The sequence below is a fragment of the Phaseolus vulgaris genome, chromosome 9 (assembly GCF_051622355.1).
Source record: "Phaseolus vulgaris cultivar YP4 chromosome 9, ASM5162235v1, whole genome shotgun sequence".
NCBI classification, from domain to species: Eukaryota; Viridiplantae; Streptophyta; class Magnoliopsida; order Fabales; family Fabaceae; genus Phaseolus; species Phaseolus vulgaris.
Genome location: NC_143506.1, coordinates 8,262,415 through 8,406,273, shown reverse-complemented (window position 1 = coordinate 8,406,273; position 143,859 = coordinate 8,262,415). Strand labels below are relative to the sequence as shown.

Below are 143,859 nucleotides of genomic sequence, written 5' to 3'. Positions count from 1 at the left end.
AAGAATAATAATAGTGAATTTTTATGGAAAATGTAATATTTAATGTGAATAATACACTTCTGTTGTTACTTTATACTTTATTCATTTTCAAATTATATCTCATTTTAAAAAGTATTTTTGTTTTAAATTATGTTATTTTAGAAATTAAAATATTATTTATTCAAAAAATCTGATTGATTATTATTTTATCAAAATATTACAAGAAAATTATCAAATAAAAATTAATTTTAAAAGTAAAATATAATTAAATTACATATTATTTTAAATATTAAAAAATTATTAATGTATTGAGTAATTTCTATTATTAATAAATAATTTTTAAATTGATATTTAATTAACTGTTTGGTAACTAAAATCTTTATAGATAATTAATTAGATATTTAGATAATTAGATATCAATTTGATAACTAAAATCTTAATAAATAATCCATATCAATTTAATAATTAATAATTAAAATATTGGTAGCTAATTAGATAAACTAAAATCTTGATATTTAATTAGATATCAATTTAGAAAAATTATTTATCAATAATAGAAATTACTCTACATATTAATAATTTTATTTACTGAAATATTTAACTGATTAACAATTATACTTTCTTTAATAAGGATATTTTAGCCAAAGGGGATTATTTTATATATGAAGGTTTTATAATTGGGGTGAAGATTGAACTATTTGAGGACAATTCAATACTGAACATATAACACAAATAATGTGAAAATAAAAAAATATTCACAATTTTATAATAAATTTAAGCATTAACATAACTAATAACATCTGATATTTGAAATTAAACATGAAGCTAAATTAATATATAGTTACATTTAAGTTTAACGATCTATAATTAAGGCAATGATCAATCATCTTAATATATAGCTAGAATTGTATGATTATCATAATAACAGATCATCTAATTAAAAAAATAGTGATATGTTTCAATGGATTATATTCAATTGCAAAAATTGAAATAAGAAAAGAGTTTTATTTATTGTGGTATGTACTAAAGAGTGTAAACAGTGCCTGAGAGATTTGTTTTGGAAGCACTTATATGGTATCACATTGACATCCATGTGATGGAAGGGACAGAAGAGAGAGAGACATTATGACGTCTTTTAAGGGTTCTTCAATTTTTTTTATGGAACATGTTCCATCCACACCCAACTTCTTTAGTTATTATTACCAGACGTTTGGTAAATTATGAATATTTGGTATTATTTGTATCTATTCATTTATGTTAAAAAAGAAGGGGGAATTGTGACTGAAATAGGAAAGTTGATAAATTAAAGTATTTATTATTTATCAATTTATTTTCAATAAATATGTCCATTTATATTGATGGGTGAACGAAAAATAATTGAAATTAGTGCTTGCATTTTGGGAAATTTAAATTTAAATTGAAACCATACTATTATTTTAGAATATATATATATATATAATAATAATAATAATAAATTACATCATAATCGATTAGTTATTGAGAGATAATATTATGCTTTATTAGATTATGACCCAATTTATTATTATATATTTTTGTTTTAATGTAAGGGAAATAAAATATAGTAAATATGTTTCTTAAACAAGTTGAGTAGTGGTGTCGAAATTTTATTTGGACAGGTGATATTATGAAAAAAGGTATAGCTTATGTTAATTGGGATACGATTTGTTCTCCTCTTGAGAATGGAGGTTTGAAAATTATTAACCTTCACCATGAAAATAATGCATATCTTCTTAAACTTGCTTGAAACTTTGCTTATAACAACAAACCTTGGTATTTGCTCTTGAAAGTCATGGTCCTTAAATCAAAATACGAGTTTCGAATGGTTTATAGATCTTCATCTCTTTGGCCTGAAATTAATCAGTTTTATTTTACTATACTTTATTATACTTCTTGGACTGTTAGTACAAGTTCTTTTATTAATTTATGGAATAATAAATGGTGTGCTACTACTTCTTTAACAAATATTGCAGGATTATCTCATGGTGTTAGTATTCCGAATACAGTCTCTCAGTTTTGGACAAGTGGTGATTGGAATATTCCATTGTCTTTAGAGCAGATGCCTCATCTTTTTAGTCATATCATGGTTAGGGAAAAACATGATATTCCTAATTAGATTCTAGATGAGTCTGGTCGTCTCACTCTTAAATCAGCTAGGAATTTTTTATTGGATCTAGGGGTTTCCTGTGGTTGGGGTAAATTTATTTGGTCTTCATATATTCCGCCTTCCAAAACTCTTATCCTTTGGAAAGTTTTTCATGGGCGGCTTCCTACAGATCAATATATTCAAAATAAATGTTTGCATATTTGTTCTATGTGTACGCTTTGTGAAAAGCACGAGGAATCTATTCAACATTTTTTTTTGAATGTGCTAATGCTTTGCGTATTTGGAGTTGGGTTCAACACATTTTTCCTACTTATGATTTCTCTAATAAGGATGATCTTCTTTCTTTTATTAAGAGTGATGGTAGTCTGTTGGTTAAATTGGTTAAGCTAGCTGTGATAATTTTTTCTATTTGGATGATATGGCGTATGAGGAATTATGCTGGATAAGATTGATGTTTCTAGGACTATTTTGGTTATTAAAGATTTAACTTGTCTAGTGGGTAATTCGTCTAAAGCTTCAATGAAGAATGATATGTTCGATTTCAATGTGCTCAAGTTTTTTGGTATTAACACTCGTACTAGTAAAGTTCTACGCCCTCTTCCTGTTAGATGGGAGTTTCCTTCACCAAGCTAGGTTAAAATTATCACTGATGAGGCTGCAAGGGGTTATCCAGGTCTTGCCGCTTGTGGAAGTATTTTCTGTGGGAGTATGGAGGAGTTTATTGGAGTTTTCTCTGCGTTTCTTGACGTTCAGACAGACTACTTTGGTTGCTGAATTTTATGGAGTTATATATGCTTTGGAGGAAGCTCAAAAGTTGGGTCTTACTAATGTCTAGCTGGAATGTGACTCTATCTTGGTTTGTGTTGCATTTACTGTTAGGACAAATGTTCCTTGGATGCTTCGTAATCGATGGAATACTTGTCTTAATTACTGTGGAAAAATCAGGTTTATGGTTATTCATATTTTTCGTGAAGGAAATGCGTGTGCCGATAAGTTGGCTAATTTATGATTTATTCATAGAGAATCCTTTCATAGGTATAATAGACTTCTATCTAGTATATTCTTAGAATTCTTTATTAATAGTCATAGTCTGCCTATGTATCGTTTTTGTTAACATATGAGTTTTGGTCTAGTCCCCCATATTTTTGTATTTTCTTTCTTTTTCTTTTTTTTAATAATATTTTTTTCATGTGATGGCAAATGATTGTTGTTACTTGAGGTTTCAGTCTAGTTAAGATGTCAAGTAGCATAGTGATACCTAACATAAAAACTTTTTATATAAAAAATATATGCAAATTATAATCTCGCGGTTGTAGTTTGTTGTTTGTTATCATTTAATCTATTTGTAGTTTGTTATCAATGAATCATTCATATATTTTTATGCATAATTAATTTTTATTTTTTTTTACTGTATTAATTACATTCGAATTTTATAATTTTATTTCTAAATCAAATTTAGAAATCACAACTTTTTAAAATTATTTAAATATGAAAGACTAATTGAATTTTATCCTTATTTCCAATTCAATACATGAATATATATAATTTCAATATTATAATACATGGTTCAAAAAAAAATTCCAATTACTCTAACATAATTATTCGCTATTCAAAATGGAATTTTTGAACATATTCTCTAAAAAAATTTATCTAATAGCATATTAATAATATTTAATATAACATAATTTTTATAATTTTTTTTAGTCATATCAATTCAATCTACTGCAAATTTTTATATTACTTTTTTTTAAATTCAAACAATTTCACTTTCTACTTTCTTTTTCATCCTCTCTTTTTCTTTTTATCTCCATCTCAATTTAAAACACAACATTAATTCTGAAAAGTAAGTTTTCCATATTTAATTTAATTTGTAAGAAATAACATTAATAGAAAATAAGGTTTAATTATTTAATGTTGTAACAAGTTAAAAATTGAAATGAAAATACAATCATTGCCTTTTGATTTCTAGAAAGAAATTATATAGATATTTTTAAGCATACTCTTTTATTAATCAAACAAAATTTAATTATTCTTATGAATTATATTTCTCGAAATAATTTAATATTTGTTTTAAATAAATGTTTAATAATTCTCCTTAATATCGTGTTCTCTTTTTGCAAGAAATTTCCCTTGTTGTAAGGTATTTATCTCATCCTCCTTCAATTCGCTCAATCGAAAGCTTTTGTAGGCTTAACACCAAGGGATGAAATAGACCCACTAAATTGCTATTCATTTGGAAAAAAATTATACTTTAGAATATTGGGAAGAAGTCAAATAAGAAGGATGAAAAAAGGTGAAATACACCGTAACAAGGATGACAAAGAAACTGTTAGTTCTTCATTTGACTCCTCCTACAGATTAGGTTACTCATAGATCAAAGGGAGGTATGGAAATTTCTCATGTTTATAATTTCTCTAAAAGGTAATGAAGTTTTTATTTAAAATTTACTTAATGGACTTTATACTTCACTTATAATGTCTAACTTAGTTGATTTTATAATATCTAATTCAATCTCAGAAAATTAATTTAATATAAAATTATTATTTATTTATATATTTATTGACAACAAGAATTAATAAATATGAGGTACTTAAGGGGTGACTCAACCCTTATACAAGAAAATATTTCATCTCCTCCTTCCTTGCAAGAGTAACCTACCAAATAGAACAACCTCAAAACTAATAAAAAACCAACTCTATGAACAAAACATCAAATAGTCAGCCTCATACAAACCACAGGATCCAAACACCAATTAGAAAAGGAGAACATCCTAAAGCGAGACTTAGAGTAAAGCCAAGACCAAACCTTGACTTAAAACCATAGCAAATACTTTTGACACATCGGCCTTTCCCCTATTAAAAATGACATTGTTCTTATGATTCCAAATTTCGCTCACGACTCCAATCCAAATTGCTCCCCAAAACTCAATTACCTGACTTGAAGCATTACACATTCTGAACTGAATAAAGTTTGAAACAGGATTAGAGTGAATCACAAACAACACACCAACAGAAACACCAGACTAGCCAAACAAATCTACATACGAAAAACAAATATAATTAACCAGCATTCTTAATTAATATGTTCATATAATATATTGTGAAATTTTTTTGGACATAGTGCAATTCACATTTGTTATTATAGAATTTCGCAAAATTGATCAAATCATACCAATATCACTCAACTTTACATAAACACAATTTTTATTATAAGGGTGGTCAAAATAAAATTGTGTCAAACAACTTCAATTATATTAATATTAGTTTACATTGAAATCGTGTTAGCATACACAACATTAATTAAACCAAAAAAATCAACTTAATCAAAGTCGTCAAGTCAAGTGCACACAACATTTACACTAAAGTCGTGGAAGGAAGGCACAACTTCTCTTTTAACCATCTTCAAAATAAAAGTCGTGTGCCTCTCACACAACTTACTTTTCCAAATGCGTAATAAGGGATATGAATTGCACCAAAAACCGTATATTGTGTACATGAGAGTCATATACTCCACCATATTTTGTGTACAGTATATATTTTTATTGTTCTAGATGTGATGTTGGAGAACTATTGCTTAAACTAGTTAAATAGCTTTTTAATTAACCAAACAATCAATATTTGGTTTAATCAATTTTTAATTACAAACACATCTAGTTCAGCTGGAAAAAAAATAAGTTTTCACAAAATTGTTTTAAATAGAAATAATCTTGTTCCTGTACAGAAAAACAATTGCAGCATTCAGGCTTTGGTAAAAGATGTTACAGGGATATATACTTCGATTCTTAAAGCAAATTATTTTATTTACACAAAGTATTATCTGCTGCTTAACTTCAGAAATGATGTAACACCAGACCAACCCTTCAAAAATATAACCTCTTGCTATGGCTGATGGGGCCACTTATATAGCATAATCTATCTATATATAATTAACAGAAGGGAAGATATGGTGAGGCCACGAATATCTTGAGCATGAATTATTATTAGCCGGTGCAAGGGGTAAAAAATGCTTCCTCACTGTGGCTACAAGCAATGGTCCCCGAACTGGGTTGATGAATTAACTTGAAGCCTTCTTAGATGCTCGAGTATTCTTTATACTCATCATGAGTTTTTGTCTCTCACCTTCAACCTCTGCAAATTGAAGACTTAATTGAGAGTAACGGTCATGCATCTCTTTCAGTTCTGTCTCCACAGCAGAATGTCTTGTCTTTAGTTCTAACATATCTTTAATTAGCTCATTGATATCCCTGAAGCTTCGGAATACTGCTTCCTCATCACCATGTTGTTTCAAGAAAGAACTGAAACATAGGAGAGAAATGTCTCAATGCTGATACCAAATAGAAAATCGTTTGATAAGTTTTAAGTTTAAGGACCAATTACAAACTTTTCCAGTGCTTCTACACAATAAATAGCTACCTCACAGACAAAAAAGAAAACAGCCCAAATGAAATAGCTTTAGGTAAAATGGTCAGATTATTTGTTTAAAAGTTGGATTTATGTCTGGCAACACCAGCTTCTGAAGAAAAATAAATAAATCATACAATAGATATATAATAATTGAACATGTGTAAACTCAAGCAGAAGTAAACAACCAAGACAATTTACTGTTACTGAGTTCAATAGTGTGGCAAAAGTTTTTACTAGTCATCACATTTTAATCAAGTGAAGCAAGAGATGGAATCTTAACGGGAAGTTCCTCCAACACTGCAAGTTTAATTACCAAATCTCATTACTGTTGCAAATGAGAGAGTACCTCTGAAATTGGATGTTTGATTTCTTGGTCCGCAATGCTTCAGCAAGCTCAATCTCTAAAGCAAGCACCCTTTCTAATGCATTACCGCTGACTGATAATTTATCGAATACAGGGAATATGTTTCCTAATTCTTGATTGGCCTGAGCAAGGTACAAAGTTAACATCTAGACAGAGGAATTCTTCAAAGCAGTTAATGCAACAAGAATCTTTTACCTCATGTAGCTGAATCAGTTCTCTTTGCAGACCTGGGAAACTTGGGTCATCATGACTATGACCATCTACTGAAGGGAGCATATTCTCATTTTTCATCTTTTCCAGCTGCAATCAGAAGACAGATCTTAGAGTTCCCACAGGACTAAAAATGTGACAAGTGGCAACCCAAAGACCAGGAATATACAAAAGCTATCTATATTCGTGCAAGATATTAGGCAAGGAAAGTACTACTTTTAGTCTAAAGAGTAATGGGAGCTGGAATAGATGAAAAAAGGACATGTAATGACCCTAACTTGTTTGTGCACTTTAAAAATTACCTCTTTACTCAAGTGGTCAATGCTAGATTTCAAACTTTCGGTTGATGCCGCATGCTTCATTACTTCTTGTTGCAAGTCCTTTTCACTTTCAAGAGTTTGTCCTCCATTCATAACACTAAATGCAACAGGATCCTAAAATTATACAAATATATTGTTAAGGCGTACCACTCATGGAAAGAAAGCAAATATTGGATTATTGCATTAAGTGAGAGTAAATAATCTTTTCTTCAAAATTAAAGACTTCGATTAAGCTCAAAAGTAAATATAGGAAACAAAGATGAGGGAAAGAAAAGAAAACAAAAAAAATAAAGGATATCAGTTCCAAAGTTTCCTTTCTATACTGTGCATAATCTTTTTATTCCATACATGTAAATTCATCCTATTAACAAGGTGATTTCTTCTTTTACGAATTGGTAACTAAAGAAGTTTAATAAAAATAAATAAATAAATCAGTTACCTCGGGTTGCATGTTGATGAGCAAACTTGCACTCTGTGTCTCATGATTATAAATTTGTTGAGGATTCAATGAAGAAGATAATGTACCATTGCCCTTGTCTAGAGAATTTGCATGAGATCTCGAAGTCTCCACCAATTCCTTTGCCAAGGTAAGTTCTACTTCAATTTTGGATTTCTCCAAATTGCATTTTACAAGAGAAGCTTCAAGCTCTTGCTTTTCTTGCTTACAACATTCAAGGCTTATTGCGGAACACTCTTTTTCAGCCTTTAGCAGGTCATAAGCATTTAACAGATTACGTTTATCAGAAAGTACAGCCTGTAACTCAGCCTCCAAATCCAAGATCTTCAATCCCAGCTCTTCGTTAATTTTTATTTGAGAAGCTTCAGACTTTTTTCTATTCTCCGTTTCATCAATTGCATCCTGTAGTTTCCACAGCATTTCCTCGCTGTGCTTTTTTGACAAAGACAACTGTTGTCTTAGTTCTTGCAACTTCGATTCATATTGTTCCTTGATAAATGCAATTCTCAAGGACTCCTGCATAGCAACTGGCGGTCCTTCATGTCCTCTTCTATCATGAGCATTAAGACACTCGGCCTCAGCTTTGTCTTTCAGTTCCTTCAGATGAATAGACAAATTCTTAAACTCCTCTGTCTTCAAAACCTGTTCAGCAAGCCTCTTGGTAAGCTCATTACATTGGTTCTGCAGCCTTATCAGTTCATCATCTGATTGTTTTAATGAAGTGAATGCAGTTTCCAGTTCATGCAATTTGTCCTGGAGAACTATGCACTTGAGTTCAGCTTCTTCCTTAGACAAAAAGAGTTCTTCAGCATCTCTACGACAACTTTCCAGCAATTGCTCCAGCCTTGCAACCTCAACGACATTCTCTCTTTCATGCACATACGTATAACTGACCTCTTCTGTCCTATTCTTGTGATCCTTAACCTCTGACATAATTGCACTGTTTTGATCAATTAGTTCTCTATTCTGAGCAGTCAAGACCTCTAACTCGGACTTCAGGAAGTCAAGACTAGTCAACAATCTTGTATTTTCTTCAATGCATGTCAATTCTCTGCAAAGACAGCGATTTAATTCAGATTCTACATCAAAATTCTTCTTGTGAAGCAGATCAAGTTGCCTGCAAGTGAAATGAAGCTTCTCAGCCAGCTCTTCCAAATGATCATTAAACTGAGCTCCAGTAAAAGTCATGACAATATCTGTAGCTACGCAAAATTCATTCATTTCAGATAACAGAGTTTCCAGAAAACTAATAGAAGAACATTCTTTTAAAGCATCTTTAAGATATTTCTCAGATTTCTGTAGAAGATCTGAGATTCTTGAATTTTCAAATTCTAAGTCGGACACCATTTGCTTGAGATGGACAAGTTCTTTTCTGTTCAGATCAGAATCCTGTAGCTGGCATTGCTTCTCATTCAATTCTGTGGTAAGATCTGAAACTGCTTTCTCCAAAATTTCTCTGACAGTTTTCTCAGCATGCAAATCATTATGCAGAGAATGCATGTTCTTCTCCAAAAAATTTAGCTCAGATGAGATTTTGGCAGATTCTTCTGTTTTATCCTGTAAAGATGACTCCAAATCTTTCTTTCCCTGCAGCTGAGTCTGCTTCTCATTTAATTCTGTGGTAAGATCTGAAAGTGTTTTCTCCAACTTTTGTCGGACAGTTTTCTCAGCATGCAACTCATTATGCAGAGAATGTAAGTCCACCTTCAAAATATCAAGCTCAGATGATATCATGGCTGATTCTTCTGTTTTCTCCTGTAAAGACAACTCCAAATCTCTCTTTCCCTGAAGCTGGCTTTGCTTCTCATTCAATTCAGTGGAAAAATTGGAAATTGTTTTCTCCAACTTTTCTCTGACAGTTTTCTGTGCATGCAACTCACTATGCAAAGAATTCAAGTTCTTTCTCAAAAAATCAAGCTCAGATGAAATCTTGGCAGATTCTTCAGTTTTTTCCTGTAAAGATGACTCCAAATCTTTCTTTTCCTCTTCAATTTTTGCTATGGTCAGTTTACACATTTCAAGTTCACTAGATGTAGTATCTAGCTTTATTATTTCCTGTGCAAGGTCCTGATTTCTGGAATTAAGTTGTTGCAGTTCAGCTTCCAAATGATCAAGACCAGACAAAAATTCTTTGTGATGCTGAGAGTATAATTCTTCAGCTTCAAAACCAGCACTAGTCCTGTCAATGATCACCTCAAAATCTAACTGAAGTTTCTGCAACAGAGCACCCGACACAGTTATCTTATGTAACATCTCTTGCAAATCATGCTCAAACTTCTGTTTCATGACTAGAGCATTTGATTCAGCGGAATTTAAAGATACTAAAGTTTTTTGTTTATCATGCACTAAAATCTCCTTCTCTTCAGTGAGTAGTAGGATTCTTTGAAATGCACTCTGTTGCAGCTCTTCTATTCGCAATAACAGACCCTCAAAGTCTTCACATTTTGAATCCAAATAAGCAGATCTACTACAAAGAGAAAGTTCACTGTGACTTTCTTCATACGAAGCCAGCAATTTCTGCAACTTATCAGACAAAAAGGTGACATTACTCTGTAGATTATTCTTCATCGAAACTTGCTCATCAATTTTAGTTCTCACAGACTTTAACTCTTCCTGCAAAATGGACATTTCATCATGAAGATGATTATTTTCTAGGCTCTCTTTTTTCAATAAACCCTTCAACTCTGAGTTTTCTGTACTGCATGCCACATACTTTCCCTCGTAACTTCTATACTCTGTCAGAAGAACTTCCATCTCATTAACTTTATCAATAAGAAGACTTTTTTCATGAGCAAGATTTTTTAAATTTGACTCTAAAATTTGGTTTTGGAGAGCAATATCATTGCTCTTTGCTGTGCAAATCTCCTTGTACTCATTTAGTGAAAGGATATCATTCATAGCATTCTGCAACCTCAAGACCAATAACTCATTGGATTCATGTGTAAGCGCCAGCTGTTGAGAGAGTTGAGAAATTTTCTCTTTCATGAGTTGAATGTCAATACTTGCTTCAAACAATGTTTCTTGCAGAGCCTTAGAAAACACATCAGAGTACATATTTGCAAAATGCATTTGGCTCATTTCTTCTTCAACTTGTACGTATAACCCCTCTTGCACCTGAAGTGATCTTTTCAAATCGTTAAGTAAAATGTCTTCACCCAAATGTTGTCTTTGTAAGGAAGAACTGTGATTTTGACACAGCAATCGATTGGAAGTATGACCTTCTGAAATTTTAGGATACACCACTTGTTCTGGGTTATCATCGGTGTTTGGAAGTGAAGAATCAGAAAGGGTCTGCTTTATGAGATTCTCATTTGTCTCATGCATAGAAAGAACTTGGCAAGAAAGCAGTTCAAGATCTTTTTGCAATTGACCAACAGCAATAGAATAATTCAATCTGGCCCTTTTAAGGGCTGCTTCAGCAGAAATAGCCCTTCTTTCAAACTCACTGTTCAGAGTTTCCAAAATGCGCTTGTCTTCAGAAAATTTCATCATCTGCTCATTCATATTCTGGTGCATTCTCTCCATCTCGGTCTTACCAGCAGAAATTGTGTACAGACAAGTAGAATGTTCATTCCTAAGGTTCTGCAACTCAGCCATCATCTGCCTTTGATTCTGCTCAAGTTCCTGAATAAGAGCTTCATAGTAGCATTCCATCTGATCCATTTTGCGTACAAGGCTTTCCCTTTCGGTTTTGGACTCGTCTATCTCTCTCAGAAGTTCAAAAATTTTCTCTTTCATGGCAAGGGTAGGATCAACAGAATCAAACTCGTGAGACACAAGGCCAGGTATGGAAAGATAATGAGCCATGCTTTCAGGTTGAAATAAACCTGCATCAGACCCAATATCTGTTAAAAATTGTTCACTTTTATGCAAATCCATTTTCTTGTTCTCCCTTTCATTGACAACTTTGGCCCCAGAAATTGGCTCTCCAGATTCTTGTTTGAGGTTCTGTAAAATTTCAACCAGTGCTTCTAACTCCAAGTTAAGGAACCGGAAATCTCTTTCAGGAAATCCCAGAGACACCTTCTGAATATCTCTTAACTTATCTTCCATAAGCAAAAGCCCCTTAACCCATTTGTGCTGCAAATTTTGAAATAATTTATCCTGATCTGTAGCAGTAGGATCTTTGTGAGGGAATGGTAAGCTCAATTTAGAATTTTTAAGCTGCTCAAACTCATCTCTAAACTTCGAACATTCAGATTTTAGTACTGCAACCTCCTTTGCTAACTCTTCTCCAGATGAAATTTCAGTTGCAAGTTGATCAGAAAACTTATGTGTTTCAACACCTATTTCATCAGCATGAGTTTGCAAAGAACTTACATTCAATTTTAGATCAAGAATAGATGACTCAACTGCTTCCAAATTTCCCAAAAGTCTACTACTGCTCCTATCTTCAGAAGCAGCAGCCAAACTATTGGCAGCTGAATAGTCTATGCTCCAACCATGAACCCGATCACTACCCTGTGCTGGAAACTGATTATCAGGTGCCTCCCCTTTGTCTGGCTGAGGACTTTGACTGAGGGATAGTCCACCTAAATCACCAGAGACTGTGCTTTTAAGACTGTCCACTTCATGTGTACTAGAGATATCATGCTTCTCAGTATATATGCTTTCAGAAGTACTAGAAGAACCATCAAAGCCAACAGCTGAATCAGCATACTCTTCATTTACCCCAGACTCTCCTTCAAGTGAAGAAATATGGGGGACATCTTTAGATTCTCTTTTCAATTTCACTCTTGAATTAACCTAATTTCATGAAATAAAGAAGGGGGATGTGTCAAGCAAATGAAAAAAAATGCTTAATTTTAGGAAGGGAATCAAGCCTACAAACATGTTTCTCCCCATATTGATACTAGATGATACATCTTTAAAAAATGGTCAGGTTTCCTCACTATTAACACATAATTGCTTAAATATTTTTCATTAAGATTAAAAAAGAACTATGTACATGTAAGTGTTTATTTTGTCAGGAATTTTTATTTTTATTTTTAAAGAATGTCCCAGGCCTTGACCCTTCCAACCAAGTAGAAGAGAGAAGGTATATACGAGTAATGCCAGTATAGGAGAGAAGGTAGGGAACCTTATTTATATGATTATTCATATTCTGGTCGGGAGATGACTCTTTGCTATCAGCAGATTCCTCATGAGTACCTTGGTCAGAGGTTGTCTGTAGGCCCCTCTCTCTGAGTTCCCTCTGCTGCTCAAATTCTCTGAAAGTAATAATAACACCAAATAAATTTATTGTTTTTAGAAGAAGCACGTCCTTAAATGTCATAACTCACTCATGTTACCTGAAGCCAGTTTTGGAAGTGAGAAGCTGCACTGTGACCTGGCTTCAAACAAGAAGAGAAATAAAACATTAAATGTGAAAGCAATGATGTCTCTAGCAACTGAAGAACTTGAAAACAAAAAATATGAAGAGTAGTATTATGTCATTGATAGGTATATAGAATGCACACAGCCATACACCAAGATTGTACTGCCAAAAAACCATGTAAGTGCATAACCAATGAATTAATCAACAAGAGACAGTTACATAAGTGAAATTTGAAGACAGGGATCCTTACATGTAGCGTGACTCCAGGTTCAGTTCCATTAAGAGGCAAAGCAACAGCTGTTGGCTTCAAGGCATCAACAAAATCAGCTAGATTAATGTTGGCCTCGCCAAGAATGCTAGATCGCGATGAACCCTAAAGTGGTTAGACCCAAAAAAAAGTTAGTAAGTTCAAACTTTTCTAACAAGATGAATGAGCACAAGCATCTATCTCATTAGAAAACACTAGAAAATATTTTGGTATTTCTAATGGTGCGAAAAAACAATGGAGAAAATAGCTTACCATAAAAATAGTGAAACTCAAATTTTACAAATGCCATGATGTTGTTTTGTTTTTAAAATGAGTCATAGTGATAATTAGATTTTATTGACAACATTATCATGCACTCGAAATCAGAATCAAATTATTTTGAATAAGAAAGTTAATACATTAAAAAGAATGATTCAAAAGTATCTATTCTATCACACTATTAGAGATCGCAATCGAAATCTCATCAAATCATCAATCAGAAAAACAAACAAAAATATGCTCATAAAATATGCACCAATAATGTGAGTGATATAATGGAGGTTAATATGATTAATTTTGCTTCATTGGGTGCCTACCATTCACACATGACACTTCTGTAAGTGCTATGATGGCATAATAAATTGCATTCAATTAAAAGTCATGAAAGAAAATTACCATCCCCACAACAAATTTATAAAACTTCTCTTCATATTGTCTACTTTTAATGTCTTGGAGGAGTCTTGTAGTTTCGTAGATTGGATCTGCCCACTTGCAGGTTCCATTTCTCACATTTGCTTTGGTGGTCTTTGATGTAGCCTTCCCAGAGTCGGCAGGGATGAAAGAGATAAATAGCTTATCCCATCCAGATTGTGGGATCTAGACCAAACAGAAACATAACTTGTCCTTAGTAATTGCAAAAAAAACAGATCTAAAGCAATGGAATCAACATCAATAACAATAATTCTGTCTCAAGAAAAGCTGTTTCAATACAGACTCTTCCAAATATAAATTTCAACTAACCATGTAAACTTCCTAGATATATATTCTCTTCAAAATGTTATCACCCAACATTGCTGAATATATTAAGAGCCATGTAACTTTACTAGTTAAAGAATTTGAAGTAGCTTCTTTCGTATTACATTGCCAAAATGGAATTTGAAAATGCCAAATAGTCCGGATAGATAGAAATAATTTGAAACAACCAATATAAATAAGTTCAAGAAAGCTGATTTGATATAGAAATTGACACTTGCAATAAGGGACCTCAAATCCTTTCTAGAGTTCAATTAACTTTTCAGTAAGATTAAGAAGTTAAACCTAATCAGCACAGAGGTCAGATAAACATGATCAAGAATGCTGAGCAAAAAAAAACATGATCAAGAATTATAATTCTTCTTCAACAAAGGCATAAACCTACAAGTATCTGTTTCTTCACAAAAAGATAGAAGATCATTTTAGTTTTAATTATGTCTGTGAACAATCCTTAACCCAATATAAGTTTAGAACCAGTATCAAACATTGACAGTTGAGCCATCACATAACATATATATGATAATGAGGACCATTTATTTTGGTTAATACTTGATATATGACACTTGAAAACTTCCATTTAGGTTTAGGGCTGGGGCCAGTGAAAATAAATCACTGTATACATTAAAAGGCTACGTATTCATCTATCTCTCTTTTTTTTCCTTGAAAATATTTAAGTGTGTGAAACTCTATATTATTACTTCTTAACCAATAAGACATCAGCAGCCATTTTTTTGTTATTGGAATAAGAGTTTGGGCCTAACTAACCCCAAAGATTAGTTTGAGAGGTAAGGATTACTTCCACTAGTATACTCTATTTTAACAATATCACTAATTGATATGATGAATTGGTGTGTTTGAATGACACCACGAAGTTTTATTCATAGCTTATTATAATAAAAACAGATTGTGTTCCTCTAAATCAGATATGACTTGCCAATAAACTGCTACTCAATAAATACAAAATATTTGAATTTGATTTTCAAAATGCATCAACCAATCACTAATCTCATAAAACAAATTCAAATTACAGATGGATTCTCAGTTACTAAAGCTGCACAATTATTTCTAAGACAAAAATGTTTCTCTAAATAATAGATGAGAAGTAGATCGTGGTGGATTGTGTATATAGCTGCATCAGATAATAAACAAACGTTAATAATAGTTATAGCTATGTGAAAAATAGCATATTCTTTCATTCTTTGACCTTGATATAGCATTATTTTACTTGTGGGAATCTTGAGAAGCTGGTAAATAAATTTTAGCAACCAAGGTAGAGCTACATGATTCAAATAATTAGTATCTGCTCTGCAACACGCTTTTTATAAAACAACCAATTGCCAATGAATTTGGTGCTCTGATCATGTTCCAAATTGCCACACATGGAGATTCTATCAGAAGATAAAAAAAATTCATTTTTGGTTTTACAATACAACCAAAGGCAAAAACATCATGTGACTGAAGGATAAGAAATAGTTTGGTTACACAGTTCCCAGTCCTCCATTGAAGTATGGACCAAAGACGAAGGGTTAGACTGGGATAGAAATAGGATGACACTGACTGTTTCAAGGTTGCCAATACTAGCTACTAGATATATATGATTGTCATAAACTAATTACCATTATGGAGAGAATAAAAATTAAAATAAGATAATGTACCAAAGAAAAAGAAGCTTATCAATTGGTTGGAACGTTGGACTGATAAAGCAATATCATATTGGTATGTTTAACTTAAAACTGATTGAGATGATAGAATCACAAGACATATGAACAATTATAAACACTCACTCAAACACTTGAATGCAAGACAGAAATTAGTATGACTAATGAGATTGTCAACCATCATATTGACAGACATCAGAGCATAAGATAATGCAAACTAATTCAACTGAACTTTGAACAAATTCTGAGAACTGTAGGTTTCATTGGCAACTCAGACCAAATGTTCTGTGGACTCAGATCATCTTTCAGAGACAAATTGGAGTTCTCCATTCTTTTATGAGTGGGAAGGAAAAATTGAAGTTCTCTAAGTTTCAGTGATTATTCTCCCTTAACGACCTAAAACAAGCTTTCTGGTGAAATTTGAAATTACCAAACCAAAGAATGAAAAAATAAGTTATATAGATGGGATACTTACATGTGTAGCATGAAATTGGAGCCGGAAAACCACCTTTACTTTCGTTTTCTCAATCTTCCACCTAGTGACCCTCGACATTGTTCGGAAAATTAATCACACCTTATATGCATTACTGCATAAGTCGAAGGTCCCGTTTTCATTCCCAGCTCCCACACAGTGTTAATTGTTTGTTAAGATGGCCACCAACGCAATACCTGAATGCAAAAATAACGGAAGGAATCCACATTCAAAAGTATCCTTTTCTTTGGCACAAACTTAAGCAATCATACTGCTATGATTCATGCTCCATTGACCAAAACTTTAAAAGCAGCTCAGTCATTAAGAATAAAATAAAAAAATCAAAACCTCAAGCAATTTAGGACCCACTGATCCAGAATTAAGGCACTACTACATAGATATTAATTATAATATCATAGATGAGATAAACAATTTGTTCGAGAGAGCAAACATGCAGAGCTAAAAGGGCGAAGCCAGCATACATTTTGGAACCAGAGAGATGGGAGAGAAATCCAAATTGATAATGCATCAATCTATTCTAAAGCACTTCACAGTAGCAGCGAACCACTAAAATTTTGGGTTGAAAGAGATCCAGCAACATAATTATGAAGGCTATCTTCGTATTCGCGTAATTAGTAATTATTAAACCAAAATCAAAAAGCTCTGAAGTAAGAGGCACAAAGGACCTAGAACTGAGAAATGACTCATAATTTCCAACTTCAAGTTAGTCAAAAATGACCCAAAACCATGGAACAAAAACGCCAGATCTCCAAATTAAAACATCAGACAACGCTTTGTTTCCTAAAAAAATTTTCAGAAAAAAAGTTGTGAGTCAAGCACATTTTTCAATCAGACAAGACTCCCTCCATCTGAACTGAAACACTACTTTCACCAAATGGAACCACGAAATCCAACATTCTCCCCCATTCTGAGAACATTAGAAAGAAAAAAAAAAAAAAAAAAAAGAGGGTGGGAGCGGAACCCGATTGGAAAGTAAATTAAAAAGAGAAACTTTTTACCATGCATACCTTGGTGAGAGACGAAAGGTGGAAAATTTAACCGGGAAAAACCACGGATCGAGCAGAAAGAATTCGAATTTAAGCGGAGGTTGAAGTTGAAGATGGGAAAAGGAGAAGGACCCAGAGAGATGCTGATTTTAGACAATGGCACTACTAAATACTGAACCCCAAAAAGACTCAGAACCCAAGGACTGACAAAAGCATAGAGTAAAAGAGCATCCTAAAAAACCCAATGCTAACACAAAGCTGGTAAAATAATGTAGCTAAAAATAGCACTATTTTTTGTACTTTCCTTCTTATAGATATTTTTCGAACTTGCATAATTCTAACCAAAACATTACCAACGAGAATTACCACAGGGACAAAACAATCACCTCAATGTGTCACTTAAAGGCTGACACCTAAGATTTGTCAAAGTTACTAGGAGCAACTTACTAATTACTATTATTTTAATAAATTAAATAGTGTTGTTGTTTGTGGGGGGCTACAAAGCATCTTGGGCATATTGGGTAGGTACCCTTGCCTTGCCTTGCCCCAGATCTATGGCTGCTTAAGAAACAAAAATGATTGAGACTTTCGAGACAAGCATCAAGATTGAACCAAGACCCACATGAGAGATCTGAGGTGTAGTGTTGTGTGGTTTTTGGTTTGTTAAGATTTCAAAGGAACGACATAAGGGGCTAGCGTGGCGTGGATTAGCAGAAAATGTAAGAAGCAAGAGACATTATTAAGTAAGGTAAAATGGCGCTGTGAAGGATTTAGATGTCCTATCAACTTCACAAACCCTCTAAAACTATGCCTCTAATCGCTGATTATCGCTATCTAATTATCTAATTAAACATATAACTACGAGTTAGGTAAGGTTGTAATTTGAATATTAGATGACATTCTTAAAGTTATCTTGCTAGTGATTTTTTCTGAGTTGCCCCCTGCCTCAGTGGTTCTGACTAAATTGGAACATGATGAAGACAAAGTCCCTCCTTGATTTGTGCCTGGTTTTGGGGCTAGGAGCTTGTTGCTATCTTGGTGCTGTTCTTGGACTCTACAAAATGCTTACTAATCAAGAAAAATCAGCAATTTTAAGATTTTCTTTCTTTCTTTCTTTCCTTTTGTCAAAATAAATATTCATCTTCCAAAAGCTACTCTACACTTTCTTTGTTTCCATACTTTAAAGTAAATTTATTAGCAACCTCAAACCTTAAGCCGCCATCAACTGTTCAACCATATCTAGACTTTAAGTGTTACGGAAGCTATTTGGTTTTTTAAATAATTACATTTTCACTGCAATTATTATTAAAATGAGTTAATAATGTGCGTTATTATTCAATTTACAAACTAACTTTACGATAAATTATATTGATAATTTTTTTAATCAGTTCAGAATGTAATTTTTTTACATTAAGTGGAAATTAAAATGTCTGGTTTTCTTTACGTGTATTAGGATATAACAATTGATATAATTACTAGTGTTTAATTTTTTCGATTGGATTCAACGTAAAATGCCTTTTGCATTATTAATTTTTTAAAACGTTCTTAATTAAAAGTTAATTTTCTTAGTAACGTTATATAAAATAATTTTTTTGTTTACATAAATTTAACTTTGTAATAGCACTTTTGAAAACTTTATATTACTAACGAGGGAGATTAAAAGGAACTAAAAATCAGTACAACTATTTTTAAAAATAAAGACGTATGTCTCATTCATGTTAACAAAAATCTAGATCAAATTTAATGTACTTGTTAAAATAATTAATTTCTTTAATCATTATAAATTAAAATTAATTATTTTCATATGAACATTAAATTTGACTTCTTCCCAATCTTATAAAAAGACTGAAAAATAATTGAATATGTTTATGACCTTTTTGGCATTCATCGCCGAATTAAGTGCAGTTAGATTTCTTTTTCCTTATCACATTAGTCAAGATTTGTAATGATTAGATGAATCAGATGTAAAATGTATGTTTTAAATTTGACTTATTTAGTAGATAAAACATGAGTCATGATGTTATTTTCATCTGATAGTTTCAAGTTGCTAAATGCTTGAATATCAAGATTTAGATTCCATAGTTCTCCACAGATTTAGATTGCTTTGTTGTGAACAGTTCATATTTATAAATCTCAGTAAATCAAAATCCAGAACAGGTATTTAAGATCTTATTCATCCAATCTTCATTCAACTGTCACAAAATACTATAGTTTCTGATGTCAACTTCCCTACAAGGTACTTGGAAAGTCTGAAACTACAATTCCAAAGTGCAGGTATGAAGTCAATTCAGAATCAGAAATTACGAGACACAAAATAAAGTAGTGACTAATAGAATTGATTCATAAGATACGTGAACAAAAGAACAGATAAAACAAAAAATTCTCTGGAAGAGTACATTGTTGGAGACATGCAGACAAAAGGGTAGAGCCAAGGATATATATAAGGAGGTAGCTCCAACAGCTTATGCTACATGATGGATCATGTGTACTCTATGTAGTGATCACTTTACCATATAATAATAATTGAAAGACAGAATGGGAATTGTGGGGGTCCTTTTTTGTGGTCTCCATGCACATGCCTGTGTTTTGAATTTGGATGGATTTCAATTTCATGTCTCATGTCTGTCACATGCATCATGCACATGATCATCACTTCAGGAATGGTAAAGTTGTGGTACCCTCTTTCCTTGCTGTTTATTAAATATGCAGATTCTGAGTTTTGGAGGTTTGATTTGATCTTAATGGTGAAATATAGTGTAAAGGTATGAAGATCACCGAAAATAAGCATCAAAATAAGTGCTTTGCTTAATGATGTTATTAAATGTTTGATAATGATATTATCTTATATGGGTCCTGCCATTCACAGGCCACACATTAGCTTCTTCACAAGTCAATTTCGTTTCACGAGACCTCACACTTTACAATTCAACATAGTAAATAGAGTATGGCTCTTTTATATACACTCATTAAAACGTTTCAGATCATTTTTGCTATTACAATAGCCAAAAATGTATTTCTTCTAATTTTTTTATATTAATTTTCATTATTTTTAGTGTGTATACAAAACTCGAAGTATTATACTTTCTAATAAGTACTGATACAATACCAATAAGTATTGATACAAACCAACGGGCACAGAAGTTTATATGATATGTATTAAATTATCTTTTGTCACATGTCTTATTATAAGAACAGTTTCAACTGAATGTTTTCAGTTTTTAAAACATTGATATAATATTAGCTAATAGGAAAAAGGGGAAAATATACATTTTTAAACACCTTTTTTTTTTACAACACAATAAGCGACATTCAAAAAAAAAAATAATGACAATCAACATAAACATACACTACTACAAGAAAATCATGAAATAGAAACTAATTTTTAGAGACCAAAATAATTAGTTACAATAAGAACTAAAATAGAGACCATTTTAGAAACTAAAAAAAAATGGTTTCTAAATTAGTTTCTATTATTTTTTATTATTGTTAAATAGTTTCTAAAATGGTATCTAATTAGTAACTAAAGTTTTAACTACCAATTATTTAGTTTCTAAATTTGGTAGCAAAAACTTTGGTTGCTAATTAGATACCAATTTAGAAACTATTTAACCATAATAGAAAATAATAGAAACCAAATTTCTTTTTAGTTTCTAAAATGGTCTCTAATTTAGTTACTATTGCAACTAATTATTTTGGTTTCTATAAATTGATTTCTATTTCATGATTTTCTTGTAATTATATAGTACAATTGGAGTTAAAATTATAATACAAATAGCAAGGCATATATACAATTTGAAAATTTAAGAAGGAGATCTTCATTCTAAGGTTCCTTATAACTGTTTTACTTGTTTAACATGTAAACAACATAAAACTAAATAAAAAAGTTTCCTTTGTAAAAAAAACTATATTACTCTTATTATATGATATCATATATGAATTTTCAAGTAACTCACCCTTTATATTTTCTTAAATACTGTATTTATAAACTTCCTTCAATTTCAACAATAATTTGTTATTACAATTTTTTACCCACTTTTAGTAGTTTATTGAACTAAAATTACAAAGTTGTTTAGATTTGGGGCAATTCTTGGTGTACTTTCAAGTCTTCTTCATGCACTTATAGAAAAAGTAAAATGACAAATTTACCATTTTTTTCATTGAACATTTCTCTTTCCCTTCTTAGTCGCAACAATCTCACCTCTAAATTCACTAGTCGTAGTAGCTTTTCACCTTCATCGTCACAATAGTCCCTACCTCGAGCGTCACCACCACAGTACCTCCCACGTCTAGCACCACTGTTATAGGAGTCCCTTACCCTCACTGTATAAGTAGAAAAATTGTATTTCAGATTGCACAATTCATTATTTGTATTTTGGATTGCACAATTAAAAAAATAAATAGTATTTCAAATGACACAATTCAATAATACAAATCCATAACACAAAGGAATGAATTTAATGTATTATGGATTGTAGAATCCCAAATACAAATTTTATATTCCAAATCTTAGAATTCATAATATAATATATTTTGGAATCTACAGTTCAAAGTATAAATTCAGAATACAATATTCTGAAGTCTACAACTCGTACTACAAATTAAAAATTATATTTTAAATTGTAAAATTTAGAATAAAAATTTGTATTCCATTTTATACAAGAAAATAACATTTTATATTCTAAATTGTAATATTCGTAATATAAAATTTAAATTCCAAATGATAAAATTCTAAATGGACAATTTTAATATTTTTAAAAATATGAGATTGTAGAAGAAAGAAACTATGGAGGTGTTGAACGAATTTGCCTTAGATTTAATGGGTTAGTATCCCATAAAATGAATACGGTCCATCACATTGATCCATGCCCAATGACCTTATTTTCATTAAACCCCTTGTAATGGAAAACACATTATAGACTCTTAAGAGTAACAAACTAAAGAATATCCTATTTTTTTCCTTAAACATGAACATTGCTGTAGAGTTTAGTTATAATGAAATTTAGAACTATACTAGATAATACACACTCATGTTTATCTACATGTAACATTTTTTTCATATATTGTGTAAAATTTAAAATAAGTGAATAAGACATATTTTTGTTGACTCCAAAGACAAATGACATAGTGAACAAATCACTTATTTATGATTATGATTACAACACTTTTTTTAAACAAATTGTCCTATATGTATTCTGTTTATATTAGTCTCAATACTAATATCTTAACATTTGGTAGAGTACTAGTTTTTACGACCATATAAAAGAAAAACCAGAGAGAAAGCCATTAGTTGATTTGTGAAACTTACTAATTCAATATAGGTTTTGTGGTTATTTTTATGAACTGTTTTTTTTAGATAAGGGTATGTGACTATGCAAAAACTTACTAGAATGAAAACAATAAGTAAATATTTTAAATTTAAATTAAACAAATATTTTGGATTAATTCACACACCATTTAGGTTATCTTATTTTAATGTAATTTTTGAAAATTCATATACGTACTTTTTTCTGTGTGGAAATAAAAGAAAAATAATTATCCAAAGAAATTTGATAAAATCTTGTTGTGCTTTTATTTTGTGCCTTTTGTATTACTAGAGACTCTTATTGTTATTAACTTGTGTTTGACTTAAAATTATAAAATTTAATTATTACTAAAATATTATTAAATAAAAATTAATTTTAAAAATAAAAAATTATTATTGTTATATTAACTAAATTAATATTATTTTATAGATTAAAAATTATTTTTATTATTAATAAAAATTTATAAACTAATTTATAGAGATTTTTTCTATCAAGATTTTTATTACGATTCTAAAAATTGGTTTTATGTTATTATTTTGCCATATAAAAGTTGTGCAATAGTTTGGGTTCTTCATTCAAATTTTAATCTCAAATTAAATCATAGTTGTAACTTTTTTAATTTCATTAACCACTTATTTATTGAATATTAACTTTAGTTATTTTTAAATTATGCCTTACAATTTGAGACTAATTCATTGTCTTCTTTTGTATTTGGATTGTATTGCAGGCTATCACAAATACAATTAAACAGCAGTTTAAGAAGGATTGTTCCAGCTTTTTAAGATAAGTTAATGATATTTGTAAGATTGACATTTTAAAATGGGAGTTAGTTAAAAACTTGGTTGTATACTAACATTATAATAGTTGGAACTTGGATTTATTTTCATCACGCCATAGTTCTGGTGAGGTTTTTACAAGTTCATTAAGCCCTTCTCACATTACTTTTATTTCCAATCCAAGTTGAAATTTTCCATAAAATAATTTTCACCGTAAATAAAGTATCATAGGATATATTTATGGAGTTATATATGTTTTGGAGGAAACTCAAAAGTGGGATCTTACTAATGTCTGGCTGAAATGTGACTCTGTCTTGGTTTGTGATGCGTTTACTGCTAGGACAAATGTTCTTTGAATGTTTCGTAATCGATAAAATACTTGTCTTAATTACTTTAAAAAAATCAAGTTTAAGGTTACTCATATTTTTCGTGAAGAAAATACGTGTGTTGATAAGTTGGCTAATTTAGGATTTATTCATAGAGAATCCTTTCATTGGTATAATAGACTTCCATCTAGTCTCTTCTTAAAATTATTTATTAATAAGTATAGTCTACCTATGTATCGTTTTTGTTAACATATGTGTTTTGGTTTAGTCTCCATGTTTTTGTATTTTTTTTCTTTTTTTTAATAATATTTTTTTCATGTGATGACAAATAATTGTTGTTACTTGAAGTGTGAGCTTAACTCAGATGTCAAGTAGCGTAATGATGCCTAACATGTAAGCTTTATATAATAAAAAAAAAGTATCATAGGTCATAAATTAATTATATGTTGGTTAATTTAGATATTCTAATTACTAGTTTGTTATTATTATACTGGAAACTTAATACCTATACTACCAAAATTAAATAATATAAATTTAGATTAAATATATTTGTTCGTTTTCCTATTATAATAAGAAATTCATTTTTTTAATCCAAACTTTAGATTTTTAGTATTCATGGTAAAGAAACTATTTGAATAATTTTTTTATATTTCTTTTATGAAACAAACAATGTGAACAGTTTCATAGTAATATTTAGTTCACATTAAAAATTGTTTATCACGTAAAAAAATTTAATAAAGATCAATTTTAATAATTTTATTTTTATAAATATCAAATTTAGACTATGATGTCATGAAAGTATAGGAAAAAACCATATTTAATCTTATAAATTTTATATTTATTCCTAAATTGACGAAAAATATGTTAATCCTATAAATTATTGATTAGTTCCTAAATTGGTAAGCTGAAACTTTATATTTTTTACATCTCAATTTCTATAATAAATATATATGCCACGTTATTTCTTCATCTTTGTTATATTATTTATCATATTATAACTTTTTATAATTTTCTCTTAACATTATTCACCCTTCAATGTGTTTTCTATAAAAGTAGGTGTTAAAAATAGAAAAAGTAATTGAAAATTGATTTTTTAAAATTAATTATTTTTTTAACCGATTGCTTTGATTTAATAATTGAACTAAATCGTTTACATTATTTAAATGTTATAAGTTTAGAGTTAGTTAATAATTAATATACATATGAGTGTATCTTTATAATATATTATATTTAAAAAAATATAATAATAAATTTGTATTGTAATTTTTAACATGTAATTTATTTAAAAATATATAATATCATGTAATTTATTTACGAATATAAGAGAAAGTTGACATTATAAATATGATAATAATTATACAAAATTATTCATTTTTTTTATTTGATAGTTTTTGTTATAAAATAGTTAATAGTTTTTAAAGAAAATATTTAGTAATTCTATTCTAAAAATGAAAAAAACTAATTTAATTTGAATTGCAACATGTTAGTGTAATGTGGTTTTAATTTTATATTAAATAAAAATCAAACTAAACTAAATATTTTTATGTTTACTCAAGTAAAATTTTGAGGAAAAATAATCAAATTAAGCTGCTAGTACCATTTTTAATAAAAAAAATTAGATAAAAATATATTTCAAAAAGCAAATACAGTAAAACATTTTAATCTGCCGTCAACTTTTATACTGTTAATTCCCAACAATGATAAGCTCATAAGTTAAACAAAACTAAAAAAAAAGGTTATATATTAAAAAATTCATATTACAAATTAATGGATTTGTATATATTCCCACTAAAAATTAAGATAGAAAAATATTATAATTATTAGTTTCCTAATAAACATACCTAAGGCAAATCAAGTGAACCAGCCATCAATAAAATGTAGTCATGAACGAGGGTTCTCTTGTTTTAAAGTTAAATAAATTTGACTTTTAATTAAATTAATTTTGAAGTGTTGAATGTATTTGAGACTTGTGCTAAATTAATCATAAATCATAATTTTATATTAATAATATGTGTATTTTATTGAAAGTATGAAAAATGATTTTTCAACACCAACAAAGAAAGGCTAAATATTCAAAATTTTGTTTATCCTCTTTCTCCTAGACTTTGCATCTAACCTATGCTAATTGTAAAAAACAAATTCCAGAATACCAAACGACGCCGTATAAAAATGGTAAGAACATTTGAAAAATTATAACAATTAAAATTCACTTAATTAAGTATATTATATATAAAGTTTACTTAAAAACAACAACATTAAAAATATATATCCAAAAGCATTTTCTTAATGCCTCCATTGATTAAAAAAGGCTTCAATAACTACTTTTGAGAAAACAGCTTAACCTTAAAAAGTTATCACATCAAAAGCATATTTGTTTTAACTAATTTTAAAAAGATATGTTATAAAATTTCAAAATAATTATTAAATAAAAGTAATTTTTCTTAAGATTTAAGCAAAGAACAATGGACTTATATTCCTTAGACCCGACCAAGTTTGTCAAACCGGGTTTTGGAGTGTGTTGTCGGGTCTCAGCCACCATTCACTCAAAACAAGCATCAACCACCGACGATGTTCGTCACTTCAGGATTCTCTTCATCTCTCGTTTTTTCCGCATTTATGAAAAGCTTTAATCACTTTTCTTCTCTATTCAGAAGCCCTTCTGTTAATTGGTAAGCAATTTTTTGCCTCCAAGTTTGGAGTTTTAAGCCCCGCTTTCCTTCTAGTTTTTTTGATGATCTGACCTAACTTTTCTCACATTTTTTCATTTGGTTATATTATTACAAGTTTGCATATTTTGGTTTTGTTTTGTTTTTATTTGTATATGAATATGAATGAATCACTATTGGGTTATAGATTTTATACAAAAAATTAAAGACATCATTTGCAAAAAAATCGCTTTTTGCGCAGGTGCTCTCTGCCACACTGACTGGTTAATGATTCATAGTGTTCTAAAAACAAGTAGATTCCTCAATCCACATAGAGAAGCCCTTGGTTTGACCAGTGTAGTTGGTGATTTTGTTTGTCATTTAGCACTTAGTTCAATGAAACAAATCAATTCTAAAGTGGATTCTAGTTTGTGCACTCTTGCCCCCAGTAAGGAACCCTCAATTGCAGATTCCGTGTCAGCCAGTGGGAACGGTACTATTTCATCTATGAGTGTACAATCCACCCCTGAAATAGAAAAGAAGTTTGTTCATCATGTATATGATGCTATTGCTCCGCATTTCAGTGCCACTCGGTTCGCCAAGTGGCCGAAGGTTTCATCATTTTTGTCATCTTTGCCTTTGGGATCTCTTCTCCTTGATGCGGGATGCGGGAATGGGAAATACCTGGGTTTGAATCAGGATTGCTCTTTCATAGGATGTGATATAAGTCCATCCCTGATTAAAATCTGCTCGGATAGAGGGCATGAAGTTTTGGTAGCAGATGCTGTGAATCTTCCTTACAGAACTGGATTTGGTGATGCGGCTATATCAATAGCAGTGTTACATCACTTAAGCACTGAAAATAGAAGGAGAAAAGCAATAGAAGAATTGGTCAGAGTGGTTAAAAAGGGTGGCCATGTTCTGATTACAGTTTGGGCTGTAGAGCAAGAGGATACGACACTAATTACCAAATGGACTCCGCTGCCTGAAAAGTATGTTGAAGAGTGGGTAGGACCAGGTAGTCCTCGTGCTCGGACACCCTCACCCTTGCCATTAGAAAGTATTCCTGAAAGTGAGGAGAGTAGCACTGGTGAGAACATAAAAGTTTGCAGTGAGACAAATGTCTACAGAGATTTGGAGGAAGAAAAACATATAAAGAATCAACAGGAATACTTTGTTCCCTGGCATTTACCTTATCATCGTGCTGAAATCAGTGGTGCTTCTGCTCATGCTCTTGCTGCTGGTCTGGCAACTAAAGATGACAGAAAAGGTGCTGTGGTGTATAATCGATATTATCATGTTTTTAGTGAAGGCGAACTTGAAAGGTAACAAAGCATGGTTTAAATTTATGTTTTCCTTTATTCTTCCGCTAAAGTTACTACCATCAGGCTTCATGTTTGGTGAACTTAATCTTGGATGTCAATTGTGCTATGATTAGATTTACATCTGAATCTAGAAATATGGATTATATAAGCAAAGTAGGAAGAGATGGAGACGTTGCACTCGGTAAAATCTGTTTAAGGTTCAATTTTGAACTTAAAATTGCTGCTTCAGCGTTAGCTTGTTGTCAAATCGTAATTTTGCTTTCCCTCTATCATAAAGTTTGAGTTGCTATTTGTCTGAGGAAAAGGTAAGGTAAAGATAAAAGTTTTTTTTAGAAAAATTGCAATGAATGGTGTTTAAGAGTAACAAATATGGGATTGAAGTGAGTAGTGTCATGCCATCATTTATCTTCCCTGCTGCTTTGATCAATCAACTGGAACTTTAGGTGTATGACAAATTTATGATGGCCTTGGTGCCTGTTGGTCTCTTGCCACTCATGTTTCAAAATTGAAAGAGTATAATTCAGAACTATGTTCTAGATGTTTGACATGATTATATGCAGGATGCTCTAGTCCCCATTTCTAACTTATTTTCACATCCTTTTGCAGTTTGACAACTGGAATAAACAATGCTAGAATTGTTGATCAGTTTTTTGATAAATCCAACTGGTGTATTATTCTAGAGAAAACAGCATGACCAAGAAAGAAACCTGGTTGATATGTCAAGGAACAAGACTAGGCTGCTATCCCCTTTAAGCATCTGTCCAGCTTATTATCCTTGAGTGAGTATAGCAGGCCAGAGTGTTGTATGACAACTTTTACAAAATTTATCTTGCAAGTTAACTTTGTCTGGTATTCAAATTAATATAAATAAAAAATGGACAGCTGCAAAACTTGAAAAGAATTATTCTCTGGCCATTATCATCCAGATCAGGCTGCATTCTTCAAGAAAGCCTGAGTGTTATTTTTATTTTTCATTGCTTTTAATTGCAAAACCCAGTTTTGGTTGTAACAATAGGGCATGAAGTACGCATGTGTTCGTGTTATGTATCTGGCCACTGTGTCAGCCCAAACATTGCTGAATATTTTTTATACAGGAGCAGTTCTACAACGTCATTCATTGGAAGTTTATTTCACAGTTGGATTTCACTATTTTGTCATGATTTGTGCTTCTGTACCAGTTTTGAAGTAATTAAAACTCTTACAGGGCTCAAATCTAGTTTCTTTTTAATATCCCTTTTGTGATTATGGGATGAGGAAACAGGTGAGAAGGATATTTGGTTCCCAAGTAGGATACAGTACAAACCATCGTTGGATCCTTGCGTCTCAGAACATCGTGTGAGCAATTTAAAAACTTGTATTTACATATGAAATTAAACGTGGTAATCACTGCTGGATGTTTGCCTAGACAGCCGCCTGATTTTGTTCCGTCGTGAATTTGTGATTCTGTAATGCCGTTTCTGCTTCTGGCCAAATATCAAAGAAGCAAAATTTTATTATTTTAAACGCTCGCACAGTTTTGGAAATTGGCTAACCCTGCCTTCATACCTTATGCTTTATATCTACTAAGCAACATGGATAGAGAGAAAGTGCCTCCTGCCTTTGTATGTTTACATGTTTACATGCTAGTTCCCAGTTAAAACTAATTATAAAAGGTAGATTTTAAGTTTAATTCGATATTATAAAATTGATTTATAATATATTATTAATGTTTTTATTTGTAGTCTTGACAATATAAGAACTATGATATAAAGAAAACCTACAAACAAAAATACCATAATGAGAAGAAAACTGAGAACAAAAAAGCAGAAAAATAGAGAGGAGAAGAGAGCATAAAGAAAGAAAAAGAAGAAAACTGAAAAGATTGCAGAAGAATAGAAAATAGTATAGAGAAGAGAAGAGAGAGAGAAAGAAAGAGAAGAAAACTGAGGACAAAGATTGCATAGAGAAGAGAAGAGAGCATGGAGAAAGAAAGTAAAGTTTGTATTATTAGGAAGATGAAAAATTTCCAATAACTCCATATATTCTTTTTTTCACCTTCATAAATTTTCATATTTTCAAAAATATTTTGGATTACATAATCCAATTTTTTTTTTCAAATTTGTAATTAGCTTCCCGATTACATAATAAAAAAAAAATTCAAATGCATGATTAGGGTTTAGAATTTTTAACTACAACAATTCATTACTGAGTTCTTCTATTCCACTTTCTAGATAATGAGAAGAGGGTATAAGGACAGGGAAACAACGCTCTTACTAGTTGAGTCCTTTGTTTAGGTATTTCCTGTTTTCAAACCCTTGGTTATAAAGAGGTTGACAAAGAATAATAAATTAGATAAAATATGGTAATTTCCATTCCAAAGTCAAATTTTCCATTTTTTGGAGTTCGTAAATAGATCTACATATATCAATCTAATCTCCAGATAATATCACCTCTTTAGTTTTTATCACTATTTAAGAAACTACACGCTCACGAGACTCAATCTCTAAGGACCGGTTTGGGAATCGCTCATTAAGCATCAGCTTCATCTCATTAATTTTCAAACATTAAAGAAATAGCCACCTGAGAAACATTACGAGTTCGAGCTCTTCAGTTCACGCGGATTATACGTGGTAAGAACCATTATAAATTGCATGCATAAAACATTAAAGAGCACAAGTAATTTTAGAAAGACAGTGCATATAGAACAGGAATTCAGGAGGTAAACACAATTTCGTCTTCCTCGTGTACATAGACGAGTGAAATGGGCAGAAAAAGTTGACATGCGACATTGAATACTTTGGTGGCAATTTGTATGAGGGGAAATCAGTATAAATATATGCGGGCATATTTACAGAACTTTGGTAGCCTATGCTAGCAGTTCAAACCCCAGTCATAATGCTGATATGTCACCTTCAACTCGGAAGTAGCAAGTAGGTCCAACAATACTTCAGACTCAGCTGGATCTAAGTAGTTTGAAACATGCTTTATCACCTCTACCTCGTTCTTGCCAAAATCTATACTGTACCTGAGAATGAACAAGGACCAACTATTTTCAGATTTGAATATCACCAAAATAAGCAACTAATTTTAGCACTGTTCACTATCATATTTTTTTCATTGATTTAGAAGTTAAATATGTAAACGCGTGCACATATTTAATTTCTACATACAAAATAATATTAAACATCAGAATGGATTTTCACCATTATATAGTTCGTTTGCATTTCTGCCAGATCCTTCATGCATTTTATAAGTACATGTGAAATTAGCCGCTAGCCCAACTAACAAAATTAAAGCTTAAAATACCTTTTTTTCGTACCATTGAGCTAAGGAGTTTGAAAGATTTGCTTTTTCCCCAAGAGAAAATATGTAGTGTACATACAAAATATTCGATGAGCAGTCTTTGCTTAAATTTACCAAAAATCACATCAATGATATTCAAAACCCTCGGTTGAAAGAACGTACCATTTGAGGATCTTACTAGCATTTACAGCCTTCGCACTCGAATCAATTACAACGCCTCCATTTCTTAAAAAATTACGGGCTGCGTCCAATAACTCTTCATCAATCTTTCCAGGAGAGTAGCAGCGAAGTGCAGGCCCAGATCGGGTACCATATACCAAAGCAAAATGAATAAGAGGCTCAGGGTAAGGAAGTGCCACCTGACAAATTTCACCAACTAAGTAAGCATTTTATTCTAGTAATTTCACGGTGAAAGCATATGTACCAAACAGCACAATAGTCTTAACATATAACTAAAAAATAATTTATTAATAGCAAAATAAATATTTAAATTGTTATCAGTAACTTACTAATACAGGTATTAAAGCTTACCGTCGAGCGTTTATCTTTTGCCCCAAATGGCTTCTTAAGGTTATATGGTGGCCGTTGGTTTCCCCGCAAAATGCCATTTTGAATAGCTGAAAGTGAGTACGTGGACCCGCCAATAACATATTTGAACTCTCCAAATAATTTCCTTCTTTCCAGAGCTCCATCTGGATGGCCCAACACTAAGATTGCATGGATTGCCATCATATTATAAAGATTAATAAAGAACGCAAGCTTCTCTTCTCTAGAAGAATCCGATATTTCCACTCTCTGGAGCTCTTCCACGATTCTCAGATACCTAAAACGATAATTGTAAAATCAATCAATGCATTATCAACATTGAAGGGCAAATGTCAGTTCTACCACGCAAGGCAAAAGACAGAAAACGTCAAATAAACCTCGCGAACTCTTCACTCGCATGAATACTTGTATAATCAACACGACGTCCATCTTCATAAGCATAGGCTTCAAATATTGCACGGGACAGAAACCTTAGTCTTGACGCAATTTCCGCTAAAGGCTTGGGCTTCAAGGTACTTATGCCTCTAGGAATGTTGTGACATTGTGACACCACAATGGGGTCATCATCCAAAAACCGATACAGATGGTTTCCATCCTCAAATAGATTTTCACTAAAGCAAAACAAAAACCATTGAAACCCATGAAGGATTATCAAATTTGCTAACTGACAAAACATAGTTAAAACATTGGAAAGTGGAAACATCAAATAGAGTACTGGACTAACTCAGTAACGTGTCGAAAGAAGTGTTTGTCGGCAAGCTTTCGTGCAAACTCAACAGCCTATACCACCGGAGAAGAATTAGAAGATAGCAATGACAGTATGAAGCTAGCAATTCGGTGAACGATTTGTTTGAGTATGTGATTGAAAATATAGCAAGATTAAATACTATGCAATAAATAACTGCATACAATATGAAGAGTCATAGATGGGTTGTGTACGGGCAATAGACCCACGCTTCAGGCTTAAGACCAAGCTTACCTCTGGCCTTTCCAAATATTGATCTTCTGATAAGAAGTCGATAGCTTCTGAGCCAAGAAAACAGTTAGTGAACCTGCGCACTTTATGTAAGCGGTCCTTCACAGCTATGGATTCTTTCATTTTGCGGACAACAATTGCCATTTCATCAGGTAGGCCACTATTGGGCACATCATCCTCTCCAGAGAGAGGTGGCGATGGGGCCTCAGATAATGGTTCTTCAGTAATAAGAAAGTCAACCTTCTCATCAAGCTTGCCAGACTCATCTAGAACCTTCAACTCACTCGAGCCTCCAATAAGTATTTCATTGAAGAAAACCTTAGGTACAGAAGTAGATCCAGAAATCCTCTCCAGCTCCTTCTTTCTACTAGGGAACACATCGATGTTGATTTCGACATATCTAAGCCTTTTCAAACGCAAAAACAGCCTAATCTCGTTAGATTCTTGGCACCCTAGTTTCGTGTATAGTATAATCCTTCCTTTCATGACTATTGAGTCTATCTGCTCAGTTTTGTTTTCCACACCAGCATCGGATGACTTCTTGATGTAATTTAAGGGATTCCAGTCAAATTTCTCCGCTGCCTTCTCAGACGCCACTTTGTTTTCACCAACTTTTCTAATATCTGATACATCCTTACCTTCATCGTCAACATTATCCACAGCACCTTCGTCTCTTTTTCCAGAAAGGCGACGCATCATGGTGGAGACAGCCACCGCACTCTTCTCCTTAACAAAATTCTTAAGAGCCACAGCCTTCTCAACCACTCCTGGGGAGTCCTGATCTGCATCGTACCTACGGCCAGACATACTGCGGTTAGCCTCCATCCCTGGAACCTCTGTTCCATCAAATACAGGCTCCAAATTGGGGTCCTCGCTTGGAATTTCATCCGACTTATCAAACACCTGCGTTGATTCCCTATCATCCACTTCATTAGCCAAGTCAGTCTGTCCAGAATTACCATCTAGATTTGTTTCTTGGTTTCTGGACTCCAAATCTCCACCAGCACTCGTCTTATCACCAGAATCCTCTTGCCTATCAGTAATAATTTCAGTTTCAGATTTGGTTTCTAAGTTTTCGAGTTGAGTTCGAGATTGCAAATCCCTGCTCTCATCGTTCCTCTTAGACCTTACATCTGCCGCATCTGATATATCATCAAACTCGGGACCATCATGACCAATATTCTGAGCTTCAGCCTCCTTTGACTGTTTCTCCTGATCAGTTACCAAATCACCCACCCGCAAGTTCTCAACAGCTTGAGAATTCACTCCAGTCGTCTCCTCTGACTGTAGATGTTCCATGGTGAAAGCAAGCTAGAGTTCATACAATACGCCACACTCCAACAAATAGCCCTACAATAAATCATAAAACACATAAGTAAACTAATTACAGCGGGGCGCAATCCATTGACCAGGAATTTTTTTTACCAATAACAGAAAACCCTGAAAAAAATGCATCCGGAAATAGAAATAGCAACAGTATCAATACAATATGTTACATCCATGGGGATTGTTCTAGTTTTAGAGGAGAGCAGAGATTAAAAGAATTGAAAATATGCAGTGAGAAGGATCAAAAATTGGATACATCATAAGATCACAGACAGCAGCAACACAAGATTGACTTATTTGTGATGTATAGAAAAGAAAAAAAAAATCCGAAGGATAATCCTTTCCTAACAATGCATATCCTATCCAATTGAAGCTTGATAGAAAAACGAAATGAATCGCATATAGCAGGCGGTGAAGATGAAGAAGGAGAACTTACGGTCACGGATCCAAAGTTGATAGAAGAGCAAAGAGGATGCGTTTGGTTGACTATAGTGATGGTTGTGTTGAATAAATGGTAGTCTGTGTCTGTAACTTTTGGGGTTTGAAACCACCAAATGAAACCGCAATTCACAGAGGGAGAAGCGGGAAGTCCTCAGGGAAGCTGCGCCTAAAATTTTCTTTATATTTTTTTCCACCCAACCATTATACAACGTAATATTAATATTAATATTAATATTATTATTATTATTATTATTATTATTATTATTATTATAATATTAAAAAACAACTTCCTTTTTTTTTCTTAGACCCTGAATTTTTTGGGATAATGTAATGGACGAATCTATCCATCAGTCAGTTGAAAAAGCAGAGTGAATGCTCTTCGCAGTAACGTGTGTTAAATGAATACGTTTTTAGTTTTGATGAAAAAAAAAAAAAAAATATTTTCAATATGTTATCTTTAATGAAAGTTATGATAAATAAATAATTGTTAATAAACTGTGATATGATTCAATAAATAAGTGGAATATCTCCAATTGAATAACTTGTAAATATCAAATTTAAGTAGACTTTGTAAGAAATGGTAAACTTCAAATCTCACTTAAAAGTATGAATTTGAAATTGTCAATCATTTCATTTATGTATTCTCTTGCATATTTGATCACAAAGTTTATTTGATCACTATCAGCTACATTTTTTAATTCATATTTTTAGGAGTTTTTTTTATTGGTGTTTGTTTATGTTTGCACAAATTTTTTTAATCAATGTTATTTTTTGTTCAAATTTATTAAAAAAATAATAAATGTTGATGGTAAGTTTTCAGCCAATTTGACTAGAATTATTTTAAACCATGGAGATGTAAGATTAATTTGGTAGAAAAATGGATGACTAGGTAGTATAAGTAGTTGATTTGAATTTTCGACAATTTTTTTTAACATATTAATAAATAATTTTTTTCAATAATTTCTTTTTGACTGATGTCATTTAAGAGAATTCCTATCCACATTCAAAAATTTGGTTGAAAAATAGCTTTCATTGACCTGACCTCAACTGAAAAATGTCATTAAGTAATAACTTTGAATTATTAATAATTATTTAATATAAAAAAAAATTATATTTTGTAATAATTGAGTTATTTTATGGAAATGAGAAACTTAAAATCTAATAAATTTAAACTGTTTTATTAAACAAAATATAAAATGTGAAATCCTGAACATTAAATGTTGATTTTGATATCTCTAACACCTAAGCTTGGTTCACGCTAATGTTAATGGAAAGTGTGACATTATTGTTGTGATCACGTGCAGGTTTATTTGGAAAGCTGAAAATGAGGATAATTCCTATATAGTTTTTTTTTTTCTCAATAACATGTGTCCTCTGTTTGTCTTTTATGGAATCAAAACAAGAATCTTATGTAACAAAATAAAGGATCAATTGAAAAGTAGTAAGAATCCAAGTTCATTTCTCTCAATAATATATAGCAGTTTGTTTGTGTTAAGAATTTAAGGGGAAATTATTTTATAATAATTTATTGATGAATAAAACATTATGAATTATAAGTGTCTTTGATTCTCTGCGATATTTATCTTTATTTATAAAACTTTAATATTATTGGGTGAAAAATTTAAATATTACAAACGAAAATGAATGAGAGGAAAGTTTTTTTTATTATTATTTAAATGAGAAAAGGTGAATTTTTTAAATTTCTCTTTTTTTTAATAATATTTTTGTTGTTGTCTAATAATGTTGAACAAGGGGGGAAATTATTATATGGAAAGAAAAAAAGAAAGGGAGGAAAAACAATTTTTTATTTTTAAATTGAATAAATTATTTGTTTTTAATATTTTATCTATTCTATTCTTTTTTTTAATAAAAAAATAAGCAAGAAAATGTCCTTCCTTTTTTTTAGAGTTAAAACTAAATTAAATATGACAAAATTTTGAAGTTTTGATCAAATTAGCCTACTTCATTTATCTTCTCATAGAATATATTGTATTAAATATTTATCTAAATAATATATTATGTCAAATGATTATCCAATTGATTTTATTTTTCATCTAAAAAGGAAGAAAAAATAATTAGTAATTTTTGAGATTTTAAAAAAATTATTATTTAAAAAAATTATTTGAAAATTATTTTCTTTTAAAAAATACTTAGAAATTATTTTTTATAGCAAATATTTACTTAAAAAATATGTAAATAAGATTTTTTTTAATAATATTAATATTATAAATTTTGAAATAATTTATTTTTGAAATTTTGGTTTGAAAGAATTATATTTAAAAGAAAATAAATTTTTTTAAAAAAGATGGAACTTTCATATAATTTAAATTATTGATTTGTGAATAATAAATATAATAATTAAAATATTTATAAATTTAATAATTCTTTTTGTAAATAATCATTCAAATAAAACTAATAATTTATAAAAATATTTTTTTTATAAAGAACATTATTCCACAATTATCCGTATTTTTTATCATAATTATTTTATTAGCTGTGTGTATAATTAAAAAAAATTATAAAATTTATAAATAAAAAAAATTGAAAACTTGACATAGAAAACTTTTCAACATAGGATTTTTATTTTACATTTTTACATTTACATCTACTTATTCTTTATTTTTTAAAATAAATAGTTATTAATATTTTATTTTTTTAATTCAATACAAAACTAAATAATCACTTATCTAAATATTTAATTTTCAATTAATTATTTATTAAAATAATTATTTTTAATTTATAATATGTAATAAATAATTAATTATTAATACAATTAGTGTTATAAATTATTGTTTTTTAATATATTTATTTTTCTAAAATATCATTCCTTAATATAATTATCTTTCTAAACTTTTATTATTTAAAACATATATTTTTCTACAATTTTATTTAAAATACTCTTTTCAATATAATATTTTTATTTTAATATTTTTAAATCCTTTATTTTAAATATAAAAAAACAAAAAAATCAAGTTGAAAATAAAAGCAAACTTTGAAATTCACAGTAAACAGAATTATTTAATGCAATATATTAATTTGATTAATAGTTGATAAAAGTATTAAGTATTTTAAATATGTTATTTTGATCAAAATTTGTATATTTTTTTACTTGACAACACAATGAAATAAAATGACACAAAAATAAATATCAGTGGCATGTCCATGTACAATTAATTTGATCTTTTCATAAAATGAATAGGGTGGGATGCCTTTAATTATTGCTTTCTTAGTTGACTCTACCTTTAGAATCAATCAACCACCTCCTCTTACATATTCAAGTCAATCTATTATATATATAAGAATTTTGTTAACATAATATTCTTAATTAGTTATGTAGATGACTAAAGCTATTATAAAAAAAAGTTTATTAAAAAAAAATGCAAAAAATTATCATCACTACTCTTTACATTAATGGTGAAGTTACAAAATTATATTTAGTAGAAAAGTTAAACAGCTATATTTGGGACAACAGAATTAGTTACAACAAAATATATATCCCTATTTACTACAGGATAAAATTGCCAATAAAAAAAAGTCAATTTGTTAAAAAACTATTTCATCATATAAACATCCTTAAATAAAATTCATATTCAATTATAAATTATGTTTTAATTCAAATAATATATAAAAACTAACATATAGAAAATAAATTAAAAATTTCAGAACTAAATTATATTTTCAGTTCATTATAAAACTTTAAGTTTAGTACTAAAATAATTAATTCATGTTTTAATAATTATAAAAATATAAATATAAAACTCTTAACCTTAATATGTGCGAGTGGTAATCCAAAAAAGAATTAATAAGAAAAAATCTATAATGTCAAAGTTAGCTCAAGATCATTAAAGTATTAACATATTAAAATTTACTTGTAATATCTAATTGCATCTAAAACTTGTATACGTGATATTGAATTTCATTATTTCAATGCATTTTCAACCTAACTTTATCTGATATATTTATATTGACGCAGATTAGGTCACATTGTAAAGTGTTAACTTTATTTTACCATAATTTCTTAAAATAATTAAATTAATAACTAAAAAACACCTTAATTTGGAAAAATATTCTTTGATGTATTCATGTAGATGATAGGAAGGCTAACGCATTTTAAGAGATTTTTTTTTTCTTTTGATAGCACTATTTTTATTTTTATTTTCCTATTCAAAATCTTTTTGTTTTTATCTCTATGTATAGTATATTTTTATTTTTATTTTTCTATCTAACACAGTTTCTTCTCATGGTTTCATTTTGTATTTTTTAAAAATAATCCTCTTAGAATTTGGTTTTTGGGGACTTTGTTTTTAGAATTTTTTATTTCTTTATCTAGAGTGAATGAAAAAAAATAATAAAATAGAATAAAAATAAATTTAAAAACTAGTGTCAACCATAATAGCGCACATGAAGTCATCCTTGAGGTATACATTCACATATAAAAAGGCATGACTAGGAAAACAACTTACCATAAAAAAAAGTATATGGCAATTGAGAAGAGTCATACAAAAAAATTGGCATTACTCCTAAATGCAATACAACTTTACGTTCCCAAGTTTATTTGCAAAATAATGACCCAACCTGCTTATGAAGGAAACCAATTGGACGCGGACCACGTCATCTTCAAAAGGGTATTTTGGACATTCAAATCATGCATTGATGGTTTCAATTTTTGCAACTCGGTGGTCCAAGTTGATAGAACTTTCTTGTATGGAAAATATTGAGGAACATTACTGGTCGCAGTTGCACAAGATGACCGGAACATGTTACCAATTGTCTTCCCCATCGTATAGGGTGAAACTGCTGAGGCTTTGTTCTTTTTTCTTGCGAAACCTACAAAGGTATGTCACTCCGCAAAATGGTCTTTGTCTCATTTTTTACCGCCACGAATTAGTAAAGAGTGCATACTCTAGAGACGGTAGTGGTTGGAACAACAATAATTTTGTGCATGTGTATTGCATTTGGTACATAGCACAAAACTTCATGAGATGGTTTAGAAATACAACACTAAAGAAAAATGTTGTCAACATGGGTAATTGTCCTCATATTGATCAACTCTTTCAAATTATACATATTGATTTAGTCAATTTTAATTATTAACTACATTTGCAACAAATAATTACATCATATGGAATGGCAGAGCCACATTTATTTTACTACTACAACATAGTTATAGAGGAAAATCCTGAGGCAGCTCAGTGGCTGGATGATATCCCGAGAGAGAAGTGGACTCTTGCATGGGACAACCGTCAAAGGTGGGGACAACCAATCTAGCTGAAGAAAACGAGAAACCTTCTATTTTGAAGAAAACAAGAAACCTTTCAATATATTCCATAATGATGACAACATACCTCCCAAAGGCAGACAAGTGGAAGCCATGGTGGCTGTTGGACATGTATACTCCGAAGTTACAGTAAAAATATTGGAAGATGCACCGTCAATATGCATTAGAAATAAAAGTGAAAATATTACTATGTGAAAAAAAAACCATTTTAAGATACAACACCATGACTTTTGAACTTGATGAAGTTGTATTAAAATGATAAAAATGTTTTTTTAGTTTTTAAATAAGAGAGGGTTGTGGATCAGAGTGATTTCACCTCAGTGATTTCAACCAGCATTATGAATTTTTGATTTTCAAATTTAAGCTTGAGTTTAGAATGAAATTTTTTGAAGACGTTCCGAATTATACCATCTAAAACATTAAACGTTAATATTTTTATATTTCATAATGTACAATTTGAAAAACAATTTTGTTTTCAATTGTATTTTTGGAATATAATTTTTCAATTCCCAATAGAAAATAAAAAATATATTCTGAAATATAATTTTTATATTTTAGATTATATATTTCAAAATAAAAAACTGTATTTTAATTTAAAAAACAAAATAAAAAATAACTACAAATTTCATAATTTAGAATATATTTATGAATTAAAAATAAATTCTAAAATATATTTTATAAATGTAAATTTATAACACTTTTATCTTTTTGCCACTCTTGTGAAGGACACCTTCAAATTCTCCCAGCACCCTATAAATTCCAACTTAGTTTTTGGAAATGACAAAAATATTTCTTCAAAATGACGAAAATCACGGGGCGTAAATAAAAATTACTTTAAGAACCTTTTAACAAGAAATATTTCCGAATTTTAAATTATGAACAAATTTTTTTGAATTCCAGAAATTTGTATCTGGAATGCGTTTACAATTTTGCATTTTGGATTTTTTTTTGTTCAGAATGTATTTTTTAATTTTAAATTATATTTATTTTTTCGGATTTTTAAATATGGAATTAAAGTAATTTTGGAAATTAAAAAAAAATGATTGGGTGCAGGTTAGAATTGAGAAAAAATTGTCCACCTTCAAACTATTATGGAGATGGAGGACTATTTCTTCCTGCACCTCCATAGATTCTTCTGTCACCCCATATACAACGTGAAAATACCTTTTTAACCTTTTTGTGCCACTCTCATATAATAGTTTTCGAATTATGTAATCTAAACACGTTTTTGAAAAAAGACTTCCGGATTATGTAATTCAGAAGCTAAAATAGACATTCGAATTACATAATCCAGAAACTAATCATGCATCTGAAAAAAGATTTTCGGATTATGTAATTCGGAAACAAATTACGAATTTGAAAAAAGACTTTTGGATTATGTAATCCAAAATATTATAGAGGAGTATTTTTGGAAATATGAAAATTTATGGAGGTGGGAGAAGAATATATGGAGGTGCAGGAAAACAACCAGATGGAGAATGGAATGAAGTGATATTAGATAACTCACCAGCCCAAAAATATTTATAGGGCTCTACTAGATTTCGCATTGCATGTTTTGGTTGGCTGTTTCTTTTTCCACTTCCATATCTTCTTTTTGGCACCTCCTTCTTTTGGCATCCTATAAGGCGAAAAAACTATTTTGTTCTTAAAAAATATATTTTGAATGTAGAATTTGAAAGGTATTTTCATATCCAAACTTTGGATTTTATAATTATTTTTTTTCTATTTACACCTCCCATATTCTATAATCTAAAATGTACTTTTTGTCCATAAATACTTTTCGGATTCTATAGTCCGGAGTGCTTTGGATTGTAGAAATTAAAAGATATTTTTAGATTTAGAAATAATTTTTGAATTTTACGAGCAATAATTTTTTTTTCTTAAATAAATACATTTTGATTATAGAATTTGAAAATTATTTTCGAATTTTATGCTAGTTAGATTTTATAATTTGGAGTTTTTTCAGATGATCCATTCTAAAATAAAAAATATTAATAAAATAAAATGTATTTTTAACATTTTAAGAAGTATAAGATATGGAATATGTAGTTGCATAAAAAAAACAGTCTTCCATTTATCAATCATGAAAAACAAAAGATTGGAACATTCACTCGCATAAAAAAAGAGAAGACACCAAAACCTATCAATATGTACAAATTAAGTTTTCACATTATAAATTAAATTTATTCGTGATAAACCAAAGCTTAATAACTTTATACCCGTACACTATTTAAATCAAAAGACTTAAAAAAATCAATTTTAACTTTAAAGTTTTCTATGCTAAAAAGAATAAGAAAAAGAAATCCGAATCATAAATTTCCAAACTGAGGTACAAGCATGCTATTAACACATTAAAAATCTTAACGTGTCCATACCCTTACTAGAGGATAGAGACCTTGGGAAATTTGTACACGGTCAAAGTCATAAAATTATTCCTAATTATACACACATTTTTATAATTATTGTATAAACACACACACACATATATATATATATATATATATATATATATATATAAACTTGCAACTAAAGTCAGGGAGGAAGATAAAAAAATTTCTACATACTCTTGTATGATAGAAGTCGAAATTAAATATGTTTTGTTGGACTTATATTATGAATATAATTATATTAATTTGTTTTAACATTGCTCTTCATATATTAATATATACACATATTAACTCTTAAAATTGTTTTTTTAAATAATAAATAAAATAAATAAAATAGAATAATCCAAGATATTACAACCTTTATACAAAGATACTCAAGTCTAATCTCCTATGTCTTTTATGGAATTAAACAAATTCAAACTATATGAGCATGAGCATATTACCAATAACATTCCAATATCAAAAGGCAAAAACCACACATCAGAAGACAAGTGATAAATGAACAAATAAAATAAAAAAACTTCTTTGTTTCTATAGAAGCCGTGAAACAATAAAACACTACAAGAAAATCATGAAATAGAAACCAATTTTTAGAGACTAAAATAATTAGTTACAATAGAAACTAAAATAGAGACCATTTTAAAAATTAAAAAAAAAATTGGTTTTTAAATTAGTTTCTATTATTTTTTATTATTGTTAAATATTTTCTAAATTTGTATATAATTAGCAACTAAGGTTTTAACTACCAATTATTTAGTTTCTAAATTTGGTAGGTTACTAATTAGATACCAATTTAGAAACTATTTAACAATAATAGAAAATAATATAAACTAATTTAGAAACCAAATTTCTTTTTAGTTTCTAAAATGGTATCTAATTTAGTTACTATTGCAACTAATTATCTTGGTTTCTACAATTTGATTCTTATTTCATGATTTTCTTGTAGTGAAATCAAGTTTTTTTGTGAGCAAGCGAGGGGATCTTTCATTAATAGCAAAAATATAACTGTTGTCCACTATTAATCTCTAATTGGAGTGTCTAATAGGGGATTGATCAATGTCAAATGTAGTTGCTAATATTTTATTTTATTTTTTTGCATAGAATATGAACTCGTGTTGTTTGTGCAAACATTGCTGTTTACAAATTTCTGAAAAAGGCTACATGTGAGAGAAATTATATTAGGCTAACAAAAATAGAAAGTATAATTAACACTTAAAAAAATAAAATTCATAAGGAAATCTTTTAATGTAATAATCCAGCAAGGTAAAGAGAGGCGTGAGTTAATGGTCACATGAGCACATAAAAAAGACATTGTTCAAATATGACAATGTGTTGTTCGTTACAACATGTGTTGTCTTATCTTTACTTTAGATTGAGAATTTCATTGACAAAGTTAGACAAATCTTTATAGTGAGATTGACTACTTATTGTTTAAGTATAATGACTTTAGAAGATTGTACAGTCTTCTTTTAAGATTGGTCTTAAGCATTTCAATCTCCTTCTTAAGCTTTACATCAACTCATTTGAATATAAACTTTTATACTTTTTTTAAAAATACTCAGAAAAACGAAAAAGCTCATGACACTTTTAAAAACAATATTCAAGTTTGTTGGAGATCCCACATCGACTAGAGATTAGAGCCTTTCATAGTATATAAGTGGGTGCAAACCTCACACCTATGAGCCGGTTTTATGGGGTTGAGTTAGGCTTAAAGTTCACCTCGTAATAAAGTTAATTGTTAAATTGTGTTTCTAATTTTTGCTCATTAATATTTTCCTAAAACATATGTAGTTTCAATGAGGTTTTCTTAAAGAAACTTTAAGCTATACACAATATTATTAATATCATTAGTTACTAAGCCATAAACTTATCACTGAAGTCAGTGAATAATCTAACAGATTTATAAAACAATATAAAAATAAAACATAAAATAAGTTTATATGTTCTTAAAAAAATAACTATTTAAATAACTAAAAAATACTTATGGAATAATCATAACACTATCCTCCCAAACAACTGACAAGACAATCTTGAAATTACTTCTATTTATTTGCTAAATCTTAAGTAATGACTTTTCCTTCTTGGTTAAGTTTTTGTGTATATATATAATTGACTTTTTGAAGGTCTTGGCCTTTAGTTATTATCTTTCATTTTTATTAATACGTCTTTTTTATTATATAGTTTTTGTATATATATATAATTTAATATACAAGTGTATTAATTGTTTTATGCTTGTGAAGCTCTATATCAGATAATTAGTTAAATATTATTATTTTTTTAGTTATTTATACTTATTATATTAGTTTGATAAAAACAAATACTAGTAGGATAGACTCAAAATGACTCTAATACCATATTAGAAAGTAAATTTTAAGTCTAACTCAACCTCATAAAACCGGTTCAATAGAGTTGAGGTTTGCACCCACTTATATAATGAAAGACTCTAGTCTCTATCACTTATATATAATGAAAGACTTTAATCTCTAGTTGACGTGGGATCTCCAACACTTGATATAATCCATTGCATTCATTCTATCAAATAAGAAAATGATTTTCTCTAAACCCTCCAAACTTGTAACATCAAACCTTATCCATAGAACTAACTAAATATCATGAAACTAACTTTGCCTAATTAACTATCATTAGCTAACTACCCAACTGCAACTAACTCAGATCACTAAAACATTGTTTCTTCACTCTATGATACCAGAATCACAATCTCTTCAACTACCACGCCATGTGTGACACCTTGTTTTTGCACCACACGTTTTCATGATTTGGCTTTTACGATAGGATATGCATGAGCATATGTTAACACATACACACGTGTCCGAACCATTCTAACCCAGCTACTTTTTCATTAGCATTTTTAATGAGTTTTATAAAAAATTTAGTCAAAAGCACCAAATAGTTCCTCTTTTTACCTTGGTTGAGGAAGGTGCATTTGCTTATTTTATAAGTTATCCCAGTTTTGCTTTGAGGTTCTATTTAAAGTAATGGAGAGACACCTCAATAAGTGGGGAGAGTAAGAAAAGGAAGGTGCCACTCGTCGAGTTTTCAGGAGAAATGGATAAAATAAAGAGACACCCAAAGTAAAAAGTTTCGCAGAAAAGACCTAGTTTTATGTTCCCCATATGTATAAATATTAACATATATATACATCTTTTCATTTGCACAGTCATATAGAATTCAACCAAATATATTTCATGCATGTTACTCCTATGGATTTTATCTACAGATCGAGTTATTAAATTTTTTTATTTTTCATCTTTATATAACATATTTTGTTCTTTTGAGATATGTATATTATTATTGAACATCAAATTTTAACTGTATTACAAAGTGGACTTTAAGTCTAACTCAATCCCATAAAATCGGCTCATGAGGTTGAGGTTTGCACCCACTTATATACAATGAAAGTTTCTAATCTCTAGTCGATGTGAGATCTCCAACACATCCCCTCACGCCGAGACTGCCAACTCGTGCGTGAGACTATATATTATGGGTGGTCCGATAGCGGGTGACAAGATAGGCCCAACACAAACACTCGCTAGGATAGGTTCGAAATGACTCTGATACCATATTACAAAGTGGACTTTAAGCCTAACTCAACCCCATAAAACCGGCTCATGAGGTTGAGGTTTGCACCCACTAATATACAATGAAAGACAATAATCTCTAGTCGATGTGTCTCCAACAAACTGTATAATCCTTTTGGGGTTCCAATATATTTTTATCCCTTAATCTTTGATCATGTTTCTTAACTTTACTTTCAAGGAAAATTCGTATAGAAATGTGAGTAAGTTACGTTAATTATTCATAAATAATTGTGAAATTATATAAACGTTGCATGTAACCCTCTTATAGAGAAACTTGATGATTCAATAACTTTTTAAACAAAGAGAGTTAATATATTATAAAGAACATCAATATAATATTTTTCAAGAAAATATGAAAATTAGTATATAGAAAAAGTATAACTAATTTACTATAAAACATAAGGAAAGTTTTTTTTTTATCATTTCTTATTTGTATTGCTTTTAAACAACTTCTAGAAAGAAAAAGAAAAAAAATGTTGTCGTCTTAGAATTGTTTTCACTTATTTCCTTGTTCTGAACAGTAATTGATAAAAACATAAATTAATATAATTTTAAAAGAAAAATAATATGAGAATTTTGAAAAAGAAAAAACAGGATGACACATAACCATTGAGAAGGAGACGTTGACTTATTTTCTTGTAAAGATTATAGATATTTTGGAGTAGAGAATGAACTTTGTCATACATAACCAAACTCTAAGTTTTATATTAGTCATCAAGTTTAGCTTCGTCAGAAAGAAATTACAGTAGCCTCACCAACCACCTACATTTTCTTCTCATAGTGGAGAAAGTTTAAAGTGTTTATGTTAACACACGTATAAAAGCTTGGCATAATTGCCACACACACACATTATTAAGGCATCGAGTTACACAATTTCATCTATTATTGGTTTATATTAAGTCGGAACTTTTTATGCAAGTTCTTAAAGATTTTTTTAACTTAATCAAAGAATTGATGTAAAAAAATAGTATATATAGCTTAAAAATTTTACGTTGATTTTTAAAATAACTTACATACAAAGTTAGCTTTTTGAAAGAAATATATCTTATCTTTAAAATAAATATTTATTTTCTGTTGATAATTTTTTTTTTCTATAAATAAATGAAGCATACTATATAGTCACCATGGACAAAGTCATAGTGACGAGCACAGTAGTAATTCTATAATGACATTTTTACCGTGACGGTCTCATGGTAGTAGTCTTGTGTCTTGTTACGAAGAGAAAAGAAAAATGGCGGTGTAAAAATAAGTATAAGAAAAAAAAACAATGAAAAATAAAATAAAAGAATCTTTCCATTTTTTTAATCTAAATGATCATTCATAATTTCTTTAAAAAAAAAAAAATTTCATCACATACCAGTCTAATATTTTTTTGTCAAGTCCATATCTTTTTATTATATTAAAGATAAACATGTGATCATGTATTTCCCTCAAATCTTAATGTATTTGATTCAAACAAAAATCAAGAACAATAATATGTCTCATTTTGGTGATCAAATTATAAGAAGTAATCAACTCCCTTTTTATACTCTTTACTAATGTGACGTGCATTCATCTAATTTCGGTTCATAATTACATACGCTACAAATTCCATAATGATATGCAATATGTAATTTTCACTTTTGTAATTGAAAGTGAAACTCTACTCATTCGCAAAAACATTTTCCATAATTTAGTAACATGTACAAACAAAGTTTATTATCTTAAATTTGATAAAATTTTGGTAGCATTTCACATTTCTCCGTGAACACGAAATGAAAGTGATAACAAAGTACCACAATGTATGTACCCAGAGAACAACACAATGGTTTCAACCAAAATTTTATTAAATTTAAGAACAAACTTACAATATGTACGTATTAATAAATCATGAAAATAATTTTTTCAAACTATTCAATCGAACAATTAAAGATTTAAATTTGTTTACTGATCCTAAATTTTAAACATCTAATAACATTCATCATTTGTATTAAATAAATTTTAACAATTAAATTTAATATTTCAAATTTAAACACCCAAATAACACGGTTTTAATATTAAGAGTATCTAACAACAATTCAATGCAAAAATCCAATCACACCATGTAGTAGCTGAGAAGTAAAAGTAAATTTCTATCCGATTAAATTTTCAAATAGAGTAAATTTATTTTTACTCTAATGATCCATTGTTATCTATTTTTCTTATGATTTAGTCGTCTAGATGAGGACGATTCAAAAAAGTATTCCTCTCAACTTGTTTTACCATACTGAAATTTGGTAATGTTTGAATAACATGTTTTATGTTCTTAGATTATGGAATGGTGTCTCTATTTAAGCTAAAATTTCCACTGGAATAAAGAAATTTAGGTAAGAAAAATTATGTGTTTGAATAGAACCTTAGGGTAGTTTATTTACATAATAAATTAATATGAAAACTATATTATGCATGTTTAAGTATATAATTATTTAAATTGAATTTGAATGGTTTTGAGTGCATGAAATTGATTGAAGAAAGATGCTTGAACAAATAATAGTTTGCAATAATCATTCATAGTTGTTTAGAAGTGGTAATATTGAAATATTTGTGAAAGACCTTTGAAAATGTAATTTAAGTATGTTGTTGAGTCTGATTTACCGATATTTTTGCTCAGGTGAGATGATTCTCAGTTCAAAAGAAACTATCTTTTATTTGACTTCTTCTTCAGTTCTGTTCTCGTTCAAGTGAGCCTATTCTTGTTCAAACGAATTTATTCTCACTCAAATAGAAACCGCACTGAAAAATTTGTCCTCTTAGCCTCATTTTTGCTTAAGTGAACCCATTCTCCCATAAGCTATAAATTTTTGCTCAAGTTAGCCTAAAAAAAAACTTTCATTCTTTCTTTTCTTTTCTTCATGTCTTTTAAATGATTTGAATTATGCAAGTTTTTTTTTTATGTAGAGTAGACATTTGTTTGTATATTCAATCTATTTGTAAAATTTTAAATTTTATGTAATTTAATGGTATGCAATATATGTGAATGATATTGTATATGAAACTTGTAGGAAATTGATTCAATACATTTGGGATAAGGTATGAAATGTTATGTAATGGTATATTAAGTACGAAAAACTTATGTTTTAAAAGAGGTCCTTTAATTTCAATGATGATATAATATAGACTAAGATATTAGGTGATGAGAAGCTTAAAAAATAGTTCATAAACATTATGAAATGCGCATACACACAATATTGGATGTTTGAACTTACCTGATTCTAGATGTTTCAATGAAATGTTAGTATTTAGTAGAGACATACTTAATGAGTCTTTCAAAAAACGATAAATCCATATGGAATCACTATGATTGAAATTAAATCAAAAGTGATAAGGATTGAAAGGAAGTCGTATAGTGAGACAAACGGATTTATGAGTAGTAAGTATGAATGAAATGAAAACAATTGTGATTGATAATTTGATCCATATGATTGTTGGTGATGATATTGTAATGTAGTTGGATTGTGGTGATTAGTATTAAGTATTGCTTGTATTTTAAAAATATAACTGTACTTTTTTTAATATATATATATATATATATATATATATATATATCCAACATAAAAATTTGTGACATTATTGCTCCTTTTCTACTAATGGTGATTATTTTGCATTAGTAAAATTTAAAAATAATTTTATTTTATATAGTTATATACTTTATTGTTCTCTAAATTAGTGTTGTGTTCACTTTAGACCATAAATCCGGTTGGCACATGACCAGGTATCATGCAGCACCACTTGAAAAGAAGCTATTACTTTTCCTTTTTAATATCTTTTTTCTATCTTTAACAAATGTTTGATGCAATCCTTCCTTTTCCTTCTGTCACCTGTTTACACATCATACAATATTATATATACGCTTGGATTTCTCTACAAACTTTCTAAACCACCAACTTTATGTTTTTACCATGTTTCTTGCTTTTTTATTCCTTTTCATAAGCACATTCGTCTCTTACAATATTCATTTTTTTAGTTTAGTAAGCCAAATTTTAATTATATTTTTAAAATATTACAACTAATATATTAGCATGTATATTCTAAAAAAATAAATATGTTTTTCATATTCAAATTCGTCATAAATAAATATTTTAAATACGTAGAATAAAAAAATGTAATTATATTATAGATTCGTAATATCAGTAGATTTTTTTTTTCTCTGCCTCAATAAATAAATTTATTATTTAGTGTAAATAAATATCACACGAAAAACATTAAATATCAACTATTATTTTTATTCTCTAAAATTTATTTTTATTTAATAATTTTTTTAACATGTATTATTTTATAAACTAAAAAAATATTAATATTTAAAGTAATTTTTATTATTAATAAAAATTTATAAAATTTATTTTAAATACTAATAATTTTTTTAATTTATAAAATAATATTTAATTTGATCAATATAATGATTAATTTTTTTAAAAAATAATTAATATTTAATAATTTTTTTTTACTAAAATCTCCGATAAAAATGATTCCATTGATGTTATTTTACAGAATTTGAAAATTAATAATATATATATATATTATCTCACATATTAATTTTTTAAAAAACTCAAATTTATATATAAATTTTTAGTATAATTATAAAAATAAAAAATAAATTCTTTTAAACTAAAACATATTTATACACATAAATTTTTATTATCAATTTATATAATTTATAATTATATAATATATAAATTTGTTTTTTATTTTATTTTACATTTTAGATATTATTAGTATTATTTCAATATCCGATTTGTATCAGTTTAAATATCCTTTTTTATAATCGTGGTGTAAATGAATATTACCATTAAAGAACTACATTCCAATATGCTCTCTGAAATAATTTGAAGTTGCAGATGAAACTTTGAAATAGTTTCAATGGAATGAGATAGTTTTTTTTTTTCAGCCATGGAATGAGATAGTATTAGTGATGACAAAAATAAAATATTATTAATAGAAATGTAATGGCTGAAAATATTAGTGATAGACAATTTAATGTTTATTAAAAAAGTTTTAAACTTTACTTGTGTTTATTTATAAAATGTTTTATTTTTCTTTCTGTTGTCAACATAATATATTTCTTTATTATTTCCGCGTTATATAAACAATTTATTTAATTAAAATATATTTTTATATGTGTGTAAACGTAATGGTTGTAACTATTTATTAATATCATTACATGTAATGATTTCATTCTTATATTATAATTTTAATATTTGAAATGTGGTTAGATTTAAAATTTAATTTTCATCAATATATTCACGAATAAAACACTTTTATTTTTATATGCAGTTATCTATCTATCTATATATATATATATAATAAAGAATGGTTATTTTAACGTATAATAATATTTATGAATGATAATTTTTTTTTAATACATAGATTTTGTAATGTTATTAAATTACTCTACATTTACAATTTGTTTAAATATTATTTTAAGATAAGATTTTATCCCTTATTAAATCTGGTGTGCAGGTATAAATCAAAATATAAACAGAAGTACAAGGAGACGATGATGAATTCACCTCTTAATAACTTAATCTTTTAAGATTGACTTATAAAATTATACTTAATTTAATCTTTTAAGATTGACTTGTAAGGTGATGATTGTTCTCTCTTTATATTTTATAATTTCTTATTCAACATGAGATCTCCAAACACTCGCTCATACTAATAAATAAATCTATAAAGTGTGAGATTAAATATTTATTAATAATTTAAACCATAAATCCTACATCTAATAATAATAACATAATAATTTGAAAGAACTCAAATATGATAAATTATGAATGACTATAATATCTTTTTTAAAAGATAATTTTAATTCAAACTTACAAAATTAACTTGTAAATAAATATTATAATTCATTTATATATTATAATCTGGTATTATTTTTAGGAAATATGAATTCTTCCTCCTAGTCATATATTTTGTGTAATGTGCATGATGTAGAGGTATTTAGTACTATGAGTGGTGGGAGTTTGTTCAATGGAACAGAATGAGATGCTTATTCATTTTCAACATTTTATGAACCTTATTGGATATGGTGTTACAAATTACATGGATAATGTTTTTTTTTTGGACTTTATTTCTTGTATCTCTGTTGACATCTTTGATGTCTATTTATTATAATATTAATTTAGTTTCTTTAAAAAAATCATATCTACATTTCATACATAAAAATAAGATGAATGTCAGACATTTTTTTAAGTATTAATAGTAAGTAAATTAATTTCAAAGGATATTTTCCATTTTTTTTATGTATATATACGTAAAAGAGAATAATATAATGTTCATATCACACTTAGAATAATTATAATTTAGTGAAAAATAATTTGTAAAATAATTTAACAAACAAATGTGTGTGTTATGGTTACAATTATAACATTATTACTTTTGTACTCGGATTTACTTAAATCTAAATAAAATCCTTAAATATCATTTAATAAGTATTAAGTTAGTTTATCTGTAAAACATGATTAAGGTGTAATTAGGTTTTTTTTGTGTTCTATGACTGGACCTATGACAATGATGATTCAACTATCTAACTAAAAGGTATAAATAGTAGAGACAACCAAACGTTAGAGTTAACTTTTCAACTCTCACACCTTCAAATTCTACTAAAATTAACTTGAACGTAAAATATCTTTGCCCTAATCATTTCATAAAAATATCACTAAATCGAAGGCTCAAAAGACCAGAAACAAATGACAAAAAGTCACTATAAAAAAAATCTGACATCGTAAGAACAAAATCAATTGACTATATATATAAAAAATGAAGTTCTTTAAACGACATTTCAAATTTTAATTCAATTATAATCAATACATTGTTATATTCGTAAACATACTAGGAAAACTTAAAATAATTTTTTATATTTAAATATAAAATACCTCATTTAATCATATTCATACACACAATGGTTATATAGTAAAACTTTGCCTATTGCAAATCTTAAATTGTTGTAAAAAAAATATGGTGGCATTGTTATTAGTATGAAAAATATAAAAGAAGGTGTGAATAATATAAACAAGCAACTCAAACAATTAAAATTGGTGGCAAAGTTTTGTTTTAAAATTTGTATTCAAATAAAAATAAAAGTTGATGGAAACAAAAGTCTTAAACACATGCACAAATGTGAGCATTAGGAGTATACGTGAAATGAGGAGTCACAAATTCAAACTTTGTGTTCTTCTAAGCATGCAGGACTTTTTTTGGTATAAGGTGGAACAGGGTAGGACAGAAAATTCAAATCCACATGAAATGCTAATCAAATACGTGCTTGATAATTGATATCATGCGGGAAATTATTGGTTAAAGTTGATCTCACAATGATTTTTTTTTTGTTTTATTTTATTTTAATGGAAAAGTGGAGAATGTAAATAGAGAAAAAAAAAAGATAGAAAATTGGGTACTTTTTTGAAAATCGTCATTTAGCTTCTCCTTTATAAAAGCATACGTATGAAGTGTGATGACTTTCCCTATGAGGTTGGAAGGGACAACATTGAATGAAGGCAATTTCTCCCTCCACCATTTCAACATGTACCGATCAGCTATAGAAAATGATAAAAATATCCCTTCTAAATGACGAAAATAACCTTAAAAAAATGGAAAAATTATTTTTGAAACTTTTATCTAAAATATTTTGGATTTCAATTTTCTAAACATATTTTTGAATTCTGAAATTTTTTATCCAGAATGTATTTTTAGTTTTGTGTTCAGAATTTTTTTTCCCGCATGTATTTTTTTATTTCTCAATTATAATTATTATTTTGGATTTTTTAATTTGAAATAAGGGTAGTTTTGGAAATTTTTTAAAAATTGATATGGTGGAGGTTAAAATTGATATGATGCAGGAGGGTAGTTTTGAAAATTTAAAAAATTGATATGGTGGAGGTTAAAATTGATATGGTGCAGAAAGAATCTGCCTTGAATGAATAGTGGAGTAATTACAATATATATGATTAGGAATAATGAAAATCAATATTTAATTAATTATAAGTGAAAGGTTATTAAGTACAAATTACTATACACATCTCATGAAAGGAAAGTTAACCAATTCAACTAACCTTGTTTCGCTATTTTGCTTCAGTGTACTATATTCTTTATTTTATTTTATTTTTCTGTACAAAAAGTTAAAGTTGGAGTTTTATTAATTATTTTAAGATCTCATCAATTTTAAGATCACTATTTTTAGTTTGATATAATATTTTAAAATCAAATAAGAAAAGTGAATATCATTTTATTAAAATTATAAGGAAGATGAAAAACATTAATTAAAAAGAAAACTAAAGAGAAGATAAATCTTATTTTAGTAAAATATATAGATGAGAATTAGATGTCTATTTTAATATTAAATAAGATGTGATCAATGTTATTTAGCATAAATTTTGGAGAGATTTGTACAATTTTCTCATAAAATAAATAAATTTCAGTTTTTTTTATGTGTTTGGCTAATCTACTTATTTTAAAAGTAGACATTTTATTTATTTATTTTAATAAACAAATTCCATCCACTTCTTATTTTAAAAATTGTTTAATAAAAAAAATTAGTTTAAATTTGTACAACAATCGACCTCTGTTGTTACTGTTGACTCTTTTTTCTGTTATTTATTTTCTAATTGCAAAAAGGTTATAACAAAACATGACTAGAGATGGGTTTGTATGATAAGACTCAAACACTTATTTTAAATGAGGTATCGTGTTGAATACACGTATCGTGTCGACACTCGCACGACACTCGTAAGATATGGTTCAAACATAATTTTAAAAGGTATAAATACAATAATTTTTTAAAAACTCAAATTTATTTTATAAATTTTTATTATGATTATACAAATAAGGAACAATTTTTTTTTGAATCAGTCATGAAAAATATCTTTATGCTCCCAAAAGAATCTAAAACATACTTTTGCATATAAATATTTATTTTCAATTTATATATTTCAAAATTATATAATATATAGATCTATGTCCCTGTATCTTACATTTTAAAGATTATACGTATCTCTGTGCTACATAGATGATAATTATTTATAAAGTATTTTAAAACAAAAAAATAACTTGATTTTGTTTTTGATCCAACCATTCTAAAAAATTAAAGAAAGTTTTCTTTAGAAAAACCACAGAGTAACTTTTTGATGTTTTAATTTTTTGTTAACAATGTTACCAAACAGCACTTTTTTTAAATTTAAAAAATATTTATTAAAAGTTATTTTACAAAAAAAAATTGAAAATAAAAATCTAAACACACAGTCAAATAGTTCAAGAATTTGCAAGCAATTTCACGAATATAGCATTTTCAATTGTTCATAGTAGCATTTTTGTTATATGATCTACAGCAAAATAACGAAGATGTGCAATTTTATCAATAATTTAAGAATCAAAAGTGTATTTCGAACACAATAAACAATATGTGTGTGTATATCTCCACACGTAAGTGGTCGCAGGAAAAGAGCAGGAAGGGATGACAATGGTGTTAAGGAAAGTGGGAGTTGCGAGCAAATAAAGTTCCTTCTTTCTTCTTTTTCATATTTCGTGGAGGAACGTTATTTCCCTTAAATATTCACACCAGAATTATTATAACAAAGAAAGAAACGAGAAACCAAAAAAAAATGAGATAAAAACGAGTGATGTGAGAAAAAAAATGTCTGTGAGAAGAGAACTGAAACAGCATAACTTTATTTTTAATGCATTATTGATTTTTTAACGCTGTCACACTCACTAATTTTTGTGTTGGAGTGGGAAGGTAACGAAGTTAGCAAGTTGACTGTTCAGAGAGTTTTCTAATCAAAGAAGAAAAAGTAAAAGTTGTGATTAGTTTTATTTACTGTAGCTTTTAAATTTCATTTTGTTATCTTTGGCCCAGCATTGCTTTTACAATTTGTTTGCATGCGGGGCAAGAATAATAAGGATACTATTAATCAACCAACTGAGCTACTCAGTTTTCACATGTACATATCTATATATATTCAATTCTGAGCATCATCTGGGAGATCTTCGACTAACCAAATTCCAAGGTTGCATATTCTATCAAGCTACCTAGCTATCTATATAGGTAGGTCTATGTTCTTCCCTCTGCAACAGTAGTATTAGTGTTTCGTTTGGTTCCAATTTGGATTCCTTGTCGTTTTGAGCAACACCTTGGACTTAACTGGGTCAAACACTAGTACCACTTTGGCCGATTGCTGTTTGGTTCTAGAAAAAAATTTCATGTCATGGATGACGTTGAATTTACTATGACAGAATGAATATGACGCTTTTGATTATTTGAGTTAAACTTACTTTATTTTTATTACCTTTTGATGGGAGTTTTCTGCTGATCTTTTTTCTATTTTGACCTGCTGAAACAAAAATTCTAGTGTGAATCTGGTTAGAGGTTGAGAGCTTTATTTTACTAGCAAGATTTTAGCACCATTTCTGCCAAGGGAGGCCTTGCAATCTGTCCTGCAGATGGCAACATAGATGCTGTTTTTGTTGCTGCAAACTGCTGATACTGTTACTCTATTATTTTTTGGGACAGAGGGAAGTTTTTGAGCTATTGGAATCAGAATTAGTACTGTAGCAATATCGTCAAGTCTCTTGTTTGGTGATAAGTGGCATCAAACTAATGTTTTTGCAGAGAGCTCTTCTTTTATCATTTTGCTACCAGAGATAAATGAAAATGGACATATACGAGCCATTTCAGCAAGTTGGCATGTGGGGTGACGGCTTTAAAGTTGATGGTGGCCTGAATTCAATTGCTTCCCCAATATTAATGGTAGACACTAATGTCGAGGGCAAGGTGAGGTTTAGTTTTTTGGGGGGTTAACTTTATTTTATGTGAAAACTAGACTATATATAAGTCTTAAACAGTTTTTTGAATTTGAATTCTCCAGTCTGAATATATTCCTCAAGAATCAAGAGAGCTTTCTGGAGCCGATCAGGAGACCACTGATAAAGATGTTAATAAGGTGATGGAATTTCTTCAATACATATCTCTTCTATCATATGCATAGCCATTGAAGTGTTTCCTTATCTCCTGTTTCAATTTTTATAGTACTACGAAGTTTTGTCAGTGACTGAAGAATTCTCTAAAACATGAATGTTTTTGTTGTTGTCTACTTGTCTGTGTCTGATAACCGCCTAATATGAATGTTTAGATGAGAAGACGTCTAGCTCAAAATAGAGAGGCTGCTCGGAAAAGTCGGCTAAGGAAAAAGGTAGAATAAATGAAGTTACAAGGTAGCCAGTATCTGTCTTCTGATTGTACCTTTTTGTTATGCGTAGGCGTATGTTAAACAGTTAGAATCAAGCCGCATGAAGCTCATGCAGTTGGAGCTGGAAATTGGGAAAGCAAGAAAACAGGTGAACCAAAACTCTAAAATCACCACCACCTTTAATCTTCCTTTCTTATTATTGTGATTTTTTTTTTATATTCCTTCCTTCTTTTTTCATGTTTAAGTTCATACCAAAATATCTACTTGCAGGGTCTGTACATGGGTACTGCACTAGATGCCAGCTATATAGGATCAACATCAGAAACAATAAATCCAGGTTCTTTCTAAAATGTGTTCTTATATCAATTTATATACATATCAGTTCTTCTCTTACAAGTCCTTTTGGTTTCATGTGCATATGGTATCCCCTTTTTCCTGACATGATAGACTAAAGGTGGAGGGTGAGTATGATGACCCTTCCATGGACTTCATCTGATACCCCCTTCTGCATAATGCACCTTCATTAATCCTTTTTTATTTCGTTAAGTTTTAACTTTTACAAGTCACAATTTGTTGATTAATATATGTTCACATCTCTAAGAGCAACAGATTATTTACAACTTTGTTCCATGAACTGCTAAGTAAAAATCCCCGCATCTAATATTGCAATATGTATTATGCTATATCCAATTTCCCATGCTTCAAATAGGAGAATATGATGCGGACAATTTTAATGACCCCATGCTACCATAATTATCAATGTTGGTTTTGATGTTAATTTTTTGTCCCACTATTGTACTTTTTCCTTTTGTGTATGCAGCACTGTGCTTATAGCTTGTTATATTGTTCTTAGTAGTTCTTCGGTTATATGAAACAGTTATTGTTGCTTTTGAAATTGAATATGGGCAATGGGTTGAAGAGCAACACAGGCGGAATGAAGAGCTTAGACATGCATTTCAAACTCAAGCACCTGATGTTCAGCTGAATGTAGTGGTTCAGAGTGTCTTGAACCATTACTCAAATCTCGTCAGAATGAAAGCAGATGCTGCAAAGGCTGATGTTCTCTATTTACTCTCTGGTGTGTGGAAAGCATCAGTGGAGCGAATCTTCCTTTGGATTGGAGGCTCCCGTCCATCTCAAATTCTAAACGTACATACCGCACACTAAATCTCATTTTGATAACTGCTTACGCTTTCTCTACACAGATTGTCAAGAATGTATTCACCATGTATTTGAATTTCAGTGAAAAAATTTCCTTAACAAGAGTTTAATCGCTATGTATTCACAATGTCTAGAACAAAAATATTTTATCTGATAATGTTTTTGTACAAGGAGTGGTACTTTACATGTTCATGGTGCAGTTTAGATATATTAAAACTCAATAAAACCGATCACTTAGCCGCTTTTTGCAGATCATCGTACCACAACTTGAGCCTTTGACTGATCAACAAATTGTTGGTATTAACAACCTCCGCCTAAATTCTCAACAAGCTGAAGATGCTCTTTCACAGGGATTGGAAAAACTTCAGCAGAGTTTGGTCCATGACATGGCAGTTGATCCATTCGGTGTAGGAAACTTCGAACTTCAGATGGCTGCTATGGAAAAATTTGATGCACTAGAAGGTTTTGTAATCCAGGTAACTGCATGCCCTTTTTTTTCTAATTCTTTTTGAGATAGTACAGGCTAATATATCCTCATTTGAAAAACCTACTAGTTACAGATAAAACTTATATGAAGTTCTCTAAATACTTTCAGTATTGTTCTCAAACCAGAATTTGAGTTTCATTGCACCAATCCTACATTGAAAATTAGTATGTTATTGAGATAAAACTCTATTTTTGATGAAAGAAAAACTGAAAAACATTTAAGGAATAGCATCTAAAATTTGTTCATTAGAAATCCTTTGAATTTTTAACCAGACTAAATCTGATATCAGGATGTCTTTACACACTTTATTTACTTTGGTACATTGGATATTCTTACAACTTTATGAAAGCAATATTTGCTGATTTGTAACACTGCCATGAAGAAGTCAAATGCATTATATTCTCCACAGGCAGATCACCTTAGACTACAAACTCTGCTTCACATGTCACGCATCCTCTCAACTCACCAAGCTGCTCGTGGCTTGCTGGCTCTTGGGGAATACTTTCACCGTCTTCGCACTCTTTGCTCTCTTTGGGCTTCTCGTCCATGTGAACTTCCCTAGTTTCCCTAACTTAGGCTCTTCGGGACTCTACAAATCATCTAAGATTGCTCCATGAAGGAAGATACATGTGCCTCATACTGCTTAACTTCAACTGGATGATCTGTTATGTGCTTTGCAGAAACTGTTAGTGAGTTTTGGATATGAATATATGATTAAGAAAGTTAGTGTCCTACCATGAAGCAAATTCTGTGATTTGCTGCTCTAGAGAGTATGATTGTACATAAACAGTGTATCATCTTAAGTACTACATCTTTATGAAAAACTTTCTGCTATCTTAAAAGAAACCGTATTCTTTTACTTTACTTTGAATTTATCTCTTTAGTTTATTGTATGTGAAAAGAGAAGAAAAAATCATTTCAATTCTATGGCCATACAGACATTTTGAAATTTAAAAATATACATGGATCACAATATAAATTGATAAGAAAAAGGTGTTTTTTTTTAATTTTTTTTTTTACGCATGTAATAGTAATTGTATAATAAGTTTAGTATTTTTCATATAATCACTTAAAGTCATGTTTATTTATGATTTTTTTATTAATGTTTATTTTACTACCACAACACATAAAAAAAAATTAAAACTTAATTGATAAAAATTCGCAATCAATAACCATCCTCCACAAGTTTCCCGGGAAAAATATTCGCGGCTCTCATTCATCAAAAATTGAGAAAAGAAAATCATCATTTCATCTCTAAAAAAAATTGCAGCAAAAAATTTGGCAACTTTAAAGATTCTGTGAGATTCATGGGTGTTAGTTATCGTTGAGGGGCCCAGAACCTCTTCTCTTCGTTCACGTCTTCCTCTAACAAGAAAGGGTTTTGTAATTGGTACTCGAATTGACACAGAGTGAAGAGCTTAAAAAATCAGAGGGAAACTATGAGCAATCTGAGAACCCTGTGTAGACCTCAGACGGTGTTCTCTTTCATTAGTTGCAGACATCAATTTCGATCTAGGGTTTTGTTTCCAAACCCTAATTGCAAGTCTCGTCTAACCTCGCCGTTTCTGTACTCTACAATCGGTTCTTGGGGTTCGAATCCATGGTTTCGCGTGAATCAGAGGAGAACCGTAGCCAAGGCGTCGAATTGGGCTGAACAAAAATCCCCATATGAAACTCTTGGTAATTTTTACTTTCAAGTTTGTTGACAATTGGCGTTACTGAGAAAATGGGAAAAGAACAACCGGCTTTAAGGTAAAAAAAAAAAAAGGAATCTTAGAAAGACAAGAAATTATGGGTAACGCTGAAATTAAAAAAAATTGCTTAAGCCCTAAGCAAATCAACTTTTTAAAAAGAACTTATTGAAGAAGAAAAAAAATATCAAATTATTTTAACTTTTCCATAAGCTGAACTTATTTTTTTCTGCAACAAGTGTTTAGGGAAAATCTAAGCTTTAGGAGTGGAAACGAATGTCCTTTTTCTGTAGAAAGAGAATAGAGATGGGAAATTCCTCTGCGTACTTGTTTGACAGTTCCTTCTCCAATTGTCTGTGTGAACAACAGAATTGGAAGGAGATGCTGATGAGGAGCAGATAAAAAATGCTTACAGACGCTTGGCCAAATTTTATCATCCAGATGGTGTGTATCTCCATCTTAGCTACTTGCTTTCTTGAAGTGTCATTTGAAATGTATCTATCAATTTGATATTTAACTTTGCTGGTTGTGGTGGCCTGATGCTATATCTAGCAGCAATATATGATTATGCTCATTCAAGATGAAGCCAGGCAATTGCAACAACTGATCAGTTTTGATTTTGAGTTTTTACATCTTGTTTTAAATGCTAGTCTGCTGGAACGTGGGAGATATTTTGTTTTTTCTTTACAAGAATGTCCCTATGAAGCAGTTATGGCTAGTGAGTGTTTCTTCAACTGTGTGCCACACACCTTAGTTGTGAAACAGCTCTTCTGTGCTGGTATTGTTTATAAAAGCAGAGTATAATCTCTCAATACATAGTAACTTGTTTACTTTACTCTTCAAGTCTATGATGGCAGAGGAAACCTTGAAGAAGGTGAAACAGCAGAAGCTAGATTCATCAAGATTCAAGCTGCTTATGAATTACTTATAGATGGAGAGAGGCGAAGACAGTATGATGTTGATAACAGGGTCAACCCTATGAAGGTAATATTTTTGGGCTGTTTGATTATCAGCCGTTGACTGGCCACATTTGTTCCTTTAGAATTCTAATTTACACTTTTTGTACTTTTGGACCAGTATGGATCTTGTTATAAGGAATTTTAAGTGGATTATAATATGCTGTTGTTCCTAGTATCAAGCGTGAACAAATTCTTTTCAGCAATAGTGTTGAAGACTTTCAATTGCTTCTATTTTTAGGGTGGTCAGTAAAACTAGTATGTACTAGATGGACAGAAAAATAATGTTAAGTTGTATCTACTATATGAACCGTTTGTCAAGCATAGTCTTTAGATGTTAATGAACAGTCAAACCACTTCATTTTTTAATCCTTTAGGAAGGAAACAAATACTAAGATTTTATGTCCATTGTATTAGCATATCAAACTGCAGGACTTCATCAAATAACTTCTGTTTCATCTTTGTGTACAGAGAATATATTTTTCATGTTCTGCTTTCTTTTCTCGACAGTGTAACATCTAAATCAGAAGAGCCTCTAACTCTCTAAGCATTGTTTTTACTAACTTTTAAAATGGATAATAATGGAAGTGTACTTCTGCTGTAGAAGATGTTTACTTTGCTTATCTTGACCATTGTGCTGCTGCTTTGTTTCCTTCAGGCATCTCAGGCATGGATGGACTGGCTTATAAAAAAGCGAAAAGCTTTCGATCAGCGGGGTGACATGGCCATTGTTGCTTGGGCTGAACAGCAACAGCGCGAGTTAAATCTTCGCGTGCGTCAACTTTCTCATTCAAAGGTATAGTGCTATGCTTGAAAACGTGGCCAGCTTAATGTAAGCTTGAGTGGTCATAGTTTTGTCAAATTTTCTTCCAACCATAATCAACATGAGGACCTGGTTTTCTTACTTGAGTAAGTCTGTCACTTCCCTGTTTGAGTGAACTTAACATGATCCTCGCTTCATATATAACATTGCACATTTGTTTTTCTCTCCATAATGGGTGTTGGAAAGAATCAGTATCATATATTTCATGTGTTCTCTGAGCAATGTTCCAATTTTTTCTGTGCATCTGATTGGAATTATATCACATAATCGCAGACTGATCCAGAGGAAGCCAGGAAGATTCTTGCAAGAGAAAAGAAGGCCTCGGCCGATTATTACTCGAACACCCTTAAAAGGCACACGCTTGTACTGAAGAAGAGAGATTTGATGCGCAGAAAGGCCGAGGAAGAAAAGAAGACCACTATCAGCAGGCTCTTGGCAGCAGAAGGTCTTGAACTTGATGATTCAGACAGTGACGAGGCACTCTAATCAACATAGGGACTTTGTTTCCACAAACCAATACCATGATGTCTGCCTCAGCGAATCTAATTATTTTTGTAATTATTATTCACAACAAATATATGTACATATATTTTGTTATTTTCAATCTCAATTGAGAAGTTGGTTTTTCAGTTGTGAAAACTCAAGCGCAGGTGCAGGTCCTGTGTATCTGTATTTTTCTCTTTTTACTCAACTTTTATAACGATAACGATAGAAATTTAATATGCATACAAAAATAATATTACATACATACAAAAATAATTTTGGATGACTTGAAATTGAAAAACAAAAAATAACATGTAAAAGAAAAATGATGAATTGATTAAATAATTTTTTTTTTATGGTTTGAGTCTTTTTTCTTCTTCAAGTTTTTTTTTCTTCCATTCCATTGGTAGTTTTGGGATTGGAGGGTGTGATAATGTTCACATCAAAGTTAGGATTGACTTGATAGTAGATACAAAAGAATAATGGTTTTACTAAAGAATATAGTTACTTGAAATGGAGTGAAGAAGGTGATTGGAAATGAAGATTATTTTATTTGATATGTGAGATTTGATGTGGACACATGGGAGAATATGTTTTTTTTTTCTCTCTTCCTATTGATTTCTTAAAATAAGAAATTAAGGAACTCTCCATCGCATGCTATACTCTTGGAAAGGAAGCTATACTCTTGGAAAGGAAGAAAATAGGAAAGGAAGAAAATATCATCTAGGTTAGTTTATTTTGGAATGTATTTAATATGTTCTGAAAATTTTATAAGTTTGTTCCAGAAAAGTATTGTATATGTTTTAAACAATTTGTTCTCGAGATTCTGTTCTAGAAAGATTGTTCAAGAATGTATTCTAAAATTTCTATTTAAAAAATTTTGTTCTAAAAATTGTTTTAAACATCATATTTTGAAAATTTTGGGAAGCTTATTCCGAAAGATTTCCAAAACAAATAATTCAGAAGTCACTAATATAAAAGTTCTATAAAAGGCAAAATGTCTATTTTAAAATTTTTGAGAGTGCATTTAGAAATTAAGGGGATACACGAAAAAAAAGGCTCCAGAAGTTTGGAGAGGCCTAGGAGAAATATCTAGTAACGTCGACTTTAGATTTCTATGTAAGCGAAACCTACAGGACAATTTCTTGTTGAATACTATTATGCAAGTTGAAAGTTTAATTTATTTTGTTCGTTGATCTTGGGGGAAGAAAATGAAACGGTGAAGGATTAATGAGACGTTTTTGGAATTTTATTTTATTTTTTTGTCTGCAGAGAATAGTTCATTTATCATTACATCATAAGTGAGTGATTAGTATTTTTACGAATTGTTGTTTAATTTATTTAAATAAATTCTATGGAGAACATTTCTAAAATATTAATTCTTTTCTATTTAAGAATAAAAAGTCCGCCATTTAACTGGGATCGTGTATTCTGTGACTGCACATTCTTAATCACCAACCTACAAAATAAATGCAATATATTTTTGTTTTTCTGGTTAATTTACTTTAGTGGTTTTGTCTTCATTACTAAAGTTCATACGTCACGGTAAGTTCAAGATTTGTCAGACCATGGGTTAATATTTCACTATACATAATCCTTTTGCTGTTTCTTAATGGTACCTGTTCATCTTAACTATTAAACTAATGGCCCTAAACCACAAAAGCTGTACCAAGTATCACGATACAAATATTTTTAATTGAATGTTATCGATTAATATGACTAAAAGGGTAGCCCAATTAACAATAAGAAGAAGCACAAGAAGTAAAATACAAAATTTATAAATCACTGAAGTACGTCAAAAGTATGGTTAGAACTGTCGTCTTCTGTTAAATTTCCTTTCTTCTATAGCCCTGCTCTGTATCCATCCCTTTTATTCATGTTGATGACTTATTGATGCAATTTTTTTAGTGTCCGGAACTGCAACGACGAGGAGCCAAAGTCATTGCTTAGATTCATCTACCGGGATGCTCAATGTAAGTGCCATGTTTGTCTGACAGAAGTTTAATCAGGGGATTCTCTACATCATTATCAGCATCACTCTTATTACGCATAACGAGAACCTTCTCAGCACTAGTGACAACCACCACTTGCTCCTTGCGAGATGAGAGTTCATTTGCAACTACCGCATCCATCTTGTACTTTTCAAGAGCTGCACCAGCCTTCTTTAGAAGAATGTTTGCATCTGTCTCTAACTGTCAGACAACGAAGAAAGGTAAATCTTAGTCAACCCGAATGAATGCTTTTTCTCATAACGTCATTTCATTCTGTGTTTGGACGTCTGTTGGCAAAACAACAGCAAAATAACATCACTAACATACCTTATCATTATACTCGTTACAAAAATGATGAAATAGAAATAAATTTTAGTTGATATAGTAACTAAATTAGAGACTATTTTAGAGACTAAAAAAAATTTGATCTCTAAATTAGTTTATATTATTGTTAAATAATTTCTAAATTTGGTATTTAATTAGTGAAAGAATTATTTTGATACTCTCAAAAGAAAGGCCATCCATTTTTATTTCTTCAAATTCTTAGAGAAAAGCATAGACAATGAAGTTCCTGTAGAAAGTTATACTTTTCTATAACTTTGGAAAGGACAGTAGTTGATATGCAGAGGTATCATCACATGCAGAGTTAGACTTAACTAACTTATACCCACGCTTTTGCGCCAACTGTCAACTTCCAATAAGACATCTACGTTATTGTCATACCAGTGATTGCAATTTAATATTTGTCAAAACGGCATAGGTTCGTATACATTTTTTTGTTACTGTTTTGCTAACCAGTGCCTGAGGAATAAAAAATGGAAAGTTACAAGTCAAAAGCAAAGCTTTTCAAGTTTCCTATCAGATGATGTACTTTGTACTTGAAACTTCTCATTTCTTGATTCCTTTATCATTCAGGGCAATGATTAGCAAAACCGTTTTTCAAAAGAAAAACAAAAGGTTTTTTATCATTATTTTTTTTCCGAATACCATCAATACCTTGAAAGATATGCAGAAAGCAAGAGGAGCCCAATCTTTCCTGAGCACTGACAACATTTTTGGCACATTAACTAGTTTCACATCCAAGAGGTGAGATCCTGACTGAATTTTGTGCTCTACCTGCAGGATTAATATACATCAAGATAAACATTACCAAGCAAAGTAAACTTTTTCATTGAAATGCTATAACTCCAACCCAGCATTATAGTGCAACTTTTATTTTCATAATCAACCACACAAAACTACTTTGATTTTCAAATATGTATCTTCCCATTTTAACATCTCTCGACTGTAATTTATCTAAAGGCACAGGAGTTTTAAAGTTCCACACACTTTTGATACATGTGAAAGAACCCAGTAGCATCTAGAAAATGCTACCATTTCTTGGGCGTTACAAACTATTGCCTTAAGAGTTATACTACTAATGAAGAAAATGCCACCATAAAGTCCATGTCTTACTGACACAGAAGTAAGGCTAGGAAGTATGTGACATTCCTTAAGTTTACTCATGAAGCTACATGCAAGTTCTCTAATATAATGTCTCCTGTACAAATTTTATATTTGATTCAAGCAGCGCTGGAATCTCTTCATAGAGATAAATTCTTGTTTGTAACCAACTACACAATCATTTAAACCAAGATTAAAGTCAATACACTGCAATAAAACTTTCACGGAATGATGAACCAACATAGCATATTTATACCATTTCCTTCCAAGGAACATAATAGTCCGACGCTGCAGCAGCAAGATAGAACATTGCACGCGGGCCAATACACCTCATTGACACTGCAATAATTTGTAACATCTGCAAAAACAAAAGAAAATTAACAATGAAAAATCAGCACTGACAAATGTACTGATTAAACACCTACTAAAAGTTATAATAAAATAAGTGGCTCGCTATCTTGCAATCAGACCAACACATGATAATCAAAGACACAATAATTATTATATCCACCTCCACAGTCAATTGTCAGTAAACACCCAGACTGACTGAATGAGAACAAGTACAATATAGGAGATGTCAGCATTTCTTGCATCACATCAAATGAACACTTACAATTTACAAACATTGACTAGAGCTAACCTGGAGATACTCAAATATGGTGTTGAAATGCAGTTTCAACAAGAGACCACCTGTCACTGCCTGCATTAGAATGAAAAACCCCAATGAGGCTATAGCTATATCCAAATAATTTGAATCTGACGCACCATAAATTAAAAAAATGACATGAAATCACGGAAAATAAGATAAATGAAGAGCACAAAATCCAAACTCCGCGTCATACAGTGTGATGATCCACGACAGCCCTCTTCACTGCTTCCGAATAAGCCTCGCAAACTGAAGTATAAAACAGAATTTGTCAAAGTCAGGACAACTCCAGGAGTTTGTAGAAAATAGCAATCCAAGGAAAAAAATTGAAGTAGAACTGCTAATTGACAATGTCACAAGATAGCAAATGAAATTAATCTGAGTGGACTTTGTCTGAGAAATTGAAGGAAAAAAAAAGACGATGCACGTTTTATAGGTAATTAGATATTTTCTAGCCTTCATTGAATCATAATAATTTTATCTTTTCTTATGGTGCGAGAAGAGAATAAAACAGAAACTCGTAACCTTGAATGTTCGACTCATCGATGGGCTTGAAGCATTCAAGTAAAGGATCATCAGGAAGGGATCTACAAAATGGCTGGAAACTTCCCCTGCACAAATTATCTATTGTTGATCACCACATAGATAAAACATAAGAAAATACAACTTTGCAGGTCCAGAAACTCACTTCCGGCACAGAAAGATAACAGCATATCCAGCCTTCAGAAAATACCTACAACACAACCACCAACCTGTTCTTCTCAAGAGAATTAAAAGAAATATTTACAGAACAAGAACAAGGCAATGCAAACTGCAACGTACTCAGTGGATGTGGCCCCTCTGTGACCCGAACTGAAATTGTCAACGTAACGAACACAACGTTGTTCCAACGGAGCAGTGGTGCCACCAGAAGTCACACAAACAATTCTTCTCGCTTTCCCATTTGCTGGAGAACCAAAATCCACCACACATCATTAATGGGAAGCACACAAAGAGAGAAACACAACATCGAATGTAGTAACAACCAACACACCTGAGGGAGAAGAATTGCGTTGAATGAACTGATCCAACTGTTGAGTTATTCCATCACTGTTCTGCAAAGGAGGAGCAGAATCAAAAAAGGCTTTCACTTCTGCTTCAAGGGTCTCACTTGGAACTTCCAATCCCTTTGCTGCATCCATCAAAATCAAAATTTCCTACATTCACAAGTCACTTATAAGAAACACGTGGCATCATCAATTGCGCGCAAACCTATCCGAAGAAGGGATTATATTTTATTAGACATTCCCCATCATCCAAAAATCTTAAATTGAGTGAAATTAAATAAACACTATAATGAAACAATTATGAACTGAAAATTGAAATGAGAAAACCCTAACAGTGCGTGATTTTGATTGTGAATAAGAGAAAGTTTTGAAGTTGAGATAACTAACGAAGCAGAGAAGAGAAGGAATAGCGACAGGAGTGAAGGTGAAAGTGTGAGGGAAGGTGATGCATCTTATATTGTAGTTGGGACTTTATGTTATTCCCAACAATAATAACAGAGAACTGTATTGTGTGCTTCCATTAATCACAAAAAGGATTTGTAATTAAAAGTGAATAAAATTAGTTGGATTTCATATTAAGATGATGAAATTATAGATTGATTTGTGGGCTAATAAATCCTCTATTTATTGCCTTCACTCCTTCTTTCTTGCAATCTACTTCTGTCCATTTAGGCTCTTCACTACTAAAACATTTTTATTTTAAAATATAAAATAATTTTTAAAATTATGTGAAAAGATGGAAAATGAATTTCTAATTGATATTAAAAATTAGATTTTAAACTTAACTTAATTTTATAACCTAAATTTATAGAATAAAATTTACACTTAACTATATATTACGCAATTTAACATATGTGAAGTTTTTTTATTTTAGTTTATTAATATATTGTTCTGACTATTTTTTCTTAAATAATTTTTTTACGATTGATTTTCCAAATACTGGTTATGTATATACTTCTAAAATATTTATAAAATTAAAAAATATATTTTAAAATTAAAATGTTTTATTTAATTTATTGATATAACATATTATTTTATACTTTTATCTATCTTTGTTGGCAATACTATTAGAAATTATATAATTCTTTATGTCATAGCTTAAAAATTGTAAAGATTTTCGTAATCAATTAGATATAAAAAAATTGAGCGTATTCTATGTCAATATCCATACAAATAATAATTAAGGGGAAAGTAATTACTCTTAGATTAAGTTAAGGGGGGTTACAAGCATCTTTCATATTTTCCCAAGTTAAAAAGAATATTTATCATACTTTTAAAAATAACATATTTGACTTATGATTTTAAATTAAGATATCTATCCCTTATATTATAGTAAAGTAATAATCATTTTTTTTTATTTGTAGTTATATCTGTATTAAAATCATATGTAAATATAATAATAAATTTTAATTACTTATTTTATAATTGTTTATTTACTTTTATATTAAACTATTATTCTCTCAAAGTTACAATTTTTATAAGACAATTAAATGAAAAAAATAATTGTTATAATTTGTAAATATATAATAAAATAATTTATTAGTATTATATTTTAAATATTTAAATTATTTATTTTTATTTTATATTTTTAATTGAAGTTTTATTTCCATTTTTTTTCTTAATTCCAATAGGAAAATCAGATTTATGATTACTCATATTTTTCGTGAAAAAAAAAGTGTGTTGATAAGTCGGCTAATTTATGATTATTCATAGATAATCATTTTTTTGGTATAATAGACTTTCATCTAGTCTGTTCTTAGAATGAATAAGTATATCTATGTATTGTTTTTGTTAATATATGAGTTTCGGTCTAGTCTTTCCATATTTTTGTATTTTTTTTAGTAATATTTGTTTCCATGTGATGACAGATGAGTGTTGTTAGTCTAGTTAACATGTCAAGTTGCATGCTTAACATGAAAGCTTTTAAAAAAAAAGAAAAAAAAAGAGGCGAGAATCACTTTAAATATAAAGAAGAAATAAGCATCGTTTTTAAAAAATTCAAAGAAGTAAATAATTATTTAGAATGTTAAACATAACTTCAAAAGAAGTAATTGCAATTGCAAATTTTCTTATAAATAACATACACATTAAAATTTTAATTTATAAGTACATACATATGAACTTAAACTTTTTATTCTCTCAAAAGTTGTTTGGTACCTTACTTAATAATGGATTTATAATTTGAAAACTATCCATCTTGTAGCTATATGTTAATATATTTAGAAAAAACAATTCACAACATTTAACATTAGTTCTGTAATTGAAAATGTAAGGATATAGAAATTAACCTTAGAGTATAATAGAAGTGGTATATTTTAAATAATATCGGAATATTTTATTATTAAAATGAAAATGACATATAAATAGAAAATTCAGTTATTCAGTTTCATTTTAAAATAACCATCATCTCTCTACAAGTTTCCATTTTCCTTTCTCTCCCTTCTCTCTAAGATTCTAATTTCCTCACTTATCACTTTGGCAATCGGAGTCTGTCATTGGACTCCTGCCAGCAAAGAGTATAAGACTGTCCGATCAGAATCTCTAAGTTCAGTTTTGTTCCTCTTTTTTTTTTCTTTTCCTTCTCTCTAAGATTCTAACCTCCTCGCTTGTCTGATCGGAGTCTGCCATTGGACTCCTAGTAGTGAACCTATAAGATTGTCCGATCAAAATCTCAGATAGAGTAAGTTCATTCTTGACCCTTTTTATTTTGAGTTAATTTTGATCTTATTAGATTTATGCTTTGCATATGATTCTTTTAGCTTTAATTTTGTTAACAAAAGATGCTAGTTATATAGTTAGATTTTTATCAGGATTCTGTGGTGCAGGTTAAATTACCTTTAGGCTTTTGATAGATTTGGAGCTCCTAGTGAACATCAGCTAAAGTTCAGGTAAGGGAAGCTAGTTTTAAATTGTCAAATAGAACCCTAAGCTAGAAGATCTGGATGCGGACGTGGGGGTGACGTGGTCACCAGTTTCAAATTTTCTTGCAGGATCTCTTGTTTTTGTGTAGATTGGAAATTGTTTGAGATTGAAATGAAACATTTAGATATAGTAGATGGTGTAGAATGTATATAAGTGTAGAATGTATATACTGTATTTGAAAAAGGTTTGTGATGATTTTCTTGACAATTTCAGAGCATATATTTTGATTATTTCGTGATGATTCAGTTTATGAACTAAAAATTGTTTGTGACAATTTTTAAAGTAAATTATGAGTTGATTATTTAGATAATTGCTATGTTGATTGTAATATGAATTCTGGTGTTTTTGAGATAAATTAGTTGTTGGGTTTAACAATTGGTGATTTAATTTTCATGTTGTGGCTTTCCCATTCTTTTTATTAAATAATGTTGGATACATGGTGCTAGGTATATGTAAAGTAAAAAGAAGAACATTTATTGTTCATGCTATTTTCTTTCATTCTATAAATGCTATACAATGTTGGATAATACTTTTCTTTTCTCCTTTTGTAATTGGTGTAACAATCTTGCAATAATTCTAAATATTAAAGTATTACAATACATGTTGAAATTATTTCTTGCTTCTGCAAATTTGAAGAAGTTGAGAACTGTTGGATATAGTTGTAGTTGAGAGATAATTTTCTTTCATTCTCCTTTTATTGTCTCTATTTTTGGGTAGTAAAACTTGATGTTATTTAGATACACTTTGGAGCCCTTTTGATTTAAGACATTTATATGATTAGTAAATGAATTGTTGTGTATTTTGGAAATTCTAAAATTGGGAATGATTTGATTGTTTGATGTTGGAGATTGTGATGTTTAGAATATGAATTTTAATCAAAACATAGTATTTTCAAGAAAGAAAATATCGTCTTAAGATTGTTTAGGATGTGCATTGACTAGGGATTCGTCTAGAAGGAGATATCCTATCTCTTTTGAGATAATGGAATCATATAGATGAAGTTATTCAGGTGGTGAGAGTCGAATGAGGTTCATATGAATGGGTAGGTTGTTTGAAAGATAACTAACTTGACCTGTTATATGAGTTAACCTTGTCATACTAGGAGAGATATGATATTGAGATTCTTGTGTGGATTTCACAGTGAGATAGTATGACAGGTGCAGATCTCTGAGTCTAAGTCAACGCACGAGTCTATGTGTTGTGAGTCAAATGTCATATGTGTTGTGGGGGTCAGTAGAAGTCTGACGTATGAAAGATGAATTTTATGAATGTAATATGGTTTGAGAAATCATATGAGAATTGATGAATTATGCTTATAAATTTGAAATTTAAATTTTATTTGTTTGTGTTGTTTCTTTATCTGTGATGATCGTGATGATAGTTTTATTTGAATGCTTTGTTTTGTTGTTAAAACTTTTGATGTATATATTAAATCCCTATGCAGAGGGATATTTCTTTTGAGATACACATATGAGAAAGTAGTATATGTTTATTTGTTGGAGATCCCACATCGACTAGAGATTAGAGCCTTTCATTGTATATAAGTGGGTGCAAACCTCACCTTATCGAGCCGGTTTTATGGGGTTGAGTTAGGCTTAAAGTCCACTTTCGTAATATGGTATCAGAGCCATTTCGAGCCTATCCTAGCGAGTATTTGTTGGGCTTATCAGGCCACCCGCTATCGGGCTGCTATCGGACCATCCATAATATATAGTCCCAAGTGGGTGCAGACCTCAACCCTATGAACCGGTTTTATGGAGTTGAGTTAGGCTTAAAGTCCATTTCGTAATATTATTTGTAATTAGATATTGCTTGTTTTATTTTATTTCATTATATATGGGTAAAATTAAGGATGTTAAAAAAAACAAGAAAATAAATAAATAATGTATAAACAAATGATTAATTTAAATTTTTTTACCAAAAACAATCTAAAAGAGAAAATAATATATGCACTTTTACATCTGTCATCTAATTATAATTCGTGGTAAGTTTTTAATAATTATTTTAAAAGTTATATCAATAATGTTTTTGAACTTATTAAAGATCTAATTTTTTTTACACGGAAAGAGTAAAAATTAAACTATCTCTATTAAAATATAAATATAAATTCAAAATTTATCTGATAGTAAATCACTCTTTAGAGCCCATGGTATCTTATTTTGTTTTAATTTTTTGCACAACTGATTCTCCATATCAATTCTCCATATCAATTTAAACCCACCCAACACACTACCGGATGTCCATTTTGCCCTTAATAATTTTAAACTTGTCTTCTGGATATTCATATCCGTAAGTCAAATTACAAAGTTCCGGATATACAAATCCATAACTAATATGTCACTTCCGAATTTCACCATCCGGAAGTTTATTTGGACAGCATAAATGACCTTCTGGATATCAAGATCCGTAAGCAAACATAAATGAGTTCTGGATCTCAATCCTCAACACTATTTACAGTACACCATTTCGGATACAAAAATCCAGAACTCATAACTCACTTCTGGATATGACCATCCGGAAGCTTAAATGAAATATGAAAATAACCTTCCGGATTTCGAAATCCGGAATGTATAAAAATGACTTCCGGATATTGAAATCCATAAGCAAATGTGTGAAAAAGGGTAGAATGGGATTTTAAAATTTTCATTGGGTGCAGGAAGTAATTGCCATAATTGAAAATCAAGGATTGGAATGCAGCCCAATAAGAAATGGATACTATATAAAGGCCCAAAATGTAAGAATTATTTTGAGAAAAAAATATCGATAGTAGCTTCGGATCGGGATTTTGAACCCGACGTGAATCGAACACGCAACCTTCTGATCTGGAGTCAGACGCGCTACCATTGCGCCACGGATCCGGATGCTAAACCTATCGCCCAATAAATTAATAATATAAATAAATATCAAAGCAGCGGAAAAGTGGTTTTATATCCCGCCAAAATCAACGAACTAATAAACTGTTTTCTCCTCTCACTCTGTCTGGAGATAGAATCTTGAAGATTTTTAGCGATGGCGGAAAGTTTGGAACGCATCGACGTGAAGCTCTCTCCTGCGCCGGACAAAAGGATTCCGTTGATGAAATCAAGAGGTGGACGGCGCCGTGGCGACACGTGGGTAATTTCAGTGTTCGTCATAATCCAAATCGGAGTTTTCATAGCAACCATGCTCGTTAACGATTGCTGGACCAATTCTCACGGAGATTGCGTCCTGAAAGGTCTTGGAAGGTTCTCCTTCCAGCCTCTCACCGAGAATCCACACCTAGGTCCTTCTCAGTCCAAGTCAGTCTCTAGTATTCCTTGCCTTAATCAAATAAACTTACTCATATGCTGTCTTATTGCTAATTTAATTAGTTCTTCGGTTTAGGTTTCATTGTCACCAAATCTATTAATTATTAATGTACATTTAGCTTCGAAGCTTGATTGATTCAATTTGGAGGATCTGGTTTGAGAAATAATTGTAGATCTATAGGAGTTGAAATATAGTCTTATTAAGATAGTGTGTAGTTTGAAGGATGAGTAATGTGGTGTTGTGAGTGCAGATTAGATGAAATGGGAGCTCTTCGATGGAGCCTTTTGACAGAGCAGCACCAAACTTGGCGTCTTTTCACATTTCCATTTTTGCACGCTGGACTCTTCCACCTGTTTCCAAATCTCTCCAATATCGTCTACGTGGGAGTTCACCTGGAGCGCGAATTTGGACCCAGTAATTCTGTTTTTATTTTCTTCTCTCTCGTCTCATCTCTATTGCACATATCTATTTTAGTGAATGTTTCAAATATTTGGTTCCCCGCCACAATTTTATTCGGTGTCAAGATTTGCATAGTGTCTGGGATCACAACACGACTACAATGCTATATTTCTATTTGTCTGTAATTTCCTGAAATAACAAAGGACGTAATGAAACTGTGACTTTAAGTTTGATCAAACATACACTTTCAACTAATCATAAATTAGTATGTACGCTATATGAATTATTTTTTAATAATTATTTTAAAATTCTTGTAAACTATTTTTTTATTAGTTCTGTGAAATGTTAACACTCGCCGTGTTAAAAAATGAACTCCATTATAGTTCCTGATTCTTATCATTTTCTCAGTTTTTGGTTTTAATTTTAAAAGTTCAGTTGTAATTCTTATGTTTGAAAAGTGTAGTTTTAAGTGCCTTTACTTTTAAAATTGTGTAAAATTAATCCTGATCATCATGGTCACGTTTGGAATTTAGTCCCTATGAATCAATTCTTAATTCATAGTTTTTAAACTAGAGAGACTAAAAGCCAAAGGTTTAAAATGTGCTGAGTAAAACCCAAATTAAGAACAATTATAGAAATTAAAATGTTTTAAAAATAACGATTTTGAGATTTTCATGACTTACTAATTTATGAACGTTTCCTTTTGTTTTGCAGTAAGGATTGGTATAATCTATGCATTGTCATCTTTTGTGGGAGCCTTGGTGGCTTCTCTTTTTCTCCAAAACACCCCCACTGTTGGTGCTTCCGGTGCTTTATATGGATTACTGGGAACATTGCTTTCCGAACTTGTTTGGAACTGGAAATTTCATACCAATAAGGCCTGTCTTCTTCCCTTTCGTTGTTTTTTCTCAGTGTTCTGCTACTAATCAATTTTATTGGTTGGATGCAGATTTCAGCAATAACAACATTAGTCTGTGTCTTTGTAAGCAACTTCGTCTATGGTTTTCTGCCTTATGTAGACAATTTTGCCAGCATAGGAGGTTTTATATCAGGATTCCTTCTTGGATCTGTTTTTCTACTCAGCCCTCAGCTCCAACCAGTAGCTCCAAATAAAGGAGGTCTTCTTGAGTATGGTGTCAAAAGTTACATCAAGTTAAAGTTGAAGAAAAAGCTGGACAGACCAGTTCTCAGGATTGTTTCTCTTATCCTCTTCGGCCTATTGTATGTTGTTTTTTGCTCTTGTTTTTTATTATTTATCGCTATTTTTTTAATTTTCATGGTTAGCTGTCGTCTATAACTTCTGCTTTATGGCATGCGTCAAATCTTTGATGAGAAGCTTCTTCTATTCGTAGATTGGCCGGTTGTCTTGTGGGAGTTCTTCATGGAATCAACATCAACAGTTATTGCACATGGTGTCCATATGTAGACTGTATCCCTTTTCCAAGCTGGCACTGCAAAGACACAGAACCCTCTTGTGAGGTATTGTATACAACTTACTTCTGGCATTTCCCGAATTAAAAATTTCGATCAAAATATTTTTCACCAAGTTGAATTGTTTCAACTTCGTATCAACAGTATAGCAAAACCAGTAGGAATTCTTATAAACAGAAGTCCAATATAATTTTTCCATTATTTACGAAATCCTTATGAATAGAAGTCAATCGTTGTTTTGTTAACATTATTGCTAGGTGATCACGTACCGCAAAAAGGTTAAATGGAATTAAACCAAAAGGCATTGCCAACTCACTAACATAGACGCGCTGAATCGAACTTTTTGCAATGAACTAGCTATTTATTATTAACCAGTGCCCCCTATATTTATTAAATATAAAATTTAGAGGAAGCTGTTATTTCCTGAAAAGTAAGGCTTCATGCTAATGCTGGCTATGTGTAATGTAACTGCAGACAATGGTGAGCGATGCTCAGCTGACAATGACCTGTATCGGGAATGGCAACTTCAGGGTCTTTCCTTTTACCAACATTTCTCGGGCAAGGATGAATGATTTGTGCAATCTGATATGCTGACGGGACAAGTTGTTTCAATGGTTCTCTTAACCCCAAATTACCAGGAAATTTTGGATAGCTTATATCTTACCAAGTTGTCATATCCTTTTTTCTGAATGTAAAGAAATAGGAGTATAATTAGAAGCTCGAGGTGTTTGATTTGACAAATTGATGCAACAGATTGTGGAGCATGGCTTTGGTTGTAAATACCAAAATACCACCTGGGTGTAAACTTTCTAGTCCTTGGCAAGATGAATCCATGCTGGTAGAAAATTGAAGTTGTGGAAAAAATAAATAAATGATGTCATTTCTTGATCGCTGCTTTTAATAATTAGATAAACAAGTGTTTCACAAAAGCTGGTTTTTCTCCTTTTGCTGTCATTGGCATATAGTCATTTTCATCCTACTATATGTTTTACATCTGAGTGCCAGCTGTGACATTTGGATCCACTTTTGCAGTCCCTGAATTTCGGCTTGATCTGTTATATATAGCTCTTTAGTATCTAACTTCCGCCGCAATAGCATAATTACATAGGGGTGCATCGGTGACCTGTGACCTGTTATTGAGTATGCTCCCGCCGCCGCCACCCGCATTCACAAAGGCCATCAAGCCGCGGTCTATAAAATGAGTGCACCGAGACTTAACAATCCACAGTGTGGGCCTAACCCTACCCAATTGCATTGGATTCAAATGCCAAAGCCTTCTGAGCAAACTCTAGATCCATCGGATAACTCTTGTACATCGTGCTCATCGCCAGCAGATGAATCAACTTAATAGAGACGTGGCAGAAAATATGGGAAAGATAACAAGCTGCCACTTTTTTTGTGTGTAGTTCTGAATTTTGGAATATAAAATAAAACGGTTGCAGGGCTCCACTTTAAAAATTAAAATTGGAAATTCTGCTGAGAAATTCAAGTCCTTTTCATTGGTCCCGGGTACTGTCGGCTAACAAAATATACACACTAGAGTAGTTTACCTCAAGCAAAATTTATTAGAGGGATAGTTTGACACCTATAAAATAAAACATACATTATACAACTTATAGTATTAATATTTTAATTAATTTTTTAACTTAAAATTGCAGTGTATATTATTATACTGTTAAGATAGTTGTTAAGTGAGTGAAATTTCCTTTGAAGAAAGTAAAAGTATAGTTTTCCAATCCATTAATATCCCCGCAAATGCTTGGACTGTGCATTTATATGTGTGGTCGATACAAAAATTGTGCATTATATGGTTGTAGCAGTCCTTCCTAGCCCACTCAATACCCACCTTTTATCTTATGCACTGAACCAGCTGGTCGGTCTGGTTGGTCCTCCTTTTGAATTGATCCGTTAAATTTTGAGTGGAAAATCCAAACAAGTTTGTTTGACAGGTCTAAGCTCTAAACTAAACTAACTTGTCCCAAAGTCACACCTGTAAGAAAGGTGAATATTTTAGGGACGTAAAAAGGCAATATTTGAAGTTTGATTGTCCAAGAATTGGTGGGTCCCTCCTTGTGAATATCCAAGTTGACCCTCCTCCTGCTAAGTGATAACTGAAGCATGCACCTCCACAAGTCAGAAGCAGCATTCGGTGACAAGCATCAGTTTTTGTGACATGTGGCATCTTCTCATGACAGTGCCACACATATATTACGAGGTGAAGGTAGTAAAATCTAATCGCATTGCTATCAGAATCACAATCATGAAAAAGGGCAGTTCCACATGAAAAGCCTCCCTATCTTGCCGCATTTACAGAGCCTATCACCACTACCATAAATTAATGTCTTCTTCATGGTTTTAAAGCTTTTCCCCAAAACCCAAATTATTATAATTTATAGAACCCAACCCTTCCCTTTTTTAGGGGATGGAAAAGATAACAGTGGGTGAGTGAGCGTCTACTACCCTTGACCCTGTTGAACCAAAAAGAAAAAAAAAAGAAAAGAAAAAGAGAAACCCTACTTTCGCAATGTGTTAGTCAAACATGGCAATAGGTTATATGATCAGACCCTATCCTACGGTAACACATAACATACACTAAAATATTGTATCATTGGCTCCTTTCTTCTGATATAATAATTTGAAAGCCTTTTACTAATTGGTTGACCCTTAACGAGTCCATTCCCTTTTGCTTCTCTTGTGTCTCACACGCGTTCTCAAGCACAGAGGCAAAACTTGTCCCACACACACAAAGTGATGCTACTTCAAAGGTGTGGAAATGATGGATGGGGAAGCCATGAGAGGTAGATCATAGTGGACGTGTTTCCGCACAGTTATCCCTCTCTTTAATCTTCTCTAATCTCTATGCCTCCCACTCTCTCTTTCATAACTATTCAACTAATCAACACACAAAGTTATTGCACCAACCAAATTACTCTCATTTCATCATCCTTCCTCTTTAACTTTCATTACATATCATGCTTCTCTCACGCTATATCTCTTTTCATTCTCTCCCACAGTTTTACAAATTCATCATTTTTTCTTTTCAATTTCTTTAATTACATGCCATTTTTATTACAGGAGGCTCAACAATTTAAACATCACTCAAATAATTGCACCACATGATTGGCTGCCCAATATTTATTTTGTTTTCATTAATTTAAACTGTTTTCTAAATGAAAATATGAAGAGAAGTTTTTATATATATAATAGAGTGATTAGGTGGCCCAGACTAAAAGAAATATTATTTACTTTAGAAGGTTGGGAATATAATTATGATCCAGTTGTTTAGTTTGTGGGTCCCAGCTGCCCATAATGTTAGCTACATGTTACTCCTTTACCTTACCTTTACAATTCTTTTTTTTCCTTTTCTCAAAGGAATAAGTTTCTGATGTTTGTGATAAGTTGGTAGTGGGGGAGTCTGGGAGAACCTCTTCCTCCTACAAATACAAAATTGCCCTTTATCAATTATCATTATTTCATTCACAAAAATTCAAACTTTAAATAATTTCATTTAATTTCGCGATTTAATGCTATATTAAAATCACTCATGCAATGAATAAATGTTCAAAGTACATTTGGTGGCACTTATGGCTCCAAGTTTCAAAATTGGAATCTTATTCCAAGTACTTGTGTCAAAATTTAATCATGCTACCTAATGCCCCCATAACATATTAAAAAAAACCCACACTCATCAATTAAACTGAAAATTTGGTAAACTACTTAAGTATTAGGTCAAATTAATTTTTTTTAAATCAACTAATCCAAAATCAATATAAAGTTTATAGGAAGAAGACGTTTAAAGAGTTTTATTTATTTATTTTATAAGTACATATATATCACTACAAGGAAATTATGAAATAGAAATAAATTTTTAGAAACCAAAATAATTAGTTGCAATAGTAACTAAATTAGAAACCATTTTAGAAACTAAAACAAAATTTGATTTCTAAATTAGTTTCTATTATTGTTAAATAGTTTTTAAATTGGTATTTAATTAGCAACCAATGTGTTTGCTACCAAATTTAGAAACTAAATAATTGGTAATTAAAACATTGGTGGCTAATTACATACCAATTTAGAAACTATTTAATAATAATAAAAACTAATTTAGAAACCAAATTTGTTTTTAATTTCTAAAAGGGTTTCTAATTTAGTTACTATTGCAACTAATTATTTTGGTTTCTAAAAATTGGGTTTTTATTTCATGATTTTCTTGTAGTATATATATGTGATAATTTTATTATAATTTAAGATTTTACCTTTATTATTTTACATCGTTTTATTTTAATTTCTTAAAATATATTTCATTATTTATCTTCATGATTTGGAAAGACCAAATTGAAGATTTGCACAAAGTATTAGTAAACTAAGATTAAAGGACTACATTTTGTGCAATTGAAAGTCCTAATGCAAGGAATCCAAATCCCTCTTCCAGCTAAAGTAAAACTAATATTTAACATGTAGAATGTAAAAAAAACATGTTTTATGTAGGTCACATTTGTAACAAACAAATATTTTCAAACATATAATCATACTATGATTAAAATAGATAATAAATAAATATTTCAAATATTATATTTAGATAATAATAATTTTTTGTAAATTCTAAAGAAAAATTAGATATTAAGGTGGAGAAATAAATCAGAGATAAGAGGGTAATACAATTTTGTGAAAAAGCTTATATTTGATTTTTTTTCTAAAGAAACTTGTTAAATTACCATTTTAGCATGTGTAATGCAAAATATAAGTATTTTTATAAAATCAAAATTTATAAAAAAAAAACCTTTTGAATATATAAATTAAGTTATTCATTAAAATTTATATTTATTAAATTTTAACATATAAATTATATTTTATAATTACGATAAACAATTTATATTGTGATATGAGATTATTTTAACTAAGATAACTTCTTTAAAAAACATTAGAGGGAATTTGTATAACAGGTTTAACTTAAAAATTATTTGATACTAATTGTGCCAGAGAGGGAATTTGATTTGTAATGCATCAAGGGTCTTCATGCTGTTATATTAACAATTTTTGTTTATTAGACGAGAACTTCAATATTTTGATTTCTATTTGTATTTTGATTAAATTATGTTGAATTCTGTAAATGATTTCGGAATGATAAACTAATTTTCTCTTACTTTTAACAAAAATATCCTATAAGCAAATTAAACTTATTTTTTTATAAAATCTATCCCACTTGTTTCCACTTTATCTAATTATAATCTTTTTCTATTGTTTATATTTTGGTTCATATTGTTTTTCTTTTATTGTTGGCCTGTTAGCAAATTGGCTAAATCTATATAAAAGATTTAACATTAAATAGATTATTAAGTAAGGTACTGTGGAAAGTGAAAAACTTGATAGATGAAAATATTTACAATATGTTTGAAAATAAGGACTTATAAGAAATAAATAAAATTGACTTTATTATACATGGAATAATTATAATATCAATTATCATTACAATAAATTCTCATATCATAAAAGTAAATTTTTAAATATAATTATTTTTTTAAAAATATAATCTGATAACATAAACTTGTAAGATAAGATATACATTTATTTATTCAGTATAATTTAATCTAGTGAATGAGATTTTTAACTGTTAACTTATGTTGTTGGAAATCCCACATTGACTAGAGATTAGAGTCTTTCATAGTATATAAGTGAGTGTAAACCTCACCTCATTGAGCTGGTTTTATGAGGTTGAGTTAGGTTTAAAGCTCACTTCTTAACATATGTATTACTTACTCTATCAAAACTTTAATCTCAATTCTATATTATAGAACATGTGGTGAAATCCCAAGTTGGAGATACCAGGTTAAAAGAAATATACTAAGTATTTGTTTTCCTTTCTAAAAGCAACATTTTGAAGTTTTGTAATGTTACTTTACTTCAAAGTTAACAATGGTGTAAAGAAGGACTGTGTTATAAACAGATGATTGTTTATAATACATTATGTTGTAGATATACTTGAAGGAACGTAGTAATACTTGATGAAGAGTAATCACAATGACGATGATGATTTCATGGTGCTGCAAAGCTCCTGTTATCAGTTGCCTACTGAATCTATTTCCCCCTCAAGTAATAATTTTGGCTTTTCTTTTCTCTTTCGACAGAACTAAACAAAAATAAGTGAAAAGAGAAGCACAAATCATTAACAATCATGAAAACAACTTCTAGCAAGAGTGCAAAAAGAAGCTCTCCGATTGAATTTCATTTTCAAACCTTATAGTATTATTAATACATTATATCATGGTCAAGCTTAAGCTTTATTTTTTTATTATATAATTCACCTATTTATTACAAATCTCACATCGACTATACTTTATAATATATAAATTAGTATAAATTTAAAGTTGATTTTATAAAGTTAAGTTGAACTTAAAGTTTATCTATTAGTATGATATTATAGTCAATTTTATAAAATTAAGTTGTTAGTTTTGATATGAAAATGTGTATTTGAGATCAAAGATCGATGATTAAAGATAAAAACATTTCATAATGTATAAGGTTGAGTTATACTTAATTACAGTTTACTTTTTAATATTACTTTTCTTTTTTAACTTTTTTTAATTGCAAAATATTGAGTGAGAATTTATAATTATGTAATGTTAAACTATATGGTAATTTCGATTCAATCATTGTCTTGTAAAATTTTGTTTTGAATATAATTTAATTAATTAGTATTGATTTTAAAAACTTCTATTGTAATCGTATTTTATAAGTATTGCGCTCATTTTAGAAAGAATCAATATTTTAGTACACTTAATTTATACCCTTTTTTTATATAACATCAATTCCTTTTGTTGGCACTTTTTTCAACACCAACTATAGGAAGAAATTACAAAAAGATTATCAATGTTAATTAATAGTCACTAAATATTAATTTTCGCAACATCAATATGTTACTTTTTATCAATTCATCTGGTTTAAAGTAAATGTTGTTCTGTATTCTAAATAATTAATTATTGTTGGTTTTTAGAAACATATTATATGTTATGGACTGCGATCATAATCTAAATAATGAACTTAAACTATAAAAAGAACATGCTGAGCCAATCTCAAAGTAATGTAAACAATTGACCGTTTGACTTAATATTGAGAATGTTTAAGGGTTGCATGAGAAATAATACAAGTGAATAATATCAAAATATAGTTGTCATCGGTTGACTTGATTTCCCTTATATAATTTTTTTATTTATTTGAGTTTTAAAAATAAAAATTAAAAATATGTTTTTCACTAATCACACTTCAGATGTTCTGTAAATTATGAAAACGTGCACAAATGTTTTCTGTAACTATTATATATATAATGAAAATGATCACATTGAAAAAAATAATTAACTTTTTCTATTAAATTATATATATATATATATGAGTTTAATCATTTATAACTTATTTAAATTTTTATTTTAAATATAAATTAATTTTAATTTTTAAAAGATATTTTTTTAACTAAAATTGTTGTGATTCAATGTAGTGACTTTAAACTAGTGAATTCATGTGTTTCATTCAACGGGATACATATCACATTTTTAAGGCTTTTTCTTTTTAGTATTCGTTAGATAAGTTTAAATACTGAAAAACTAATTCAAGAAATAAGAGACATAAGATACCAAAAAAGCGAATTCTTAATCCATGGACTTTAGTAACAAAATCGTCATTCTCACCAATCTCGCTAGACCTTCCAAAGATGATGTCTCATCATCGATACAATCATCGTCAAAAGGGTGACTCATAACTAACAAACTTATCACCAAAAAACAACTTAATATTACTTAGTACTTACACTTTATATTTCTTTGACACTATCATGAGGTATTCTCTTCTCCACGTACTTGGTCAAACATGAGTTGGCCTCGAGTTTAGAGGATACAAAAATGTTTATGAAGAAACATAAGTAAATATATTACAAGTCACACTCTAGATTGACCATCCTTTTTTGGACCAAACTCATATGTAGATTGTAAAAGTTCAATTCTCTTGTGACATGTTCCTAAAAAAATCTAGTTCGTGTGGAATCTTTCCCTAACAAACACAAAAAAATAAAAATAAACTGTTTGTTTCACAAGAAGAGATGTGAAACATGCTCAATATAAATTGATTGAATAATTGACCCAGTTCCTTATTGTTTGAAGAAACCCTTAATTGAGGTGAAGTAGTTCACAAAAGACTTATGTCTATAACTCATCACAAATTTAAAAAATTGAAAATAAAGAAAAAAATTCCATTAAAAATTGAATATTTTATACAAAATAAGGATTGCTTTTAAAGTGTAGTGGAAAAAACTTAAAAAATAATATTTTATTATTTATTTAATAAATAAAATATATTAAAGAAAATACAAAATAAATCTAAAAGGAAATATATAACATTAAAATAAAATAATATATTTATCATACAACTATTTGTATGCATTAATAAAGTATTACATACTCCATATTATGTGCAAGAAATGTGTGTAGACTTGTGGGTTGAAATATACAACCATTCCATACTTAACTTGCATTACCTTATTATCTATGAAATATACTATGCTTTTTACTTTCATTATCTCCAATACATATGCTTCAAGAAAATACACATACTTTACCATAGACATAGCTAAATTTACGAGATTCAATCTTTATTTTAGTCTCTACCTCTCATTTTTTAAATTTCAAAAGTTTGTCCTTTGATATGATAGGCATGTCCCATTTCTAAATTTAGAAACTACTCAGCATAATATAATAAAAAATTAAGAAGAAACACCTGAATTAGCTCTAACAAATTGCAACTTGCAAGGTAGTCATGCATTTGAGACTACTTCACTTAATACTCAACCGAATATATCATACTACTTCACTTTGTGACTTGGGATCCCCATAAATAAAAGTAGCAATTTCACTAAAACAAATGTTCCAAATAATCTAAACATAAAAAATCTAAAAGTTGAAAGATTAATTTTCAATACAAAATTAAACACCAATCAAGTTTACTTTTCAATCAAATTCTTTAGGAGAAACAAGAAAAAGGAATAGGAAAAAGAATGGACCATGTATAATAAAAGATATGACAACAAAGAAATTGCAAAAGTTCTTATTCATAGTTATAACAAATACATTACAAGAACTTACACAACATCCTCAAACAAGGAGCACAATCAAATTTAAAAAGAAATAATTACCTGATTGAACCCTATTCTAAATGTTTCCATGATGATTCTAGTCTTAACATTTGCCTCAACCACCATGAATATGTACTTCTCTATATTAATGATGTCAACCTGAAAGTTAGACATTAAGTTCAAAGAAATTTTTATAATAGAGATTCATAACTAAACCAAAAAACAAGATAAACAAACATACTAAATATATACAATTTCATCTCCAGGTTTCAAGATGCACTCTAGATAACCAAGAAATGCAAAGTCAAAGCATAGATCTTCAATTGGACCATTAAAATGTAAATTAGCAATCGTATTAGTATATCAACCACCAAAATTTTTGTTATAACGTTTCTAGAAAACAAGGGCATTTAACTCTTGCAAAGTTTTCCCAAACTTGATATCAATGAAAAGAATGTCATGCAAATGCAATATATCAAATGTTAAATATGTATAAAAACTACTAAGATCATGTATGCATATGAAATCAGACAGCTGACAAGACATCAATTGCTCAAATGGTGAAAAATATATGCTTCTCCCATCCTCCCCCATCGAGAAAATGAAAATATGATAGAAAAGGAAAGGGAAAAGGAAAATATCTAAACCAAACAGTGAGTAAGAACAAAGGAAGTGAACTTTATTCCTGAATAGAAAAACATTGATACATAACCTTATACAAACTACATTTCAAAATAAATAAATAAATATTCACAAGACATATTGTTGGAGATCCCACATCGACTAGAGATTAGAGTCTTTCATTGTATATAAGTGGGTGCAAACCTCAACCTCATGAGCCGGTTTTATGGGGTTGAGTTAGGCTTAGAGTCCACTTTGTAATATGGTATCAGAGCCATTTCGAGCCTATCCTAGCGAGTCTTTGTGTTGGGTCTATCGTGCCACCCGTTATCGTGCCGATTTTATGGGGTTGAGTTAGGCTTAAAGTCCACTTTGAAATACATATATCACATTAATGTTGCCAAGTGAAGGACTTTATCACTTAGGATTCACTTCTCATGGTTGCAACTTTTGCAAGGGTTTCGCATTTGACTTTTAACCAACCCAGACATGACATCAATTGTGATTCATTTAGAATCTTGTTTCTAGCTTTCCGATTCCCAAAGGGGTACAAATTGCGACTCTCACTTCAAATTGCGATTTCAATTTGTGATTTCAATTCACAATTTATCCTAACCGTAATGGCTATCACATACGACAAGATTTCAGGGATGATCAGAGGTGTAGATGTGGTTTGATGACAATAATGGTTTAAGGATGAAAATCTATTTAATTTTTTAATAAAATATTTAATTTACATTCGTATGTAATAATTTCTTAATAAATATTGTGTTACTTATGTATGTAAAATACATATGTAAATTGTCATTAACTTTACATATGGATAAAGTTTTCTTTACCCATGAATAAATTCCTTCAAAATTATTGTCATGTCATGACACTACATTTATTCACTTATTTGTTCCACAAATCTGGGTGAAAAATAATTTATATGTGTCTATGAAAAAATTAGTAGGTAATACAAATTTATATACATATATAAATCAGTATGTAAATATTCGTAGCAAGGAATATTTATATACAAATTCTTATCTACATGTAAAATTTCGTAGATAATTATGTAATTTCTTCTAGTGAGAGTTTTATTCATTAAACAACTAACAAGTCCTTAGGAGAGCAAGCCGCTCATTGAGTGAAAAGAATAAGTAGTTGAACAAATTTTAACATATACTTAATTTGTTGAGCGAAAACAATGTTCTCTAGATATAAATAACACATTTTTAAATGTTTATAAATTAAAAAAAAACTCTACATTTAAATAAATTGTTATATTTTAGCACTATTATACTTGAGTTGTTATAATGTGATGAATGGTGGAATGTTAATCTTTTTAGTATATTTTTTTATGATGGAATAATTCTGATTTAAACAATAAATATGAATTAAATGTATGAAATTTGAGACCAAAAGTCTTGGAATATGTGAATCATTGATTGAATTTATTTATTAGATAGGGAAACATATGTAAATAGATATCATGACTTTGTTGATTATTAAAATTACATAGATTATAACCTTAGATAGTGAAAAAACTTAAAAGAGAGTTTATTTAACATATAGAATGTCACAAGTTTTGGGTTTTGGATGCTAAACTTATCATGAACCCATGAAATTAAGTATATATTTAAATGATAAAGTTATTATTCTTTTATTTTATTAATGAGTATTTTAAAAGACGAATGAATCAATAAGTATTTTTTTAGTAAATATCTTTTGTTATATAAATTCATGTATGATATATTATTATATGTATGATTGTAATGAAATTATATAAGTTTGTTTTGTTTATATAACCTTTTTATATGATAATTTATTATGATTATTCTCTGTAAAAGAGTAAATATAGATGCAAATTTGAGAAATGTAAATAACTAAGAATAATATACTAATTTATTATCTTATTTTTGAGAAAAAATTATTTATATATATATGTATATATAAGTTATTTATAATTTGAAACCCTTTTATATCTAATAATACAAATTATACAACGTATATTAAAAATTTATTAGTTCATAGGTGTTATACATAGATTAAATTGAATAATTTATAGATGTTGATGTTAAAACATAATAAGTATACACTATAAAAAAACATTAAATAACAATAAAAGACAATAAATAATTAATTACTACATTGACTAAACTAGATAAACTAAAAAATTATTGGCATCTAAAATAATTTCTATTATTAATAAAAATTTATAAAGTAATTTATAATACCTAAATTAGCTACCAGGTTTTAGCTAATAATATTTTATATCCTAAATTAGTTTTTAAAAGATTAATATAGACTAATCTAAAATTTAAATTACTTAGTAACTAAAATTTTGATATCTAATTGTTAGATATTAATTCAGAAACTACTTTATAAATTTTTATTAATAATAGAAATTATTTAGATACCAAAATTTTTTTATTTATAAAATGATAACTAATTTAGTTAATATAGTAACTAATTATTTTTATCTCCACGATTAATTTTCGTTTAATAAACTTTCTGTACATAATTAAAGATTAAATGAATACAATTAAACTTTTTATATATTCCATTAAATTATTAGGTATCATATGTGGTTTCATAGTTGTCCTCACTTTTAAATTTAGGTCTATTAACTTATTTTAGAAAGTTTTTTTTTAAATCATTTAATGAATGTTATTATCAAGTATATTTTAAAGTTAAACCGACTAATCTTAAAAAAAGGGGTAATTTGGACCTTGAAGTAACTTGCACTACTTAAATATGTAAAATTGTGGCTAACTAAACAAATTAAAAACTAAATCTTAATTGAAAAGGAAGGTTAGATTTATGTAATTTTTACAACTTGGATTCAAATCTTTTAAAATTTAAGCTGTTAATTTCTATCTTTTTTGAGGAATTCATTTGTATCATAAACAGTAGTTAACCCATTAGTCCAAATCGAAATCACAGTGTTTGGATTGGAGAGTAAATGTGTGAGGATTTGAGGGAGTGAATATGTGAAGATGTGAGAAGAAAGTGAGGTTGTTTGGATTGAGGTATGTTAGAGTGAATGTGTGAGGAAAATTTATGGGAGTTTGTGAGGGATATGATGATTGTGAGGGAGTTTTATTTATTTTTTTAAATTGTTAAATGTTACTTTACAAATTTATCTATGCCTATTAAATTTTTTTAATAATGAAATGAGTTATTTTTGTTTAAAAATAAACAACTTTCACATATTTTGTAGATTTAAAAATTAAAATTAAAAAATAAATATATATTAAATATAAATATATATAATTTAAAAATTATAATTAGAAAAAAATTAACAAATTAAATAAAAATAAAACTTCAAATAATTTCTTAAAATATTAAACATGCATTATAAAATTAGAAAAAAAATAGATCTTATATAAATAAAAAATAATATTTTTTATTATTAAAAACCATTTAATAATAAAAACTAAAAAAATACTAAAAAAAATATAACGTAATTAACAATAGAAAATAATTTCATAAAAAACTATTATCAAATAAATTACAAACTCATAAATATAATAATTATAAAAAATATATTAATATAAACACAACAACAAATTAAATAAAAAGAGAACTTCAAATAATTTATTTAAATATTAAATATATACTATAAAATTAGAAAAAAATCACATCTTATATAAATAAATAAAATACTGTTTTTTAATATTAAAAACCCTTGTAGATGAATGAGTGTAAATTCGTAAATAGTAATGCTGATGTGGTTTTTCCTCTACATCTGTTCATTTTGAGGGGCGAGGATATTTACTGTTCACAGGTATATTCTCTCCTACTCTTTCCTGCAAAACCTTGGATCCAAACCAATGATATTCTCTCACTTATTTCCTTATGAACAGTACATCTATGGAAACAAGCAAAGCCTAAGAGCGACGAACAAGCATTTACACAAAAATGAAAAGAAAAAAATTAGAGAATACTTTATCACAAACTCAGTTATATTAATGAACAGCCACATTATGATATGCTTATCTATATATGTAGTTGACACTCATGCACAAGCACAAATTTGCAAGCATTTTAGGTTTGCTTTGCTATATCTTTTTGTCCTAAACGAAAGTGGGCTTTTGTAGAAATTCTCTTGTCAGAATTTAAGACAAAGAAGAATGAAAAAAAAGTGTCAGTGGTCCCCTCCAAACTCATTTAAATTGGGAATTAATGTGATAACCAACCTGTAAGACTAGGGTTACCATGCCACACCACATCCTATGTGGTTCAAATAGTTGCATTATATATGTTTCCACCTAATAAAAAAATCCTAAAAATGGAAAATAAAAGTAGTTTATGAATATTTTGAAGGATTAATTACATTTTTAGTTCTATTAAAATTAAAATGAACAAAATATTTTGATAATATTTGGAAGAATGTAACAATATGAAGTATTTTAAAAGTAGAAGAGGAGGCATGTGTTCTATCTTTGGTTAAATAGTGTAATTTCATTTGATATTTTTTGGAATGGATTTTTTTTTAAAAAAAAAATGGCCAAGTCATACTTGTCATGTATTATTTCAATTTTTATGTTAAATTGAAATTGTACTTATTATGTTAGACTAATCTGAAGTCGTATTTCTTCACTTATTCAATTTTAAAATGATTTTTTTTATTTCAAAAAGCACTAAATGAAATTACACCATATTGAAAAAAAACCTAAATTTGGCAACTGAAATCTCCATGTAAACAATTATTGATGTATGTCATTTTCTATTGTTTGAAGGTATGGACCATGGAGCATTAAGAGCAAAAACGAAATGAAATATTTTTGGGTGAGATTTTGTAGGTAAAAAAGATTATGAGGATGAAAGAGATTTGGTTTTTCTTTGGATGAATGAAGGAAAATCTTATTTTAACAATTGTAGAGTGTAAGAAAGTAGTTGGTTTAAGTTATTTTGATTGAGGAAATGGAAGGTTTTCCATAGAGGAAGAAACAAGCCCTTGGCCACCATGGGATCCTATATCCACAACTACTCCTTTTGACTAAACACTGTTTCGATTCTCATCTCTTCTTTTGTTTCGCACACAAGGATGGATCCAACCCTTCTTTCATTTTTCCCTTTAATTACACTTCCTGCTTCTCCCTATTACTCTACTACCACTCCTTTCTTTTCCTTTTCCTTTTCCTTTTCATTTTACCAACCCTATAATACAACAATACTCATCACTCTATTTCCAAATAACCAATTTAATGCAAAATTCCTCTTTATTTCTAGTTCTCTAATTACGATGACATCAGCATTTACATAAATTTGGCCTCACCACAAGAATCTTAAATATAAAAATAGAAAAAACGAGTCCCAATAATTTTTGTGCTCATTTTTTAATATTTGGCCAAATGTCATTTGACAAAGGGTTCCCTTTAAGTTTAAGCAATCAAAGTCTTTTCAGATTTTTTTTCCTTCCGATCTTCTTTTCTTGTTCAAGAGCTCGTGCAACTTCTGAAGAGAACATATATTCTATTGCGTGTTTGACAATATTATTTGTCATATAAATATAAATGAACCCTCCAATTTTTCTAAATTATGGTTAAAGAATTGACTCACTTATTTATGTTGATGTCATGGTTAAAGGATTGTCTCATCTATTGATAGGAATAATACGTCTTCTATCATAAAAAAAATACTGCTTTATGTTTAAAATGTCCACCCATTTTATACTGACATCGTTAATTTTGTAACAAAATTATCACATTGATATTATTCCGATTCTAGCATACATGATTTTTGGATGTTCTAGCCATTCTTAGGTATGATTGTGTTGATTTGAATGCCGCAACATGAGAATTTGCAAGTGGAAAATTCATTCATATTCGTAAATCAAAATAATCAATAAGCTTTGAGACTTTTAGCAATGTGCGGTGATTTATGGCGTAATATACAAAGTTGTGAAATCATAGAAAATGAAATTAATTTTTTTATAAGGTATTTTGCTCATCATCATCACTCGTAAGCATCAAAGAGTTATTTATATATATGACGATGACAAATTTAAAATATCAAAACAATTTTCAATTACCAATTTTAAGATAAATGAAAGTCAATTGTAACTAAATTAAATCCAATTTAACCGATGATGTTGGAGGCAAGTGTGACTTATAATATAAGTGTGTTTGTCTGGTGTAGTCACTAAAAAACTTTTAAATAAAATGAACAGCAATAAAATTAAGTAGTAGACATATACAATTTACACTATATATTGATGAATAAAGAAAAGTTTAAAGTAGATTTTTCTACTTTAGCTTGTGTTGGTTTGCATCCCTTTTGAAATAAGGTAAAGTTAATTGAGATTAGGTGTTGAAGAGGGATGAAATAAAATTTCCGACAAGAATGTATAAGAAAATGAAAAGGGCACCCTTTGTGACCTCATGTTTTGGTAAGCTAGGTTTGTTGTGACGGGTGTCCATATTAGTGTTATTTCTTGTGCAATCTCTTCTTTACCTATCTCCAATGAAATCTTTGAAGACCAACATGCTTCTAAGATGTCCCATTCTCCGAAAACCCACGAGCACTCGTCTCAACCAAATTTAATAAGATGTTACATTACCCAATGCATAATTTAGATTGGTGGGTAATGGTCCCCCATTCCCCCATAGCAAAATGAAAAGATATAAATAAGAATTAGAGTATTTTATACATAGATAAAAGAGAGAATCGCATACATTACATACACTTTTGGCAATAGAATAAAGGAAAGGAAGCATTTGGTGTGGTTGAATTAGTGACTAAATAGGATCAATCAATTGAAACCCATTCGGTATGATGCACACACAATGGGACCCAGTGCCAATACTGAACAATGATGAAGCTATGCAGCTCCAAATCTTTTTCCTTTTTTATACCCATATATCTGTCGCTTGATGGGTAGTAAGGCCTACTCAATCAATGGCATGGATATGTATTATTTAGCACCAGTAGTAGTAGTAGCAGTACTTTGCTAATAGCTTCAACAATATGTATATGTATGTGTGTATATCTATCTACCTAGTTCAGATTTGGATTACGCAACTTTGGAATTAAATATAATACTGAAGACAGAGGATTAAAAGGAAAGTGTGAGGAAGCATCATTGTTTTTTGTCATAAAACTAAGGTAATGAAATACTTGTGATTTTATGTATGGTAGAAGAAGAAGATTACGAAACACATAAGTACAAACACCCTCATCATTCCACCCCACCCCTTCTTCTTCTTTTTGGAAAAACCAACACAACCATATAGTCTAGGAAAAACAAAACTCCAAATTTCAATAACAAGAGCCCAGCACATTTCATAGCTCGAGGAAGAAATTGAGGAAAGAACAAGCCAAACACCACTCAAAACAAAAATGACCTGTATAGAACGCAAAACTCGTGTTTAGACAAACAACTCAGTCAATCCAGTCAAACCGTGCATCACCCCACCCACCAAAATCTCAATCTTCCTCACTATTTGCAAATAAAATATCAAAATCTCACTCACTTCCAACCCCTTTGACACTATTTTATATACACAAATTCAACCATCTAATCTAATCTTTCTCACTTCTCTCACTCTTTCTCGTTTATATTTATTTGCTTTTGTTTAGAAATTGCAGAGATGTTTAATTTTGATTTGATTTGATTTAATTTATTTTTACCTGGTGTGTTGCGTTGTGTCCATTAAACAATGAAAATGGCATATTACCAATCATCCTTTCCCCTCTGCAGGAAACACCCATCATTGCTCCCAACAATCCTTTTCAACCTTAGAAACCTGAGCTTCCAAGATATTCCATTCTTCCATTCTTTTCACTTTTTGGGTCCTCATTCTTTTCCATTCTCCTCTTAAGCCTCTCCTCATCTTCTTCCACTCTTTCAATTTAAATATCAACCCTTTCTCTACATCCACCTCTCCCCTCCACTTCTTCTTCTTCTTCTTCTTCTACTTCTTTCTTATCTTTCCCCATTCATTCATAATTCCAAACTTAAAATGGATCCCTCCTCCACCAACTCAGTGAACGGGTTTTACTCGTTCCTCACGCGAGGAATCGACGATCTAGACCGAGTCTTCCTCACCACCAACTTCATGTCAATCCAATTCATCCAAAGAACACTCTCTCTCCTTCGATCCTTCCACACCCAATTGACCCTTCTCGTCCAAAAACTCCACCTTCCCGTCGGCGACAAGTGGCTAGACGAGTACATGGACGAAAGCTCCAAACTCTGGGAAGCCTGCCACGTCATCAAGTCAGGCATATCCGGCATAGAAACCTACTACTCCGCCGCGCTAACCATCACCACCTCCCTCGATTCCCACCGCCACATCACCCCACAACTCTCTCGCCAGGTCAGCGCCCCTTTTTCAATTTACATTTGCTCTTAAATTTCCACTCTCTTTTTTCCGACATTTCGAAGGCAATTACAATCTTTTGTTAACGGGAGAATTTTTTTTTGGAACAGGTTATGAGGGCGATATCGGGGTGCCGGAGAGAGGCGGTGGGGTTGGAGGAGGAGAATAGGGCGTTGATGGAGACGCGGATTCAGCCTCTGTCGCTGCGGTTCGAGGAGAGGGTGTCGATCGAGTCGAAGCTGAACGGGTTCAACGGGTTCAGAGGGGTGCTGTACGCAATGAGGAACGTGAGTTCGTTGCTGCTCATGATTCTGCTGTACGGGCTGGTGTACTGTTGGGGGGAGTCCTCGGATTTCGTGCTGGGCGGGTACGAGGGGTGTTTGTTTCTGGGATCGGCGTTCATGATGTCGACGGTGAGGTTGCAGCAGCGGGTGGCGGCGGAGATCGGGCACATGGGGGGCGCGCAGGGTATGCTGCTGCACGAGTTTCGGAGGTCGAAGGTGGCGATGGAGGAGCTGAGGGGGGAGTTGGAGAGGAGAGGGTCGCAGGGAGTGGAGTGGGAGAGTGAGGTTGCCATCAGGGAGAGAGTGGAGAATGTGAGAGCGTGTTTTGGGGTTCTCAGATCTGGTGCAGACAACATTGTTGCTCAGCTCGATGATTTCTTTGACGAGATTGTTGAAGGGAGGAAGAGGTTGTTGGACTTTTGCAGTCATAGGTAACTGAGTCAGTGAACTGAAACAAAACAAAATTGGACCAAGACTATTCAGGAATTCAAATAGCCACTAGGTATCTGCTTGCCTGCAAGGAAAAACCAAAAAACATAACAAAAAAAAGGAAAATAGAAACAAAGACAAGGTAGAGGAATAGTTGATGGGTTGTTGTACTTTTTATTAACCCTTTTTTATAATTTTATTATTACTATCACTTGGGGTCTTTCTATTGTTTTTCACAGTTACCCTAGTTGAAAATGAGCTGCGACTGCCAAGTCTTTTTCTTCCCCGCAGAAGCATGTAAAGAAGGTTCTCTCAAATTGAATGTAGTTCTGGGTTCGTATATGGGTTAATCAATGAATGAATGAAATTACTATTCTTCTTGCATTGGAGATAATAAGCTAGCGAATTGTTTTGGAAAAGAAAGAAACTTCGATTCCTCTTCTAATGGCAGCCAAGGAGGAAAAAGACAAAAGAATACAAGGTAAGAAAAAGTTAAAAAAAAAAAAGAGAAAGTTAGACACGGATAACCGCACAATGACATTGTGTATCTTATAATTTTAAAATGGTTTTGTTGATTGATTATTATTATTATTATTGTTTTTATTCTTTATTAAGATTGAATTTGAAAGAAGAGTTTGGTTGGCACGGAAAATGACTAATCATTGGGTTATAGTCCTGAAAGAATAATGGAAAGGGAGGTTTAGGACTGTAGAGAAAAGAAGCACTCTGAGATTCCTGGACTGCTTTAACGTCAAAGGCAGCTTCTTTTGCTCTTGGGAAGCTTTTGTCTGATTCGGTTCACTTTGAAAGCAATGGAGGTGATGATGATGAAAACTTCATCTCACCACATTGCCTGACAACTCTCTCTCTCACACACAATTTTGTTCTGTTTCAAAAATTTTCAACCTCCCCTTTTTGGGGTTTTGGGGTGTTTAATATGCTACAAAAATTGCAGCGGTCACTTTCTCACTTCTAACCGTATCTCATGCTTTTTGTCCCTTGCCGCAAATTCATGCCTTGCCTCCTCACAAGGGTTCCACATGAATGGTGCTTTAAAACCAAACAATAAATAAAATAACATTTAAAGTGCACACACAAGACACAGACAAAAAAACAAAACACGAGTAATATATCTTGGATATGATCCAGCATGCCTCATGCCAGACGGGCAGATTTTGTGTTTAAAGCATTGGTTAAACGTACAGTTGTTACTGTACACTCAAATCACAGCTTCTCATTAATCTTTGCTGGTCGGATATTACGTACTGTTCCCATTTTTTAATCTATATATGCCTATGTAACCTATGTGTCACCCTCCATAAACATGAATACCATAGAATAACATATTCAAGACAGCCGGTAAAATAATTTCATGACCACTTCAATTCATGTGCAATAGTAACATTTATCTTTATGTATTTCCTTTTAACTTTAATGGAGTTTCTTTATAAGCAAAGAAGGGTAGCCACAGAAGTTGTGGTTGAAGAAAAAGGTAGCAACCTCGAACAATTTCTACAATCTCAAGGTTGTTAATATGGTATGAGGACATGACTTCCATTAGCATACGTAATTTACATAAGCTGACTACTAATTTGATAGATACAAGAACAAGGGGGAAAACCTATGGGTTACTATGCAAAGAAAATTCAAAAGATGGTGTAAGCCAAGACGCGTCATAACGATGCAATAGAGGTCTACAATTTCAAATCAAGTATCGAATCCTGGCATTGCAAACTGGGAACTGAATGTCTCAACCCGATTTCTAAGCTCAGAAATATCTTTATTATTCTCAAGACCCTTGAGAAAATCTTTGCATGATTTCCCATGTTCCCTTTGCACAATGCTGGTAATCTGAGCTGCCCTCAGAAGAAAATCAGATATGGTCTCAAAATCTTCCTCTAAACAGCCTCTTGATGTCATTGCAGGAGTACCTGAATACCAATGAAAGCAACATGAGAACAAAACATAATAGAGAAAACCCAAAAGTAATACGTTTTAGCAGCAATAGCAATGAAATGGGCTTGAAGTACACACAAAAATGTGACTTGATAGATTCACATGAGGAAGTGGTAGACACTAGACATGATAAATACGCATTTCTTTCATTCTACCAATCAATTCCCTGGAGAATATAATATTTGAAGGACTGTTTACTAAATATGTGGAAGCAGGAGCTATTACAATTGAGTGTTCTTAAGGAAGTCTTGCTGCTAAACACAGTCATAAGCAGAGTAACAAGCATGGACCATGAACACTTAAATGCTAACCAAATGGTATGACAAAAATGTGATATTGAACACTCAGCTGGAAAAACTAAGTAGATTGAAATTATAGTGCGCTATACTAATACAATAACTTATAAGACGTTAGGTACTCACCAATTCTCACTCCTCCAGGAGAAATGGAACCATAAATGGCACATTTATTGAGAGTGATGTGACACGCCTCACAAACCTTTTCATAGTTTCTATCTGTAATAGACAGTAAAATTATATAAGAGTATATTCATGTCAATTTTAACGATATAATTTGTAAAAAACTGGAAAAGGAGTCTTCGAATCATGAGTAGTGTACACAGAACAAGCATAATGGAATTTAAAAATTGAAATAGTCGTTAAAACAGATACATACATTAGCATATTTACAACTCAAATTCAAACAATAAATGTTAACACTTAATATCTATTTCTTCTTTTCTATTATTTTCTTTTGCCCTGTTCCCTAATGGGATGGATCCTCTCCTACATAGCAGTCACGTTTAAATATCGTTTTGCATCTCAATAAATAGCAGATGATTCTCATCTAATATTATTTGTCAATTGAATTTGCAAGAAAAATCCCATATTAAATTCAAGTAGCAATTTCATGCAACCTATGCTAAATCTGACCATCATGATTTATTTAGAAAACACAATTTCAAGTTAATATATTTAGAATCCAAGACATAGCCTACAAGTCCACAGCGAATTTAGCTTTTCTAAAGTGAGTAAATGTGTAAAATGAGAAAGTATGGGTATATCTACCATTAATTTAAAGTAATTTAAGTTTATGGGATCAATTACAGTGGAAACACCTTTACTTTCTCTCTTTACACATCTCTTCACTTTAGAGAGGTTAAATCTATGCATGGCCTTGGGCTGACCAAATATCTTGATCAGAAAGCCAAGAAGGAAAAAAATTATAAGCATGGCCTAATTATCAAAGCAACTGATATAGCAAAAACCATGCATATAAGTTCAAAAGGGACAAATTTTTAATACACCCATTTTAACCCTTGGCCAATTTAGAAACCTTATGCATGAGCATCAGTCTTTTCTCTATTCTCTCTTCTCTTCAATGTAACCGGTTCCTAAATCATCCATGTACAACTTGCAAGCCAACCCCTCTTCAAACATATTTTTCATCTTAAGGTATTAGTTCATCAAGTCTCTTGGCCTTAACTTTTCCGTATGTCTTAAATATTATCCCAATCTATCTTAGTTACTGTGATAGAAACTAAGGAGATTAAATTAGAAAATACCTCCTAACTGAAGAAACTAAGTATCCAATCCAATTACACAAAGTACATATGAAGTTTGATGGCCAGCTCAACAGACATTACAAATCACAATAAAAGGCGGGCTGTGTTTAACTTTTGTTTCATGTTCAAAATTTTGAAAGAACCTAAGGGTTATGCACTAGCAAATTAATCCTCTAGGGAAGAAGAGTGATACTGCTATGTTTAAACCACATGGCAGCTAAATGAAAACAGGCCAAATCAAAGAAGCTTACATCGTAGAATTTCCCCATTTATTTTTACAATGCTTACTTAGTGGGATAACATATGGCTTTCGTTTCAATACATAAGCGGTGAGGTCCATAATTTTACACAAGCTCTGTGTCAATACATCACAAAATTTGAAAACTATGCAGTGCTCTAACTAAACACTAAAAACATTGTTGTGATTTATTCTATTGAAAAAGAATAAAATATAACTAAAATAAAAACATTTGATTATACGGCTTCTATGATTTTATATAAAATAATAATTTGAAATTAAGATTAACATGCATAGAAATACATAACAAGCTCAAGTAAAATAAGCATACAAATTTGATATTGTTAGGGACAAAATCATAACATTTAAGCAACTTCTGTACTAGCATCATTTCCCATCTCCAGACATCAGTACGCCAAAATAATAACTAATTATTATTAATAACGGGAAAAAAATAATTCCAAATTCAGTTTCAATTTTAACATAATTTATAAGAAAAAGACAGGTAGAAGTGAATTACCAATTAAACCAAGTGCTGTTAGATCCCATAGCAAAAGATGATTGTCGGTCCCACCTGTCACCAATCTGAAATTTCTTCTCAACAAGGCCGAGGCTAATGACTGCGCATTTCTCTTCACCTGCTGCATGTACGCTTTGTACTCAGGAGTTGCAACTTGTTTTAAAGCTATGGCAAGAGCAGCAATATGATTATTATGGGGGCCTCCTTGTAATGATGGGTACAAAGCAAAGTTTATTTTCTCCTCAAAATCATAATTACTATCGTCTCCATGATTAAGAACAAAACCTTGCCTCCTCGGTTTTGCCCCCCTTCTATAAAAGATGATACCTCCCCTTGGACCTCGGAGACTTTTGTGAGTAGTTGACGTTACAATATCACAGTAATCAAATGGACTAGCTACTTCCTGTAAAACCCACTGTTAATATACTTAAAACCATTTGACACAACCATTTAAGACATAAAGGACTGTCAAAACTACAGCAGAGTTGAAACGCATGGCAATTTTTCAATTAAATATATTATTAAATGAAGCCAAATGGAACCAAATTAGAAACACAATTTTAATCGATGCATATTTTGAGGTCCACACAAGCAATTTAACTTCCAGCCAGAACATATACAGAGGCGATTCATGAAAAAAAACAGCCTTGTCTAACTGGTAGAGGTCGGTTACATGAATCTACCATATCAAACATGCTAAGGGTAAGTTCGGTGCCCTTAATGAAAAGGAAAACAATTACATAATTTCCAGTAGAACTTCCATTCACAAAGGTAAATTAATCGAATTTCAAGCATAAAAATATTCAGCGGGGGATAGGGAAAAAAAAAAAGAGGTAATTTTTTGCTTTTGGTGTCTCCTGGTTGCTACAGGCCTATAAATAAAAAAGTAATCTTTATACTTGACTCCATTAGATCATATTGCTAGTGGATTCAGCTCCCTCTAAAACAAGGAGAAAGCACTGCAAACAAAGAGTATCATCATTTGAGATTCTAACAATATCATAGTCTTTATATTTTAGCATGTATGTAATCACAATCTCATTGTAGATTTTCTTACTAATACTTGTAACTGCACTATATACTCTCTAACATGCCATCCTTACATTAGAGGAGTCAAATTCATTTCCTGTACGTGCCATAGCACAGGAGTATAGATAGAAACTCTATCTGAAGAGTTTGATTCATAGTAGAGGAGGACAACAGACGGCTAAAGTATTTCATGCAACTCTATCTTACTAGTTCTAAAGCATACAAAACGACTACCTCTACCCTCCAAAGAAAACCAAATCAGAACTCCACTCACCTTTAAAATTCGTAAACAATCATGAAATCAATAATAACTGAAACAAGAGAAAAGACAGAAAAAAGCACCTTAGCCGCCACAAGACCACTGATATGCGCCATGTCACACATCAACACTGCCCCACACTTGTCAGCAACCTGCCTGAACCTCGCATAATCCCATTCCCTGGGGTACGAACTCCCACCGCAGATAAGTATCTTGGGCCTAAAATCCATTGCTTTCTCCTCAAGCTTATCGTAGTCTATGTAACCACTCTGAGGATTAACCTTATAGGGCAAAGTCTCGAAGAAAATAGAAGCAGCAGAAACCTTCTTACCCCCATGAGTATAATACCCATGACTCAAATGCCCCCCAGAGGGTGAATCCATACCCATAATCCTATCCCCGGGATGCAAAATCCCAGTGTACACGGCAAAGTTAGCAGAAGTACAAGAATAAGGTTGGACATTAACACCCCAATTGTTAGGGTGAAGGTCAAAGGCCAACAACGCACGCTGGCAACAGAGAAGCTCAATCTCGTCAATGTACTGATTTCCTGTGTAGTACTTGGCCCCAGGCATTCCCTCAGAATATTTATTGCTTAAATGGCTTCCTAAAGCTTCCATCACTGCCCTGCACACGAAGTTCTCCGAAGCAATCAACTCTATTCCCTTGAACTGTCTTCGTTTTTCTTTCTCCATGATTTCAAAAATCTGGGGGTCCGCCACTCCCAAAGGCTGGTTCCACCATCCCACCGAAGAATCCATCGCCACACGCTTCGAAGGGAAACAGGGTTGTTGATGTCCTTCTATCTTCCTCTTCACCCGCTGGTCCATGAAGTTAATCGTCTCACCGTTGTCTTCTTCCTCTTCTTCTTCTTTGAGGTGTCGGAACCGCCACGGAACAGAGGTGTCACTGAGAGGAGCCGCGGTTGACGACGCGCTCAACCCGAGAGAGAGACCCGGTTCCATGGGTTAAACCCGAAATCACAAAATGGGAAAGGGGAAAGTTTGCTTTTTGACGGGAATTGAGGTTATGGGTTAGTGCAACAATAACAAGAACAAGGAGAACAGGGGAACAGAGGAACAGGGGACGGGAGAAAACAGGGGAATGCTGAAGAAAGTGTGGGTATAGAAAGTGAATGCATTGGGAGAAAGAGTGATAGATGAAAAAATGGTGCGTGTGAGGTGAGAGAATGAATAGAAGAAAGAAGGAAAGGAAGGTAGATAAAGAAGGGAAGGTGGATGAACCTGGATGCGATTAGGGAGAGAGCAGAGTGTTATGCTGCGGATGGAGCAATGAAGGAATTCAACGTGGAAAATAAAATTGGAAAATATAAATACTAGATTAACCTTAATTACAATACTTAATAATAGTAACAAAAACTATCAATGTTTTATGGGACCATGTGATTCCACATCTGGACGCAATGAGGTCTAGGTTCACTTCAGATGTTCTTGTGGATTGTGGTCAACCATTTACAAGATTGTCGTCCAATTATATTTAATATTCTTCTTATTTTTCTGCTGGCAGAGGGAAGTTACCTTTTTAATTTTCGTGACTTTGGGTAGCATATTTTTGTCATATAAAATGCGATCCATTGGCTTTAAAGAATCATAATGTCCGTGCAAATGACATCTGTTTATGCGACAATTCTAATAACTTGGCTATGTTCAAGTTGACCATGGTTCAAAGATGTATGGCTGCTATGGCTTCTCTTCTATCAACCGGTGCTTAAAAGAGACTCATTAAAATATATTTCTTTTAAAAAATTTAATCATGTAACATGTTTCTTCCTAGATGATCATCCATGGTCAACTTGGAACATTTTTCCTCTAACTCCTTAATTTTATTTCCAACAAAGGAGTTAGCCTACAATGCCTCCTTCAAAGAGCTACTTGGTTTCCTTCTCTAAAAAAAAGTAAGAGGCATTTGTTGTGAAGGTATGATTGAGGACATTCTCAAGGAGCTATTCTTGGATGTTTGTGGAAGATGGTGCGGAAGCTTAATGGAAGAGATGAACAAGATCCTTCTGAGAGGTGTGGTGACCTTGAAGGTGCATGAAGAGTGTGGAAATGGGGAGGTTCGGCCAGCCCCTTTGAAGGTGGTGAAATGAAGATTAAAACCTAGAAGCTAGGCCAGGAGTAATGTATGGCACTAAATTGGCAGCATAACAATACTCTATTCAATCTTGAAAATACAAGGTGTAGGCTCCTCTTTTTATAGGCTAAAGAGGACCAGATTTGATGACCTAAATGCTACACAAATGTAAGCCAAATGAAATGTAAAGAAGTGGCACATGGAGCACATGGCACATGGGTGCACATGGCCCTCCAACTTACACATGGTCGAACTTGATTAGTGAAGGCTTCTAGAAACCTTTAGCTAATCAAGGTTAACTCTTCCTTAATTCTAATGTACAGAAAAATAAACATTTGTCCACATGGCTATGCTATTTACACCCCAATTAAAACTAGGTTGCACTTGATGGGCCTTCACGGAACATGTACCAATATGTCATTCTCCATTCATAGTTTGATCCAAGTCTTCTTGTCCTAGACGCTCCTAGCTTGGTCTTAGACGCTCCTAGCTTGATCTTAGACACTCCTAACTTGGTCTTAGACGCTCCTAGCTTGATCTTAGACGCTCCTAGCTTGGTCTTAGACGCTCCTAGCTTGATCTTAGACGCTCCTCGCTTGGTCTTAGATGCTTGGCTTGGGTCTAGACGCTCTTGACTTGGGGTCTAGCCTTTCATGGGAGGTTGTGCTTGGCCCTCCTCCATCAATGATGATGGTGTTGAAGTTGCTTGTTGTTGAGCAAGGAGAATGTGTTGAAAATGTCGGTGGTTGTGGCGGTGGTAGGATATGATGGTAGTGGTTGGCGATCATTTGTGGTGGTGTGACAATTAGAGGTGATAGTTTATTGGTGACTTTTCATTGTTGTGATTTTCATCTCTGTATATACGTGAAGGTGTGTATTATGGATTGGATAATCTGGTGCATCTACAGATTGTATAATCCATAAGCATTAGAAAAAACAATTATCTTCTGAATTTTCAGAACTCCAACCTAAGTCCAAATTAACATACCGGATTATGTAATTCATAATGCAATTATGTATATCGGATTATGCATTGTTATTAAATCTACCATTCACTCATCTTTAAAACAAATTTTTCGTGATTTTGAAACTAGTTTAGAAGTTTGGGAACAAGCGAAATTATTATTCCCAAACGTCTTGATGGTACAATGGATGAATATTTGGGTAAACTACATGCTCTTTTTCATGATTTTAATGAATTATTACCTCTTGCCTCCACTCCTACTCAAGAACTAGAGCAACATGTTATTGGGCTTACTAGCCTTTCTGATGATTATTCTCATGTTTGTTATCAGATTTTGGGATCTCCTTTTGTTCCCAATTATACTTCTAATTGTTCTACCCTTCTGTGTGTGTCAGGTAAACACATCACTGATATACCTCTTCCAATTAATGACTATTCTGCTTTAATCTTTCAACGTTATGATAGTTCTCGCCCTTCCAAGTCGGGCAAAGGACGCACAAGCATGACCATTGCGACAAACTTGACCACAAAATTGATCGATGTTATGCCTTACATGGTTATCCTCCTAGATTTGTTGCGATTGTCAAGAATGTTCCTGTGCAACCTTCTACCATGGACCTTACTTCATCTGATATCTCAGGTCAACCTGCAATTTAATGAATTTCTTAAATGGTATGAGGATCATCAGAACTCTGGTTCCACTGCTTTTGTTGCACATTCAAGTACACCTTATGTTGGCCTTACTCACTCCAATTCTTTTGGTCCTTGGGTTCTCGACTCAGATGTCACTCATCATATTACTAGTAATAAATTTTTTTTCTTCTTCTTTGTCTACCTTCGATTATTTACCAACCATTATCATGGCCAATGGCTCTAGAGTCTCATCCCATGGTGTTGGTACTATTCATCTTCTTCCTTCTTTATCTATTGATAATGTTTTTTTATGTTCCTAGGTTTCCCTTTAACTTATTATCCATTAGTCGTCAAACTCGTTACTTTACCTTCTGGAAATTTTGTTGTTGGTTGCAGGTGGATTTTTGCTATTAAAATTGGTCCTGATGGTACTATTGATCGTCTCAAAGCTCTTCTTGTGGCTAAGGGTTATACCCAAATTTTTGGTTTAGACTATGGTGATACTTTTTTTCCAATAGCAAAGATGGTTTTATTTCGTTTATTCATAGCCATGGTTGCTCTTCAACAATGGTCTCTTTATCAATTGGATGTCAAAAATGTCTTTCTTAATGTGGATTTGCAAGAATAATTTATACAAAGCAACCTCCCGGCTTTGTTGCTCAGGGGGAGTCTTCTGGATTGGTATGTCGTCTCCACAAATCCTTATATGGTCTCAAGCAATCTCACAGGGCTTGGTTTGAAAAATTTAGCAAAGTTTTCCAACATTTTGGTATGACTTGTAATGAAGTAAATCTTTCAGTTTTTTATTGTCACTCAAGTGTTGGGTGTATCTATCTTATAGTATAGATTGATGACATTGTTCTTACAGTCAGTGATCACCATGACATCTTACAGGTAAAACAACACCTTTGTCAACACTTCCAAAGCAAAGATCTTGGCAAACCCAGTTATTTCTTAGGGAATGAGGTATCCCAATCAAACAATTGTATTGTTATTTGTTAGAGGAAGTCTGCATTGGATCTTTTGGAGAAAATTGGATTAATGAATTCAAAATTTGTTGAGACACCTATGGATCCTAATGTCAATCTCCTACCTAGTCAGAGGAAGCCTTTCTTAGATCCTGAGAAGTACAAAAGATTAGTTGGAAAATTGAACTATTTTATTCACTTGTCCAAATATTTCATTTGTTGTTAGTGTGGTGAGTCAATTCTTTAATTCACCATGTGTTGATCATTGGAATGCAGTCATTTGTATATTGAAATACATTAAAGGTTCTCTTGGAAAAATTTTGTTATATGGTCACAATAATCATACTAGAGTTATATGTTATTCAGATGCTGATTGGGCAGGATCTCCGTCTGATAGAAGATCTACTTCTAGATATTGTGTTTCTATTGGTAATAATTTAATTTCTTGGAAGAGTAAGAAACAAAGTGTTGTGGCAAGATCTAATGCTGAAGCGGAATATATAGTTATGGCTTTAGCTACTTGTGAGCTTATTCGGCTTAAACAAATACTCAAAGAATTGCAATTTAGAGAAGTCAATCAAATGACACTCAGTTGTGATAATCAGGATGCTCTTCATATTAGCTCAAATCTTGTCTTTCATGAAAGGACCAAACATATTAGATTGATTGTCATTTCATTCGAAAAAATATTGTGTCCGAAGATATCAAGACTGAATTTGTTAATTCAAATGATCAATTAGCAAATATTTTCACCAAATCTTTATGAGAGCCTAGAATTTATTATATTTGTAACAAGCTTGGTACATATGATTTATATGCACCAGCTTGAGGGGGGTGTTGAATGTAACAGACTTAACCCATAGTTTATATTATTTTATTATTATGTATTGATTATGTTATTATTCTCATCTATAAATAAAGATCCATATGTGTGTATTTTACACAAGGGATATCAATCATATATTATTTTTTTTCATTCTTAACGATAATGAATAATGTCAAGAAGAAAGAAAAACACAGGATGAAAAACTGATTGGGATGTCGCACGGTGAGAGAACAAAGAAAGAACGAGGTAAAAAATTTTAAGGTTTTGGGCTTTTAATATCTACTATGGAGTGCCTAAAGAACATATGGGGGTGCAGGAAAAAGCATCCCCTACCTTGGGTGAGATCACACCCTTTTCCACCTTTGACCTTATCTTCTACACTAATACAAAAGTCCAAGATTGAGCCTTTATGAATGCATTCAACTTATACAATTCTTTCTTGGTTAAGAGACTTGTGCATTGACCATCAACTATAGTTTTTTCCCTACTGATAAGTGTTCAATGCAATAATTGGTATTAAAGTCAAGGTCATGAGTTTGATTGAGATAACATTTTTTTTTAGTTTATGACTATCGTTATATTTTCAATAATGCAAGAAACTTAACCATCTTAAATAATAAATAAAAACAAAAAATTGGAAAAAAACTAGATTAGGCAATGTTACACTTGAAATCTTATACTAGTTCACTCAAAAATTGGGCTAGGTATTTTAACATATAAAGCATTTCTCTAATCAAATATTTATTAGAGTATTATTACTTTCACTTTTGACTTACACCGAGTACACAAAGTCGCTCCTGACTATTCTTTCTTATCTCTCCTAAGATAAAAATCATATAGTTTTTAACACCAAAAGCCACATTTAGTTTTCCTGAGTATTTTATTACACCAACTCTTGACTACAACAAAAAAGTTATTAAAAGATTGTAAAGAAAACTCTCATTTAAGAGAGGATATAAGTTATAAACATTCTTTGTCAAGAGAAAAAAATACTTCATAAAGTGAAGATTTTACAAATAAAAGACAATCTTTTTACCCATTAAATGATTTATTAATCTTGCACTTAAATTAGCTTTACAATATTATTGTTTGCAGAACACTTAATTCCATTTGGATATGCATATAATTACTCTACAATACTATAGTCATTTATGCATGGGAGAACTTTTATTTATAGATGTCTTGGAAAGGAATGTTGGAGCTTGCATGTAGATCATTGCCTTGTGTTAATGCTTTATCAAAGGTATGTAACCTTTAGTTGACACCTTCTTTAATTGCACTCAACTTGTTATGTGAATGACAACTTTATCTTTGGATATTTCATCATAATACTTACAACACCAACTTGAGCATACAAACTCATAAAAGGGTGAAAAATAGTCCGTCTTGCAAATATACTTAAGGCATATTTAATTGAATCATGAAAACTTAATATTATTTATTATTAAAATCATGGATTGTCTTGACAAGATTATATTGATTGATGAGGATTAAAATTTCTATGATGAATCGTTTATCCATGTATCATAAAATTTATACCTTAACAAGAATGATAATGTGATGACAAGTATACTCTGAGAAAATTTCCTAGTCAGTAGTCAATGAGGTAACTTGTAAAAATATTCAACATCCCAATATCTTTAGTGGTCATCTTGGACCTCAGACACATATGATAACAATCATTTGGCTTTACCAACATATTGCAAAATTTCACCTTTAAAAGTTTTATATGACACATGAACAATGTGAATATAAATGTTATTGATTGACCAATTAGTGATAAATGTCCAATAAAGTCTCTCTACCTTGTACTATAAAATTGAAGGATTCTTTTAGTATTGGATTTAAATGAAGTGCCTTACACAAAACATGGAAAGCTTCTAGTGATGCACAATTATCAAGTGAAGTTATGGTGGCGCACGTTAATCATAGGAAGTACATCCATGGTAAATTCATCAAAAGAGAATCAAGCATGTACCTTTGTTCTCCACCATGACATATGCGGTTGATTGGAAAATATCTTTTTACCGTTATGATGTCATCATTTGCCAAGCTCTTCAATATATTAATACTATCAACAAATGCATTCAATACAAAAGACCACTTGTATTTGGAGAAATGTTTCATCACTTTTGTTTACATGGTACATCAATTGTTCTCTAAGAGATGCTAGATGAGTCAAGTCATAATTAAATCATAATGTTTTGATTCCTACATTATTAACTGTAAAAAGTTATATTTTGATTATCGGTTATAACTTTTAATTTAATAATAAAGATTTGATTCAACAATTAGTATTAAAGCTAAGATCATAAGTTCGATCACAAGTTCGATTTAAGGCTAGGTGAATCAAGTCACTGTCAAATAGTTTGATTCCTAGTAAGACAACTACTAAGGAGAAAGTTGTGACAACTCTCCTCAACCATTATATTATTTTGAAATGATGATTATAAACATGATTTTTTGAATTTCATTTATGTCCACCACTCAAACTTCCTCGTTGCTCACACATCCTAATAACCATTCATTGATTTAGACTCTTCATTTGTATTTCCTAAAGAATATGCCAATGAAGAAGTTTGACATGATAATTGTACCGGTATGGGCGAGGTCGACCCCTGGTCTCCCTGCCCGAGACCCACCTGGTTGTCCGAGACCTGGTCTACCTGACCGAGACCTGGGGAACCTGGCCGAGACCTGAGAGACTCGGCCAAGACGACGAGGCCAACGGTCTACCTGGACGAGACCTTAGAATACTTGGTCGAGACGACCGAGACCAGGGGAACCTGACCGATGGTCGACCCATATTACCGTTAACGCTCAAACCAAAGTCAGTGAAGTTAATCCTTCATTAAGAATTAGGTAATGCAACCCTAAGCAGGGTCCACTCCGATAAACAGGCCCAACAAGGTAGACTCATTAGAATAATATAAATAGCATGCATCCCAAGGAGTAAGGTATGTCATTTATTACTATTCACCTACTAGAGAGTTGACCACCCGCTTTACTGACTTGAGTTGCGGAATGCCTTCGCAAGTACCCCCACCATTCGGTGTTCACCCGAGACCGAGTGCCGAAGGAGAAGCAGGAGGACGAGAAGAATCCTAGTTCATCATCCAACAATCTGACCGACCGAAGGAAGGAGAAGAAGACTTCAATAGTTCTCTAAGTCTCATCTCTCTAGTAAGAACAATAATGATAAAATAATAATTTTTTTCTTTCCAAAATATTTTTCATTTATTATTTTATGTTAGAACCTTGGTCATATGTTTTAATATTTTTTATAAATAAATAAGAGTATTTGAGAAAATATTTTTAATATTTTAATACTTCTTGTACATTAGGACATATTTAGGTAAGTAATCAATTTATTATACTCTAAAGTATCAAAATCATTTTTGACATAATTAAAACACCCTAAAATATTATATGCAGATTTCATAAGATATATTATTAATTAATTATTGATCTACTTTAATCAATGTATTTTCATAAGCATTCTTACGCACTAGTACAAGGTTCAACAAAAATATGATAATTCAAATTTGTAGAAAGAGGATAATCCACTTAAAGAAGTTGGAAACATTTGAGTTTTACAAAATTGATGAGAGTTTGATAAAGTTGATTTCAAACAAGGTAAATGATGTCGGTACAAAAGTAGTCAACCATTAACTGTTAGACAATTCTTTGACCTCCATACCCCTCCCAATGTCTCTCCGCATATTTTTTTTTTCATTTTCAAGTGATGATGATTGATTATGGCTGGTGAAAAAAGTTGATAGTTAAGATATGTTTTGTGATAATTTTACTAATAGTAACATTATTTTTGTTTACATTATTTTTGTTTGTTTATTTTTTTTCATTTTTTTAGAAGCTTCAAAACAAAACAAAAAAACACAAATGTAAAAATAAAGTACAAAAATTATTTTGACACTAAAAAATGTCGAATAACAATCCTCTTAAATACACTCAAATAATAAAATTGTTCTCTCATGACTTTATTATCAATCTTGGTTTCTCTTTCTTGTGGTGCTTGCATGGTTCATCTCTTCTCTCTTATTCTCTCTATTTGAATTGGTCCAATTAATTTCCATCATGGCGTCATGTGTTGTGTTGTGTGTGCTTGGTTACGTTAGAAGCATGCAAACATGGCCTACATCATATGCTTCTTTTAGCATCTTATGTTGCGTCTGAGACACCAAACAAGCATGTACTTGGAGAGTAACGCATCCATTGCATCTGCCAACTCTATGCCCACTATAATATTCCATTTATCCTTTTCACTCAGAATGCGTCTGCTACAACTTCTTTTCTTCTTTGGAATTACGAATCTTCACACTTATATTTCTCATCAATAACTAAAATTTATACCATTGATATGAATATTCTCAACAATGTAACAACACTAATATGATACGTTTTTAGAGTGTTCATTTTTCAACTCAAGAAAAATTAATTTTTTTAACAACGTTATGAAAAACAAAGAATAAATGTTTCTAAAAATCACAAAAAAAAATAAACATCTTGCTTTTCAAATTTCTTAAACACTAAAAACTACCCCTATACTAATTGTCCCAAAGTTTAAAATATTTTTCATCCACAGCCCAGTGATGATTGCTTGTCATTCTCCACAAGTTTCCTAACAAATATTTTATATTCATTTATATAAACTTCTTAATATTTTTATATAATAAATAAAATAAAATTGTTTTTCCATAATTTAAAATTTCTTATATATAAATTAAAAAATTAAAATTAAAAAAAAAAATTCTACATTAATTGATTTTAACTTATGAATAAATAAGTTTCATTATGATTTATATAAGTTACTTTCAGGTGATAGAGACAGGAAACTACAATTTTATATTGTATTTTACTCAATTGGCAATCCCAATATCGCAAGAGACAACTTACAGTAAGTTACGTATATGGTTGGTACTATAAGCACTCCAATGAGATGTGAATATTTAAGACACCATAATTTAATGAAGATCATTTAGTATTAAATAAAAAAGTACATAAGAACTTATCAATATTTTGTCTGTGATAATATACCATACACATTAGAGGTGCAGCAAACAACAGAGTAGGAACGATAAGAACTGAATCAAAATTGTGATTTGTTCAACACATAATACCAGAAGACCAGGAACAATAATATGATACGGTGAAAACATGATTCCAGCATAGTATGAAACTCATACCAATACCGAGATATAGATAGGTTTGAATGACTTTAAATAAAAAATAAATTATCACTTACAAGTTCTAGTGTGTAACTTGGCATTGCCTCATGAAAAGGTTTTGCTAGAGAACAATAGAGCGTTCTAACGCTAGACACATAACAGTGATCAGGCTTCATGTGAGCTTCACTTTAGAACTCCACATGCAGTTGATTTTTGGTTGGCTACAAGGCGTTTCTGCAGTTGAGACAAGGAACAAAAATGCCAGAAGAGCTATAGAATGAACCATTTTTGGCTTTTGGTTAAAAATGGATTGCACAAGAAACTCATCGTTCTCTCATGATCAAAATTAATTCCCTTTCTTAAAAATTCAAGTGTGGTGTGGGGCTACACTCACCTAAGGACCAAATACCAAAATATTGAATACTATAAGCATTTCAAGCTGAGCAATGTAAAGATATGACTAGAGTTTTAATGAGTTAAAAAAGTTGAAGAGACTATCTTTCATCTATTCCAGCAGCTGTTGAAGGTTGCTCCATGGAGTTGTCAGGAGACAGTGGAGATTTCTTAGTTCCAGGACCTAATGAAACCTTCACGAGGGCTGGCCTTAGAACTCGATCTCTGAGCAAGAAACCACGTCGGGATTCTTTAATTATAATCCCTTTCTTGAACTCTGTTGACTCCTCACGTGCAATGGCTTCATGTTGCTACAACAAAAGTAAAACAGAAAACAGATTAAACAATAGTCAAGTCACTGCGTGGATGACTTTCTCTAAGGTTTCATCAAAAATGCGTTCAACAAGCAGGTACAATCTACCCATTTTATTTTCAAGCTTATATTGCAATGAAAACTCTTCTAAGATGGGTAAAATGAGGAGAATTAGACAAGGCAAACCTGTGAATAAAACAATATTTTACACTTAACCTTTCCTGATCGGAAAATTACACCTGCCTCCCTACCTCATGCAATATTTTTACACATGACAACTATTATTTTAAAATATTACACATATCTACCTAATTTTTATGTATGGACAATACCTATAATACCTCAAATGGTAAATAGTTGATCCGGTTATTGACATGTTTCGTTTTTAGTACAATGAAAATAAATAACAGTGTAAGTACAAAGATTTATATTTTAATTTCATTAATTTTGTTTGAATCCCTTTAATGGTTAAGCTAATTGAGCATGTGTTTAGTTTTTAGTATTTGTCATGTGTATTCATTCAAAATAAAATTAATGTTAATATGGAATTAACCTTGAAAGTAAGGATTTTAAATTTACAAAACAAAGGCAAAGGATAAAAGTTCCCTTCAAGGTTGTTTGCATATTAAAGTTAATTCTTTCTTTAAGAACAAACACTGTCGATTACTAAAGACCAAACTCGAACAAAACTACGAAATTAAAGTTTATGTACTAAGACTATTATTTTTTCCTTATTGTACTACAAACAAAATATGGCAAATACTTTCTGTACTGAACTCATTCTTTACCCTACCTCAATATAACAAAGACGGAGTAAAGAAGGTTTAGATTTCAATAAAAAAAAATCCAAGTGTAATAATTAATAACCACAGGTGTTTACCGTAGATACCCATGGTAAATAATATGTTTAAAGTTCAACCTGTTCCTTTAGCACAAGAGTACAGTTAAAAAGGCAATGTGTAGTCTTTGGGATTGTGATGAGACAACCAATACAAGAATCATACTAGCTATAAGAAAATTAAAAGAAAAAACTTAGAGTCTTTTTAATTTCCTTCTCTCCTTTTTGTTTTATGTTATCTGATCCTAGTTTTCTTTCTATTTTCCAAGGTACTCTGTTCAGGAGTCAATTCACCACTCTTTTAGAAAACAGAAATGTGCTTTGGGAACAAACACTTTCAAATGTACTGAGAGTAGAAAATAGAAAATTGTTGTTGAAAACAGAAAACAAACCAGGGCTAAAACTCTAATTTGTAAATTTGTTTTCAGCTTGACCTCGTCAAGGCATCAGATATAACAAATTGATAGAGCTCCTGTTATTCAAGGATTATTTTCACCAACAATACTTAAACAAGAATAACCCCACTCATATTACTGGTGAAAAAATCCCAAACAAAAAATTTATTTGATTCTTGCAAAGATTATCCTCTTTAAGTTCTAGAAAAGGAACAACTCCAAACAAACATCTCATTTAATGGAATTTTTTTATTAATTAAAAATGTTAGTTGTGAGTCCAAATGCATTATGAGCAGTTGTGCACCTTATAACCATAAATCCAAAACCATCAGGGAGTAACTAGTGATAAATTTAAATATTCCAATGCAATACTTATGGAATATCTCCCCATATAAAAGTAACCTAACAAGCAACACTGTTCCCAAATTTAACCACTCATTGTACAAGGTACTCCATATATTGATTTGATCCAGATTCCTAGAAAAATACAGATCAATGAATGCCTTTTTCGAGAAAAAAAAAAGTAATACTATAAGAAATTATATTCTTGTATCCTCAAATCCTGAATGTAAAATCACTAGTTCCTTTTCCTTTTAGTGGTGGGCGGGGAATCTGAGAATCATGGTCTAATATAGAACACAGCAAAAAATTGAGGCATCGAAATTGTTTGCAATACCAATATTGTTGGCTAGAAATCTGACTCAAATTTTAAGGCTACTGGTATATTAAATCCTAACAAATTTTCTAGGATTGTCTATTAATAAAGGAAATAATGATCAATGAGTTTGGTCCATCTTAACCAATTATTTAAAGGGAAAAAAGGTCCATCTTAAATCTGATAAAATGCTATAGCGGGATAGCCATTATTCCTAAATTTATTTATATAGCTTACATTGCATACTATGCACATATAACTTCTCAAAATTATTAAAAATTCATGGCATTCATAATAAACCATAAAAAGTCAGAGGTGTCTTAAAAAACATACAAGTAAATACCAATCAGAGTAAATACAAGGTTATTAACCTTCAAAATCCAAGTCATCTTTATTATTTTCACTACACTACAGTTTCAGCTTTCATTTTTTGGAAATTCAAACCCCAAAAAATAGTCCCCCCCCCCCCATCCAACAAGCTCTAACGTCTCTATTCAGTGGCCTTTTGGGAATAAACACACAGTATTGCTGTCCTGGCAGCTGAGGCTGTTATTCAGCCTTTGGTTTGGTGCAGCAGCCCACACAACTATGCCACCATAGATTGCCATTTAAAACTGTTTAAGATCAATCTTAAGAATCAATGTTAAGATTATATTATTGAATTTCATCAATTACATTGTTCTGCACATTGCTTTAATTATTATTTTAGCTATTTCCTACTCAAAGTCCCTTTGCTTCATTAATTGCACTAATTTCATAATAGAAATAATTTTCTTCAGTCGATGTAGTAAATTCAACCCTAGGCACCATTGTACTCAAATTATTTTCTATAGAGTAGTGATAACATTTGTTGGATTACACAGCCAAGTACCAACTCAGAACAAAAGGAAAGAAATTTCGCACACAAGACCAAAGGTGTTTGTAAATATTACTTACCAAGGGATTAAACGGCTTGCCCACTGTTGCTACCACTGAAACATGATGACTCCTCAGAATCTCTACAAATTGCTTGTAAATGCCTTGATAGCTAACATCAATTTTCTTCTCTTTCTCTGTTGCTGCTTTAATATGCTGTTTTGTTTTCTCAAAACTGTCCACCATCAACAAAAGCTTTTCAATGAGTTCTTGTTGGGCATCAGATTGGATGCTAAGTCTTTCTTTGTCAAATCTTTTCCTAAAATTGTCAAAATCAGCTTGTAATCGAAAATATCTATCCTTGGAAGTAGCTTTGTCTGCTGATAAACTTGATACTTTCTGAATCAATTTATTTTTTCTATTTAGTTCTGAATATATTTTCTCTTCAATCAGAGCAACAACATTTTCATCACCATTAAAAAAGGCTTCCTTGTATGCTTCAAGGAGGACCATTAAACTGGGTAATGGCTTTTTATCTTCATCACCGTCTATCCCTCTTAAATCTTTCCGGGTCTCACCTGTCTCATCATTTCTCTATGAAGGACAAGAGAAAAAGAATTTGACTAGGTTAGGTACATAAATATAAAATATAGGATCTTTAACAAGTGAAACAAAAATAAACTACTGCACCTTAAAATAATCAAACATCTCGAAGTTCTGAAGTGTAAGAACAATATGTATAAAAATAAAATAAAATGGGTAAATTTTAAGTAAACTATTGTTCTATTTTTATTTTTTTTGTACTAGGATACCCTCCTGCAATCGATAGTGCAAGAGACTAAGTATCAGAGGTACAAGAAGGCAAAATTGAAACATTGAGGATTCAATATCTATGAAGACTATCAGAAATGCTAGCAACACATTTCACATTTCTTTAATGCAATTTTCTTACTATATGAAAATTACTAGAAATTACAAAAAAGAAAATGCAGAATCTCACGTTTAATTTAATGACTCCCTGGTGATTAATAATGTGAAACAACATAATGGTGTGTGAGGATGTGTGTGATAGCACTCCTCTAATCCTATTATGACAAAGTAGCAAGGAGAACAGTACTCGTGACAAATCCAATATGCAGTAAATTAGAATAACTAATTATCAAAAAATGAAAAATTGTAAGATTTGAACGAGTGAGAGCGTACAGTTGGAGGGGAATCTTGAGAATACTTTAATGGGGTTCTTCGATTGAGAGAGGAATTTAGAGGGCGTGGAAACCCCCGAAATGGAAAAGATATGATTTTGGGTTTTAGGGTTTGAAAGGGCTTAGAAGAGAAGGGAGTAGAACATGGACAAGAAGCCAACAGAGATTGATTGGAGAGAAAGGTAGCCATTGATTGCTTCTCTTCTCTTGTGCTCGTCAGAGGGTAACAAGACACAGATACTTTCTGTTCGTGCGTTCTGGAATGTTCTAGGATGTGTATTTGTTCAAACCAAGTATCATTGTTCTATTTTTACTGTCTTGTCACATTCATTTTTTTTAAAATTAAGTTAATAATTTGTTAGTGTTTATGTCATCACTAAAATCAGTTTTAGTTTCTTTTTAAAATTTTATTTTAATTTTTTTGAAGTTATTTATAGCAACATTTTGTGTTAATTAATATTAATACAAGCAAGGATTATTAAAAAAAAAGGAGTACCTACAATATATTATGAGTTATTGTTATTTACAAGAGAGTCACTTATTCCATAGAAAGACTTTAAATATAATTCATGCACACAAACTAATTTTTAAGGTGAATTTTTTTACAATAATTATAATTATATATTTATTTGTTGTGAGATATGTAATAACATATATTATAAATATTTAGTTTTGTTTCACTTTTTTTTTCTCATGATTGTGATATATGCAGAGGATTGCTCTATGTTTTAATAAGATGATTTTTTTCTGTCTTCCTTTAATAATTGTTTCTTCCTTTCCTCTTCTGATTTATGGTTATGCATGAGTGATATTTCAATACGTTAGATGTTCGTAAAAATATGCTTGAGTGAATCTAACATTATAATATAAAAAGAAAAGATAACCCAATACAAAAATGTATAGAATATAAAAATAAAAAACATAAAAAAAAATATTGTAAAAAGTCACATTGACTATAGCCAAATTTAGTATCACCTTTAACAAGACAAACAAACTTTATTTTATCTATAATTAAGTTGATGAAATATATTCAATTTTGTATAATATAGTATGATAGTTTTCTCTCTGTGCATAGTTTAAAAAAAAAACTAATGAAGTTAGTGAAAGAAACCTCTAATTATTATAACTTTCATGGAGTTTATATAGTGAAAAAATCAAAACAAACAATCCCATTCTCTTTCTAATACCTTCAATCTAAGTTTAGTCTATCTTTTGAGAACACTTAGACAAAACTTATCTTATAAATTCACCTCTCCAAATATAGAATTGTCTAAAACGATTTTCTCAAATATTTGGAAGTGTGTTAAGAATTTGAAAAGTTTGTATGAATACAAATACTTAAAATATTATTTAAAGAAACAATTAAAAATACACTTGAGTTTCTAAAAAAATACTTGTAACTAAAAATACATATAAAAAACTGGTGTGATTTGGTGTATTTGTGAATAATTGATAATGTAGTTTTAGTAGAGAAAACAAATCGGTATACAAATACTTTTTAGATCTTTCGTTATCTGATTTTGTTTAAGTGTTTTCCAAAATTTACTTTTTAGATGATAAAAAAAAAGTAAACAAAATTCTTTTAGCTACAAAATGTTCTTCTTTTCAGTGCCAAGATGTTACTCGTGAATTTTAAAATCCCTTTAAGATATTAAGAATGAGTATTTGGGCATGATTTAGATCTAATTGTACTCACCTTCTATTGGATGGGACTAGATCAATTAAAAATATTTTGAAATATTTTATATTTAAAAGTTTTAATAAGTTAATATTTCAAAGAAATATTTAATTAATAGAAATAAAATTAATTAATTAATAGTTATATTATTATTACTTTCAATATTAACATTATTTAATAATTTTGGTCATACCAGATTCATTATAAAAAATCAGTTACCCCTCAGTAGAAGAATTTAATTGAATCTAATCTCATTAATGAGGATCAAAATCAATTGCGTATAAGATATGTAAAAATGGAGACATCAAATTAAGCAGTAAACTAACAAAAGAATCATTTGTCCAAATAAAAAGAAAAATAGTATTCAGAAATATCATAAATTGTGCAGTAAGAAAAAAAAATGACATAAATTGTGAGATATAAAGGATTTGTTTTTGAAGTATTGCTTAGTCCAGGTTCAGAAGGGTGGTCAGCTTCCAGCTGGGAAGAAGTTCCTACCTGGATGAAAAGCAACCACCAAAGTTAGTAAAAAAACATTTACATGCTTTTCAATTACATCAAACTAACCAGGGTAAACTATTCAAATAATATAAAGATTATGCCAAATTTTCATGTTATAAAGAAGTCCCCACACCTTTTATCCTCTCCCAACAAATTTTATGATAATCAAAACAAACATTCCTCTAATGTTTTTCTATATATATGTACTAGGCACTTGGACGGAACAATCCTTCAAATTATACAAGTTGTACATTCAAACAACATTATAAAAAACAGAATACATGTAACTGAGCTACATAATCCATATTTTCAGCACAAAAATGTCAATAAAGCATCAGTAGCTGATTTGTAATTGTTGGCAGTAAGAAATTCAATTTACTCGGATATATGCATACCTGTACAGCTACTTATATGTATCGTATAGTCACAGTCACTTTCACAAGTAAGAACCCTTATATTCCAAGGCTTTTTTATCTCCTGTGCTAGCGCAACCAGTGCCTGTCAAACTACTTTGAACAGGTTGTTCTTTCCGAATGACTGCACCAAATAGCTGAAATGAATCAGACACCGGTTTTGTTGAGTTGCTTTTGTGATTCCCAACAGTGTCTATGACACAGGAATGCAAACTGCTACGGCTATCAGGGGATGGATCTATGGACAAATTATTCAGCCTTGAAAATGTGCTGTTCCCAAAGGAATTACACATACCCAGATGAGACATGTCCCTTGGATAACTGGAAAAACTTGATGCAGAAAATACATCATGCCTGGCTCCCTGCATGCCAGCAGGAAAAGTACTATAACTCCACAACGCTTGATTCAGGTGTCCCATTGCTGGATTAGTGAATCCGGTCATAGAAAAGAGGTCTCCCTCTCCATTAGCATACACCCAAGAACCATTAGCAGTTCTAAGCCTTTTTGGTGAGGGGAATGCTGAATGAAGGGCAGGTGTGGTGGAAACAAGTTCTACCTGCCAAGGGCTAACCCACTTTGCATTCTGCAACCCTTCAGGTTCATCCCATGTAACCTATGATAAATAGCAGTATCAGTCATTTGAGAGAGAAAATAACTTCTTGAAGTACAACTTATTTGACAAATAGTTTCTTTCAATAAAAAAGTTTTTTGTTACGGTATCCGAGACTACACATTAGAAATTAAGGGCAGTCAAACTCTAATTACAATTGTTCCATGCAAAAGTGAAAAGGCAGTTAGATACATGCATGAACAGAGAGCATCCCAGTGACATTTGTTGAGAATTTGACATGGCAAGTATAATCAAGACCGACATATAGTATATCCCAAAAAGGAAACATATATTAATTGATCTTCTGGTAGAAATTGTGACAAAGACTTTATCCAAACTGAAAACAGTTTGGAAACAAAAGAAAAATACTATCCATTGGTTTGATAAAGTTTTGCGAATCCTACCTCATCTAACCCACCCACGACTTATGAATTAAACCCAGCAACGTAAAACATCTAGACAAATGTGTAGAAATTCAACAGGCAGAACAGACAAAGGCAAGACAACAAAAAATGTCACCTCGAAATAGCAGACAACCAGAGTAATCATACTGCCATTTTCCCAATTCAATCTCGTCATGCATTTAACATACATTACCTAAAATGATAAATATAAGCCGCATCGAACCTTCTCCAATGCTTTTATGCCCCAAAGAACGTGTGTCAGTCTTCTGTTCTTATATTTTACCAGCAAAAAGGTGATTATATTTTTCATTGCCCGCATTCCAATGAAAGCAACATTATATACAATGATAGAACCATAAACCACAAAATCATTCTCGGGAAAAATCCTTTATAAGATAAGTAAAGTATAAGTTTCACACTACTACAACAAAAACCGACCCCTATCCAACTAGGAGAATGAAATGGTACAATTAGGGGTTTTCAGCATCAGTTTCTTGTCGAATAAAGTACAGTTCTACAGTCAACAAATGTTAATGAGAAACTTAATCCATGCATAAATGAAAAGTTATAGAGAATCCAGAACAGACCAAGAACTGTATCATACTCGTATAGGTATAGCCAAACATTTTTGCGAGAAAATGAAGAGTTCTAAGCAGATAAGTATCGGTGGCTGGCTAATTAAAAACTATGCAGCCCCACCCGCATCCATCCTAGTCTCCCTTCCTTATAAAATTCAACAAGAAAGAAAGCAAGACTCAGTGTGGAAGTCATCCACAAGTTTTATTTTACCATCTCCACCTGTATCTGCTTTGAAAGCCACTAATCCTTATACCAAAACTTATCCAAGAAAGTAAAATTCATTAAACATAGTACCAACACACACACATACATAAAAGACAAACAAAAGAAATCACGCCATTCAGAAAGAATTGGCCATTATATATTATACCTGAAGCATGCGCCAAGGAGAAGAGCACCATTGGCCATTCTCCTGATATGAAACAGCAGAGACCGTACCCTGAAACCACGTCGTCCTGGAGGAATCATCGGTCTCCACGGACATCTTCACTCTCATTCCATCTCTCCATGCAATCCTCATCGCTGCATCCACCACTTCAGTCTTCACTACGAACTCGGACCAACCAGCCTTGGGGTAATAAACAACCTCAAACTGCATGTTCCGCACCGCCAACTCCGCCGCCTCCACAACCTCCTTAGCCGACAGCTTCCCCTTCCCGTCCCTCGAGAAAACCCCTCTCACCTCTTCTTTTTCCTCCTCCTCCTCCTCCTCCTCATCAATTAACCTGAGTTTTACGCAGCTGCCCCTTCCCGGAGCAAAGCGCGTGGCGCGGCGAATTCCGACTAACAAACGCTTGTCGGCGTTCTTCATGAACAAGACGGAGTCCCCGGCGACAAGCTTCTTGTTGTTGACGAACGTGCTCCAGCCGGTGGTAAGCAGGTGGCGGCGCGGCGTCCCACGGAAAATGTGGCGGAACTCCCAGGTGAAGCCGTGCACGTCAGTGACGGAGAGGTTCTGCACGGGCGGGTCCTCGTCGTAGTCCAGCGGCGGGAAGATGGAGTCCGCGCAAAACCTGGGCACGGAGAAGCCCCCGCCGTTGTTGGCATCAGACGGCGTGAGAATCTTGGCGAACGAAACAACCTCTTTGTCATCTTTTTGCGGGGGAGCAGCAGCATGATTATGAAGGGGAGCAGCAGCAGCAGCGAAGACATTAGCAACAGGTTGGAGAACCATCTTTGCGAAAACCTCATCGGTAAGAGGATCGGCAAGAAATCGAACAGCGACCACGTTGCAGGTAACGAAGGGTCTGGCCAGAACCGCAGAGGAGACGTTTCGCGGAGGCGAAGAGGCTTGATCAAAGTGTCCCTGAGCGAAGTAGTAAACCATAGAATTTGGCTTGGGGATTTCCACAGACGGTCCTGCGCAGGCTTGCCATACCGCCGCTTCCAAAGCCCCGGGCTGCTGCGGCGGTGGTGGTGGCGGTTGCCGAGGCATTGTTCACTCACGGATTCAAAATTAAAAAATTCAGAATTCAGAATTCCTCACCCAATACAGAACATTAAGAGGGTTTGCTTAGGGTTTTGGAACATACGATACGGAATCCAATGGGAGTGTTGTTTTTATAGTGCTAGTGAACCACTGTCTGTGACTGAAAGATAACACTAACTGAAAGATAGACTCATCTCCTCAATCTTTCAACTATTATGTCTCCTGAAATTCCTATACCCTTTTGCATTTACTATTTTACCCCTCTCTATTTATAACAGACTCACCACAATCTCAATTTATCTCTAATTCCATCAATATTTTATTAATTATTTAATGCTACTTCTCTTTCTGTTTCTTCATCTCCATCTCTTACTTCATTTAATATTGTACTGTTTAAGATAAAAAAAAATATTGTCATTAAGTTGCTAATTTTATTTAGTATTAATTAGTTATACCAAAAACATTTTGTACCAAGGTGAATTTCACTTATTACTCTTCAGATTTTTGTAAAATGCCCTTTTATATTTCTTGTGGTCTTAGAATAATAAAGTTGTTGTTATTTCCCTCATTCAGGCAACTACTTTATCGAAGTTGTTAGTGTAAAATGTTTTTGCCCCTATATAACGGAAAAATAGGTAGAGATTCTCTTATATATTATATTTTTAAAATTCTGGTTAGAATAATAACAACTAGTATCCCTACCCTATAACAGACCAATAACCAACTACTAGAAGAACACAGATTTCTGTTACATTACATTTCAAATTCCTCTGTAGGTAGATATTCACATCCTCTCATATTCAAAACAAAATATTTAATTCTATTAATTTAATTATAAAAAGTTATTTTCTTTTAGTATACTAGATTATAATATTTTTATAAATGATTATTCATAGTATTAGTTTTGGCTTATAAAATTATACATTATTTTCTTTAATTAATGTGTTTATATTTTACTTAAAAATCAGTTTAAGAGTTGTTACCATACATATGATGGAAATATATATAATATCTAAAATGTAGGACATAAATATATATATTACATAATTATGAATTATATAAATTAATAATAAAAATTTAGATTTATGTGTATAAGTATGTTTCAGTTTTTTTTAACCGAAATATGTTTCACACTGGTTCAAAAGTATTTTTTCCTTATTTTTATAATTATAATAAAAATTTATACAATAATTTAATTTTTATATAAAAAGTTTTTATGTTAGACATTACTATGTTACTTGACATCTCAACGCTGACACCTCACGTAACAACAATCATTTGTTATCACATGAAAAAAAATATTATTAAAAAAAATAACTTTTTAAAAAATTAATGTATTTATTTTTTTAAAATTTGTGTTAAAATCGTGCTAAAATGCTCAAAAATTTAATAAATATTTTTAAATTTGTTACTTCACTGATACGTGTTACAAATATCTGTATTTAATGAACACACGATTTAATAAGCATGTCCAACAGTGTTAACTCAAATCACTAACTTCTCAAATTTCAATTTGTAATATTTAACTACATTTTATTAGTTGTGTACTGAAACCCAAATATATAGAAAAAACGAAGACAAACTTGAATGTTTGTTTTGAATGTCCTCAACAATAGGCAATAGTAAAGGTGTTATTTTGCTTCGGTCATAGATGTGTTAGTGAGAGTGATAAAATTTTTGTTTTGTTTTGTTTGATGTGTATTATAATTTTTTAATAAAAATTAATTCAAAAATAAAATATTATTGACTATTTTAATTATAAAGAAAACAATATAGAAAATTAATTGTTAAGATTTTAATTTTTAATTGATTAATCCTTTCAATATCAACAATATATTTATAAAATTCTAGCATATAACAATTGGTTTGGTTGAATTTGAATCCATCCAAATAAAGATGAAATGTTTTATATAGTTATTATAAACCAAGTTAAAGAAAGTTTTAGTTACAGAAAAACAATGATTAGAAATTAAATAGGAAATTAGAGTGTTCATATCTAGATATATGCATATTTAGTTACTATTATTTATTGATTTAGAGTTAAAGTTGCATTGTTTGGTGACACTGTACTCTTCCCTTCATGTTGTGGTTTGTCCCTATATAATAGAAAAATACAGTTTTTTTTGTTGTATACTCAGTCAAAATATAAACACTCTCAATTAGTTCTATTTTACATTTATTTATTTTACAATAATAATAAGTTTTAAATTTAGAGTACTGAGTAAATAACTCAAACTCTGTGATAGACTAATTTAATAGGTCTTGTATATTTTAATTTCTATAATACTAACTGTTAAAAATTGGACTAACAATACTAATAAATTATTGTGATCATGGAAAGCAATTTGTAGTTAAAGATATGATAAAAATCAAACCAGAAACCATTCAGACCATGAATCATTTGAAGTGTTTGTTTTAATCAAGTAAAGCTAAAAATTATTCATATAAATTTATTAATTATAGAATAAGTACTTTAACTTATACTAAGAAGGACAGTTTCTTATTAATTGATAGTATACTTTTTTTTATTAATAAAAATTAATGTCTTACTATAACATGCGAATTGATAACTGAGTGAATGGAAAAAAATCAATTCACATTTACTACACTAATTAATTTCTTTAAGAACTTAATTTTAAAATAATACATTATTAGTATACAACAGATTTTAATTAAAATTTTAAAATAAAAGATTTCATGGAACTTAATATCTCAATTAGACTAACACCTCCTAAATAACAATCATTCTTTACCAATGAAAAAAATATTATTAAAAAAAATACCATGTTTAGAACTCGTGTTTAAAAAAAATGGTAACAAAAAACATTGTTCCATATATTTCATACAGTTGGCCTAAAGAAGCTATTTTCTTTGTAAATTGGACTTAAAACATGTATTTAAAAATTATTTTATACAAAATTAAAAATGAATAAATTTAGTTAAATAAATTAAAATATTTTAATAACTTAGCCTAATTATTTTAATATATTTCCTATTAGTATTAGAAAAATAAATTGTGAAATAAATTAACAATCATAAACCAATTAATAAAGTTGCATAATAGGAATTTTAAATTTAAATACCAAATAATATTTTAAAAAAATAAAGTCAAGATGAACTAGTTCACTCTACTTTGTTGCATAGCATATTAACTCAAGTAAAATGAAACAGTTTCTCAGAAAATCAATTATTTATTTAAATCTTTTTAATACCCTTCAAACAAAAATACATCCACTTCAAAACTTTTTTTGATATTATAATAATATATACTAATATTTTTAATTTAAAAAATACAGAAAGGCAATCAATATATTAAATTTTCACATGATTATTTTTCTATCATTGGCTTTCAAAATATTATTTTTCGATCTATAGTATTCTCTTGCAACATTAAACATATATAACGAAATAAAAAAAATAAAAAAAGCAAAAACAAAATCTACAACTTGTACATAGTAATGTTTCTAGGTCTATATGATGAAGAGAAGTATTGCGCAATATTAGATAATCAAATCAAAGAATAATAAAGGTTAGTATATATAGTTCAATTACATATTGAAAATTAAATTTCATGTTTAATTTAATATTATAAAATCAGTTTATAAATAATATTCATATCTATTTATATATTATGGATTAATTTTATTCTTAGTTAACGTAAAATTTCTACTCTTGAAATTTAAATTTACTGGATCAAAATAACAATTTAGTTTAGATAATAGAAAACACCTGATTTTCATGTGCAAATGAAACAACAATAATTTCTTAATATAGGATGGTTAATAATTATATTGTATTTCTCTGTCCTTTTCCACTTAATCAAACATATACAAAGTTTAAATATCTAGCATGAATCAATGCAAAAAAAAAAATCTATTTTAAATATCTACGATAAATATTTAGAGGAAAAAAAATTACTATGACCACTTATAATAATCATATTCTACTATTTAATGACTTTCGTCATAAATAGAAGAAAAAAAAATCACTTCGTTCCCTGCATTAAAGAATAATAAATGCTGAACAAAAATTATTCTACTTTTCAAATACTTTCACTGTAGATGAAAAAAATTCTCTTATCAATTCTACCATACTTTTACTTTAACAACTTCAAAGAGGTAACCTAACACAAGTACACTTAGTCCCAGCACATCACATTTAATTTCATTCATTTTGGTCTCAAAGTCTCAATTTTGCTCATAACACAGAGAAATAGAAATCCTATTTTTCTGACATACTATTCTAAATTATTTTGGATGTTGTGTTGTTTAAGTCAAGTGTTATTTAAAAATGCTAACAATTTTGATAGGTAATAATATATATTGTTTAAATATTAAATTTTTTTATAAATAGGTATAGTCTATATATGTATTGTTTTTATTAATATATAATTTTTATTTTTATTTTTTAATCTTTTAAATATAATGGTAGATGATTGTTGTTAATGAAAGTATATATATTTCAAATTTCATAGTGATATCTAACCTCAAAGTTTATAAAAAAAATACAAATTAGTTAACCCACTAACCATTGGACATATTCTTTATTTTTCTATCTTTTTATAAATACTTTTTTATTTCAATGATAGATCAAATATTAAAGAATAATCATTTGTTATATTTTATTAAATATTATCAGTAAAATAAGTAACAGAGTATAGTGAATTATTGAAATGTATTTTATATATTAACCATAATTAAAATAAGGAAGAATTTGGATTTCATGTATTAATAAATGTGTGGAATAATCACAAAGTATTATTTATGTTTAAATCTTAATGAAGTTATGTTTTTATTGAAAAGATGTGTGATTCTATTGAGGTGGATAAATTAGTATTCCTTTAAAACTAAATTTGTATTATGAGTATTGATCATAGTTGTTGATAACATCTAAAAGAAGATTCACTTAAAGGAGATCATTCGGCGTTCAAATTAATAAAAATTGGATAAATTATATAACATATATTTTAGTTTGGATTAGGCTTTACAAGTCATTAGAAAATCAAACATCAATAAATATCAATGTATATTATCAATTATAGTCCTCTGACGTTGGATGTAAAAACTCTTGATCATAAGTTACTAATATGTGAAGAAGTCATATACTTATTTGCTCTCTAATAGTAATTTTCATTTGATCAAATGCTATTTGTTTTGTAATTATAAGTGACAATTAAAATACTAAAGTTCTTAATCTAAAGGGGAAGATTAAAAATAGACAACAAAAAGTTATTTATGTACCCATGATGACTAGGGATGACTTGTGTATTTGTTTGTAATAAAAAAAATTATTAGCAAAACCTCTTAAGTTTTAACTTAGAATGAGAACTGAACGTAGATAAAAAATTTGTGAATGAACCAATATAAATATGTTATGTTGTTTTGTATTGCTAGACGATATCATATAAATAATCCAACAATCTAAAAAAAAGTCTTAAAATTATATTAAATCATACTTTCAAAACTTGATTAATACTTTAATAATATGGTATATTGTTCTTGTTCTTGAAATGTGGAGATTTGTATTGATAATGAGATATTCAAATTAATAACCCATGCTTAAGAAATTCCTACACAACACTTTGTAGGATGTGTGAATGGTGTTATCTCAATTTCATGTAAATTATTGTGAATATATGAGACTTTGATCATGCTTCAAGTGTTAATCTCATAAATTTACTCAATATTCATCTTCAAAAGTTGTTGAGTCTCAATTATTGTGGTACCTTCCTGAAAGTATTGGAGTTAAATATAAATCTTTTGTGAGCTAAAAACTTTTGAGGTAATTCTTTGATAACTTTTGAAAAGACAAATAATGTGTTTGATGTTACTGTAACAATTTTATATTATGTTTAGTAATTAATTTGAATAAAAGTGCACATATTGTCTCTTTTCTACTAGTCTATCTCGTATGTTAGGTTGTATTTTGTACTATTTTACTTTCAATTATATTTAACAATATTTATTTTTGTAAACCCATCTAAATTTTAATTATATTTAACTTTTTTTAAATAAAAATTTTCATGTTAGGTATCACTATGCAACTTAAGATCAGGCTGACACATCAAGTAACAACAATCATTTACCATCACATGAAAAAAGTATTATTAAACAAAAGAAAAAAGAAAGAAAATACAAAAATACGGGGGACTAGACCAAAACCCATATGTTAACAAAAACGATACATAGGTAGACTATACCTATTCATAAAGAATTATAAGAACAGACAAGGTGGAAACCTATTATACAAAAAAAAAATTCTCTATGAAAAAATCATAAATTAGTAAACTTATCAGCACACGCATTTCCTTCACGAAAAATATGAATTTAGATATTTTATAACCATCATTGTGATGCATATGTTAATTATTTTATCTATTGTAAAAAATTCTATCCATTATAAACATATTTTTATTATTTGATTAAATTTATTAAATTTGAGTAAGTTTCATTCTTTATTTAATATTTTTTTAATTTTATAGGTTTTGATAAATTTCAATCAATAAAAAATATACGGAAAAACACATTAAAGAATAATTAACAATTTTTCATATATAAGTTATTTGTTATTTGGTGATTTAGCAATACTATTTATCTTCAAATCCAAAATTCATAAATAGCATACACATATATATATATATAATTTATAAAAAAAAAATATTTAACTTAGATGTGGTATGAAAAAAATGTTAAAAACCATATAGTAGACCTAATGACATTTATTCCAGATGAGCAGAGATTTAAATTCTAGGTTTGACTTGCGAGACAGTAGACGCCGTATCTTACGAGACACCCACATTGTAACATTACCTGCCAAACATTTGACACCAACACAGAGGATATCTATTGTATTCGACACATTGGAGCATCACGCTACTGTAACTGCTTTAACAGTCGTCACTATTTATTTACAACACGGTTAAATTCCAAATCTTGTAACCTTTCTATATATTAACCTCTTTTTCCACATAAATAATCGTATCTGCGTTGCAACTTCCTACCTCTTTCTCTTCTCGTTAGACCCATTCCTCCCTCCCTTCACATTCTTCATTCCCAGCAAACTTTTCCTTTCAAACACCAATTTTTCAACATGAAGACCCGCACCTTTACCAAAATCTCTGCATCATGGATTCCCATTTTCTCTGTCTTTTCCTTCATTCTTGGTATGCTCATCACAAGCAGGTATCTCTCTTGAACTCTCCCCTTTAATTGTTTTAAGCTGTGAAGATGTAAACTTTGGTTGGTGGGGCTTGTTTTATGAGAAGTTAAACATCATGGTCCGATCCTGGGAATTTGTTTGACTGCAGGATGTGGGACCCACCTGAATCAAACGGGATGCTTATTGCGCAGCATCAGCGGGACCAACAGCTGCAAGTGATCTCAGGGGACTGCGAGACCAAGAAGGTATGCTTCGGTTCTTCTGTTTCCTGTAAGGTTTTTCACAGCAAAGTGTTTCGTTTTGCTTTGCTTTGGTTTTTGAAATCTTTTTGTTTCTTTCCCATCAGATGCAGCCCAAGGATGCAGTGAGCGAGTTACAGAAGACCCATGAAGCCATCCAGTGAGTGCCGCCTAGATTCTGTTTCAATTTCTTCAGATTTGTTTGAAGTTAAAGTTTTTTTGTTTTCTAATTATTGATGTTTCTTTAAATTTCTTGGGAGGCATGCCAGAGCTTTAGACAAACAAGTTTCCATGCTTCAGATGGAGTTAGCAGCGGCTAGGAGTTCTCGTGAAAGTGGGATCTCTGATTCGAATACTTCAACCACCACTTCCGAGGAAGGTGCTCAAAGGAAGAAAGCATTTATAGTGATTGGCATAAACACGGCTTTCAGTAGCAGGAAGAGGCGTGATTCAGTTAGAGAGACTTGGATGCCTCAAGGTAAGAAGAAAAATATGTTTTTAGGAGTCAACTATAAAGGCACAAAAAATTCTAAAATGGAACCATATTCATAACGCCTATTTTTAAGGGGGTAGTTGCCCTAATTCATTTCTAAAATGTTGCGTTTGGTATCAGGTGAACAACTTCTTCAGTTGGAAAGGGAGAAAGGAATTGTTATCAGGTTCATGATTGGCCACAGGTAATTCCGGTTTGGTCAACTGCGTGAAATTATCAAGACAGTGTTTGGTGTGAACCAAGAGAGAATTATAATAACACCTCTAGAAAATAATGGGACATTAGTGTTATTATTTGAGTTAATGTAACAACACAAAACGATCGTTCTTGTTTGTTTACCAGAACAAGGTTGTCTCTGTTAACATTACTATCTAACTGCTAGATAAAAAACATGGGCACCTTTCAAATGTTCATTATGCGTAATCAACATTTTGAGTGCTTACCTAGTTACCTTAAAGAACTATGATTGACTACAAAGTGGCTTCTAATGTCAATTGTCCCCTCCGCAACCCCTTGTTAGTCAAAGACTCTTGCAACATATCTAGTTCAAGTTGTCCCTTCCTTTGAAGTTTGAATCATATTATTGCTTAATTTCTCTCTTAACATGAATACTCATTGAAAATATCGACTTGTTTTCTTCGATCATTTCCTATTCCGTTTCCTTTATAGCCTGTATTGTGCCTAAAGCATAAACATAATCAAATTTACCACTTAAAATGGTATTAGACTATTAGGTAGCATGTTTTTAAAATACTGGGTTACGACCATCCTAAGCTAGAGTATGGGGTTAACCATGGGTGCTTTTTGCTCCATGATTTTCATCAAGTAATTTAGTTGAATCTCCCACGAGTTTATCTTTTGTTTATATTCTGTGTGATATAGGAGGAGGATATGATGCTCACATTAATGGATACAAGAGGTTGTCAGCAGTGATGCTTTCCCCAATGCAGTTTTTAATTAGAGAATTAAAATTAAATACATTGAGATTGTATTGACTTTTATCTTATGATGTCTTCTGTGTTGATAACATGCCAATCCTTTTTTATACTAATCAAAATATTTGCTAAATTAGGAGACACATAGTGAGATGATAAGGAAATATGAAAACCAAGGAAATAGGAAAATTATTCCTAAGAAATAATTTAAGTTGCTCTAAAATATTCTAAGATAAAAGATTAATATTATGAGATATGTTTCATATATTGTAACAGTTGTACTGCCCATACATGTGAGATCGAAAAGGAAACTTATGAAACTAATATTAATTTCCATGTTGAGTCAATATGAAATATTAATATTTTTATCAATTTCACCAAATTTATTAGTATAGAGCCATAGACTAAAATCTACTTCATAATATTTTATCTATAAGAAGCACATTTTAGTATAAAAACTGAGTTTTGGAAGTTTGGTTATTATTACCTGTGCACACGTCATAGTAATTGTTCCCCTTTTACTCTTCACTCTTTGTGAAGGGATGGTTATTGTTACCTTGCCAAGAAACATTTTAATTTACATGTACATTATCCTAAGTGAAAGATGAAATATTTATATATGTGTTGCTACTTAACGTTGCTAACATGGGAGATATTGCTATTGTTGTCTCAGTGCTACTTCCAACAGTATTCTAGATCGAGCTATTGATTCCGAAGAAGCTCAGCACAAAGACTTTCTTCGCCTAGTAAGGCAGATCATTGTTAATAAAAAAGAGTGTGAGAAAACATTGGATAATCTGATTGGAGTGTGATATTTGATTTTTCATTATGTTGTAGGAACATGTTGAAGGTTATCACGAACTGTCTGCAAAAACAAAGATTTTCTTTTCTACCGCAGTTGCAAGATGGGATGCTGATTTCTATGTCAAGGTGGATGATGATGTCCATGTTAATTTAGGTACATGCTATCTCAGGATTATGGATTTCTTGTTTTTCCTGGCCATTTTATTTTCTTTACCTACTTCCTCTGCCCCATTTCTCTCACAAATGAGCCTCAATATTCTAACATGTGTTGCTGTTTAGGTGTCCTGGCAACAACCCTTGCTCGTCACCGATCAAAACCCAGGGTCTACATTGGATGTATGAAATCTGGACCTGTCCTTTCTAGAAAGTAAGTCCACTGTGCTTCTGGCTACCCTTCTTCTATGCCCCTCATTGTGGTTTTGTATTTATGTTTCACTTTTGTTTCGCATCTTAAGGGATGTCAAATACCATGAACCCGAGTTTTGGAAATTTGGAGAAGAGGGGAACAAATACTTCCGACATGCAACTGGGCAGATATATGCAATCTCTAAAGATCTGGCCACTTACATTTCCATCAACCAGTACGTGTGATTTTTTCGTACATTAATTGACTATTTTCTGATCTCTAGGCCACTTCTATGTACTTTTTTGCTAGATAATTTGTGCAGGAATAAGTCTTCGTGCAAGATGATAGTTCAGAATTTTTTACTGAAAGAAAATTATTTTGCATGATGTTGGAAAGCTGTCTTAGTTGTGATCAACCCTATTCCGTTTTAGTTGTGTTCTCTTTGAAGCTGTCTTAATTGCAGTGTCTAAGGTGACAATTTAGTTTCATATTGACTAGAGACATGACTTGAATAAAACTTATAAAAGTTTGGGGTGCTTTCATCTTATAAGATAGTTTTGTAAAGGTGAATTAAGCTTTAAATTTGTATTTTAAGATGGTATAAAAGTCTCTCTTAAATCCATTGTTGGTTCACTGCCATTTGTCGTGTTTCAAGCCGGTAGCCCTGGGCTCGAAGGGGAAGTTTTAAAAAAATATTGTGGTCACCTCTATCCAAGAGTTGCCATATAATCACAGTCTCAATGATGGTGGCTTAGTCCCAAATCAACTGAAGATATAAACCTTAATAGAGTTTATTAATTTAATTTTGTTAAATTGAATCGGACCTATTTCTAAGTCATGCTTTGATTAACACAGGAAACTTTTTCCATGACAACTTAAATTGATACTGATATGAAATTTCAGCTCAGGGATCAGTCCATGTTTATATAACCAGTAAGAATTATGATGGAATATTGTCTGCTCAAGAAATTTCATGTGGATCCTAATTATGACTGCAGGCCTATTTTGCATAAATATGCTAATGAAGATGTCTCGCTTGGTGCATGGTTCATTGGTCTTGAAGTTGAGCATATTGATGACCGCAATATGTGCTGTGGAACTCCTCCAGGTATATAACCTGAAAATATGTAACCAAAAAACCGTCTCTAGTCTCTACTGCAATAACGTTTTGGTACTTAGAACTAGTTTTGTTGACTGGCAAACACTCTCTACCCTTATATGTTCTTGCACTTAGCTAGAATTTATGGTGTTGTCTTGTTGTCACTAATATATAGCTTCTTGATATCTCTTTCTTCAAGTTGTTCTTGATAGAATCTGCTTCGGTTTAGTAAGCTGGAAGCAATCATAAAGCTCCATCATTAGTAAAATTTAAGGATAATCTGAACATGAACTCAGTTTCTTAATTCCCCCATCTCACTTTTTTTGCACTTAGCTAGGAATTTATGGTGTTGTCTTGTTGTCACTAATATATAGCTTCTTCATATCTCTTTCTTCAAGTTGTTCTTGATAGAAGCTGCTTCGGTTTAGTAAGCTGGAAGCAATCATAAGCTCCATCATTAGTAAAATTTAAGGATAATCTGAACATGAACTCAGTTTCTTAATTCCACCATCTCACTTTTTTTTTCTTTTGGAAATGATCCTAATTTATGTTTGATGTTTGTGTAGACTGTGAGTGGAAGGCACAAGCGGGTAACATATGTGTAGCCTCATTTGATTGGAGCTGCAGTGGAATCTGCAAGTCAGTGGAGAAGATTAAATATGTCCACTCAAAGTGTGGTGAAGGGGATGGAGCTGTTTGGAGTGCTTTATTTTAGAAATTTTCAGAGGAAGATGGTTTTGTTATGTGGTTTTGAGAGAGACTAATTATTTAACTGCAGCTGGAACAAAGGCATTTTTCAGTTTTGAGAATGATAATTTTCTGCAAATAGCTAGATATAACATGGAGGATCTGGTAAAGTATTGAAAGGTGGTGAAGAAGGCTGGTTCATAAATTTTTGTGGAAGCTGAAGGTTGTAAGCAATTGCTTGGATGTGGATTTGAGGATATGGATATGATGGCCTTCCAGTCTTAATTTTTAGTGTGGACCGTTGTGGGAGGTATGACAACTGTTGAAGGTGTTATATAACAAAGTCAATTCTATTTTATAATTTTAGTTTGTTCCTTTTATACAATGTTTTTGTCCATATTTGGACTAGATTGGTTGTTATGCCCTTTGTAATGAAAAACAATTTATTCATAGTTCTGCTAATGCGTTAAATTTGATCACTATTTGGATGTAATAAAAGGACAAACTATAAAATATTTTTACGTTTGATCGTAAATATTATTTCAAACATCTTCTGGGCACTCACCTTATTATGAAAAGCCATAGGAAATGGACATTGACAAAATAAAAATAGCTTCAACTGCTTCAATATATCAGCTCAAAGTTGCCTTGTGATTACAGCTGTCTCCTCCCCTACCAAACCTTGTCACTGTCAATATGAATAATTATCTTACAAAAACATTTTTATTATACTAATCAGTAAAAGTATTATCGTCAATTCATGAAAACTAAACTATAAAATTTCAACGGAAATAGTTTAATTAATAATATTATCTGTTATTATTAATTAATTTTAATTTTAGTGTACGAACTACGAAGTCTTCTGCTTAACAATTAATCAATTAAGTAATTTTTGTTATGTATTTGGATTTCACTTAAGAAAAGTTGAGTTGAACTTAATTCAAAGTGGAAAAAATTTATTGAAACTTTTAAGTTATTTGGAATTGAAGTGAATTTTAGTTACAAATAAACAAAAGTGTTCAAGATGTTATTAGAGTGTTTAATAAAAACTCATAATTAATTTAGATGTTCTAACTAAAATCTAAATATATCCCGTGTAATAAAACGTGGTTAAGGTTATTAATTGTATGAATAATTTGGTATCTAAAGGATAAACTCTACCAGTATACATGGATATGATCCAAGCTATCATATAAAAGAAATTTAATTTTAGCTTTAAATGACATGGGATTATTATTGTAATTAATGAGTTATTCATTATATTTTTGTATATACATTTATATAATCTTAATTTAATAAAAACTTTTGGCACATGGAATACTAAGTGATTAATGCCTTAGTATAGTTTAATAAACATAAGATATTATTGAATAATTGTAGAATTATTTTTTAATCAAGTAGATATTCACCCACTCTTTGAAAATAACTTTGAACTTCATGATAAATTATATATATATATATATATATATATATAAAAGTTAACTCATATATATATATATATATAAAAGTTAACTCATATATATATATATATATATATATATTAATAAAAAGAGATATTATAATATTTTTCTATTGATTATTGAAAATAAAAATATTATTTCAAAGTAGTCCAATTATAAAATTATTATTAGAGAGGTACCACGATCAATAAATTAATCTGATTAATTTACTACTAGTTTAATGTTAAATATGTAAAACAGATAAAAAATGGTATTACTAGTTTAATATTAAGTACGTGACTACTAGTATCTTTCTTAAACAATGAATTTTTAAAAGAGGAAACAATGGTAAAAAGTTTAGATGCAGAGTGGTAATCTTAGAATTTTAATTTCCCTCAAGTGTCTATATTAATTCTCATTGGATAGCACTAAATCTATGTTAATTTCTAAACTTATTTGTTGCAGTTATCATTTCATTTAATGATTATTATTAAAAATGAATTTATTTATATATTATAATAATTATGGAGGGGAAAACATGGAATAAAATGTCTAGATTTTGTGTGAAATGAGATGGTAATTGTGTTTGATCGCGTCCTCCGTCTTGGGCGGTGTCAACGAGGCGGCGGAGAATGGAAAACGCCGATGTATTCTTGGGCTTACAGGACTTCCTCGAGCGCATGCGGCAGCCCTCCGCCGCTGAGTTCGTTAAAGCAATCAAAAGGTTTCTCTGAGCTCTCATGCTTTTTACATTGCGATCACGATTTAGGTTTGGAATCGGAACCCTAACTAACGAAGTGAGATTTTCGCAGTTTTATCGTTTCGTTTTCGAACAATGCTCCTGATCCCGAGAGGGACAGTGCCTTGGTTCAAGCGTTCCTTGCGAAAATGGAAGCGGATTTCAGGGCTCATCCACTTTGGGCTGGTTGCTCTGAGGAGGAGCTCGAAAGTGCCGGTGAAGTCAGTTTCTGCTTAACTCTTAACATGCTTTTTCTACTTGTTGTTCGCTATAAATGGAGATACATTTCAATTTTACACTAACTAATCAACTAACTTACTTATTGTCACCTCACATTGAAGACATTTAAAGTTTTATGTTCTGCGCTGGATCTCGGGTTGATTGAATTGGGTTATTTTTATGATCACTACTACGACTCGCTCATCCTTTCGTGTCCTATTTACGTTTTTTTCCCCTCAATAATGGTGAATTCTGTAAGGCACAGATGAAGATCCAAAGTTTTATACATAAAATATAGAATTGGATTGAAGACACCAGACATAAGGCAGAAATGTTAAGGAAGACTAGCGGGTCTTCCAATAGCAGTATAGCACTTATTAATTAATGAATTGCTGTTCTGGAATTGTGTCTGATTATCTGAGATGATTATTTAGTCCTTAGAAACGTCGAATTTGCGTGAGATGTTCATGAGCACCAGAAATCTAGTGGAAATGAACCAATCTGAATCCTCATCTTATGGCCTGCCTAGAAAATTTGTTCTTTAATAATTAGAGGAAAACACTAAACGACTGACGCACCCCAGTGCCAGAGGCTCCTTGCTTCGTGAAAGTATTGGAGAGGATAATTGTACAGTTTTTTTTCTTACATATGCCAAAAAGGCCTTGTCTGGATTTGAGCTCATGACCAACGGTCACCAAGGTGCAACTTTACCGGTGTGCTAGGATTTGCAATTAGAGGAAAACAACAAAAGCATAAAATAATTCTTCCAGTGCTTCTGTCAGAAGTTTAAAAAGACAGTTTTTGAAAAAAAGGCTCTGAAAAAAAGCTTTATCGTGAAATCACTTTTAATTTTATTTTTTTGTTTTAAAGCTTGTTCATATATGCACCTTTAGAAGCTAGGCAAGAGCTTATGTATTGATTCAAATACAGACAGGCTATGGAAAATCTGCATGTCTTAGTTCGAAACGGTGTTGTTAAATAGCGTTGCAGTAGCACTATAGAGCTTTTGCATAGAGGAGTTTCATGGAACCGTGATTGCGACTCTGTCTACTGTTGCTATTGTTACAGCATTCATTTTGCATCCTCTTGTCATCTCTGGCAATTCTCCAGCCAATTGGACTTTTAACATCTTGCTTATTTTATTTATTTTTATCTGCATACAAAGTAATTTTTTATACTTAGATAATTTATATATCATATATCTCAACTGTTATGTAACTTCCGCGATATGCCCATGACTCAATCTGCTATATGATACGGTGGATTATTCACTTTCCGCTATCAAACACTTTAAAATCTGACTTGTGATATTTGCAGTGTTCTTTTTTGCAGTCTACTAATTTCAATATAGGATCTTCTAACTTGTAGAAATTTAGTTGGGAATTTGGGTAATCATCGATACAGTCAGCATAAAAGACAACACTTAAAAAATTAATGTTTACTTCTAAAAATATTATGCTAGCATACGCAAGTTAATCTCTCATTCACTATCGGTTTGCATTTTTCTCCTTAGCTTTCTTAATATTTACTCTTTTGTGTTCCTTAGCATTACAGAAATACTCACTCATTTATTCTATTATTTAATCCCTTGTGGGTGCGTATTGTCTTGCAAGCCTGGTTTTCCCTGGATATGTAACTCACTGTGATGATTCATAGCTGGGGCTTTAGGTATGTGAGGTCCAATATTGTAGAGAAAATCAGAATGAAATAAATATAGTTTAATTTCTATTCACATGAATGTCACTTAAACTTAAAGTATGCAGCAAGTGACTGAGACACAATTTTTTTCAAAAATTTGTTAGGCAATTTATAGAAGGTTGTTATTCTTTAGTTTCAATATTAGGTAAATAAAACTTGGACTGCCGCCGCACCTAACATTAACAAAGGGTTTTGATGATGCACAACGTGTGTATTCTAGTTACACAAGTATTTTTGGATAAGAAGCATGCAAGTTCAATTCCACTTGATCTGCCATTTCTTTTATGAAAGTCGTATTATGAAAGTTCATTCTTTTTGGTTTAATATTCCCTGGTATAAACAGGTGAAATAAGTGTCAATAATTAATGTTTTTTTTTCTTCTGGAAAACAACACGAATTCATTCAAGTAGAGAATCCAGTGTTAGCTCCTGCACCTACGTACTTTGTTTTTCATAGAAAACTGTTCTATATTCTTTTAGTATATAGTCTTCTATATTGACTGGTTGCTTTACCTCTGGACTTTGATCATTTACAGGGGCTTGAGAAGTATGTCATGACAAAGTTATTTGCTCGTGTATTTGCTTCAGTTCCAGATGATGTAAAACTTGATGACCAACTTTCTGAGAAGATGGCTTTGGTTCAACAATTTGTTCGACCTGAAAATTTGGATATCAAGCCACCATTTCAGAATGAATCATCGTGGTTGGTGAGTCCCATTCAAAAGTAATCTGACCTAGCTCACAGTATACAATTATCTATTACTTAAAAAGGGACACTGTATTTTATGTTTAATGAACTCTTCTATCATCTACTATTGTTGCTACAACATCAATCTCAAATTCTACCCAATTCTTCTCATATCTCTTGTATTGTGGTTTGGTTTTTAATGCAATTGTAACATTTTTGGTATTTGCTCTATCATAATTTAATTGAACTTGTTGAAATTAAATAATTAATTTCTACGTTTGAACCCCCCACAACAACTACCTGTTTCTTGTTACTAGGGACATAAGCACCACGGACAATGTGTCTATGTTCATATCATAGGGATCCTTATTCTTGTAATTTAGTTTTAGCATGTTATAACAGCTGGCGTGTTCTTTCTCCAATTTTACTTATTTATTACTACTATTGCTTTTTTATCATTATTTCCCTAAGCCTTTAGATTGATTAGTTTTTGGGTATGTCTCACTTTTGATTTTAGATTCATTGGTTCTTGATTGTCCAATTTTTTCTTCAAAATAAGTTTTACGGCTGATGTATCCTTGGGCCTTTACTAGTTGGTAGTCAGTCAGTATGTAAACATTGTATCAAATCTCAGATAGTGATGTGTAGCGGTCAACTCTGATAATGCTATCGCAGGAAGTAGGTTTTATATAGTGTGCGCTACAGACCAATTAGAAACTTGTATTACTTTTGTTGATATTTGTATGTTTTGTATTACTTTTTGTTAAATCTGGAGCTGTAAGAGTATCGAAAATGAAGACTTGGATTTCGATGATGATTAATGATTAAGAATTCCAATTAAAGAAACTTGTATGGCTTTTGTTGATATTTGTATGCTTTGTATTACTTTTTTGTTAAAATTTTTACTATTTTTGAGTAGTTATATGTATACATCATAAAAGTTATAAAAAAAGTTTCAGAATAACGGCTATCCCACTATGGTTATTTGGGCCAGCTGCTATCCAGGATTTAGAACTCTGACTGGAAGCAGGGTGACCATGATTTTGAAGGTTATAATACTAACTAAATAGCATATACTACACCACTCTGGAAAGGTATACAAAATTAAAGAGTTTCATAATAAATTAAGTCACAGTTTATGCAGCAATCACAATCAATCTAGGAGCAATAAGAACGAAGGAAGGACTAACAAAGTTTAAAATAGAAAGCTGATGGTGAAATTGACAGAAAAAGAATATAACAAATGTGAACTGGGAAGTCTAGAGGAACAACAAGGAACATAATACATGAAAGAAAAAGTGTGAAGGAACAGAGTTCAAAACAGGAAACTTTTTGTGGAATATTTTTGCCTAGGGGAAATATGGGTTTTTGAACGCTATATCATGGTAGTGCATCTATATAGCACACAAAAAACTGCTATATTGCCATTATTGCGACCAGAATTGTGGCAATTGAGAACTGTTCGCTATTGGAATACTATATCCGCTCTGCCATAGTGCCACCGTTGACTCCTATAGTTGTAAATACAGAATTTATTAGTTGCCAGCAGCAGTTGTCAAAGAATCTTCCTACGCTGTGTACTTGTGTTTTTACAATGATTTGGCTGCTAAAATTTACTATTTTGACATGTTCATGGCTTTCTTCATATACTTCTGTTTTCTATAAATGTTATTATATGCTATCATTCTTATGGTGGCAGCTCGCACAGAAAGAATTACAGAAGATCAACATGTACAAAGCACCCAGGGACAAACTTGTGTGTATTCTGAATTGTTGCAGGGTTATTAGCAACTTGCTGCTTAATGCTTCGCTTGCTTCCAAAGAGAATCCTCCGGGAGCTGATGAATTTCTTCCTGTGCTTATTTATGTAACCCTAAAGGTAATCTTAATGTTTCTTAACAAATTGATACGTGCATAATTGTCAAGTAGAAATAATTTTGCTTGATAGAATGCTATTATTACTTGCACTTTCCATAAAATTATGAGTATGACATGTGAATGTGTGCCTCTATAATTTAGTATTTTCTTTGGTCTATTATGCACATTCTTGCTTATTTCCTAATAAATATTTGACGTGGTTGTTGAAATGTCATTTTGCATGCACTGGTCCGGTCCTCATGGCCCGGCCATATTGCCTGAATGTTCCATTAATTCTCGCTTTAAAGAACTCATTGAGCTGCTCATGGTGCCCAGCTATATGACCTTTTATTCTGAAATGTTTACTGTCAAAATTATTTTATTTTAGTTTTTGCTTAAAACTGAATTGATGAAGCTAGACAATTAGACTTTTGTGAGACTTAAGAGCAACTACACGACTTTTGTGAGCTATACGACCTTTTCTTCTGAAATGTTTCCTAAAAAGGATGAAATTTATATTTTTACGCACGGCATACCAGAAATTAGAAAAAATAATGTTAACTATAAGAGCAACTATATATTCTCATAAACTGTATTGTTAAGTGCCACTCTAATGTAATATTCTTGATTTTTACGTTTGACAATATCTTCTAAATGATACTATGCAGGCAAACCCTCCACAACTGCACTCAAATCTACTGTACATACAAAGGTTTAGGCATCAGTCTCGATTGGTTGCAGAAGCAGCATATTATTTTACCAACATGCTCTCTGCTGAGTCCTTCATCTCAAACATTGATGCAAAAGCCATTTCAATGGATGAAGCTGAGTTTGAGAGTAGCATGGAATTTGCTCGTGCTATGCTTTCAGGCATTTCAGTTGATACGCAAGATCCCGGTTCACCATATCAAAATAATGGACAGCATCCAATAGCAGAACCCACTAGGCACAAAAATAAAGCTTTGAATGATAATAGGGACCCTGCACTACAAACTCCGTCCTCTGTGGCAAGATCAGAAAGCAAGAAAGTTGCTTTTGCAGATGAATTACTGATCACAAAAGTTCCATCCCTCTCGGATTTGGAGAATAAAGGGGCAAGTATGATTTTGAAGGAGGACAAGTTGAATGATGTTTTCGGGGAGTTTCCATATTTGTTTGCTAGTGTAGGAGATCTAACAGTAAGTGATGTTGAAGACCTGCTAAATAATTACAAACAACTTGTTTTCAAGTATGTCTCTCTTTCTAAAGGGTTAGGCGTCTCTCCAACATCCCAGCCGCCAGCCGCCCAAAATAATTCTGAAGACCGTGTTGAAACAACAATAGATTCTTCAGACGGTGTTCATCTAGATGAGAATAATAAATCAGAAGAAGCTATTGATACAACAGAGGATAGTTCAGATAAAGTTTCTCCTATCGAGGAGAAAATAATTGAGTCTGGTCTGCCACAGGATGAGCCAGCTGCTCCTGAGGAGGGTGATGCCCCGCTAAAGTAATCAGAACTAGCTTCAACCGTTTTCTCCCCCACCACATACCCCATATTTTCACCTTTGTGTGTAAATTTATATGATATCCTTTGCGTGGTATCTGCTCTCTTTCCTTGTGTTAGGGATGGCCATACCATGACCAACATATGCCCTCTGTAACATTGTTCTAAAGTAGATTTTAGAACTGCAACGAATAGAAATTTTACGTTTCGTTGTGATGCAAAAAGAATGCGAAGATGTGAATCTGGTTTTGTTCAATTAACCCCCCTATAAAATGAAAATTGATTTATTCAAAAGAAAACTAAGGCCTAACATTCGTACATAATGCCAGTTGCATCAGCAAGTACGGAGAGCTGAAGTTGCGGGGGACACTCATCATGAATCAGGAGCTGATGATTAGAGGTTGGTTACGTATACTTCCCTCATTATTCCAAATTTGTTGTAATGTTGGATGTGAAAAAAGCTCTTCATAAATGGTGGTATGTATTGGTATATATTTCGTTTCCTTGAGTGTTTAAATTCAAAATACATGAAGAGCAGGAAGCATGGAGATTGGGCATCATGGGCAGAAAATCCAGATCAGCTTCCGTATAAGGACGTTCTTGCACCGACTAGATCTAACCCAATCATCTCCAATCTATATAGATATCACATGGAAAAAAGGAAAAAAAAAAAAAATAATGTATATGAGGAAAAGGACATACATAATGCATGTGCAGTTCTGGTTTCTTTTCCATGTTTTTAACTGAAGGGTGCTTGATTAGAAATTAGGAGGAGATACGTGAAATCATGCCCACCGTATCAACTTAATAGATTATGCTTCATTTGACGACGCTGGATAGCACCTATGCTTTGTCCCTTCCTCTTATATTCTTATAATAACTTTATTCCCTTAATAATGCACCAATTACATAACCTAGCCCCCTTTTACACTACATGTCTCCTTATTAACTATTAGTTCTGGTCAATCCTATTTCTACGGACGAGTTTCACTGTTCTATAATCTGTCTAGAAAACTCACAACATAACCTTCTGCACCCATTCTTATTCTAATTAGAATTTGAAAATTACAGTTCTTTCAAATATCGAATTGAATCAAACAGAATCATTTTATGAAATAGTTGGATTCGAAATAAATCTAATGGTTTTGTTCCAATTAAAAATGCTCTGTAAAACAGCTCGATTTGAGTTGAACGGTTTGGTTAATTTCATGTTTAAAACATTATTACTATTTTTAAAGAACCAAACTACTAAATAATTTAGTGTACTAAACAGTTGGATTTTTTGCTTGCTTTTGGCTTGGACTAAAAAGAAGTCTGGTTTATTTCATACCCTACTTTCAATGCTTACAACACATGCCAAATTCTTCTGTAAACAAGAAATGAATTGGATAGTTTGAATAATAATCTATTATCACGTAGGTGCATTGTGGCAGAGATCGCAGTTCAACGACATGTATGTCCTCTTCTTTAAAGACAATCTTTTGTAATAGCTATGTTTATTTGTTTACAAGTAGGTTCACTTTCACTACCAGGTGTTACATGCCTGTTCCACTTTACCATTGTACTATGCATAATTGTTAATTATTTTTTTGAGCCGTTTACATTGGACACTGACTATGTTCCCTTCTTTTTTCGTTTTGTTTCCATTTATTTTGGGACACAATCTACCAAGGTTTTGGTCTCTTAACACCTTCAATCTCTCCATTCCAAAAGCATGGCAGTTATGATTTTTGATTGATAACAGAGAAAGTTGATTGGAAAAGCAATTTCTCTTGCTTCTCTTGGAAGTTATTCAGCCATCATAGTACAAAGCAAAATATTGTGAGGCAGGAAAGTGACAGGATCACATGACCAAGCTAACATCGATATGAAAATGTGTGAATCAAAGCAATTGTCAAGACTCTGCTCAACATTGCGTGCCTCCAAATTCAATTTCCCAACAATTCCCCGTTACGTTTGTTCTCTCCAATATATATATATATATATATATATATATATAATGACACATTTCATTCTCTACTCACTTCAAGGTTGTGGAAACATATAATTAATCATAATAGTCTTTTAGTGTACCTGTTGCATAGAATAAATGCTGTTTTATATCATTAAAATTTATAAACATTTAAAATATATTTAGATTTATGATAAACAATTTATATCGTTTTGCGATCAATTCAAGTTAGAATTAAAGGTATTGAAATGATAGATTAAAATACAAAAAATCAAATAAAAAAATCTAAAAATTCTCCTAAAAAACAGTTTAAAACACCTTGTCGAATTTTACATTACTCGAAGGCTGAAGATACTTAAAAGTTAATAAGCACGACATTTTTCATGATTTCCTCTCCTTAATCAGTAAAACAAAATTTTGGAATGGGAATGAGCCTCCCATAAGATCATTGAGTCTAAACCAGTGTGATAATTTAAAATACATGTTTTTGAAATGTTTTACGTTAAAACGGTGCTTTAAATGTTAAAAAAAATTAAACGTATCTAAAATTATAACACAAGTGGCTTGATAATTGAATTTTTTAATTAAGATATATATAGTTTGATATTCAATTTGAATATAAATTTATAATTAAAAAACATTATTTTACTTTAAAAATGGACCGATCGATTGAAAAGTTAAGATATTTATGTGATAGAAAATAAAGAGTTGGAATTATTAGTGTTGGAAGTTGAAAGTTGATTTACTTTATTTAGTATAAAAAGTCTGGTTATATTATATTTTGTAATTTATAATAGAACCTAAAAGCCAACCTTAACCGCACGAGATGTGAAAAGAGTGTGATCACGTGCCTCACACATGTAGACACTGATGGCATGTCGGCCGCAAACAACGTTCCCAATCTAATTTCTCCCCACGTGATTTGTTCCCCTTTTATTTCTTTTTATTACTTTAATAACTTTATTTATTCCATTTTTATTTTGGACGTG

At 31.0% G+C, this 143,859-nt stretch overlaps 13 protein-coding genes and 1 non-coding gene across 26 annotated transcripts; 7 read left to right on the top strand and 7 right to left on the bottom strand.

The window, feature by feature from the left end:
- Positions 1 to 5,778: 5,778 nt before the first annotated feature.
- LOC137820158 (sporulation-specific protein) lies at positions 5,779 to 18,749 on the bottom strand. 3 transcript variants are annotated; one of them, XM_068624024.2, is made up of 11 exons: positions 17,613 to 18,749; positions 16,588 to 16,781; positions 14,098 to 14,298; positions 13,426 to 13,548; positions 13,150 to 13,191; positions 12,939 to 13,068; positions 7,841 to 12,604; positions 7,384 to 7,515; positions 7,067 to 7,171; positions 6,854 to 6,993; positions 5,779 to 6,398 (listed from the first exon to the last, which is right to left on the bottom strand). In XM_068624024.2, the coding sequence occupies exons 4-11, from the start codon at positions 13,452 to 13,454 to the stop codon at positions 6,158 to 6,160; spliced, it is 5,583 nt and encodes a 1,860-aa protein (XP_068480125.1). In that variant the 5' UTR covers positions 13,455 to 13,548; positions 14,098 to 14,298; positions 16,588 to 16,781; positions 17,613 to 18,749; the 3' UTR covers positions 5,779 to 6,157. The 3 variants fall into 3 exon arrangements, with proteins under 3 accessions (XP_068480125.1, XP_068480122.1, XP_068480123.1); XM_068624021.2 differs by having other exon boundaries at positions 13,150 to 13,187; positions 17,613 to 17,960; XM_068624022.2 differs by having other exon boundaries at positions 13,150 to 13,187; positions 17,604 to 17,834.
- Positions 18,750 to 26,429: 7,680 nt separating this feature from the next.
- LOC137820030 (S-adenosyl-L-methionine-dependent methyltransferases superfamily protein) lies at positions 26,430 to 29,079 on the top strand. Its single transcript, XM_068623804.1, has 3 exons — positions 26,430 to 26,665; positions 26,904 to 27,966; positions 28,573 to 29,079. Exons 2-3 carry the CDS (start codon positions 26,930 to 26,932, stop codon positions 28,658 to 28,660), a joined length of 1,125 nt encoding a protein of 374 aa, XP_068479905.1. The 5' UTR covers positions 26,430 to 26,665; positions 26,904 to 26,929; the 3' UTR covers positions 28,661 to 29,079.
- A 1,546-nt stretch (positions 29,080 to 30,625) lies between these two features.
- LOC137820029 (uncharacterized) lies at positions 30,626 to 34,737 on the bottom strand. The gene is made up of 7 exons (XM_068623803.1): positions 34,533 to 34,737; positions 32,774 to 34,120; positions 32,519 to 32,574; positions 32,172 to 32,405; positions 31,780 to 32,071; positions 31,411 to 31,607; positions 30,626 to 30,970 (listed from the first exon to the last, which is right to left on the bottom strand). The coding sequence occupies exons 2-7, from the start codon at positions 34,067 to 34,069 to the stop codon at positions 30,817 to 30,819; spliced, it is 2,229 nt and encodes a 742-aa protein (XP_068479904.1). The 5' UTR covers positions 34,070 to 34,120; positions 34,533 to 34,737; the 3' UTR covers positions 30,626 to 30,816.
- Positions 34,738 to 55,234: 20,497 nt separating this feature from the next.
- On the top strand, positions 55,235 to 59,493 carry LOC137820190 (transcription factor TGA3). Of its 3 annotated transcripts, none has more exons than XM_068624110.1 (9): positions 55,235 to 55,858; positions 56,163 to 56,584; positions 56,679 to 56,753; positions 56,943 to 57,002; positions 57,070 to 57,147; positions 57,270 to 57,336; positions 57,877 to 58,148; positions 58,412 to 58,636; positions 59,057 to 59,493. In XM_068624110.1, the coding sequence occupies exons 2-9, from the start codon at positions 56,459 to 56,461 to the stop codon at positions 59,207 to 59,209; spliced, it is 1,056 nt and encodes a 351-aa protein (XP_068480211.1). In that variant the 5' UTR covers positions 55,235 to 55,858; positions 56,163 to 56,458; the 3' UTR covers positions 59,210 to 59,493. The 3 variants fall into 3 exon arrangements, with proteins under 3 accessions (XP_068480211.1, XP_068480213.1, XP_068480210.1); XM_068624112.2 differs by having other exon boundaries at positions 55,687 to 55,858; positions 56,423 to 56,584; XM_068624109.2 differs by having other exon boundaries at positions 55,687 to 55,858; positions 56,324 to 56,584.
- A 311-nt stretch (positions 59,494 to 59,804) lies between these two features.
- Positions 59,805 to 62,756, top strand: LOC137820189 (Chaperone DnaJ-domain superfamily protein). Of its 5 annotated transcripts, none has more exons than XM_090294897.1 (6): positions 59,808 to 60,327; positions 60,708 to 60,782; positions 60,894 to 61,056; positions 61,183 to 61,322; positions 61,953 to 62,090; positions 62,391 to 62,756. In XM_090294897.1, exons 2-6 carry the CDS (start codon positions 60,744 to 60,746, stop codon positions 62,601 to 62,603), a joined length of 693 nt encoding a protein of 230 aa, XP_090151023.1. In that variant the 5' UTR covers positions 59,808 to 60,327; positions 60,708 to 60,743; the 3' UTR covers positions 62,604 to 62,756. The 5 variants fall into 5 exon arrangements, with proteins under 5 accessions (XP_068480208.2, XP_090151023.1, XP_090151024.1 ...); XM_090294898.1 differs by having other exon boundaries at positions 59,822 to 60,327; positions 60,578 to 60,782; XM_090294899.1 differs by having other exon boundaries at positions 59,957 to 60,327; positions 60,989 to 61,056.
- Positions 62,757 to 64,289: 1,533 nt separating this feature from the next.
- Positions 64,290 to 68,271, bottom strand: LOC137821746 (phosphopantothenate--cysteine ligase 2). 4 transcript variants are annotated; one of them, XM_068626484.1, is made up of 10 exons: positions 68,114 to 68,271; positions 67,714 to 67,876; positions 67,503 to 67,626; positions 67,369 to 67,413; positions 67,206 to 67,291; positions 66,877 to 66,929; positions 66,675 to 66,734; positions 66,291 to 66,392; positions 65,588 to 65,707; positions 64,290 to 64,792 (listed from the first exon to the last, which is right to left on the bottom strand). In XM_068626484.1, the coding sequence occupies exons 2-10, from the start codon at positions 67,859 to 67,861 to the stop codon at positions 64,553 to 64,555; spliced, it is 978 nt and encodes a 325-aa protein (XP_068482585.1). In that variant the 5' UTR covers positions 67,862 to 67,876; positions 68,114 to 68,271; the 3' UTR covers positions 64,290 to 64,552. The 4 variants fall into 4 exon arrangements, with proteins under 4 accessions (XP_068482585.1, XP_090151711.1, XP_090151712.1 ...); XM_090295585.1 differs by having other exon boundaries at positions 64,290 to 64,878; positions 68,114 to 68,248; XM_090295586.1 differs by having other exon boundaries at positions 64,290 to 64,878; positions 68,060 to 68,147.
- A 5,163-nt stretch (positions 68,272 to 73,434) lies between these two features.
- On the bottom strand, positions 73,435 to 73,506 carry TRNAW-CCA (transfer RNA tryptophan (anticodon CCA)). Its single transcript has one exon. It is a non-coding gene; the product is annotated as a tRNA-Trp (tRNA).
- A 99-nt stretch (positions 73,507 to 73,605) lies between these two features.
- Positions 73,606 to 76,634, top strand: KOM (Rhomboid-related intramembrane serine protease family protein). Its single transcript, XM_068625461.2, has 6 exons — positions 73,606 to 73,926; positions 74,187 to 74,350; positions 75,050 to 75,213; positions 75,285 to 75,556; positions 75,688 to 75,814; positions 76,241 to 76,634. The coding sequence occupies exons 1-6, from the start codon at positions 73,658 to 73,660 to the stop codon at positions 76,358 to 76,360; spliced, it is 1,116 nt and encodes a 371-aa protein (XP_068481562.1). The 5' UTR covers positions 73,606 to 73,657; the 3' UTR covers positions 76,361 to 76,634.
- A 16,121-nt stretch (positions 76,635 to 92,755) lies between these two features.
- LOC137820917 (uncharacterized) lies at positions 92,756 to 94,914 on the top strand. The gene is made up of 2 exons (XM_090295410.1): positions 92,756 to 93,814; positions 93,928 to 94,914. The coding sequence occupies exons 1-2, from the start codon at positions 93,458 to 93,460 to the stop codon at positions 94,534 to 94,536; spliced, it is 966 nt and encodes a 321-aa protein (XP_090151536.1). The 5' UTR covers positions 92,756 to 93,457; the 3' UTR covers positions 94,537 to 94,914.
- Positions 94,915 to 95,915: 1,001 nt separating this feature from the next.
- Positions 95,916 to 101,548, bottom strand: LOC137820916 (serine hydroxymethyltransferase 7). Its single transcript, XM_068625255.2, has 4 exons — positions 100,180 to 101,548; positions 98,809 to 99,211; positions 96,909 to 97,001; positions 95,916 to 96,461 (listed from the first exon to the last, which is right to left on the bottom strand). The coding sequence occupies exons 1-4, from the start codon at positions 101,059 to 101,061 to the stop codon at positions 96,238 to 96,240; spliced, it is 1,602 nt and encodes a 533-aa protein (XP_068481356.1). The 5' UTR covers positions 101,062 to 101,548; the 3' UTR covers positions 95,916 to 96,237.
- A 9,014-nt stretch (positions 101,549 to 110,562) lies between these two features.
- Positions 110,563 to 115,697, bottom strand: LOC137821621 (Co-chaperone GrpE family protein). The gene is made up of 3 exons (XM_068626303.2): positions 115,420 to 115,697; positions 114,298 to 114,810; positions 110,563 to 111,471 (listed from the first exon to the last, which is right to left on the bottom strand). Exons 1-3 carry the CDS (start codon positions 115,606 to 115,608, stop codon positions 111,262 to 111,264), a joined length of 912 nt encoding a protein of 303 aa, XP_068482404.1. The 5' UTR covers positions 115,609 to 115,697; the 3' UTR covers positions 110,563 to 111,261.
- Positions 115,698 to 117,384: 1,687 nt separating this feature from the next.
- Positions 117,385 to 121,233, bottom strand: ARF17 (auxin response factor 17). The gene is made up of 3 exons (XM_068626762.2): positions 119,975 to 121,233; positions 117,993 to 118,624; positions 117,385 to 117,594 (listed from the first exon to the last, which is right to left on the bottom strand). The coding sequence occupies exons 1-2, from the start codon at positions 121,037 to 121,039 to the stop codon at positions 118,034 to 118,036; spliced, it is 1,656 nt and encodes a 551-aa protein (XP_068482863.1). The 5' UTR covers positions 121,040 to 121,233; the 3' UTR covers positions 117,385 to 117,594; positions 117,993 to 118,033.
- A 6,524-nt stretch (positions 121,234 to 127,757) lies between these two features.
- LOC137822954 (beta-1,3-galactosyltransferase 7) lies at positions 127,758 to 133,250 on the top strand. 2 transcript variants are annotated; one of them, XM_068627990.2, is made up of 11 exons: positions 127,758 to 128,214; positions 128,340 to 128,436; positions 128,538 to 128,590; positions 128,700 to 128,908; positions 129,044 to 129,107; positions 130,532 to 130,604; positions 130,696 to 130,816; positions 130,942 to 131,029; positions 131,118 to 131,243; positions 132,007 to 132,116; positions 132,674 to 133,250. In XM_068627990.2, exons 1-11 carry the CDS (start codon positions 128,123 to 128,125, stop codon positions 132,820 to 132,822), a joined length of 1,182 nt encoding a protein of 393 aa, XP_068484091.1. In that variant the 5' UTR covers positions 127,758 to 128,122; the 3' UTR covers positions 132,823 to 133,250. The 2 variants fall into 2 exon arrangements, with proteins under 2 accessions (XP_068484091.1, XP_068484090.1); XM_068627989.1 differs by having other exon boundaries at positions 127,763 to 128,214; positions 128,691 to 128,908.
- A 1,300-nt stretch (positions 133,251 to 134,550) lies between these two features.
- Positions 134,551 to 141,175, top strand: LOC137822953 (vacuolar protein sorting-associated protein 9A). The gene is made up of 5 exons (XM_068627988.2): positions 134,551 to 134,957; positions 135,046 to 135,193; positions 137,425 to 137,595; positions 139,276 to 139,455; positions 140,102 to 141,175. The coding sequence occupies exons 1-5, from the start codon at positions 134,866 to 134,868 to the stop codon at positions 140,924 to 140,926; spliced, it is 1,416 nt and encodes a 471-aa protein (XP_068484089.1). The 5' UTR covers positions 134,551 to 134,865; the 3' UTR covers positions 140,927 to 141,175.
- Positions 141,176 to 143,859: the final 2,684 nt, after the last annotated feature.

Coding starts and splice junctions, on each gene's coding strand:
- LOC137820189 (XM_068624107.2), top strand. CDS start 60,087: ATGAGCAATCTGAGAACCCTGTGTAGACCTCAGACGGTGTTCTCTTTC. Junction 60,783..61,182: donor CAAATTTTATCATCCAGATG/GTGTGTATCTCC, acceptor TTACTCTTCAAG/TCTATGATGGCAGAGGAAAC. Junction 62,091..62,390: donor GTCAACTTTCTCATTCAAAG/GTATAGTGCTAT, acceptor ACATAATCGCAG/ACTGATCCAGAGGAAGCCAG.
- LOC137821621 (XM_068626303.2), bottom strand. CDS start 115,608: ATGGCTACCTTTCTCTCCAATCAATCTCTGTTGGCTTCTTGTCCATGT. Junction 114,811..115,419: donor CTCAAGATTCCCCTCCAACT/GTACGCTCTCAC, acceptor TGTCCTTCATAG/AGAAATGATGAGACAGGTGA. Junction 111,472..114,297: donor GCAAGCCGTTTAATCCCTTG/GTAAGTAATATT, acceptor CTTTTGTTGTAG/CAACATGAAGCCATTGCACG.
- LOC137820190 (XM_068624110.1), top strand. CDS start 56,459: ATGAAAATGGACATATACGAGCCATTTCAGCAAGTTGGCATGTGGGGT. Junction 57,337..57,876: donor ATCAGAAACAATAAATCCAG/GTTCTTTCTAAA, acceptor TATATGAAACAG/TTATTGTTGCTTTTGAAATT. Junction 58,637..59,056: donor TAGAAGGTTTTGTAATCCAG/GTAACTGCATGC, acceptor TATTCTCCACAG/GCAGATCACCTTAGACTACA.
- LOC137820030 (XM_068623804.1), top strand. CDS start 26,930: ATGATTCATAGTGTTCTAAAAACAAGTAGATTCCTCAATCCACATAGA. Junction 27,967..28,572: donor AGTGAAGGCGAACTTGAAAG/GTAACAAAGCAT, acceptor ATCCTTTTGCAG/TTTGACAACTGGAATAAACA.
- LOC137820158 (XM_068624021.2), bottom strand. CDS start 16,665: ATGTCGAGGGTCACTAGGTGGAAGATTGAGAAAACGAAAGTAAAGGTG. Junction 13,188..13,425: donor AACCTGGAGTCACGCTACAT/GTAAGGATCCCT, acceptor GTTTGAAGCCAG/GTCACAGTGCAGCTTCTCAC. Junction 13,069..13,149: donor ACTTCCAAAACTGGCTTCAG/GTAACATGAGTG, acceptor TATTACTTTCAG/AGAATTTGAGCAGCAGAGGG.
- LOC137822954 (XM_068627989.1), top strand. CDS start 128,123: ATGAAGACCCGCACCTTTACCAAAATCTCTGCATCATGGATTCCCATT. Junction 130,817..130,941: donor TGATGTCCATGTTAATTTAG/GTACATGCTATC, acceptor GTTGCTGTTTAG/GTGTCCTGGCAACAACCCTT. Junction 131,244..132,006: donor ACTTACATTTCCATCAACCA/GTACGTGTGATT, acceptor TTATGACTGCAG/GCCTATTTTGCATAAATATG.
- LOC137822953 (XM_068627988.2), top strand. CDS start 134,866: ATGGAAAACGCCGATGTATTCTTGGGCTTACAGGACTTCCTCGAGCGC. Junction 134,958..135,045: donor TTCGTTAAAGCAATCAAAAG/GTTTCTCTGAGC, acceptor AGATTTTCGCAG/TTTTATCGTTTCGTTTTCGA. Junction 139,456..140,101: donor TTATTTATGTAACCCTAAAG/GTAATCTTAATG, acceptor GATACTATGCAG/GCAAACCCTCCACAACTGCA.
- LOC137821746 (XM_068626484.1), bottom strand. CDS start 67,861: ATGGATGCAGCAAAGGGATTGGAAGTTCCAAGTGAGACCCTTGAAGCA. Junction 66,930..67,205: donor CGATGAGTCGAACATTCAAG/GTTACGAGTTTC, acceptor TTTATACTTCAG/TTTGCGAGGCTTATTCGGAA. Junction 64,793..65,587: donor CTTTCTGCATATCTTTCAAG/GTATTGATGGTA, acceptor GTTGTCTGACAG/TTAGAGACAGATGCAAACAT.
- ARF17 (XM_068626762.2), bottom strand. CDS start 121,039: ATGCCTCGGCAACCGCCACCACCACCGCCGCAGCAGCCCGGGGCTTTG. Junction 118,625..119,974: donor CTCCTTGGCGCATGCTTCAG/GTATAATATATA, acceptor TATTTATCATAG/GTTACATGGGATGAACCTGA.
- LOC137820916 (XM_068625255.2), bottom strand. CDS start 101,061: ATGGAACCGGGTCTCTCTCTCGGGTTGAGCGCGTCGTCAACCGCGGCT. Junction 99,212..100,179: donor GTGGTCTTGTGGCGGCTAAG/GTGCTTTTTTCT, acceptor TGGGTTTTACAG/GAAGTAGCTAGTCCATTTGA. Junction 97,002..98,808: donor AACAGCACTTGGTTTAATTG/GTAATTCACTTC, acceptor TGTCTATTACAG/ATAGAAACTATGAAAAGGTT.
- KOM (XM_068625461.2), top strand. CDS start 73,658: ATGGCGGAAAGTTTGGAACGCATCGACGTGAAGCTCTCTCCTGCGCCG. Junction 74,351..75,049: donor GGAGCGCGAATTTGGACCCA/GTAATTCTGTTT, acceptor TTTGTTTTGCAG/TAAGGATTGGTATAATCTAT. Junction 75,557..75,687: donor CTTATCCTCTTCGGCCTATT/GTATGTTGTTTT, acceptor TTCTATTCGTAG/ATTGGCCGGTTGTCTTGTGG.
- LOC137820029 (XM_068623803.1), bottom strand. CDS start 34,069: ATGGAACATCTACAGTCAGAGGAGACGACTGGAGTGAATTCTCAAGCT. Junction 32,406..32,518: donor TTCTTTCGACACGTTACTGA/GTTAGTCCAGTA, acceptor GTTTTGCTTTAG/TGAAAATCTATTTGAGGATG. Junction 31,608..31,779: donor CAAAAGATAAACGCTCGACG/GTAAGCTTTAAT, acceptor GAAATTTGTCAG/GTGGCACTTCCTTACCCTGA.
- LOC137820917 (XM_090295410.1), top strand. CDS start 93,458: ATGGATCCCTCCTCCACCAACTCAGTGAACGGGTTTTACTCGTTCCTC. Junction 93,815..93,927: donor CCCCACAACTCTCTCGCCAG/GTCAGCGCCCCT, acceptor TTTTTGGAACAG/GTTATGAGGGCGATATCGGG.